General features: G+C 45.9%; 2 protein-coding genes across 3 annotated transcripts; both read left to right on the forward strand.

Annotated features, from left to right (window-relative positions):
• Positions 1-14,216: 14,216 nt before the first annotated feature.
• PEAR1 (platelet endothelial aggregation receptor 1) lies at positions 14,217-120,905 on the forward strand. Of its 2 annotated transcripts, none has more exons than XM_030187966.1 (24): positions 14,217-14,444; positions 72,901-73,014; positions 75,396-75,500; positions 76,318-76,418; positions 77,516-77,608; positions 82,861-83,107; positions 83,691-83,817; positions 84,750-84,886; positions 87,087-87,299; positions 89,732-89,906; positions 90,991-91,111; positions 95,510-95,673; positions 100,056-100,158; positions 102,939-103,085; positions 105,278-105,406; positions 105,801-105,929; positions 109,020-109,148; positions 110,700-110,828; positions 112,740-112,949; positions 114,699-114,820; positions 115,834-115,969; positions 117,592-117,654; positions 117,846-118,088; positions 120,584-120,905. In XM_030187966.1, the coding sequence occupies exons 2-24, from the start codon at positions 72,902-72,904 to the stop codon at positions 120,748-120,750; spliced, it is 3,303 nt and encodes a 1,100-aa protein (XP_030043826.1). In that variant the 5' UTR covers positions 14,217-14,444; position 72,901; the 3' UTR covers positions 120,751-120,905. The 2 variants fall into 2 exon arrangements, with proteins under 2 accessions (XP_030043826.1, XP_030043825.1); XM_030187965.1 differs by lacking the exon at positions 14,217-14,444 and adding an exon at positions 63,922-63,996.
• A 15,071-nt stretch (positions 120,906-135,976) lies between these two features.
• LOC115457978 (immunoglobulin lambda-1 light chain-like) lies at positions 135,977-142,626 on the forward strand. Its single transcript, XM_030187713.1, has 3 exons — positions 135,977-136,080; positions 137,250-137,609; positions 141,963-142,626. Exons 1-3 carry the CDS (start codon positions 136,035-136,037, stop codon positions 142,298-142,300), a joined length of 744 nt encoding a protein of 247 aa, XP_030043573.1. The 5' UTR covers positions 135,977-136,034; the 3' UTR covers positions 142,301-142,626.
• The last annotated feature ends 1,553 nt before the right edge of the window (positions 142,627-144,179 follow it).

A 144,179-nucleotide genomic window follows, 5' to 3' on the forward strand; every position in this document is an offset into this window, starting at 1 on the left:
AAAAAATAATTTTCCTTCCTTTTGCTCTTCCCTCTTCACTGGCTCCCTATCAAGGAAAGAATAAACTTCAAAACCCACACAATGATCCACAAGATCCTCAATGGTGAATCTCCAAGCTACATGTCCAATCTGATCGATCTTTCAGCCAGGAACTGGTCCAAATCTTCTCGAACATATCTCAGGCTTCATCTTCCCAACTGCAAAGGCCTCAAATACAAAACCTACTACGCATTCAACTTCTCTGTTATAGGCAGCCAACTCTGGAACGTCTTACCTAGACATATCCGAAAAACCAATGAACACCTATCCTTCCGAAAGCTGCTGAAGACTTACCTCTTCAAACAAGTCTACCCAAACGACCCAATTTAATCCTTGAACCTAGACCACACCACCAGTACTACCCAAACTCCAATCCTTTCCCCACATCTTTTACTATTGTCCCACTCTATATAACCACGTCTCTCTGTGATACATTGTACCATACTTTGCACTGTCTCTGTGATACTTTGTAACATACTTTGTATTGTATCTGTGATACTTTGTACCATATACTCTGTAAGCCGCACTGAACCTGCTATCGAGCGCGAAAGAGCAGGGTATAAATACTACAAATAAAATAAATATTGAAGCACCACCCTTACTTGCAGCAATCCACAAAGGCTGTCCTGATAATTTGAATAAAACAGTGCGGCAATTAGCCCAATTTGATACATTTCTTGTGTGCTCCTTCATGGTAAAATAATTTGGGGATTAAACAAAAGGGAGGAGGAAGACATTATCCTTACAGAATTAGCTCATGTCGTTTTCATATCCAATATGCATGCCCAAAACTATGGCCTGTCCGTGACGCTCTACATTAAAAGAACATGGGCTTAATTGTATGGGTCTCAGAACACTAGCAGACACCTAGACTGTAGCTCACAAAACACAGGGCTATTTTACTGTCACCCGCTCATCCTCAGCTACTTACCATGATGACTAGAAGCCCTCCTCCTCCCCAGGGCCACACAGAGCATACCCAGGACAGGGACCCATTCATCATCACTCTTCCTCTAAATGAGGCATCTCCTGTGCATTTCAGAGTAATTCTGAGTGACTTGAGGAGGGCTGGGGAATGGAGTGGATGCATCTCTAATGGACCCACAGCAGCAGGGGCTGTGCTGAAATGTGAAAAAGGATGAGTGATTAGTGTTATTAGTTTAACGAGCAGGAGCAATTAACAGTGGGCTTGACATCAATTGAGGCTGGCTAATGTACTTACTGGCTATGAATAGTTAAGTGGAGGTGACTCAGCTCCTACTTTTGCTGGCCCACTTCCCCTTTCAGCTCCCTGTTCAGCCTTAAAGTTCAATGCCGTACACAAACTGTACAACATAAAACAGAATTATTGCTATTTTCCATATCATAATTCATAGGGAAACTAGCCCAAAACCCACACTTCGTCAATCATTGTGAAGGAAGGGAATGTCCAAAGTAGAGGCCAATCACATGGGTAGAGAAAGGACCCTGGGAAAAGAATAAGGGTCATCCTCAGAGGTTGGGTTTCAGGACAACTGAGGCCCTTTCCACATTCCAGAGACTTTGACATAAGACATAACCATCGCCATGCTGGGACAGACCAAGGGTCCATCGAGCCCAGCACCCTGTCTCCGACAGCGGCCAAAAGAACAAGCATTTCGTCCCGCCCATCCCAGAAATAGTGGATTATTCCTACGTCCATTCAATAACATTCTATGTCCTTTTCCTCCAGGAAGCCGTCTAACCTTTTTTTAAACTCCGCTAAGCCAACCGCCCCAACCACCTTATCCGGCAACGAATTCCAGAGTGTAACCACGCGTTGAGTGAAGAAAAACTTCCTCCGATTCGTTTTAAATTTACTACACTGCAGCTCCATCGCATGCCCCCTTGTCCTAGTATTTTTGGAAAGCGTAAACAGACGCTCCACATCGACAAGTTCCATTCCACTCATTATCTTATAGACCTCTATCATTTCTCCCCTCAGCCGCCTTTTCTCCAAGCTGAAGAGCCCCAGCCTCTTCAGCCTTTCCTCATAGGGAAGTCGTCCCATCCCCTGAATCATCCTTGTCGCCCTTCTCGGCACCTTTTCCAATTCCATTATATCTTTTTTGCCTCACTAAGTGCTTCTCAACTTTAGGAAAAGAGTTCAAAGTATCACCTAAAACACATGTAAGAGATGGGTGACCTGAGCTGAAGGGGGTAGAGCAGCACCTTTTCAGTGTTACTGGTGCAGCCCATGCCGGCAACCTCAAAGGGACCTCTTGAAAGTCCTCACAACTAACAATTCTTTGAATTATCAACTTGCCCATGGGCGCTTGTCTAATTTGTCCTACCGTAGTCCATATTTTTAAACTTCTCTGAATGGGCATATCATTCTACTGCTCTTCAGCTTTCCATGCTGCATTCAAGTTTATGTTTCTCAGTATGATGCTACATGGGACTTTGATTTGACATTACAGTATTATGCAATCTCAATTACCAACCTGTGTTGGTAAATATATAAGCCCCATTGAGAATAATGGAGTAAATTTTTAGCCATCAGCAGTGAGCAATTTGCTGACCGTCACCAGCTTTATTCCTGGATATTCAATGTCGAGCCATGTCCGGGTTTTATTTATTTATTTATTGCATTTGTATCCCGCATTTTCCCACATATTTGCAGGATCAATGTGGCTTACATTGCTCAGTCATGGTATCATCATGACTGCAAATACTCAAAAAAACCCCAGACAGCTCAGAATACGGCAGCCAGGCTAATATTCGGCACACCAAAATACGAAAGCGCGAAACCCCTACGAGAAAAACTACACTGGCTTCCACTAAAAGAACGTATCACGTTCAAACTTTGCACTTTAAGTCCATAAAATCATCCATGGTAATGCCCCAGCCTACATGTCAGATCTAATAGAACTACCACTCAAGAACGCAAAAAAATCTTCCCGCACACCCCTCATTCTTCATCCCCCCCCAAGTGTAAGGGTTTGAAATACAAATCAATGCACGCATCTACCTTTTCCTATACGAGCACGCAGCTCTGGAATGCGCTGCCACTTAACTTGAAAATGGTCTATGAACTCACCAATTTCCGCAAATTATTATCAATAGAAATCAAACAAAATAAAACTTGGAAAAGAAAATAAGATGATACCTTTTTTTATTGGACATAACTTAATACATTTCTTGATTAGCTTTCGAAGGTTGCCCTTCTTCGTCAGATCAGAAGTAAGCAAATGTGCTAGCTGACAGTGTATATAAGTGAAAACATTCAAGCATTACTATGACAGTAAAATAGATACCATTGGAGATTCTACATGGAATGTTGCTACTATTGGAGATTCTACATGGAATGTTGCTATTCCACTAGCAACATTCCATGTAGAAGGCTGCGCAGGCTTCTGTTTCTGTGAGTCTGACGTCCTGCACGTACGTGCAGGACGTCAGACTCACAGAAGCAGAAGCCTGCGCGGCCATATTGGTGATCTACAAGGGCCGACTTCTACATGGAATGTTGCTACTGGAATAGCAACATTCCATGTAGAATCTATAGAAATCAAACCAAATAAAACATGGAAAAGAAAATAAGATGATACCTTTTTATTGGACATAACTTAATACATTTCTTGATTAGCTTTCGAAGGTTGCCCTTCTTCATCAGATCGGAAATAAGCAAATGTGCTAGCTGACAGTGTATATAAGTGAAAACATTCAAGCATTACTATGACAGTCTGACAGGGTGGGAGGATGGGGGTGGGTCGGAGGTATGCATGGGGACATCAAAGCATATCATTGATATTCTAACAGGATGGGTGCTTATTTCCGATCTGAGGAAGAAGGGCAACCTTCGAAAGCTAATCAAGAAATGTATTAAGTTATGTCCAATAAAAAAGGTATCATCTTATTTTCTTTTCCATGTTTTATTTTGTTTGATTTCTATTGATAACCTTAAGAGTGGACTAACACGGCTACCACACTCCTCTACGCAAATTATTAAAAACCTATCTCTTCGACGAGATATATCACAAAGATCAACATGTGTAATTGTATAATCTTCTGAATTTTTAGTACTGTCTTATAATGTCTTTTGCTTTAACACCATCATGTAATTCACCACCATGTAACACAAACCCGCTGCAAACCTAATGTATATTCACTTCTATTTCCAGTACCCGTGATGTATTGTAAGCCACATTGAGCCTGCAAAAAGGTGGGATACAAATGCAATAAATAAATAAAATAAATATACAATTAGTAATTACATAGGAAACAAGGGGAATATAGTGTATAGAGAGAACATTTATGGAATAGCAGATGAGACGATGCTTTACTAAAATTCAAATGATGGATCATTGTGGCATGTTCTGTTAAAGAGGTGGGTCTTCAAGGATTTCCGAAAGTTTGATTAGGTCATGTATTTTTTTCGTGGCAGTTGGCAGTGCATTCCATAGCTGCGACTGGATGCATGTGTCAGCTTATATTTTAGTCCTTTGCAGCTTGGGAAGTGGAGATTTAGGAGTACAGAACTACCGAATTCTATGTTGCAGGTCCCACTTTATGGAACAGTCTACCATTAAAGATAGGACAAATACACGAAATTAAACAGTTTAAGCAAGAGCTAAACATTCAGTTTGTTTGGTATCAGCTAACACATGGCCACGTAAGTCGATATTCAGAACTTCAGTGGCCATGGGTAACATGCAATGACCAGAATTAGCTGCTAATTGGCACCAATGTGGATTTGCAGGCACATCGTTCCACACGCTATTCTATAACAATGTGCACCCAAATCCCATAGTGTGAAACCCAAAAGGGGGTGTGGCCATGGGAGGGCCAGAGGCGGGGTCAGGGACATTCCCAAATTTGCACAGTATTCTAGAATACTGGGGTGTGGGGGAGTGGCCTAGTGGTTAGAGCACCGGTCTTGCAATCCAGAGGTGGCCGGTTCAAATCCCACCGCTGCTCCTTGTGATCTTGGGCAAGTCACTTAACCCTCCATTGCCTTAGGTACAAACCTCAGGTACAAACTTAGATTGTGAGCCCTCCTGGGACAGAGAAATATCCAGAGTACCTGAATGTAACTCACCTTGAGCTACTACCAAAAAAGGTGTGAGCAAAATCTAAATTAATAATAATAAATCACCTGTTCAGGATTAACCAGTCATTTTCAGCAGCATTTAACCGGCTATTTTGGGGGTGTTCCAGGGCAGACTCCGTACTCAGTAAAAAGGCGTCATATTCCAGGCATTGCAATAGGGCTTTAGGCTGCAGCTTGAAGATATTCACTGCCCCCTGGTGGCAGTGGTGTAGTGTTACACAACTATCACAATATTATCCCACCAGGTCAAGAAGAAACACATCTCAGTTTTCCAGTTATAGACCTTTTCTCGGGGGCCCTTTTCCCAAGGCGCAGGAGGGCCTATGTGCATACAGCAAGTGCCAAATTGGCTTTCACGTGAGCCGGGCAGTAATTCTGAATTTGGCGTGTGCCGAATCCCAAAATAGAAAATAATTTTCTATTTCCTACTGTGGGCCGCTTACCCAGCAGTAAACAGCAGTTGTCGTATGCTACACGCTTACCGAACGGGTAGCGCATGGGGCCTTACCGCTAGAGCAATGGGTGACGGTAAAATCTCAGTCCGAAAATGGACGCGTGTCGGTTTCAATTTTAGCGCCCGTCCAGTTTCCGGCCCCTTAAAAACAGCCCTTTTTCCTAGACGCGGTAAACAAATGACTCGGCGCACGCCCGAAAGTTGCGCTCACACTACTGCAGGCTACTTTTCACCGCAGCTTAGTGAAAGGACCCCTCAGTGAGGTGAAGGTTTAGCCCTAGAGGGAAACCACAAGAAAAATATTTGAAACTCAAAATAAAGGAATCTGGTAAATAAGGGGAGACCAGTGACCCAAGGCCCTGTGTGTGTACTTAATGTATGTATACTTATAGCCTCTTTGGCTAGTATATCTTGCTACCTAAAATTTTTCAATAAAATATCTGGTTAAAAAAAAAAAAAGAAAGGAAAAAACGCCAAAAGAAATCTTAGTGCACACCAGAGTACTATGCTAATGATTAGTGCAGCGGGTTGTGGAACTGGGTTCAATTCCCGCTGCTGCCTGATGGTCAGCAATGGGCTGAGATCTTAGGGAACCAGGTTCAATTCCCTCTGCAGCTCTGTGTGACCCTGGGCAAGTCACTTAACCCTCCATTGCCACAGGTACGATAGTATTACAATATACTACCTATACTGTGAGTCCAGTACCAGTAAAATGAAATTGTAAACCGCTTAGGTCTAAGCGATATATAAATACCTAAATGAATGAATGAAAAATTAAGGTATGTACAAGATAACACAGTAAAATGGGGAAAATTCAGTAGGCTCAATCAGGCAAACTCCCAGTTAAGTTTCTCTCACGGTGCTAGCCTCGGGCTGGTCCCTTCTCACTGTCCTCCACTCTGATCCTCTTCCAAGGTGCAGGGTGGGCTGCCTATTTGCTTGTTTTCCTCAGGGTCATGGTTCGGTATCCCAGATTCCTTTGCAGAAGCAACTATTGGAGGTTTGGAATAACGGGAGCCAGTAAGATTTTAGCTCTTTTTTGACTGTTTACAAATAGGTTGCAATATGGACTTGAAAACGCTGAGCTGCCATTTTGGAAAGTGCTCAGTAAGGGTGAAATGAGCGAGAGAGCAGTGAGTACAAAGCGTAAAAGTTTGAAGAGGTCAATGTAGACTTCATGAATTGAGTTCTAACATCCAGTTTATGTTTTTACAGCAACTTGAAGAAGGTCTGGTACTAGCCCTGAAGCAGCAGTTTGGCACTGCAAAATGGTGCCAATGTCAAGAAGACTTCTGCATTTGTTTAAGCTAAGTAGCTGATGTTAAAAAGTTAATAATAATAAGAAAAAAGGTTTGGGGCATATTTAAAAAAAGAATGGAAGATTTTTGAACCATAGTAGCGTAGTAGATGACGGCAGAAAAAGACCTGCACGGTCCATCCAGTCTGCCCAACAAGATAAACTCATATGTGCTACTTTTTGTGTATACCTTACCTTGATTTTGTATCTGTCATTTACAGGGCACAGACCGTAGAAGTCTGCCCAGCACTAGCCCCGCCTCCCACCACTGGCTCTGCCACCCAATCTCAGCAAAGCTTCTGAGAATCCATTCCTTCTGAACAGGATTCCTTTATGTTTATCCCACACATGTTTGAATTTCGTTATCATTTTCATCTCCACCACCTCTCGCGGGAGGGCATTCCAAGTATCCACCACTCTCGCCGTGAAAAAATACTTCCTGACATTTTTCTTGAGTCTGACCCTCTCCAATCTCATTTCATGTCCTCTAGTTCTGTCGCCTTCCCATCTCCAGAAAAGGTTCATTTGCAAATTAATACCTTTCAAATATTTGAACGTCTGTATCATATCACCCCTGTTTCTCCTTTCCTCCAGGGTATACATGTTCAGGCCAGCAAGTCTCTCCTCATACGTCTTGTAACGCAAACCCCATACCATTCTTGTAGCTTTTCTTTGCACCGCTTCAGTTTTTTTTACATCCTTAGCAAGATACGTCCTCCAAAACTGAACACAATACTCCAGGTGGGGCCTCACCAACGTCTTATACAGGGGCATCAACACCTCCTTTCTTCTGCTAGTCACATCTCTCTCTATACAGCCTAGCACCCTTCTGGCTAAGGCCAACACCTTGTCACACTGTTTCGTCGCCTTCAGATCCTCAGATACTATCACCCCAAGATCCTTCTCCCCGTCCGTACCTATCAGACTCTCTCCGCCTAACACATATGTCTCTCATGGATTTCTACTCCCTAAGTGCATCACTTTGCATTTCTTTGCATTGAATTTTAATTGCCAAACCTTAGACCATTCTTCTAGCTTCCGCAGATCCTTTTTCATGGTTTCCACTCCCTCCAGTGATTGATGATGCAGGACAGGAGGAGCAGGGAACACACTCACACCAAGGAGAGGCTTGGAACACATAGGAAGTGAACACACAGGAAGGACAAGCAGGAGCCATCTTGGAAGCTGGAACAGAACAAGCGGGAGCCATCTTAGATGCTGGCTCCTCAGAGAGGCATAGCCCACACAGGTGAGGTCTAGTGAAGCAATCAGCACACAGAGACAGAAACAAAGCTAACACAGAAACAGACAGAAGCCAGCATAGATGCTGACCCCCAGAAATAAGGTAAGTCTGAAGGTGGTCACAACCACAGACGTGACAGATGATAGCAGGGTTTGGCAGAAATACAGACCTAAGTATTCTGAGGCTTTTTCCTTCTTAATAGAACAATATTTATAATGACTTCTTGCTGGTAGACGATACTGAACAGGACTTTAGTGTACATCCAGTTTACATTTAATGATGTCACGGTGATCCCACCCAAAGCCGCAATCAATCGCTGAACCGAGGAAGCGCTGCAGATGATCTGGGACAGCCTTCCACAGGGACCAATCGTCAAGGATGTTAGGAACTTCCTTGTAATTTAAAATTCTTGCCAAAACTTGTCGTGGCCTGTTTCCATTGGCTCTTACAGCTCCCACTCTGTGGACCCTTTCTACTTGCAGAAAAGGCCCCTCCAACTCCAGGCCCAACTGTGTGGGAAGCCAGTGCTCTACTAACTTCCGGAGATCCGCTGCTTTCACTGACTCCGGGACTCCCACAATCCTCAAGTTGTTTCGCCTGCTCCTGTTGTCTAGATCTTCTGCCTTCTGTGCCAGTTGTTCGCGTCGCCGTTCCAGCGCTTCCACTCTGCTGGTTGTGCTCGCCGCCACATCCTCACCACACTGCGCTATGCGCTCTTCCGCATGCCCTGGCGCTCCAATGTTTCTTGAATCTGATCCACAGATGCCTGCAGCTTCTCCTCTGACACAGCAGAAATCTGCTGTGCCGGATCCCTCGCCAGTTCAGACGGTAACGTTCCCGTCATTGTCAGCTCCGGGGGCCGCCGTCATCTTGTCGTGCACCGCTCGAGCACTCGTCTTTCCCCCGCGGAGTCTTAGCGGGCATAACCAGCGTGCCGCCCCGCCAAAGAGGGTACGGCGATCTTGCTTTTCCCCGCTCTCACTTTAAAAACTCCCCGCTCTGCTACTTGGAGTTCGCTACGAGGTCTTTGCGGGTAAATTTATCAGGTTTTTGAGTGCGGAGGTCGTAGCCGGTTTTCAGGGCATCCGCTCAGCTCCACGTCATCACTTGACCCCCCTCCACGTCATCACGTGACCCCCGATGTTAGGAACTTCCAATGCGACTGACGGCCTGTGTTAAAGCTGGGGGTGGACAGACTCTGCAATTCTGACACATTGTTAATTGTAACGTTTGAATGACATTATTTTAGTGTGTTTTAGCTCAAACATTTTTAACGCAGAAAAATTGCTAGGTAGTAACGCTAAAATGTCAGTAACATCAATATAGCTTAAGATAATTAAATGTTGTTTAATAGTATAGTGACTAAATAAGTATGTAAAAGTTCTCATTGAAATTCAAAACGGTTGCTGAAAAAAATGGCAAAAAACTTTAGGGGGTTACTTTTTTTTCCCTCACCCTTGTATGTTTTTTTAATTATTATAATTTGTTGATATTGTATGATTTATACACAGTAACACTAAACATGTCTCTCCTTGTTTGGGTATAATTGCCAAAGACCACTAGATGTCAGAAGGAGGTTAGGAAAAGAAATCTTGCCGAATTTAAGTCCGCATCTGGTCTGAGCCTTACTATTGACATGATAAAGCTTCATTTTTAGACTCTGTAACAAGGGATGAGGGACCAAAAAAAAAACCCCAGCTGTACTTATTACAAGTCTGTGAGATGAATGAAATAAACATTAACCAGCCACGTTCCTGTGCTAGAGGACAGTTTACGATGAGGAGATTTCTGGAGTCTCTGCTTCTAGTTTTAACGTTAACTTTGGACTTTTCAGAGATTTACGGAGGCCTCAGAGTTTGGGAACTCACAATAGAAAAGAAAACAAAAATCCAGCCTATTGTGGCCTGTTTGTTCCCAGGCCAGCCTTTTCCAGAGAATGCTGTGGGGAGGAGGGGAAGGGGGATTATGAAAATATTAGCCAGTGCCAGTTGGGAATTGGATGTGTTTTACCAGGTGCTGTGAAGAATCTTCATGACTATGCACAGTGATTAGATGTTAAGGTTGAAATGTTACGCACTTACAAATAAATAAAGTTTTTAAAAAACAGATGTGTTAGAAAGATATTACATAAGTGCATAAGGATTGCCATACTGGGAAAGACCAAAGGTCCATCAAGCCCAGCATCCTGTTTCCAACAGTGGCCAATCCAGATCACAAATACCTGGCAAGATCCCAAAAAAGTACAAAACATTTTATAGTGCTTATCCCAGAAATAGTGGATTTTCCCCAAGTCCATTTAGTAATGGTCTATGGACTTTTCCTTTAGGAAGCCGTCCAAACCTTTTTTAAACTCCGCTAAGCTAACCGCCTTTACCACATTCTCTGGCAACGAATTCCAGAGTTTAATTACACGTTGAGTGAAGAAAGGTTTTCTCCGATTCGTTTTAAATTTACTACATTGTAGCTTAATCGCATGCTCCCTAGTTGTAGTATTTTTGGAAAGCGTGAACAGACGCTTCACATCTACCCGTTCAACTCCACTCAGCCGCCTTTTCCCCAAGCTGAAGAGCCCTAGCCGCTTTAGCCTTTCCTCATGCGGCTAGGGCTCTTCAGCTTGGAGAAAAGGCGGCTGAGGGGAGATATGCACAAAAAGCAAAGTGAATAAATGCTGTGTAGCCAATTAATTAAGGGGCCCTTTTACTAAGCCGCGTAAGCATCTACGCACGCCCAATGCATGCCAATTTTGAGTTACCGCCCAGCTACCCTGTGGCTGTGCGGTAATTTCATTTTTGACGCCTGTCTGAGACGCTCGTCAGAAAATATTTTTATTTTCTGGCGCATGGGCGGTCATCGGCATTTGGACGTTCATTGACCATTACCACCCGGTTAACGCAGCTATAGCATACAGTTATTTTTTTATTTTTGTTACATTTGTACCCTGCACTTTTTTTCCCCACTCATGGCAGGCTCAATGTGGCTTACATGGGGCAATGGAGGGTTAAGTGACTTGCCCAGAGTCACAAGGAGCTGCCTGTGCCTGAAGTGGGAATCAAACTCAGTTCCTCAGTTCCCCAGGACCAAAGTCCACCACCCTAACCACTAGGCCACTCCTCCACTGTTGCTACTATTTGAGATTCTACATGGAATGTTGCTATTCCACTAGCAACATTCCATGTAGAAGTTGGCCCTTGCAGATCACCAATGTGGCCGTGCAGGCTTCTGCGAGTCTGACGTCCTGCACAGCCTTCTACATGGAATGTTGCTAGTGGAATAGCAACATTCCATGTAGAATCTCCAATAGTAGCAACATTCCATGTAGAATCTCCAATAGTATCTATTTTATTTTTGTTACATTTGTACCCCGCGCTTTCCCACTCATGGCAGGCTCAATGCGGCTTACATGGGGCAATGGAGGGTTAAGTGACTTGCCCAGAGTCACAAGGAGCTGCCTGTGCCTGAAGTGGGAATCGAACTCAGTTCCCCAGGACCAGAGTCCACCACCCTAACCACTAGGCCACTCTTCCACTCCACTCCACTCATATCAAAGCTTAAAATACAGCATCAATCATTTGCCCAAGTGTCCTACCTTCTTTTTATTTTATTAAACACACATTATATAGAAAAACGAAGGAATTGTATTTTGTATCTGTGGACGGAGCGTCCTTTTGCTGGTGTGTTGCTTGTTAGCAACTTTGAATGTATTTGCGACTACTTGCGCTAACCCCGGAAGCAGGTCTTTGACCGAAACGCCATTGTATTCACAGTGTGGGTGTTGGGTGATCTCTCTTTTCGGATATGCTAGCGTGAAGTGCATGAGCACAATTTAAGATAATCAGAAGATAGGACACTTGGACAAATGATTGATACTGTATTGTAAGCTTTGATCCGAAATAGCTGTACGCTATAAGGGGCCCTTTTTCTAAGCCGCGTAAGCATCTACGCGTGCCCAATGCCTGCCAAAATGGAGTTACTGCCCAGCTACCGCATGGCTCTTGTGGTAATTTAATTTTTGTCACATGTCCGATATGTGCATCTGAAAAATTATTTTTGGACGCACATTTGGGGTATGCCAACGACAAACTCGGGGGGGGGGGGGGGTAACATAGTCTCTAGCCTCCTAAGGAGAGAAGCGCAATACATCTATAATTGGCAAACCACAGACCCCAAAGGACTCAACCACAGACCCCAAAGGACTCAACAAGGCTATTGACTGGTGGGCGGTCACTCATTTCTATTGCGCATGTACCCGCGTTCGATGTACAGTCGATCTGAGTCGGGACTGTTGACTATTTTTCATTCGGCGGGCTCTATTCTAAGTAAGATGTAACTGAGACGTTTATTGATTTAGGATTTCCAGGTTGAGATTCAACCGTAGGAATCCATAAACATCATAGCTGTATCGCTCCTATTTTGTAGATTCCGTTCTCCTGAGGACGCCAGTAGGCGAAACATGTGAACACATGTTGAGAGCGTGAAGAGAGGAAATGTGGAAACATTCGCAGTGATTTATCGCCACCTTGCACTTCAACACTAGCAGAAATAAAGAAAAACCAAATAATGAACTGAGTTGAAGAATTTATGTGCAGCGCACTCTACCCGGGTGGCACCCAGCGCTCCCAAGCTAAGTACCGGTACCTTTTTTAGGATGGTAGTTTGTTGGTTTAGATTTGATCTTTAGTACTATTCTGGTAGGAAGGGAGGGCATGCAGTGCTATGATGTGGGTTGTGGTGTTGTGATTACAAGCTGCTCTATAGCATAACTCAAGCACCTAGTTCTGAGCACTGTTCATTCGATATATAGTTACCTATATTGCTTACCACCATTCACGGGGGGGGGGGGGGGGGGGGGGGGGTTAAGATACAACTGGTTAAGATATATAATAGGTTTCTGTGTTTTGTTTATTGCTAAATATTTGGAGAAACCTTTCAATTTATAGGTCCCCAGATTACTTTTATTAGTTAAAATTTAATGCTACGAAGTTTAGAGTGATGCACTTGGGGTGCAGAAACCCAAAAGAGAGATACCGGATAGGAGGGGAGAGATTAGTAAGCTCGACTCAGGAGAGAGACCTTGGGGTGTTGGTGTCGGAGGATCTAAAGGTGAAGAATCAATGCGACAAGGCGATGGCCATGGCCAGAAGGATGCCTAGACCCACCGGACATCCAGCCCCCCCCCCCCCCCCGTCGGTGGGTGGGAGGGTGGGAGAGGGTTTGGCCGGCAGCAGCCATTACATTTTCTGGGGGTTTGGGGGGGGGGGGCTGGAGACCCACCGGACCTCCAGCCCCCGTTGTTCGGGCCTCGGGGCAGGCTGTTTGACAGGTTTGGGCTTTTGACAGCCCAGACCTGTCAAACAAGTGCGGGAGGATTGTGCTGAGCGCATGCTCGGGCGCAATTCTCCCGCACTTCTACATGATAATCAAAGATAATTGCGCTGCTTAGATTTGCATGCATTATCTTTGATCATCGATGCAGTCAAGCCCTGCGCTGTTCCAGCGCTATTTTTAGAGCGCTGTTCGGAACAGCGCGGGGCTTTGGATCATCAGGGCCTCAGTGGCTAGAATCATAGGGATGTGCATCCCTTGGAAACATCATGAGAAATGTCATTTTTGTACACGCTTGCCAACATTTTCCCCTGAAATGAAAAAGAAAAATGTCCCTGCATGACATTGGAAATTGAACGAAACAAAGATTTTGGGGGTACATCCCTAGGGGACTACAAATACCACTTTCCATTGAAACGTGAGTTCAGACCCAGGATTTGCTAAGAAGTCTCCATGTTGGAACTAGGCAACTGTCTCACTTATTCCTGACTGTGCCTTCCCCAGCACTCTCTCTGTAAGCCTGTCTCTGCCTTGCTCTCTTTTGCTTGCCTGGACCCAGTTCTCTGCCTTTATCTTCTCCTGTGTTCTGCTTCCAGTTTTAGTTGTTTCCTTGCCTGTCTTGTTCTAAACTAAATGAAGCTTTGCCAAAAGCATCAGTTTAACAGTCCCCCCTCCCCCCCCCCCAATCTGGAGCATCCTATGCAGATTTTCCATGTCAAAACTTCCTGAGAGCTCAGGGCTCTTTTCCTGCCTTCGCAGCAGCCTCCTCTTTCCTACTAGGGATCACATACTCATACACACCCTTCAGCAGCCTTCCCTCCTCCCCTTCCACTCCCAACAGCACCGAAATACCACCCTTGGTCTTCCTGCTTCTCACTTCAGAGAGAGAGCAGAGGCTTTGACGAGCAGACTCAGCAGCACAAAACCACCAACAGCACCGGGCCACTTTGGGACCAGGCCTCCCTGGCCCTCCAAAGGGGAATAAGATACCAGGCTCCTTGGTGCAAGAGAAACCAAAGTAAGTTATATTGTACTTTCTGTGGCTACACATACATCATTTTTCTTGAGATATAGGTTTATGCAAAGGGATGTCATGCATGCTGTTATATCAGCCAGGCGTGAAGCATGTGATGGGAAAAAGCCAGCCAGGCAGGGAAAAAATGCAGGATGACACAAAATGGTATTAGATAAAGCTGGTCATGTTTCCAAACTTGTAAAAAAACAAAAAAAAAAAACATATGTCAACCGTCCCATTTATACATCACAGTAGATATACCTTGGAGGACAGGAGGAACAGGGGTGATATGATACAGACATTCAAATATTTGAAAGGTATTAATCCGCAAACTAACCTTTTCCAGAGGTGCGAAGGCAGTAGAATGAGAGGACATGAAAAGAGATTGAAGGGGGGCAAACTCAAGAAGAATGTCAGGAAGTATTTTTTCACGGAGAGGGTGGTGGATGCTTGGAATGCCCTTCCGCGGGAGGTGGTGGAGATGAAAACGGTAACGGAATTCAAACACGCGTGAGATAAACATAAAGGAATCCTGTGCAGAAGGAAGGGATCCTCAGGAGCTTAGCCTAGAATGGGTGGCAGAGCTGGTGGTTGGGAGGCGGGGCTAGTGCTGGGCAGACTTATACGGTCTGTGCCGGGGCTGGTGGTTGGGAGGCGGGACTAGTGCTGGGCAGACTTATACAGTCTGTGCCAGAGCTGGTGGTGGAAGGCGGGACTGGTAGTTGGGAGGCGGGGATAGTGCTGGGCAGACTTATAGGGTCTGTGCCAGAGCTGGTGGTTGGGAGGCGGGGTTGGTGGTTGGGAGGCGGGGATAGGGCTGGCCAGACTTATACGGTCTGTGCCCTGAAGAGGATAGTACAAATAAAAAAGTAGCACATATGAATTTATCTTCTTGGGCAGACTGGATGGACAGTGCAGTTCTTTTTCTGCCGTCATCTTCTATGTTACTATATGTTAATATGATATAGCAAGGGCAGGTTTTGTAGTCCAGGGAGGATAAACCCAATGTCCTCATCCTTTTGATGTCTTCCCGGGCCCCTGACCTGGAGAAGCCTTAATCTCCCTGTCCTATCACTGCAGATCTGACCCAGTATTTCTATGGCCGCTTTGATAGTCTTTTTATAATGTCAATTCCTATCACCGCCACCTGGCCTATGGTTATGTCAAGGAGACGCCTCGTGTGATAGTTGAAACTAGTTTATCAAAGGATCCAAGGGTAGCTACAAAAGCTGTTTAACTTGAGGGAATATCCTCAGGGCTTTAAGGTAACAGAAAGGTTAAATGTAATGATGCCCCTGAGCTCCATAAATTTTGAAAACTTACAAGAAACCTCTTCTAGTTATGATCTCTTAGTGGAAGGCAAGTTTGTCTCGCCCACCTACAAAATTCTTAATAATTTCTCTTTTCATGCATATCTTGGACTTCCAAGTTCTGGAAATTACTGATCAAACTGTAAACTGGGAATACTTTTGTTATAAGGTCAACACACCTACACAGTCGGCTTATCCCAAGCTCTATATTTCCTAGTCCATAGGGCAATACGGACTCCGGTTAGAAAATGCAGGGTGAGCATTGCTGGCATTGTAAACAAAAAGCTTAGCGGAGATTGGGTGGCAGAGCCGGTGGGGGGAGGCGGGACTGGTGGTTGAGAGGCGGGGCTAGTGCTGGGCAGACTTATACGGTCTGTGCCAGAGCTGGTGGTTGGGAGGTGGGACTAGTGCTGGGCAGACTTCTAGGGTCTGTGCCCCGAAAATGGCAGATACAAATCAAGGTCAGGTATACACATAAAGTAGCACATATGAGTTTATCTTGTTGAGCAGACTGGATGGACCGTAAAGGTCTTTCTCTGCCGTCATCTACTATGTTACTATATGATCTTTGACTTTCTGGCAAAAGATATGGTCAACTATCCAAAAGCTTCTGCGAATCAACAATTTAATGTCGCTATCCAGCACATCCTTCTATATAACTAGATGAGTAATTGTGGGGCCCTGTGCAGACCAGTTCGGTAACCCCCTCCCCCCCCCAGCTCCTTGCCTAGCTCCACCCTGGCTAGCCCCACCCTCTTCTGATAAAACGGACTTTTTAAAAAGTTATATGTATGGGGGGAGGGGGGCGAGCAGGGCCGATGCTAGAATGTTTTCTCTGCCATAATGGAACAAAGCGAAAAAATCCAGGGCTAAAAAGTTAGATGTTTTGGGCTAGACCTGTTTCAATCATGGCTAAAAGTCACAAAAACATGCCATAAATAACTAAGGCCCCCTTTTTCAAAATGGCAGAACCTGTACCGCCACTTAGCACACGGTGGGTCGGTGGTCGTGCCGAAATGATGTGCGGCAATTTCTGGCACTACATCATTTTTTTCTTTTGCACCGGGGTCTTATCTGACGCTAATTGGGCAGAGCTGGCCCCTAAATGACCACTAGAGGGATTAAGGCATGACCCCCCCTTACTCCCCCAGTGGTCACTGACCCTCTCCCACCCCTCCCACCCCCAAAGATATGAGAGGAACAGTACATACCAGCCTCTATGACAGCTTCAGAAGTTATGACCAATCCTATTAGAACAGCAAACAGGTCCCTGGAGTAGCCTAGTGGTTGATGCAGTGCACTGTAGAGAAGGGGACCCAGGCCCATATCCCTCTCTAGCTGGTACACTCGTGGTGGAAAGTGTGAGCCCACCAAAAACTACTGTACCCGCATATAGGCGACACCTGCAGGCATGAGGGTTGTTGTAGTGGTGTACAGTTGGGTACAGTAGGTTTTTGGCAGGTTTTGGAGGACTCCCCATACAATACTAGGGGGTAATGGTGAGATGTGCAGGGCCGCCGAGAGACTGGGCCAGGCCGCCCCCGGGGTCCCCCCCTACCCGAGGTCGCCGGGCTCTCTCTCCACCCCCGGACCCTCTGCACTGACCTTAAGCGCCTCACCTTCGAAAGCGCAGCGAGCAGCGGCAGACCACTCCTTCCTTCTGTGTCCCGCCCTCGCAGAAGTTAAGTTGCCAGGGAGCGACGGAGGGCGGGCAGGCCAGACTGCGGTGGCGGCGCCTGGCCCCCCCCCCGGAGGCATTTTGTCCCCCCTGTCCCCCCCCTCTCGGTGGCCCTGGAGATGTGTACTTGGGAGCTTTTATGTGAAGTCCACTGCAGTGCCCCATAGGCTGCCCCCATTGCATTTTCAGCAAAACATCCAAATTCAGATCATCGCGTAAATACATAGTAACATAGTAGATGACGGCAGAAAAAGACCTGCACGGTCCATCCAGTCTGCCCAACAAGATAACTCATATGTGCTACTTTTTGTGTATACCCTACTTTGATTTGTACCTGTGCTCTTCAGGGCACAGACCGTATAAGTCTGCCCAGCACTATCCCCGACTCCCAACCACCCGCCCCTCCTCCCAACCACCGGCTCCGACCGCACAAGTCTGCCCAGCACCATCCCCACCTCCCAACCACCAGCCCCGCCTCCCAACCCCGGCTCTGGCACAGACCGTACAAGTCTGTCCAGCACTATCCCCACCTCCCAACCACCAGCCCCGCCTCCCACCACCGGCTCTGGCACAGACCGTACAAGTCTGTCCAGCACTATCCCCACCTCCCAACCACCAGCCCCGCCTCCCACCACCGGCTCTGGCACAGACCGTACAAGTCTGTCCAGCACTATCCCCGCCTCCCAACCACCAGCCCCGCCTCCCGATCCTGACTAAGCTCCTGAGGATCCATTCCTTCGGCACAGGATTCCTTTATGCTTATCCCACGCATGTTTGAATTCCGTTACCGTAAATGCTCCTCTTAATATACTTTCTCATCAATGGGTATTACGTTTGTTTTTCTGTTAATTGTAAACTGATTATGATTGTAGTATTTCTTCCCCTCTGACAACGACAAAATTCTGTTTTATTTATATTTTATGTTTTCTCTTCACATGTATTTTGTGTGTTATAAAAATTCAATAAAATGTTTGAATTTTAAAAAAAAGTAGCGATGCCTTTCTAAATGGTACGTGAGAGACATTCTTATGATAATAAGAGAACTTCTCTTAGTTTCTTCGATCAGACATCAGAGGAGAAATAGAAATGCCAATTTCCTACTAGAGCTTCCATATCGTAGACTGAGAGGGACAATTTTCTACTTAAAGTTTTTGTAAGGATGTTCTTGGTAAGTCAGGGTCTTAGAGGTGCAGCAGGGAACCCTCCGGAGCCCTCCCCTACTAGCGAGGTTGAGCAAAAGAGAAGGAATGTTTCATGGAGGCAAAGTACTTGGAAACAGTCCAGTACAACCGTGAGAATGTGTTCTGGAGAGACTTTCAATGTGAGAATATATTTATGCATGTAGAAAATGAAAACCACAAAACCTGATGAAGTTAGTGGTATCATTTATTTAGTTCGTGCCATTTGAAGAGCAGGAGTCAGCAAAAGCTGTGGTGATTGTTTACAAGATTCTTGTTACAAGATTTGCTGCAGCGAAAAAGTGGAAAATGTCGTTAGTCATTCTTTGGTAATTTGAAATGCTTTGCCTACTTTCCAAAGTATGAGATGTGTCCCCTCTGATCACTTTTGTATTTAGTATCCAATCCATACTAAATTCTCATGTCGCATCTGGGATTCCAAGGAGAGGCTGACAGGGATGTCATGGGTTTTGATGCACTTAGAAGCCAGGATGTGTGCACATAACATGCCCCAGGAATTAGGAGCCACTAGTTCTGCCTCGAACTTCTTTGATGTTTTTCCACCTGGCTAGAGATCCCACTTTTCAGAATTCGGAGGTGGCATCCTTAGCATGGGTCCTGCACTGCAGCCCGGGAGTATCTCAGTTCCAGAAGGAGGGGACAGGGAAGAAATGATTTGTATTATGTTTTTCTGAGGAGCCATAGCTTGCTAAAAGAACATAAGAACATAAGTATTGCCATACTGGGACAGACTGAAGGTCCATCAAGCCCAGTATCCTGTTTCCAACAGTGGCCAATCCAGGTTACAAGTACCCGGCAAGATCCTAAAACAGTACAATACATTTTATGCTGCTTATCCTAGAAATAAGCAGTGGATTTTCCCCAAGTCCATTTTAATAATGGTCTATGGACTTTTCCTTTAGGAAGCCATCCAAACCTTTTTAAAACCCCGCTAAGCTAACTGCTTTTACTACATTCTCTGGCAACGACTTCCAGAGTTTAATTACATATTGAGTGAAGAAATAGTTTCTCTGATTCATTTTAAATGTACTACTTTGTAGCTTCATTGCGTGCCCCCTAGTCCTAGTATTTTTGGAATGAGTAAACAAACAATTCAAGTCTACTCGTTCCACTCCACTCATTATTTTATAGACCTCTATCATATCTCCCCTCAGCCGTCTTTTCTCCAAGCTGAAGAGCCCTAGCCACTTTAGCCTTTCCTCATAGGGTTGTCGTCCCATCCCCTTTATCATTTTCATCTCCCTTCTCTGTACGTTTTCTAATTCCACTATGCAGTGACCAGAATTGCACAAAATATTCGAGGTGCGGAGTGATACAAACATTGTATCTATAGCTTGGGTTTGAATGTAACAGTTTGGGCTGGCTGGTTTCTGAAATGTTTCTTCTGACATGCTGCTTTCAGAGATCCTGGGAGGAAATCAGATAAAATACGCATCCTGATCCGGGAGATAGCATGTCTGTGTTTCAGATAAGAGAGCAACTGTACCCTGTTACAGGCAGTTTAGTCGTTTGGGTACCATCTATTGCCTTATTATCTGGGCAAGTTTTTATGTTAGCATCGCTGTGGGGTCTTATTCATGAATTTTTTGTGCCCTGCCCTTGCACACTTTTTCTGCTATCGATACCGAACAGGGAAGGGCCCTAGTCATAGGAGCCAACTTTTCAAAATTATTGGGGGTGCTAAACCCAGTGGAAATAACCCTTCCCTGGACACATAGAAGGATAACCAGTGGAGAGATTTTGTTGGAATGTCGCTGGATTACAGTGATTCATAAACAGCTCCTGAAGACGCCAAGGGCGAAACACAGCACTGTGTAGAGCTGTAAGAACAGTTGCATACAGAGACCTTTGTGGATCATAATACAGGAAACCACTCAGATTATAAGAATTGATCATGAAGGAAAGTTGCAGACTGATATGATACAGCACAACGGGACTTTTTCTTTCTCCCATTGCTCCATATGGACTTTTGGCACCAGAATCGTGTTTTTGTATAATGGACAAAGAGACGAACAATGTAGAAACTGGAGGATACAAGATTTATTAGTAATTACACTCTTATTACACAGTTGTCATAGCATTGTGGAGAATGATGATAATGTTTAAATAATAGCAGGAAACGAAGCATTATAGCGATAAATAGAAATCAGAGATAATAATGGATGTATAATTTCACTATTCTTATTATTCAAGGGATACTTGATTTATCCTTGCCATTTTTAGGGCATAGACCGTAGACGTCTGCCCAGCACTGGCCTCGTTCTAAAATTTCTGAAGTTGTTGTCAAAGCACATGAAAAGCTCCATTCCAACCCATCCAAATTTACTCAGCCTCCATCAGGGTACAGACCGTAGAAGTCAGCCCAGCACCGTTTTCCCTACTTAATTTCCCCTAATCTTCTTTGGATCCGATCCTTCTGCACAGGATTCCTTTGTGTTTGTCCTACGCCTTTTTGAATTCCATTGCCATTTTCATCTCCACCACCTCCCGCGGGAGGGCATTCCAGGTATCTACCACCCTCTCAGTGAAAAAAATACTTCCTGGCATTATTCCTGAGTCTGCCCCCTTTTCAGTTTCAATTCATGACCTCTACTTCTACAACATTCCCGTCTCTGGAAAAGATTTGTTTGCAAATTAATACTTTTCAAATATTTGAACGTCTATATCACATCCCTCGTTTTTCCTTTCCTCCAGTGTATACATGTTTAGGTCAGCAAATCTCTCCACGTATGTCTTGCTGCGTAAACCCCCTACTGTTTTCATTGCTTTTCTCTACATAAGTACATAAGTAATGCCACACTGGGAAAAGACCAAGGGTCCATCGAGCCCAGCATCCTGTCCACAACAGCGGCCAATCCAGGCCAAGGGCACCTGGCGAGCTTCCCAAACGTACAAATATTCTATACATGTTATTCCTGGAATTGTGGATTTTTCCCAAGTCCATTTAGTAGCGGTTTATGGACTTGTCCTTTAGGAAACCGTCTAACCCCTTTTTAAACTCTGCCAAGCTAACCGCCTTCACCATGTTCTGAACTGCTTCAAGTCTTTTTACATCTTTAGCAAGATACGGCCTCCAAACTGAACACAATACTCCAAGTGGGGCCTCACCAATGACTTGTAGAGGGGCATCAAGACCTCCTTTCTTCTGCTGGTTATGCCCCGCTCTGTGCAGCCACTGCCTTGTTGCACTGTTTCGTCACCTTGAGATCTTCAGACACCATCACTCCAAGGTCCCTCTCCTGAGCTAAGCTTACCAATCTCTCCCCTCCTAGATTGTATTAGCTGAAGACGCTTTAAGGAGTAAAGTGGTAGACCTGCATAAAGAGAGTTGCACTCCAAATGAGTGATTACAAGTAACGAAAGAAAGGCACGAATGAAGGTGAGAGAAAAGATAGAGCGAACTGTGCTTTTTTTCTTCACTGCCCCCTCACCTTAGAATACTCTACTGGACTAGGGGAAAATCCACTATTTCTGGGATTTGCAGTATAAAATGTTTTGTACTTTTTTGAGATGTTGCCAGGTATGTGTGACCTGGATTGGCCACTGTTGGAAACAGGATGCTGAGCTCGATGGACCTTTGGTCTTTCCCAGTACGGCAATACTTATGTACCTCTTTCTCTCCGTTCTGAGACCTCCTTCAAATCATTTAAATTAGCCTTGAAGACTTCTCTGTTTCTTGCTGCTTTTGGTGAATTTTTAGATACTTAAACCGTTTCAGATGTGGCACTGTGTCTCGTGAGACAGACAACAGGGAATTAGAATGAGTTGTCTTATCAGTTTAATCTTGTGTTAGTGTATGAATGTGGGCTCTGTCCTATCTTACGATGGATTTCCTTTCTGTATTTTTGTTTTTAATTGGTTCATCGTCTTGACTTGTTCATGCAAAAAAGGCGACATAGAAAATGTAATAAACCATAAGACTGGGACCCAGTCAGGTCCAGGAGACAGTGGCTATCTTTTGAAGCATTAGAAACTACCTTCCTTGGCTAATTCTGCTGCTCCCACACTGATTATAGGTTAGGATGACAAAGAGTCACCTCATTCTCCTCTGCCACTTGGGCTGACTGCCAGAAGGGACTATGTGGCCGAAGAGTGGACCCAGGTAGCAGAGACAGAGGACGTGATGATGGGCCTACTTATACGGTCTGTGCCAGAGCTGGTGGTGGGAGGCGGGGCTGGTGGTGGGAGGCGGGGATAGTGCTGGGCAGACTTATACGGTCTGTGCCAGAGCCGGTGGTTGGGAGGCGGGGATAGTGCTAGGCAGACTTATACGGTCTTTGCCAGAGCCGGTGGTGGGAGGCGGGGATAGTGCTGGGCAGACTTATACGGTTTGTGCCCTGAAGAGCACAGGTACAAATCAAAGTAGGGTATACACAAAAAGTAGCACACATGAGTTGTCTTGTTGGGCAGACTGGATGGACCGTGCCGTCATCTACTATGTTACTAGGTTATATGAAGGTGTTACTGCTGTTGCTCTCCTGCCATCCAATCAGTATGGATTGAGGACGTGATGGGGGACATGGGATGTTGGAGAAAGAGGACCTGAGAATGGGGGAGGGAAGGGAGTTGAGGGTGCCATGAAAGAGGAACTAATAATGGGGATTTGGGATGGGGGTTCTGAAACAAGAGCTGAGACCAGGAGCAGGGGGTTGTTGAAAGATGAATCAGGTGGGCATGAAAGAGGGAGAATGGGTATGTGCATATCTGTATCATTTATATTACCGGGGGGGGGGGGGGGGGGTGATAGAGGGTACCTGGAAGGAGAAAAAGAACGGGATGTGGGGAGAGAAAGAGGACCAGAGTGGGGTTGAGAGGGAGAGATGACAGACATCTCCGTTTCCCTTCTCCAAAATCCACAAACCTCCATCTTATCTTGTCCCCTTCCTCTCCACCCCGATTTTCTCTCCACCCCCTGACCTTGATCACTTTCCTTCTCTCCCCCACCCTGATCTTACCTCAGCCCTCTCTAACCTCCTCTCCCACATCTCTTACCTATAAAACTCCTCAAAGAATGAAAAAACTTCTATAGACTCAAGGCAGGCATGGAAAACAGCAGTATTTTTATTATCCAAATATAAATATGCATGATTGTATATGCAGAATGATTCAAATCTATGCAAATGTATTGCCAAATGTCAGAAATTATGCTGCAGAATTTTCTAACCCTTGCTGTAGAATCTACCTTTCAGGGGTCCAAGATCATGACATGAGAGAGGGGGGAGGTGGGAGAGGGAGTCAGACCGAGGTGTGACCACCTCCTAGTGGAAAAGGGAGAGGCTAAAACTGTATCTGAAGTCAGAGGTGTTTTAATGGTGGAGAAAAGCTAGGGGATCAGGAGGGTCGGTGGTACTGCAGTGAGAAGGGAAAAAGGGGCAGGAACGGGATGGGAGCTGGTGGTCTTTGGCTCCCATCAGTTTCCCGTTTTCTCAAATGCTGACTCAGCAGGAGGCCTGACTGGTCCCCAAGAAGCAGGGTCTTAGCTCATGTAGAGACTTGACTAACGAAATTATAAATACCCTGCTCTGCCTACCCTTTACTAAAGTTGGAAACTTCGTACATGACATGGTTTGGTAGGAAACAAATATGTCTCATTAAGGAGGAATGAGACAAGAATTCAGATTTAAACTCCCGGGAACACCGACCTAGTGTCCTGAAGACATTATGTTCCCTGTTCATCCTCCTCCGCCTCTGTCACTGCTGTCTCTTATCAGTGGGAACAGTAAGGACGCTTGTAACCAGTGCTGCCCATCCCAGTTAGTCAGACTTTCAGAATATCCACAATGAATATGCATGAGTTAAATTTGCATGCACTGCCTCCATTGTAGTGATAGAGTTTCCAGTGAGAGCTTTTGTTTTCTTTCTTCAAAGGTTTATTCACCGGTAGTAGGTGAAATAGAAACAAAAAAAGCCTGATGCTGGCCGTGAACGCTATGAGTCCGGCTTTGTGAGCAAAGCTGCTGAAGCTACTTTTCTACGTCACTTGGTAATCTTTGAGTGTGAGCGAAACGTAGCCAGCGTCAGGCTGAATAAACCTTTGAAGAAAGATTTTCCAGTGAGATCTGCTGTTTTTCTAGCGACATATTGGATTTTGCCGATCACGTGCCCTGTTGTTTCCCTGGACCTTTGTATTTGTATCCCGCTCTCTGTTGGAGTCCCTCAGGGATCTGTCCTTGGACCCCTTCTTTTTTCAATCTACACCTCTTCCCTGGGCTCCCTGATCTCATCTCATGGCTTCCACTATCATCTTTATGCTGATGACACCCAGCTTTATCTCTCCACACCAGACATCACTGCGGAAACCCAGGCCAAAGTATCGGCCTGCTTATCCGACATTGCTGCCTGGATGTCCAACCGCCACCTGAAACTGAACATGGCCAAGACCAAACTTCTTGTCTTCCCACCCAAACCCACTTCTCCTCTCCCTCCACTCTCTATCTCGGTTGATAACACCCTCATCGTCCCCGTCTCATCTGCTCGCAACCTCAGTGTCATCTTCGACTCCTCCCTCTCCTTCTCTGCGCATATCCAGCAGATAGCCAAGACCTGCCGCTTCTTTCTCTATAACATCAGCAAAATTCACCCCTTCCTCTCCGAGCACACCACCCGAACTCTCATCCACTCTCTCATTACCTCTCGCCTTGACTACTGCAACCTACTCCTCACTGGCCTCCCACTTTGCCATCTATCCCCCCTTCAGTCCGTTCAGAACTCTGCTGCACGTCTTATCTTCCGCCTGGACCGATATACTCATATCACCCCTCTCCTCAAATCACTTCACTGGCTTCCGATCAGGTACCACATACAGTTCAAGCTTCTCCTATTAACCTACAAATGCACTCGATCTGCAGCCCCTCCTGACCTCTCAACCCTCATCTCCACTTACGTTCCTACCCGTAACCTCCGCTCTCAGGACAAATCCCTCCTCTCAGTACCCTTCTCCACCACTGCCAACTCCAGGCTCCGCCCTTTCTGCCTCGCCTCACCCCATGCATGGAACGGACTCCCTGAACTCATACGCCAGGCCCCCTCCCTGCCCATCTTCAAATCATTACTCAAAGCCCACCTCTTCAATGTCGCCTTCGGCACCTAACCACTACACCTCTACTCAGGAAATCTAGACTGCCCCAACTTGACATTTCGTCCTTTAGATTGTAAGCTCCTTTGAGCAGGGACCATCCTTCTTTGTACAGCGCTGCGTAACCCTAGTAGCGCTCTAGAAATGTTAAGTAGTAGTAGTAGTATTTTTTCTGCCTCCATTGTATGCAAATCTATCTCATGCCTTATTCATTATGGATATCCTGAAAACCTGACTGGCTTGAAAAGCACTGTTCTAGATTTCCAGATCAGACTGGGCCACTATCTGTACAGACTTCTGGATCACCAATAAACTTCTCAAAAACTGCCACTAATCAGTTTTCTAATCCCTCGCTATCACCTTCCTCACCCCTCAAACCTACAATCTACTCTAAGGCAGGGATACAGGTGTTCTGGCCTCGAGTGCTACAAACAGGCCAAGGTTTCAGGATATCCCTAATGAATATGCATGAAATAGATCTGAATGGATACTACCTCCATTATATGCAAATCTATCTCATTCGTACTCATTAGAGGTAGCCTGAAAACCTGGCCTGTTTATGGCACTCAAGGTTTGAATTCCTGCATTCCTGCCTTAGGGTGGCCAACAAGCCACAGGTCATTGGGCACAAGCTCAGTCATTTCTGGGTTTACTCCCACTTAATGTATGAAAAGATGGAACTACAAATGCAGATGTCTTACACTGGTAGGGCTAAACCCAGAACTGGCTCATTCTTCTGCTGGACAAGAAAGAGCATATTCATTGCTCGAACTCGGGGCTTCTCATCCCAGCCAGCTGGGTTTTCAGGATATCTACAATGAATAAGCCCAAGACAGATTTGCAACCAATGGAGGCAGTGCATGCAAATTTATCTCATGGAGGATAGCTTGAAAACCATACTAGCTTTGTGTGTCCTGAGAACTGGGTTGAGATCCCTTATCATAGTAACATTGTAGATGACGGCAGAAAAAGACCTGCACGGCCCATCCAGTCTGCCCAACAAGACAAACTCATATGTGCCACTTTCTGTGTATACCTTACCTTGATTTGTATCTGTCTTTTCCAGGGCACAGACCATACAAGTCCACCCAGCACTATCCCCACCCCCCAACCACCAGCACCGCCTCCCACCAGCGTCTCTGGCACAGACCGTATAAGTCCGCCCAGCACTATCCCCACCCCCCAACCACCAGCACCGCCTCCCACCAGCATCTCTGGCACAGACCATACAAGTCCACCCAGCACTATCCCCACCCTCCAACCACCAGCACCGCCTCCCACCAGCGTCTCTGGCACAGACCTTATAAGTCTGCCCAGCACTATCCCCGCCTCCCATAATTCTGTTCATCATACCAGCCTTAGATCTCAACTTTCTTCAAACACCAGTGAAACACAGTTGTAGTTTTGCTTTCTTAGGGAATCCAGAGGTCCTTTTACCAAGCTGCGATAAAAAAGGGCCATGTTGTAGCAGTAGGAGCTATTCCCCCCCCCCCCCCATACCAGGGCCCTTTTTACTGCAGTGGATAAAAATCCCCCCCCCCCCCACACACACACACACAAAAAAACAATTGGCATGCAGTAAGATTAGTCTTACTGCGTGGCCACCCATTGAGGTGGCTGTAAGGGCTCTGGCGGTTAATGGGCATCGCCCAGCGCTTGCCTGATTACCGCTGGGTTAGCACTTTGATAAAAATTCCAAAAATATTTTCTGCCATAACGGAAATGGTGCACACTCGTGCCCAAAATACCACTGGCGGCCACGTTGGGCTGGCAGTAGTTCCACTTTGCCGCACAGCAACCCTTTCGTAAAAGGCACCCCCCACCCCCGAGTTTGGAAATTAGAGCGACAAGTCCTTGCATGTGATGGGGTAAAACCTAGACTGGAGCAACACTGTCGGGCAAATCTAGAGCCAGTTGGCAACTCTATTGACGATCGTCTCTTTCCAAGGCTAATAACCATTTAAGTGCCAAACCGATGGGACTTTTCTTCCGTGCAATAGATTTCATCCATCCTGGCTCCTGTCTGTAGCGTTTTCTTTGTTAGAATGAATAGGAGGGGCAAAGGAGAACTGTGATTGTTTTCTGGCCCAGGACCCACTGGAAGAGGAAAAGGGAGGACTTTTCCGTTTCACAGGTCCAGAGAGTAGTAGTAGCAGTGACACACAGCAAAGGGCGGCATTGGCCCGGCCTTGTAGATGCTCAGCAGACTCCCTCGTGCCCTTAGGTCTGTACACGCTACTGCCTCTTTCCAAGAACTGAAGTCACAAAGTGCTTCTTTTTTCTCAGAGAGGCTGTTGGATTGTCTGGAAAGATCTTCCATGGCAAGTGGTGGGGTCGGGAAAACAGTGACAGACTTCAAATAGGTGTGGGGTAAACACAGAGCTTGCCTATATGGCAGGAAGATGGAATAATAGTATAGAGCATTTCCCTTAAATAGCTTTCACAGTGTAAAGAAAAAACTGAGACAAGAGGGGGTGGATTATACAGGGCATCAGTTACCACCCTTTACTTTATTGAGTGGCCCCTTTACTAAGGTGCAGTGAAATCTGGACTTACATGTTCTACTGTGGGATTTTCCCGCATGCTAAGCCCAGATTTACCACGGCATTAAAGTTGGGCATTTCTCTTTTTTTTGCATGTTTTGTGCTAATGTTCCCATTAGCCTGTGGCACCTGCAAAAATAAATAAATAAAGAATGCATACTGACATTGGCGTAGGAAGGGGGGCGGTGGGGCAGTCTGCTCTGGGTGCATGCCACTGGGGGGGGGGGGGGTGTCGGCTCCGCTGGTTCCCTGCTCCCTCTGCCCCGGAACAGGTTACTTCCTGTTCCGGGGCAGAGAGAGCAAGGAACCAGCGGAGCCGACGCAGCTCCCAGCGACGTGCACTCAGGGGCGGATCGGCCCTCTCGCCCACCCCTCGCTTCCTAATTGAAGTAAGAATGCGCTCCGGGGGGAGGGTGCGCGCCGAGGGGTGGTGGTGCACAGCAGCGACCCGCCCCGGGTGACAGTCGCCCTCGCTACGGCACTGCATACTGACTCCTATTTATGAGGTGCTAAGTACTCCTGTGTTATCCAAATAATGCACACTAATGTGAACAGGCTAGCTGGATAACGCAGAATCACCCGCTCTCCACCCATGAAACACCACCTCTGAAATATATACATTTTTTAAAATAGTTAACGTACACTTATTGCATGCAAACAGGTAAAACGGCACAAAACACTTTAACGCATTTTACAGTAGCCTGTAACGCACGCTAAGTGTGCATTAGGGCTTAACGCCCTTTAGTAAAAGGGCTCCTATGTTACCACGTTTCTTTTTCCCCATATAATTGAACAATAGAACAATCAAAATAATGATTTTAAAAAGAGCAAGAATGTAATGTGATAAAAGAAATTGCAATGAATAGAAAAAGGACCAAAATATTGGACCTGCGGTCATCAGAACCTAAGGTAGTCCAGCCCTGGTTTTATCCCTCAGCCTCTCTGGACATACAGTTTTCCTGGGTTCCTTACTGAAACTGGAAGGTTAAGTTCGTGGATGACAATTCCAGGACCCTGCTCACTGGGAAATTGGAGCCACGTCGGTGACATCATCATATACTTCAGGAAGACAAAACGGGAAGTGACCGAGGGTCTGAGCATCGTAGATTATTCGCACAGGAAAATGAGCCAGCTGTGAGTGTGAAGAGGGGGGGGGGGGGGGGATCAAGCCACACAATGATCTTAAATTGTGCAATTGCTGTTCAGATAACATGCAGCAGTTGTATAGCTAATGCTACAAGAATGCCAGATACAGGAGTCATTCCATCTGGGGTAGAATAGAGGGAGAAAGCTTCTGAACGCTAAACATAAACCAACAGACATTCCTATGTCATTTCATGACGTCGGCAAGCAAAAATGAGCAGAAATAACTCCATGAAATGTCATGTTGTTTTCATGTGCAGTCAATAGTGCATACATTTTTGAAAGTGCATGCACTATTCTCAAAGAGTGCACACACTTTTCTATAGTGCATGCATGTGTGAACCATTCTGTACGTGCACAGTGTGCGCTCTTTCCTGATACATAGTAACATAGTAGATGATGGCAGAAAAAGACCTGCACGGTCCATCTAGTCTGCCCAACAATTTAAACTCATATGTGCTACTTTATGTGTATGCCTGACCCTGATTTGTTTCTGCCATTTTCAGGGCACAGACCGTAGAAGTCTGCCCAGAACAAGGCCCACCCCCCAACCACCAGCCCCACCTCCCCCCACCGGCTCTGCCACCCAATCTCTGCTAAGCTTCTGAGGATCCATTCCTTCCGAACAGGATTCCTTTATGTTTATCCCATGCATTTTTGAATTCCGTTACCGTTTGCATCTCCACCACCTCCCGCGGGAGGGCATTCCAAGCATCCACTACTCTCTCCGTGAAAAAATACTTCCTGACATTTTTCTTGAGTCTGCCCCCCTTCAATCTCATTTCATGTCCTCTCGGTCTACCGCCTCCGCCAGCTTGGAACTGGGTAACTTGACATCTCTGAAAAAAACAGCACATCTGACCCCTGACGAAATGGCTGAAAAGGACAAATCGAAAGACAAGATCCAGTTTTTATTTATTTATTTATTTATTTTTTTTTGTTACATTTGTACCCCGCGCTTTCCCACTCATGGCAGGCTCAATGCGGCTTACATGGGGCAATGGAGGGTTAAGTGACTTGCCCAGAGTCACAAGGAGCTGCCTGTGCCTGAAGTGGGAATCGAACTCAGTTCCTCAGTTCCCCAGGACCAAAGTCCACCACCCTAACCACTAAGGACATGCTTAAAACACAGTTAGAGTTCACCTGAGGTATGCAAAAAAAAGCTGGAAAACCTTAGCGAAAAGCTAAATATTTCTCAGCACAAAACTGAAGATTTAGAACAGAGAACTACCAACCCCGGAGTCCAGCACGCAACTTTGTAAGAAAAATGAAAGAGATCCAAAAATTACAACTGGACCTGGTAAAACAGCAAACAACTACAGAGAAGCAAAGATATTCGGTTCCAGCTTGCAGATTTTGAGCCAGTCCTGGATTTCTGACCACCCTATCCTGATGCATTATGGGACTTGCAGCACTAATTTCCATGGACAGGATCAGGCACTACAAATCCCACACTGCTTTGGGATGTAAATTCAAAACAGGCCAGGCCTAAAATCTCCAGCCTGGAACTGGGTAACTTGACATCTCTGTAGCCGTGAGTGAAGACTCCTGGTGCCGCAGCCCGGTAGAGGCTGGTTCTGACTGAGCTGGAAGTCCAGAGGTAAAGAAAGAAACTGCCAATGAAAGTATTCTAAAAATAACAAGAAACATTTAAAAATATAATGCTGATAAATGCATGATTATGGCACACCTCCCCCCCCCCCCCCAGGTAAATTATTCACAGCAAGAATAATTTTGCCTGCTTTAATGAATGGCTGGTGCCACTGTGACAAGAAAGGCGCTGGTGGAATTTTCCGAGGGAAATTCCACAGAAGGACTTTCATTCCCCTCTTAATGTCCTCCAAATGTATTTCCCTACAAGTGTTCATTCATCTTAAATTAACAAGATCAATCCAGCTTATAAATCTAGCAAAGATTTGCATGGTCCAGCAGGCAAGACGTCCAGACGTTTATATCATCGCCCATCAGCGCGGCTGGCATTTCCTCTGTAACGTAAATTGCCAATATAATCACTTTGAAATGTCTTGATAACAGTCCTTGCATCATTGTACAAGTCTTTTGCCTTGTTCTGTTGAGTTTGATATAGGCACTGCTTTGGCAAGGCTGGGGTTAATGTCTGGCAGCATTTTCTCAAATTAGCAATAGGGAATGTACATCCAGGACCCAGGGGACAGATAAGCTCCAGTTGTTTTGAGTATAGGAATGCGCTAAGTCACAAGTTCAGGTTTGTGAGATTCTCTCAGCTAGACAGTCCTGGTCTTCTCTCACATACTAGGCTGTTCCATGAGTGCGTCTCGCTCAGCTGCAGAGTCCCAGTCCTCTCACACCGGTCTGCTCTGTGAGTGTCTCTCAACTGAGGATCCCCAGACCTCTCTCACACCAGTCTGCTCTGTGAGTGTCTCTTGGCTGGAAGCTGACATATCTCTTTAACTCCAGTCTGCTCTGTCTCTCAGTTGGAAGCCTCCATATCTCACTCACTCCAGTGTGTTCTGTGACTGTCTCTCAGCTGGAAGCCTATAGACCTATCTAATAGCAGTCTGCTTTTTGAGTGTCTCTCTCAGCTGGAAACTTCCAGATCTTTCTCACACCAGTCTGCTCTATGAGTGTCTCTTAACTGTAAGCCCCCAGACCTCTCTTACATCAGTATCCTCTGCAGGTGTCTCTTAGCTGAATGCCTCCAGATTTCTCTTACACCAGTCTGCTCTGTGAGTGTCTCTTAGCTGGAAGCTGACGGACATCTTTAACTCCAGTCTGCTCTGTCTCTCAGTTGGAAGCTTCCATATCTCACTCACTCCAGTCTGCTCTGTGAGTGTCTCTTAGCTGGAAGCTGATGGACATCTTTAACTCCAGTCTGCTCTGTCTCTCAGTTGGAAGCCTCCATATCTCACTCACTCCAGTCTGCTCTGTGAGTGTCTCTTAGCTGGAAGCTGACGGACATCTTTAACTCCAGTCTGCTCTGTCTCTCAGGTGGAAGCCTTCATATCTCACTCACTCCAGGGTGTTCTGTGACTGTCTCTCAGCTGGAAGGCTGTAGACCTCTCTAACACCAGTCTGCTGTTTGAGTGTGTCTCTCAGCTGGAAACCTCCAGATCTTTCTCACACCAGTCTGCTCTATGAGTGTCTCTTAACTGTAAGCCCCCAGACCTCTCTTACACCAGTATCCTTTGCCGGTGTCTCTTAGCTGGATGCCTCCAGATTTCTCTTACACCAGTCTGCTCTGTGAGTGTCTCTTAGCTGGAAGCTGACGGACATCTTTAACTCCAGTCTGCTCTGTCTCTCAGTTGGAAGCTTCCATATCTCACTCACTCCAGTCTGCTCTGTGAGTGTCTCTTATCTGGAAGCTGACGGACATCTTTAACTCCAGTCTGCTCTGTCTCTCAGGTGGAAGCCTTCATATCTCACTCACTCCAGTGTGTTCTGTGACTGTCTCTCAGCTGGAAGGCTATAGACCTCTCTAACACCAGTCTGCTGTTTGAGTGTGTTTCTCAGCTGGAAACCTCCAGATCTCTCCCACTCCAATCTGCTTTGTGAGTGTCTCTCAGCTGGAAGCTCCCAGACCTCTCTCACACTAGAGTGCTCCTATGGCCTCTTTTCATCAAAGTGTAAAGATCTTTAGATCCCCAAAAAGTTCCATAATCCAGCCAGAGCAGTTGAATTTCACTTCCTTGTAGAAATAAGGACTTGGCTAACACATCCCCTGTAACTGTGGTCTGTTAATAAGACCCAGTCATAGGCACCAAGGGGGAAGACCCATATTGCAGTGACCTGATCCTGGTTTTACTGTATGGAAAACAGGAACTAAACCCACAGATGCAATACAGGTAGAACCCGGCCCTATCTGCTAACCCTACTTTATAAGCTGTGTGGGGTTTATATTTATTTATTTATTTGTAGCATTTGTATCCCACATTTTCCCACCAATTTGCAGGCTCAATGTGGCTTACATTTGTCGTAATGGCGGTTGCCATTTCCGGGTAACAAAATTACAAGTGGTGTTACGTTAAGGTGCATACATACATGGTAAAGAAGAATACATTAAGGTATAACATGTAGGTTACGTTGGTTGAACATACATTTGGTCTTTGACTGTAGAGAGACCCTATTCGGCATAAGGTTTAAAGTGGTAGTGCTTGATTATAAATGATAAGAAGGTTAATCAGTCTTGTGATGAGATTTCGGTTTAGCCTGGATCGTGTATAGCATTATTAATCAGAATTTACGATGGATGTTTCTGGTATGCCTTCTTGAAGAGATCAGTTTTCAGTAGCCTTCGGAAGATGGTTAGGTCTTGCGTTGTTTTTATGGCCTTCGGTAGTGCGTTCCATAGTTGTGTGCAGATGTATGAGAAACTGGTCGCTTATGTGGATTTATACTTTAGCCCTTTACAGGTGGAGATTGAGGAATGTGCGTGATGATCTTTTTGCGTTCCTAATAGGTAGGTCTATAAGGTCTGACATGTAGGTTGGGGCTTCCCCGTAAACAGCCACCCTATGATTTCACTGTAAAGAACCCATGATGTCATACAAGGAATTCTTATATATGAGTGGGATCTATGAACAGTTTTACCGCTGTGGGTTGCAAACAGCATTCAGCTGGTAGCACAGGCCACTTGCAAAATGATTGATAAATCTGTGGTAGGTCTTCAGGGTTTTCCAACAATTGCAGCTATGATGGTGTCAAATTTAATGGCGGGGAACATTACATAGAGGATTTTCAGGACAAGCCATAAACTACAACAGATATGGTGTTCCACATCCTGACATGAGAAGTCTTGGGGGGTTTTCTGCCTTGGTGGGAGCCGCCATGTGTGAACGTTTTGAAAGCGCAAAACATTTATGCTCCAGAAATTCAAAGTGAACTTGGCTGTCTTGAGTGGTGCGAATGTATCTCTGATCAGGCGGTCAATATTTTTTTTAGACCCAAGCAAGGTTTTTGCCTTGGGAAGGAGATGCTTTATTGGTGGAAGCATCCATTTTGGAACAGTAGTGTTACCATGGGCACTGTGATGTCATTGTGGGTACTGCACTGTGATGTCATGGGTATTATGATATCATTATGGGTACTGTGACATCACTGCTCAGGTTATATAGATGTTCCCTGGAATGTGATTCTTCCTGTTATATTGGCTCAAAGCTTGCTGGAGGGTTTGACCATCTTTAAATAGACTTACCAAAAGGGGAAAAGCCACCAGGGCTTGCTTCACATTTTGTAAATATTAAGAGGTAAGCTGGGTGCTATGGGGGCTGTGTGCTACGTTCTGCAGTCCAACGTTATGCCTGTACCAAATGGAATTCATTGCTGGAGAATGTGGTGAAGGCGGTTAGCTTGGCAGAGTTTAAAAAAGGTTTGGACGGTTTCCTAAAGGACAAGTCCATAGACCGCTACTAAATGGACTTGGAAAAATCCACAATTTCGGGAATAACATGTATAGAATGTTTGTACGTTTGGGAAGCTGCCAGGTGCCCTTGAAGTGGATTGGCCGTAGTCAGGGACAAGATGCTGGGCTTGATGGGCCTTTGGTCTTTTCCCAGTATGGCATTACTTATGTACTTATATTATTGGTTCTCTAGCCCTTTGGGGGCACAAGAGTGCCCCCTAGAAGCTGCAATGGGAACTGTAGGGAAGCTGCTTCAAAGGGAAAGAAAGAGGGTTTGGGATTTAGCTGTCACCTTCTCAGTAGTAGCTCAACACAAGTTTCACTCAGGTGCACTAGGTATTTCCCTGTCCCCAGAAGGCTCATAATCTAATCTGTACCTGAGATAATGGAGGGTTAAGTGACTTGCCCAAGATCACAAGGAGCAGTGGCAGGATTTCAACCAACCACCTCTGGATTGCAAGACCGGTGCTCTAACCACTAGGCCACTCCTCCACTAGCAACATTCCGTGTAGAATCACCAATAATAGCAACATTCCATGTAGAATCTCAAATAGTAGCAACGTTCGATGTTCCACTGCACTAACCACTGGGCTACTCATCCATTAGCAATGTTCCATGTAGAAGCCTGCCCTTGCAGATCAGCTGCGCAGGCTTCTGCTTCTGTGAGTCTGACGTCCTGCACGTATGTGCAGGACGTCAGACTCACAGAAACAGAAGCCTGCGCGGCAGGACCGCTGATCTGCAAGGGCAGGCTTCTGTTTCTCTGTCCCAGGAGGGCTCACAATCTAAGTTTGTACCTGAGGCAATGGGGTTAAGTGACTTGCCCAAGATCATGAGGAGCATCAGTGGGATATGAGCCCTGGCTTTCAACCCACTGTGCAAAATTCCAGATATAGTTGGTTATGGTAGTAGTTCTCAACCTAGTCCTCAAGTACCACCAGTTGCCCACCCCCAGTCACATTTTCAGGGTATTAATTTTTAATGTTTTATTGATTATACACTACTTTGGATGATCCCGGGAGGACAGGATAAAAATCTTTCAAATAAATAAATATCCACAATGGGTGAGCATCAGATAACTCTGCTTACATTTGGAACCCTAGTCTATGCAAATCTGTCTCATTCATATTCATTGTGGATAGCTTCAAAGCCAGCTTGGAGTGGGGCGGGGGAAGGGTGTTACCAAGGATCAGGTTGAGAATCCGCACCTAGCTGTCATGTTTTGGAAGAAAATACAGGTTTCTCCACGGTCCAGGGCTTACTATCTTTCTACCCTCATCTCCCCTTATGTTCCCGCCCGTAACCTCCGTTCACAGGATAAATCCCTCCTCTCAGTACCCTTCTCCACCACCGCCAACTCCAGGCTCCGCTCATTCTGCCTCGCCTCACCCTATGCTTGGAACTACCTTCCTGAGCCCTTATGCCAAGCCCCCTCCCTGCCCGTCTTCAAGTCTTTGCTTAAAGCCCACCTCTTCAATGCTGCGTTCAGCATCTAACCCTTACCGTTCAGTGAATCCAGACTGCCCCAATTTGACTGCCCCTATCGGACCGACCGTTCACTTGTCTCTTAGATTGTAAGCTCTTTGAGCAGGGACTGTCTCTGTTTGTTAAATTGTACAGCGCTGCGTAACCCTAGTAGTGCTCTAGAAATGTTAAGTAGTAGCAGTAGTGGAACAATTTTCGGGAAACTGGATGATCTGTGAGCTTTCCAGACCACACGGAGTCCTGTCTTCAGATGGGCCTCGAAACCTCACTTACTGGGCTGTCCCCAGATCATTGTTACATCAGCGCTTCTCAAACCTATGCTGGTTTTCAGTATCTCCACAATGAATATGCGTAAAAGATAAATTTGCATATGTTGGGTCTCCAATACATGCAGATCCATCTCATGAATATTCCTTGTAGAGATCCTAAACCTTCATCTGTCTAGTGGGCCCGGGCTCTCTTAAGACAGATTTCCGAAGGCCCATCTTAGCACTGTATCAATGTCCAGAGAAGCATGACACAACAGAACACTGCGGGGCGTTTTCTATCCCATGAAAAAAACACGCTCTATATTATTCACATTCTGCTCTTCCTAATCTCACTGCCAAACTCGGTTTGTCTCAGATTACCGGCTGTTGCTGAGCTGGTTTTGGAAAAGAAACCGTGCCGCTCGCAAAGACGCTGAAAAAACCTCAGTAAACAGGAGTGGAGCCAGAAAGCATGAGTGGTGGGGCTTCAATAAATCATTTTTCATTAATGGAAAAAAAAAATGCATTTACCGAAACTCTAAGCTTATAATGTCTCAACCCCTGCTGATGCCTGTCTCTCTGTTAGAAATTACACGGCTTGGCTTGGAGGTCTCCCCAGGGATGCTCGCCTGATTTCGTAGGCAGAGGTCTCATACCTGTTGCGTGCCACACATAGTTACATAGTAGATGACGGCAGAAAAAGACCTGCACGGTCCATCCAGTCTGCCCAACAAGATAAACTCGTATGTGCTACTTTTTGTGTATACCCTACCTTGATTTGTACCTGTCCTCTTCAGGGCACAGACCGTACAAGTCTGCCCAGCACTATCCCCGCCTCCCAGCCACCAGCCCCGCCTCCCACCACCACGATTCAATGCACTTTGCTTTCATCAAATGAAATCTACAAGTGGACTTCCAAATCCCGTTCTAGTGTGCCATTGCATCTCTCTGTCTATATAGAACCCATCTTAGCCTTGTTGTCACACTGAAAGGGGGAGCCCGGAGTCTGAAGAATGATACAGCCTAGGAAATAATAAATAGCATGCATAGTTATTAGAAGTAGACATGGTCAATCAAAGTTGGTCTCATCAAGAGACTTAAGCCTAGTGGTTCTCAAAACTCTATTCTTGGGAGAACCCTAGCTCAGTCAGTGGATCTCAATCCTCTCTTGGTGACCCAACTGTTAGCTGGATTTTCACAGTTACCCATGAATATGAAATAGACATATTTATATATGCTGGGAAACAAATTTATCTCATGTATGTCCGTTGTGGATACCCCTGAAAACCTAGTTGATTCTAGGGCAGCAGTCCAGGTTTGGGAACCACTCTGGGTAAGGTTCTCACAAAATCTGGGTTGAGAGTGGCTGGATGTGGCCATGTCTTGTTTCTGTCACTGAGCAGTCCACAAAAGCAGCTCTCATGTCTTTATCATTTTTTATTTATTTATTTTTATTATACTTATGTTTCTATATGGTTGTAGCCCCTGATGCAACCTTTAGGAAGGCGAAAGTGGCTATGTCAGGCATAGTTTGTTTTAAAATGGTGGGAATAAAAGCCTTTTAAGATCAGAAGACGTGTTCTGCTTGCAAACTACTGTTTCCTCTTCTGGACTTCCTCGTTTCTCCCACTTGCACCCCAATACCTTCTACAGCAGGGGTGGGCAACATGGTCCTCTAAGGTCACAACCCATTCGGATTTTCAAGATTTCCGCAATGAATGTGGATGAGATCAGTTTGCACTCTCATCTCTCCCTACACTCCTCCCCGGGAACTCCGCTCACTGGGCAAATCTCTCTTTATCTGCACCCTTCTCCTCCACCGCTAACTCCAGACTCCGTTCCTTCTATCTTGCTGCACCGTATGCCTGGAATAAACTTCCTGAGCCGGTACGCCAAGCCTCATCTCTGGCCATCTTCAAATCTAAGCTAAAAACCCACCTCTTCGATGCTGCTTTTAACTCCTAAACCTAACCCTTCAACTGTCCCCTATCCCTGATATGTCCTGTCTGTCCTAACCCTTATCCCTTACTTGTGCTGTCTGTCTGTCATAATTAGATTGTAAGCTCTATCAAGCAGGGACTGTCTCTCCATGTTCAAGTGTGAAGCGCTGCGTACGTCTGGTAGTGCTATAGAAATGATTAGTAGTAGTAGCATACAATGGATGTAGTACATGTAAATCAATCTCATGCATATTCAGTGTGGAAATCTTGAACACCCGACTGGATTGTGCCCCTTGAGGGCCATGGTTGGTCACTTCTGCTGTAGAGTGTATGAAATAAGAAAACCAGGTACGGACACTGGTGAATCACAAGGGCATAAACTTAGACTGGGAAAACGAGACTGAAAATGAGAGTGGTGGATGCTTGGAATGCCCTCCCGCGGGAGGTGGTGGAGATGAAAACGGTAACGGAATTCAAACATGCGTGGGATGTGCATAAAGGAATCCTGTGCAGAAGGAATGGATCCTCAGAAGCTTAGCCGAAATTGGGTGGCGGAGCAGGTGGGGGGAAGAGGGGTTGGTGGTTGGGAGGCGAGGATAGTGGAGGGCAGACTTTTACAGTCTGTGCCAGAGCCGGTGATGGGAGGCGGGACTGGTGGTTGGGAGGCGGGAAGTACTGCTGGGCAGACTTGTACGGTCTGTGCCCTGAATAAGGCAGGTACAAATCAAGTTAAGGTATACACATATGTTTGTCTTGTTGGGCAGACTGGATGGACCGTGCAGATCTTTTTCTGCCGTCATCTACTATGTTATTTGTTCTGTAACAAACGGAAGATATCGAATTAGAAAGATGACCCAGCATTGCAATTTCACCCATTTGAGGAAAGGTCAGGGACCATCCCATAGCTACCAGGTTGAGCCAGTCCAGGTTTTTTCTCCATGGCCTTCCAGGGCTATGAATGTGGTTGGTCAAAATAAAACCAGGAATGGTTCAGTCTCACTGATGACCTGAAACATGCTGATAGCCCAGGCTGGCTCAGCAGCTCTGAAGTGATAAATAGTCAGATGGCGGATGCTTGGTTTGTTTGTGCATATAGTGAGAAAGGGAGAGATCCTAGCATCTTCCTTCCCCCCCCCCCCCAACATTATTTACAAAGTTCAGACAAAGGAAAGGATGATGAGAAAGGTCCCTGTTCTCCACTCAGATGTTTCCTCACTCTCGACCGCCAGCCATGTCCTGGCAGGAGCAGCTGCAGCGATGCTGTGCCTGGAAAGGCGAATCTCACATGGTACTGGGATGTGTCCATAAACAGGGGAAGCAGAGAGAAAGCACTGGGAATTGCTGAAAAGCATTGCCTGCTGGTGTATCCCATCGAAAGATCCATGGCCAGCTAGGTACCTAGACGTGCAGTGTCACAGGAAGCCTCTTCACTTCCCCCCCCCCCCCCCCCCCCCCCCGACCACTGATGGTCCCAACACCAATATTCTCTTTCCGGTTTAGTAAACAAGGTCGCCTACAGCACCTGTAGGTTTCTTTGCTGGCAGGAGGCAGAAGTGTCAAATTATCCAGTTCCAACATGTAGAGTTTTTTTGGTTAGCCCTAGTTTTGAACTTACATCAGTGGCGTAGATATGTCTGAATATGCCCGATGGGAAGGGAAGTGGGGGAGTATTTAGTCCCTTTCAGAGCTCCAGTCGGGGGGGGGGGGGGAGTCTATGGAAAATTGGGGGAATCTAGAGTACTTTGTGTGGGGGTGGATATCGGGGGTAGGAGTGTGTGCAAGACAGGGGATTTGGTGTGTTTGGTAGGAAAAGTACTTAGGGGGGTGCCTAAGACAGTAGGGGTGTGTAAAGGATGTCTTGAGTTGTGAAAGTAGAAGCTTATATTTTGGGGTACAGTGGGGGTGTGATGTATGGGGTGGGTGCAGGTTAGGCATTTCTGCAGTGGTGCAGTAGGTGTGTGTCTTTGTAAGTGCCAAGGTCACTCTGACGACCCATGGGGCCCGGGATAAACTATTGTGGATAGCCCCCCTCCAGTCCAGCAGCCTCCTTTCCCCCACCCTCAGTCCAGGGTAACTTTTACTTATAGGCCCCCTGTTAAGATGGGCTTGGGTAGCTGTCCCGTTTGCCATAATTAAAAGTGGCCCTAGTAAGGGACCAAGGAGATAGGTGTCTGGTGCACAGTGAGGGGAATGTGGGATGGGCCTGGTCTGAGAAGGGCTTCAGAGGTGGTGGCTTGTGGGGGAATATTGTTGCCCATCCCTACTCCAGAGGTTATTGGGGCAGTGGTGCAATGTGTGTGTGTGTGTGTGTGTGTGTGTGTGTGTGCACGTGTGTGTGTATGTGTAACAGCCAGGCCACATAGCCCTGGGATTTTTATTTGTTACATTTGTATCCCACATTTTCCCACCTTTTTGCAGTCTCAATGTGGCTTACATATTACTGTTAACAGCGTTGGCCGATTCCGGTCTGAACAAATACAAGGTATGAATGAATACAAGGTGACATTATGGTGGATAAGGTATATGTATGGTAGGTACAATTGGGGGGAACTTAGAGAGGGAGATGGGGAGGAAGAGTCGGGTAATGTCCATTACGTTTTTGGTTATATTGTGTCGCAGGTGTCTAGGTATTTTTATGTTGGGTCATTGGGTATGCTCTTCTGAACAGGACTGTCTTTAGTGCTTTCCGGAAATTTAGGTGGTCTAGCGTAGTTTTTACTGCTTTTGGCAGTGCGTTCCATAATTGTGCGCTTAAGTAGGAAAAGCTGGATACATAGGTGGATTTGAATTTGAGTCCTTTGTTGCTTGGGTAGTGGAGGTTTAGGTAAGATCGTGCAGATTTTGTGGTGTTTCTGGTTGGCAGGTCAATCCAGGTGCCTCGCCGTAAATAATTTTATGCACAGTCGTGCAGATTTTGAAAGTGACACGTTCTTTGATTAGTAGCCAATGCAGTTTTTCTCAGAGTGGTTTGGCGCTGTCAAAACGCGTTTTTCCAAACATGAGCCTGGCTGCTGTGTTTTGGGCAGTCTGGATTTTTTTTAATATGAGCCTGGCTGCTGTGTTTTGGGCGGTCTGGAGTTTTTTAATGATTTGATCCTTGCATCCCGAATAGATTCCATTACAGTAGTCTGCATGGTTTAGTACCATTGATTGTATCAGGTTATGAAATGTTTCACGCGTTTGAGTTTCCACATTGAGAAAAACATTTCTTTATGGTGGATTTCGCTTGGGTCTCTAGTGAGAGGTTACGGTCGATTGTTACTCCAAGAATTTTCAGGCTGTCTGAGATAGGGAGGGTGTATCCTGGGGTGTTAATGTTTGTGGGTTTGTATGTATTGTATTGCGATGAGACAGTGTGTTTTTTCTGTATTGAGTTTTAGTTGGAATGCATTTGCCCATGAGTTCATGATGTTTAAGCTGAGCTTGATTTCATTGGTGATTTCTGCCAAATCATGTTTGTAGGGGATATATAGTGTAACGTCATCAGCGTAGATAAATGGGGTGGATAAGGTCTTGGCTAGTGGAGTCATCGTGAGGTTGAAAAGGATCGGTGATAGTGGTGATCCTTCCGGTACTCCGCAGTCTGGTTTCCACGATGACAATATGTTTGTTTTTGATTTCACTTGATATGTTCTTGTGGTTAGAAAACCCTTGATCCAATTGAGAGTGCCACCTCCGATTCCGAAGTATTCTAGGAGTCTTAGCAGTATTTTTTAAATGTATTTATTTGTTACATTTGTACCCCACATTTTCCTACCTATTTGCAGGCTCAATGTGGCTTACATAGTACCGTAAAGGCGTTCACCAAGTCCGGTAGAGAACAAATACAAGGTTATATTGTGGTCATATAAGGTCGGTGTGTTTCAGGCACCATGAGGGTCGAAGGGAGGGAAGGTTGTATGTTATGGTTAACCATGTCGAAAACTCTTGACATGTCAAATTGGAGGAGGAAAATGCTCTTGTCTATTGCTATTTCCTGCTTGAATTTGGTTAGGAGAGTAAGTAGTACTGTTTCGGTGCTGTGTAGGGGTCGAAATCCTGATTGTGACTCATGTAGTATAGTGAATTTGTTTAAGTAGTCATTGGGTTGTTTGGTCACCAGTCCTTCCACTTTGGGGATTGGTTCTCTGGTCCAGACCCCGCCCAGTCCAGAAGCACCCTTACCCTCCCCGTCTCTCCCTCTCAGTTCAGCACCCCTCTTACCCTCCCTCTCTCCCCCCAGTCTAGTAGCGCCCTTACCCTCCCCTCTCCTTTCCCCTCTACACATAAGTAAAAGTGTCAGAGGATCTGTAATGTGATCAGAAACAAGTACACTTCAATATCTCATCTGCAATGTTTCCAGACTCCAAGTCAGGACATTTGGTCCATACTGGCTCAGAGGGAAGAGCCTCTCTGGTCCTTGCAGGGAAACCAGTCACTACTGAGTCATAGGAAGAGCATTCCCTAGAAACATGCAGGGACACTGGATCTGAAGGGGAGAACATAAGAGTAGCCATGGGTCAGACCAATGGTCCATCTAGCCTAGTATCCTGTTTTCCAAACAGTGGCCAAGCCAGCTCACAAGTACCTGGCAGAAACCCAAATCGTAGCAACATTCCTTGTAGAACCCCAAAGAATAGCAAGATTCCGGAATCCTAAAGAGTGACAAGATTCCATGCAGAATCTCAGAGTAGCAACATTCCATGTAGAACCCCAAAGAGTATCAAGATTCTGGAATCCTAAAGAGTGACAAGATTCCATGCAGAATCTCAGAGTAGCAACATTCCATACTACAAATCCCAGGGCAAGCAGTTACTTCCCATGTCTGTCTCAATAGCAGACTATGGACTTTTCCTCCAGGAATTACTACATACTCTATCAACGAATAAGTAAGCTCTGGAACTCTTCGTCAATGTCATGATAATGATATGTTGCTTGTATACTGCCAATTCCCACCAGATGGTGGTTCAAAGCAGTTAACAAAATTAAAACATTACAGAAAAACTAAGCATAAAATTTCTTAATTGGAATGTTTTTAGTTCTTGTCTAAAACACAAATATAAGAAAAGGTTGCCTGTACACTCCAGGTAATGAGAGCCAAAATTGCACAGCCTGAAAGCTAAAAGAATTTCCCTAACACCATACTGGAAACATAACAATAATGGGTGATTTCAATTACCCCAATATTGACTGGATAAATGTAATATCAGGGCATGCTAGGGAGGTAAAATTCCTAGATGAAATCAAGGACTGCTTTACGGAGCAGCTGGTTCAGGAACCACCATGAGGGGAAACAATTCTAGACCTAGTCCTTAGTGGACCATATGATCTAGTCTAAGAGGTAATGGTGCTTGGGCTACTTGAGAAGTGATCATAAGATGATTACATTTGATTTAATAACTGGAGCAAGGGAAATCCAATACATTAACATTTTTATTTATTTTTTTTTTAATTTGCTGCACTTGTATCCCACATTTTCCCACCTATTTGCAGGCTCAGTATGGCTTACAAAATGTTACAACGACATATACACATTATAGAATAGGAATTTCACAGATAGGTGCATAAGAATATCATAGCAATCATATTAACGGAATAATAATTTTACAATTGTTACAATTAAGAGTGCATAAGTAAATCACATTGGAATAGAAGTGGATTGATATCAAACATATAAACGGCGAGTGACCGAACTCACTTGCAAATGCGCAGTAGAGACTTCCCTCTCTGTCCCGCCCCCGCGTCAATATGTGATGAAGGGGGTGGGACAGAGAGGGAAACTGCGCTCCCCCCCCCGAGGTCGCCGCCGCCACCCCTCCACCCGGCCCGGGCCCTCTGATTGCAATTAATTCAACTTACATCGCCGCAGCACACAGATCAGCTGAGCTCCGGTCGGCCTTCCTTCCCTGCCTGTGTCCCGCCCTCGCCGACGGTACGTCACACGAGGGTGGGACACAGGCAGAGAAGGAAGGCCAGGCCGATGGGAGCTCAGCTGATCTGCGTGTTGCGGCGATGTAAGTTGAATTAATAGCGAACAGAGGGGCCGGGTGGAGGGGTGGCGGCGGCGGCGACGACTCCGGGGGGGGAGGGGGCAGCGGCGATCTCGGGGGGGGGGGGCCTTGGAAAACCCCCATTCCAATAGTAGCCCGTTTTAACGGGTTCAACGGCTAGTATAAACATAACATAATGATATCAAGACAGATATAATATTCAGTCATGAGGATGTAATTAAGATGAGCAAATAGGAGGGTTCCATAATAGTTGTAATTGGAATAATTTGGGAGTCAGATCGTTATGGGGAATCTTTGTTGTACGCCTTTATGAATAAGTAAGTCTTTAATAATTTTCGGAAGGTTGTCAAGTCGTGTGTTGTTTTTATGGCGGTCAGTAATTCATTCCATAGTTGTGTGCAGATGTATGAGAAACTAGATGCATTTAACTTTCAAAAAAGAGACTATGATAAAATGAGGAAAATGTTAAAAGAGAAATTTTAAAAAACTGTAGAGGAGCAGCTGCAAAGGTCAAAATTTACATCAGGTGTGGATGTTGTTCAAAAAAAATACCAGCAAAGAGAAAGTGAAATCCAAAAATGGAAGAGTGTCCAAGATGTCAGTCACATCAATTTAGTATAAAGGGTAGTTAAAACAGCCTAAAATCCGGTCAGTAAACAATAAAAGTTACTGTATAGTTTCCCTGTTCATCAGGAACCATTAAATACCCCTGTCTCTTTCCAAGGGGATGCTTAAGACAAGATTCAATTTACATAGACATCACATGAACAATACAGCCAGTAGGGCCCCCACCCCGGTGGGACAGCACTTCACAGAACCAGGACACTGTACCAGTGATTTCACAGTGAGAATCCTGAAAGGTAACTTTAAAACCATACAAGAATGTAAGACCTTTGAAGTCAGAATGATTGAATATTTTAACACCCAACAGAAAGGACTTAACAAGGATCTGAGGTTCCTAGCCCATGATAAACCATAAAGCTGTATGTCTCTGTTGATCACTCCACCCCTCACCTATCCACACCCATCCTGTTAGAATATCAATGATATGCTTTGATGTCCCCATGCATACCTCCGACCCACTCCCATCCTCCCACCCTGTCAGACTGTCATAGTAATGCTTGAATGTTTTCACTTATATACACTGTCAGCTAGCACATTTGCTTATTTCCGATCTGAGGAAGAAGGGCAACCTTCGAAAGCTAATCAAGAAATGTATTAAGTTATGTCCAATAAAAGGTATCATCTTATTTTCTTTTCCATGTTTTATTTTCTTTGATTTCTATTGATAATCCTTCCAAGGGAAAATGCCCAGATCCTTCACTGTCCCAGACAACCCTAGTGTTCCCAATAAAAGTTTGCGGATGGTTTGTAGAGGGTATGTTATGAAAAATTTCTACCACATGGAAAACTAAAAATACAGCAGAATTTGAGAATGTCAACACTTCATTTTCTAAGGTTTGTTCCTCCCCTCCCTCCCGCCCCCAACTGTCTGGGGCTCTAATCTTCTCTGACTGCTGTCAGCATGGGGCCTGATCAGACAATGATAGCTTTACAGGAAATCAGATTATTTTGCTGGCTGGTAGGTTCTTTCAGAGGAAAATTGGTTTTTGGCACGCCTTTGGCATGGGGCTAGGTGCTATCAGGACAAATCTAAATGCTTGCATTTACACACTCCTTGCACAGTGTAAATATCTAGAATACTAGCACTTATAAACTTAAATAAACACCTGCAAAAATGCTAGCAGGACACCTAAATGCTATTCCACATGTGTAAGTGGCAGTGCAAGAAAATGCAAGAGAGATATACACATGAGCAGAGCATGGGTAGGATATGGACAGGGCTCGCAGTTATATACTTAATTTACAGAATACTGTAAGCCAACCAGCAGAAGAAAGGGGGTGTTGATGCCCCTCTACAAGTCGTTGGTGAGGCCCCACTTGGAGTATTGTGTTCAGTTTTTGAGGCCGTATCTGGCTAAAGATGTAAAAAGACCGGAAGCGATGCTACGAAAATGGTATGGGATTTGCGTTGCAAACCGTACGAGGAGAGACTTGCCGACCTGAACATGCATACCTTGGAGGAAAGGAGAAGCATGGGTGACATGATACAGACTTTCAAAGGTATTAATCCGCATACAAACCTTTTCCAGAGACGGGAAAGTGGCAGAACTAGAGGACATGAATTGAGGTTGAGGGGGAAGACTCAGGAGTAATATCAGGAAGTATTTTTTCACGGCAAGGGTGATGGATACGTGGAATGCCCTCCCGCGGGAGGTGGTGGAGATGAAAACGGTAATGGAATTCAAACATGCGTGGGATAAACATAAAGGGATCCTGTTTAGAAGGAATGGATCTATGGAATCTTAGCGGACATTGGGTGGCGATGCCGGTATTTGGAGAATAAAACAGGTGCAGGGCGGACTTCTACAGTCTGTGCCTTGAGAATGGCAAGGACAAATCAAACTCAGGTATACATATAAAGTATCACAAACCATGTAAAATGAGTTTATCTTGTTGGGCAAGCTGGATGGACCGTTCAGGTCTTTATCTGCCATCATTTACTATGTTACTATGTGCATTCCTGCCCTATTTACAAGCCCGCAGTTATGCCAGCTCTATGACATGTAAATGTTAGGCACACTGATGCTGGGTTATACTAGTATTCTATATTGGAATTTGGATACCTAGGTGCCTTGTAGAATAGACTGCTACCATGCATCCTAGGGATGCCTAAATGGAGGTGCCTACTAGTTGTAGAATTGCCCCCTCTTAAGTCTTCATGTGCAGCTAAGTGAGGGTTTTTAAATGCCCTTCCCCATCCTTGCTGTCGAGGACGACAATCCTAGATCAGGGGTCACAGGTAACTCTGAAGCCTAATACATGTGCACCCCAAACCTGGTCCAGTTATTATGGTTGGTATGTGATGGCTGGGGCACTTTCTTCTCCAGTAAGACCAGGGCTTTTTTTGAGGGGGTACTGAGTACCGGCACCTTTTCCATTGTCTGCTAAAATTGACCCATGGTTCCCAAGTTTGAATGAAAGAGCTCAGGCTCTACACACCAATTCTACTTTGTCATAGATTCTGTGACTGGTTGCAGGGGGCCTGGCTACTGTGGGATGGGTCCCTCAGTGATCACCCCACCCCTGAAGGGTGGCCTGGCATTTGAGTACCGGCACCTTTTTTGCTAGAAAAAAAGCACTGACTAAGACTGATATTCAGCGTTATTTAACCGGCCAGGAATGGCTCCTGGCCGATTAAATAGCACTTAACCAGCTATCTGCAAATATTCAGTGCTTCGCCGGCCAAATTGGTCTGCCAAAATAGCAGGCCTACCTTTGGCCACTATAAACCTAAGTGGACAGTGCTTACGTTTCTAGCGGCCAAAAAAACCCCGGATATTCAATACCCTATTATATCTGATTGTTATACTACAATCTTGTTTTATCATTATCATGTTGCCCAAGATCCTTCTGTAACACTAAATGTCTATTTCTAATGCATTTCTGCTGCCCGTCTCGTCTTCCGCCAGGGTTGCTTTACTCATACTACCCCTCTCCTCAAGACCCTTCACTGACTCCCTATCCATTTTCGCATCCTGTTCAAACTTCTTCTACTAACCTATAAATGTACTCACTCTGCTGCTCCCCAGTATCTCTCCACACTCGTCCTTCCCTACACCCCTTCCCGTGCACTCCGCTCCATGGATAAATCCTTCTTATCTGTTCCCTTCTCCACTACTGCCAACTCCAGACTTCGCGCCTTCTGTCTCGCTGCACCCTACGCCTGGAATAAAATTCCTGAGCCCCTACGTCTTGCCCCATCCTTGGCCACCTTTAAATCTAGACTGAAAGCCCACCTCTTTAACATTGCTTTTGATCCACAACCACTTGTAACCACTCGCCTCCACCTACCCTCCTCTCTTCCTTCCCGTTCACATTAATTGATTTGATTTGCTTACTTTATTTATTTTTTGGTCTATTAGATTGTAAGCTCTTTGAGCAGGGACTGTCTTTCTTCTATGTTTGTGCAGCTCTGCGTACGCCTTGTAGCGCTATAGAAATGCTAAATAGTAGTAGTAGTAGTCCTCTCTACTGAAACATGGTGGATGCACATCAAGGTATGGGGTGAGGTGGGGTTCCGAGAGCAATAAATCTCCTTTTAAACTCTGATAAATTATGACTTATGGTGGCGGGTGCAAGCGAAGGTGGAGTGGGGGGTTCCACTGAACCGGTCTGCACAGGGCCCCGCAATTGCTAAGACTGGCCCTGGGTCCCATAATGCACCAGAAATGGGTAACTCGGCAGCTCTCAATGAGGGTTAGGTAATATTGGGGTGCCCTGTCTCTCTAGAACTTTTTTTTCGTCTTCTGCTGCTGAAAATCTCAGAAAAGATGGTTAAGAGAATAATCTGCAGAATAAAGAAAGAGATGGATGGACAAAAGAAAGCGAGAGATTTTCCCACACTACCTCCAGCTGCGGATTCTCGCTTTAAAAGGGCCACTTCCTCTTTGTAGACACTTAGAATCCCCCACAGTAAAGAGGGCTCATGTTCATTAAATCAGTTAGAGCATGTTGTTCAATAGCTGTCAGTCCTATCAGCTGATGGACTCCAGATGTATCAGGCTTGTGGTCCTCTGAGCATCAGCCTTCCAAGAGAGCCTCAGGTTTCACTTGGAATTCATTCTGTGGGGGCAGGGAGATACACCGCTGCTCCGGCCCAAGATTTGCAACAGCTTGTGCGCTGGATTCATAAATTGCAACCAGAGACCTTCAAACTAGGTGTAGCCAGCCGACTCCATGTCATCTGGAACAGGATAATCCAATCCTAGTCCCCCCCCCCCCCCCCATTCAGGAGTAGCCTAGTGGTTAATGCAGTGGCCTGAGAACCAGGGGAGCTGGGTTTGCAGCTCCTTTTGATTACATAATAACATAGTAAATGACTGCAGATAAAGACCTGAATGGTCCATCTAGTCTGCCCAACAAGATAAACTCATTTTACATGGTATGCAATACTTTATATGTATACCTGACTTTGATTTGTCCTTGCCATTTTCAGGGCATAAACCGTAGAAGTCTGGCCAGCACTGTTCTTGTAATAAGTTCTGAAGCTAACGTCGAAGCCCCTTAAAATTTACACTCCAGCCCATCCCTATCTATTCAGTCATGATCAGGGAGTAGACGTAGACCGAAGTCTACCCAGCACTGTTCTTGTACTAAAAGTTCTGAAGAATCTGGAATCCTAAAGAGTTACAAGATTCCAGAATCCCAATTAATAGCGACATTCCATGTAGAACCCCAAAGAGTAAAATAGTAACATAGTAAGTGACGGCAGATAAAGACCTGTACGGTCCATCCAGTCTGCCCAACAAGATAAACTCATTTTACATGGTATGTGATACTTTATACCCGAGTTTGATATGTCCTTGCCATTCTCAGGGCGTAGACCGTAGAAGTCTGCCCAGCACTCTTCTTGTACTAAGTTCTGAAGCTAACGTTGAAGCCCCTTAAAATTTACACTTAAGCCCATCCCTATCTATTCAGTCACGATCAGGGTGTAGACCGTAGAAGTCTGCCCAACACTGTTCTTGTACTCAGTTCTGAAGCTAACGTTGAAGCCCCTTAAAATTTACACTCCAGCCCATCCAAATCTAGTCAGTCACGATCAGGGTGTAGACCATAGAAGTCTGCCCAGCACAGGTTTTGCTTCCCAATTACCAGCGTCGCCACCCAATCTCCGCTAAGATTCCGTGGATCCATTCCTTCTATACAGGATTCTTTTGTGTTTATCCCACGCATGTTTGAATTCCATAAAGGGCAAGTCACTTAGCCCTCCATTGCCCCAGGTGCAAAATAAGTGCTTATATACCAGAATCCCTTTCCCTTTAATAATAATGATAGAAAGAATAACATCACAAAAAACAAAAATCCGTCACATCACATCATCAAAAACTCACAACAACATCATAAACAGAATTTCACGTAACAAAATACAGCTGTTGTCTTCATTGTTCCTTTGGCCCATACGCTTGGAGAAAAAAGTACGTTTTCAGTTCCTTCTTGAATTGTGTTATATTCTTTAATGTATGAAGTTTGATGGACAAAGTATTCCATAGTTTGGGGCCCATAATGTAAAAAATGGAGGTTCTGTACTCCTCCAGTTGCGCTAGACGGTAGGATGGTACATCAAGGAGGCTGTTCTGAGAGGATGTCAGGGAACGTAGGAGCAGGGGCGTAGCTAGGTGGGGCCATGGGGGCATGGGCCCCCCGTAGATTTAGCCCTAGCCCCCCTGCTTTCACCCCCCCTGCCGCTGACCCTCCCCCACCACATTCGACCCCCCCCCCCTCCTGCCGCTGCCGCCAATCCTCCCCCCTGTCACTGTCAGGTACCTTTGCTGGCGGGGGTCCCCAACCCCCGCCAGCCGAAGCCCTCTTCAGCGCCAGACTCCGGCGCGTTGCTGATCTGGATTCTGTTTCTGTCTGACGTGAGTCCTGACGTCCTGCACGTAGGAATTGTTTCACGCGTTCGAGTTTCCACATTGCAACATTTTCTTTGTTGTGGATGTCACTTGGCTCTCTAGTGTTAGGCTGCGGTCCAATGTAACGCCGAGGATTAATTAAACTAACGTAGGGGGTCTTTTATTAAAGATTAGCACATGTTACCTGCAGTGGGGCCTGTGAGAATAAAATGGATTCTGTGGCAGATAATATGCTCTAATCTTTAATAAAACAGACCCCTTAATGTTTATTTATTGGGATTTATTGACCACCTCTATGAAGAGATTCACCCAAGGCAGTGTACAGCAGGTACAGTTTGACATAAAACTTACATAAAATGACCAAATGTAAACATAAATAAAATAAATGAAAACAGCAAATTGAAACCTAATAATGGGATTAACAAGATACAGCATCAGAAATTGCACACTTAACAGCACTACAGAACAACTATATAACAGAAATATGATAAAAGTCAGTACAATACAAACAGTACCATGATAGGACCAACACCTAATAAGCAACACAATAGACCATTCAAATAACATAGAGATGATGCTAATGCTTTTCTACAATACAGCTTACCATGAAGCTGAGGGGCCGTGCTGATGTTCACAAATTTGATATCCCGCTATACCAGAGTCTGAATGAAGCAGTTAAAAAAAAAATTGTAAAATTCGTAAAAACAGTGGAAAAGAACACCAATTCTGGACGGGAAAGAAATCCGAATCATTTATTTATTTATTTATTGCACTTGTATCCCACATTTTCCCACTTATTTGCAGGCTCAATGTGGCTTACAAAGACCTTATATGGCGTCGCCATACCATGGTAAAGAATACAGTTGGTGTTACAAAGAAGTTAAGGAAAACAAGAGGAATTGGTCAAGCATAGAAAGATACATTCTGATAAAGGTGGTTAGGTGTTGTGGTTTAGTTAGTTATGGGTTTTCGTGGTAAGCCTTGTTAAAGAGAGAGGTTTTCAGAGATTTGTGGAAGTTACTTAGGGCTAGATGCATCAACCAAACGTTAAAAAATCTAAATCGTAAAAATGCTTAACGAATTTGAAACAACGAAGAATGCACAAAACAAACAGCTCAGAAATGTTTGGTGCGGTATTGAAAAGTACAATGTATCAAGCGAGGGGGGGATCCCAACCTGCAAGCCTTTTAGCTGTCTGATCTAGCAGAAGAGTGCAGTTGAAGATAACTCTAAAAAGAACGACCCTCGTAAATCCCCTTTTGTAACAAAAGACCTCTTTGCAGTTTGTTTACAGTACTGGGAAAATTGGCTTTAGGGGATAACAGAGAGTGTTAATTTTCAAAGCTGCTGGAGAAGGGGAGAGACAGGATTTTTAAGCTGCAGGGAGAAGCAGTATGTTTTGTTTTGTAATGATGCAGGGGAAAGCGGAGAGCCACGTGTTTGTATCTCACTTTTCTTTTTAAACATGCTGGCTTGGATTTTTATGGTGCAGGGGGCAGCGGGGAGATGATAGCTCAGGCCTTAACGACAGGTCTGAGCACACGTAAAATTTCTGACATAACCTAAAAAGGGAACAAGGCGGGGAAGGCAGAGACGGATTAAACTGTTCCCTATCTCAGATTCACTAAAACTGTAACATTTGGGGGGGGGGGGGGGGGGGGGGGGGGGGAGGGGAACGACCATAAGCTAATTCAAAAAAAATATGTCTTAAGGCAAGTCTTAAATTTTGGAGAAGAAAATACTGTTCTAATACATTTTGGCAAATTGTTTCATAATTTCAGTGCTAGGAATAAAATTGCTGATGATCTGGTACTATCATATTGGGTGATGAAAGAACGAAGTGCATGTGACAAGATGGTGTCAGCATCACCTTATGCTGTGCAAGGTCCTAAGCGTTAGTCTAACTGAGGCTTCAGGGCCTAAGGCCTCCGGGAGAGCAGCTCTGGCATTCTCCCCCCAGTCTGATCCCTCTACACCTGTGTTTCCAACTAAGGCCCCGAAGCCTCAGTTAGAATAACGCTTAGGACCTTGCACAGCATAAGGTATTGATTTATCAGCACAATATTGGCATTTTATATGCTAATCAACAATAGTTTCTTTCACCAACAGTCTTTCTAAAGACCAACTCATGCTCTTTTCACAAGAAGCTTCATCAACAATAAACGTGATTATCAAGTATACGCATCAAGACTCCTGAGACAGGCATGCATGTACTGAAACATGGTTCTGTGTCGAGTCAGCTTTTATAAACATCTATAATTCCATTCCAGCGTCCTGAGTCTCTTTTTGAAGAGCCTGATCCAGTTCCCACTCCTTGTTCCTTGATTCTATCCACCTCGTGGGATCTTTGTGTTCTTTACACTTTTTGTGTTGTCTTGCACAAACAAAAGAAAGATACAGGCTGGCTCCTCACCACCTGAGGGACTTGCCTCACGGCCTCCATCCCAAGAGAGGCCACCAGCATCAGGCAGGAAGGCCATAGGAGGAAGCAATGGTGCAATGTTAAATCAAGACCCCTCCACCCCCAACCATGACCAACCTAGTTTGAGAGCCAGGAGGGGGAGAGAAGAAAGGTGTAATTTGCTTTGCATCATCTCTTACTCATCAGAGGAGCAGAAAATGAGACCCCAGTGTCAGGATTTTGATAGTGAGCCCTTGTGCTTCAACTGAGATCTCATAGGGCATGCCCTAATGATGCTCAAGATGGCTGCCTCTCAGATGATCCTGCCAAGATGGCTGCCTCTCAGATGATCTTCCAAAGATGGTTGCTGCCCAGATGATCCTTCCAATATGGCTGCCATTAGAAGAACAAGGTAGGGTTGCAACACCCAGGTGGGAGTGAGTTCAGTTCTCAAGCAATCAGATTTTTGGCCAGAACTAAAGAGAACCTAAAAATGCAGTCCTTCAAGGAGGGTGATCGGCATCCCCCTCACCCCAAGCTTTGATTCAGCCTGATTCACCTAAGACACAGCTACTGCTGCACTTTAAACAGAACTGGTCACACCTCGCTGCTTGTGCTGCACCTGGATGCTTTCATTTTTGGCCTGTGTTAGCCATTAGGAGTTGTGTGGATTGAAGGTTGTATACCTCAAAGCATATTTGGGACAGATGCAGGAGAAACGGATGACAGGGTAGGAAGGGGACAACTGAAGTAAGAGGTCTGTGTCTACCCAAGAGCAGCATACCACCTTACTGTGTTAAATGAAGCCAGGTTTAATGATTCATAGCTGTCAGCAAGGCTGTTGGTCAACCTCTTACAAAGGGGCCAATGCACAAAGCATTACAGCAGATTTTACTGGCTGAGCAATGCAGGAAGGGTTTCAGCATAGGTGTTAACTTGCATGAAAACCCTTAAGGTATATCAATATATATTCCGCCTAAGAATTAGGAGGATCACATCAATTTCATACACAATTCACATTCAAACAAAACAATGAATAACAGGATTAAAATTTTATAAAGTAACAAAAATTTAAAAAAACCTAAATTTTGACAGATGGAGAAATGAATGCTTTCCCCTCACGTTTTCAAATATTTCAGAATGCATGATAATGTGGTCACTATGGATTCTGCAGAAATTCATATAGCTATCCCCCGCCCCGGGCTATGATTGCTGCTTCTGCCACAGCCCAGCCCCAGCTGAATGGGGAGGAGCTAAGCTAAGGCAGGAATCAAACCCAAGTCCCTCCACACGGCAATGCACACAACTGCCCTGGAGCTAGGAGAGAGACTATTTGGCCAGTCCTGATTTTAAACTCAAATCCCAAAACCGTGTAGTATGTGAAGTCCATGATTCTATCCATTGAAATCAGTGCAGCAGGTCCCATAATGCACCAGGATGAAGTTGGCAGAAATCCAGGACCGGCCGAAAAGTCTCCCTCCTGGAATGGGTATCTTGGCAGCTCTGCTACAGGAGCGGATAGTGGGATGGGAAGTTGTGAGCTGTATTCTGAGCAGAGGAGGCATTTAAAGAAATACACACACATGCATACATTTATTTATTATAAGGTAAAACTACCAACTGGATTCAGATTCACAGGACAAGGTTGATCCAGTCCTGGGTTTACCCCGTTGCATGCAGGGACTTGTAGTTCTGATTTCCCCAGTGTAGTACCTAAGAAAAGCCCAAACTACAAGTTCCAGCATGCACTGGGGTAAACCCAAGATTGGATCAGCCCTGTCCTCTGAACCTGGATCCAGTTGGCAGCCTAAATTTATTGGGATTTATGAATCATCGTTATAAAGAGATGTACCCAAGCCAAAACGCTGGAAGGTAAATATGTTCTTATATTCACAACAGGCCAAAAATAATATTTCCACCTTAACCTGTTATTGTGGATAGAACTAGTGTCTGACACAAGTTTTTTTTTTTTTTGTTTCAGTGATCAAACAGCTCACTGCACAAGCACTCGAGCAAGTGTCTCTGTTCCCATTCACTGGTCATAAAATAGCTCAAGAAATTAAGGGCCCTGTTTATTAAAGTGCTCTAGCGTTTTTAGTGCATGCTAAAAATTAGCACATGGGTTGGACGGCTTCCTGCAGGAAAAAGCCATAGAATGTTATTGAATGGACAAGGGAATAATACAGTATTTCTAGGATGGGCAGGACAAATTGCTTGTTCTTTTGGTCGCTGTTGGTGACAGGGTGCTGGGCTCGATGGACCCTTGGTCTGTCCCAGCATGGTGATGCTTATGTACTTATGGTTAGCGCGTGCTAATGCTTAGTGAGCACAAAAAACGCTGGCTCACCTCTAGCCCAGCTTAGTAACAAGGGTCCCAAGTAATTACTCAAAAATTTGTGAACCATAGGGATGGTATGTCGGCTGTTATGTCAGCTGAGGGGAGATATGATAAAGATCTATAAAATAATGAGTGGAGTGGAACCAGTAGATGTGAATCGTTTGTTTACTCTTTCCAAAAATACTAGAACTAGGGGGCACGCAATGAAGCTACAAAGTAGTACATTTAAAACGAATCGGAGAAAATATCTCTTCACTCGACGTGTAATTAAATTCTGGAATTCATTGCCAGAGAATGTGGTAAAAGAAGTTAGCTTAGCGGGGTTTAAAAAAGCTTTGGATGGCTTCCTAAAGGAAAAGTCCATAGACCATTATTAAGATGGACTTGGGGAAAATGCACTGCTTATTTCTAGGATAAGCAGCATAAAACGTATTGCACTGTTTTGGGATCTTGCCAGGTACTTGTGACCTGGATTGGCCACTGTTGGAAACAGGATGCTGGGCTTGATGGACCTTCGGTCTGTCCCAGTATGGCAACACTTATGTAAGTCCAACAAACCTCACTGGCAAGACATACAGCTCTATTCTTAACTGAATATTATCAAAAAGCACCATCAGTCTGGCACAAGTTGATTAACATAGCTCTAATTTATACACTCAGTGGCCCTTTTAATAAAGGGGGTGCTGTGCGGCAACCTGGAACTACCATCGGCCCAACGTAAGTGCCAGTCGTAGTTCCGCCCTCGGCACTCGCCATTTCCGGTGCTAGAGGAAATGTGGTGAAAATGTTTCCGTAGGGGGTTACCCGGGCGGCATCGAACGCTGCTGTGTTACCGTTGAGTGAGCGCAAGAGCCCTTACTGCCACCTGAATGGGTGGTGGTAAATGCTCCCCCCCCCCCCCCCCCGAAATGGCCACATGGAAAGTGCAAACTTACTGCGTGGCCATTTCATTTTGGCCTATTTTCACCCGCTGAGGTAAAAGGGACCTTGGCGTGTGGCAAAAATGGCAGGGCCCTTTTTACCGCAGCTTAGTAAAAGGGCCCCTCAGTCTATTGTGAATTATTATTATTACTAGAAAAAAAGGCCCGTTTTTCAGCGCAATGAAACGGGCGCTAGCAAGGTTCTATAATGGTAGCGGCCCCCTCCCTCCGTCCCTCCGAGCTGCTTGCCTGCCTCCATGTGACCGTCGGACGTTGTTCATGGTTCGCTGTGTGTGGGGAGGGTTTTTTTTTTTTTGCTGCGCCTCCGTGCCTGTGCTATTTCCGTTTCGGCCCTCGAGTGTCATTGCTCCGCCCTCGACATCATCACGTTTTGACGCGAGGGCGGTGCAGACACTCAGGGGCACACCGGATATCTCGGGCGCCTCAACTTCCGTGGAGGTTTCATTAGAACGTTGGGGTTGCCTTTTATATAGAAATTATTTGTTACACTTGTATCCCACATTTTCCCACATATTTGCAGGCTCAATGTGGCTTACATAATACCATGAAGGCATTCGCCAAATCCGGTACGGGATAGGTACAAAATGTTGTATTGGGATAGGGAAGATAAGATTCAATCAAGTTGGGTTGAGGTAAAAGAGTTCATTAATGTCCAATACGATCGTTAATAGTGAAGTGTTGCAGGGCTGAGTCATTTAAGTTGGGTCATTCGGATATGCCCTTCCGAATAGGTGAGTCTTTAATGACTTTCTGAATTTTAGGTAATCATAAGTTGTTTTTACCACTTGTGGCAATGCGTTCCATGGGCATGCGCCTATGTAAGAGAAGTTGGACGCATGGGTTATCTTGTATTTTAGTCCTTTGCAATTTGGGTAATGGAGATTCAGGTAAGACCGTGATGAACTGGTACTATTTCTAATTAATTTACTTACAGAATGCTACGTTCCAGGCTCCACTGAATGAGTCCCTGGTTCTATCCACAATAGTACTGTGAGGTGTAGATATTTTATTTATTTGTTACATTTGTATCCCACATTTCTCCACCTATTTGTAGGCTCAATGTGGCTTACGTAGTACCGGAGAGGCCTTTGCAGGCTCCGGTGTGAACAAATACAGGATGATGTTGTGGTAAGATCAAGTTCATGTGGCACAGCTACTACTACTACTACTACTATTACTATTTAGCATTTCTATAGCGCTACAAGGCATACGCAGCGCTGCACAAACATAGAAGAAAGACAGTCCCTGCTCAAAGAGCTTACAATCTAATCAGGACAGACAGGACAAATAAGGGAAAAGGACAAAGAGTAGCAAGATTCCGTGCAGAATCTCAAAGAGTAGCAAGATTCCGGAGTCCCACTGTAGCAACATTCTGTGCAGAATCCCAAAGAGCAGCAAGATTCCGGAATCTCAAAGACTACTACTACTACTTATTACTACTACTACTACTATTTAGCATTTCTATAGCGCTACAAGGCGTACGCAGCGCTGCACAAACATAGAAGAAAGACAGTCCCTGCTCAGAGAGCTTACAATCTAATAGACAAAAAATAAATAAAGTAAGCAAATCAAATCAATTAATGTGAACGGGAAGGAAGAGAGGAGGGTAGGTGGAGGCAAGTGGTTACAAGTGGTTACGAGTCAAAAGCAATGTTAAAGAGGTGGGCTTTCAGTCTAGATTTAAAGGTGGCCAAGGATGGGGCAAGACGTTACATTAGGGAATCGGAGAATGGAAGAGTTGTGTTATGATCATTATGTGCCTTAGTTTGGTCGTGTTGCTGAGGTTAGTCATTTAAAAACTAACCTATTTAAGAAGGCATACCCTACCGATCCAACCTAGTGATTTCTGGAAGTTTAGGTGGTCGTACGTCGTTTTCAAGGCTTTAGGTAATGCGTTCCACAGTTGTGTGCTTATGTAGGAAAAACTGGATGCGTAAGTTGATTTGCATTTAAGTCCTTTGCAGCTTGGGTAATGTAGATTCAGATAAGTTCGTGTTGATACGGATGTATTTCTAATTGGTAAGTCGACCAAGTCTGTCATGTAGCTCGGGGCTTCTCCGTAGATGATTTTGTGAACCAGGGTGCAGATTTTGAAGGCAATGCGTTCTTTGATTGGGAGCCAGTGTAGTTTTTCATGGAGGGGTTTGCGCTTTCACGGAGGGGTTTTAAATATCAGCACCGAATTTACGTAAAATACAGTGACCTCTAGTAACTATGGGAGTTATTCTAGGAGTGGGTATCTCCTTTTAGGTGGTTCCAAGTGCATTGTGCCATCTATTTGTGGTTACAATAAGGGACGTAGCCAGACTTCGGCAGGAGGGGGGTCCAGACTAGAGCCCGAGGGGAGGGGGCACATTTTAGCCTCCCCCGGAGCCGCCGACCCCCCCCCTGCCATTGCCGACCCCCCCCCCCCCCCCGCCTCCACCACCACCAACTTTGACCCCCCCCCCCCCGCCGACGACCCTCTCGACCCCCCCTCCCGCAGCCAACCCTCCCCTGCCATCGTCTACCTTTCCTGGGAACCCAACCCCCGCCAGCCGAGGTCCTCTTCTTCCTTCGTTCCGTTTCTGAGTCTGACGTCCTGGCCCACACACAGGTACACATTGACTGCAGAAATTTGGGCATGAACGCAGTCTCGTGTGCAGGAGTACATCTCTATGGAACAGTCCAATATTTCTCCCTCCCAAAAGCTGACCCAAAAGAAACTGCCTACCAGAGTCTGCTTGGAGCTGCTGGATGTCCCAAAATCAAGCATTGGATTCAATAGATGGCAGAATGGAATTCTGCCAAAATGTAAAACCCTCATATGTTCCTAGCAAACCCTGCTGGATCTGATTAGTGGAGTCAACAGCCAAACTGTGTGAAATTTGTTTTGGACACAAAAGAGATCTTTTAATGAAGTCAAAGCAGGAGGAGGGAAGTGCTCAGCTACCCATTTACTGTAAGAAATGCAGCCGGGACTTTCTCAACAAGTCTGTCCCTTCCCTGGGACAGGAAGGAGCCTTTTGACTAATGACTTCTTAAATTCGATGAGACCAATAGTGAACAGCTTGCAAGTGGATTTGGTCCCAGGAGAAGAGTAAAGTAATGTTTTAAATAAGTCTCATCACTGGTGTTGGGCCTGGAGAAAACAAGATTAGTTTGGCAGCCTGTGATCCCTTGAATCAGAACAATGTAAAGGAATATCCATGGAGGATGCTGGACATGGGTTACTGAGGCTACCAAAGCCCCTGCTCCAGATGTGCCGTTCAGAAAAGGAACGTTGGTGTTTTCAGACACTGATGCCCAGTATTCTCTCTGGAAATTCATGCATTGATTCCAGCCAAGGTACCAGGTCTGCAAAGATTCACATCTTAAGAAGGAGACTGCTCAGATTCTCTCTCCAAAATATGTCTGGTGATTCGCTTGCTGGTAAAATCATATTTTCAAAAGCAAAATGTGTGAAGGAGTGGCCTAGTGGTTAGGGTGGTGGACTTTGGTCCTGGGGAACTGAGGAACTGAGTTTGATTCCCACTTTAGGCACAGGCAGCGCCTTGTGACTCTGGGCGAGTCACTTAACCCTCCATTGCCCCACGTAAGCCGCATTGAGCCTGCTATTAGTGGGAAAGCGCGGGGTACAAATGTAACAAAAATAAAATAGATACTATTGGAGATTCTACATGGAATGTTGCTACTATTGGAGATTCTACATGGAATGTTGCTATTCCACTAGCAACATTCCATGTAGAAGCCTGCACGGCCACATTAGTGATCTGCAAGGGCCGACGTCTACATGGAATGTTGCTAGTGGAATAGCAACATTCCATGTAGAATCTCAAATAGTAGCAACAGTGGAGGAGTGGCCTAGTGGTTAGGGTGGTGGACTTTGGTCCTGAGGAACTGAGTTTGATTCCCACTTCAGGCACAGGCAGCTCCTTGTGACTCTGGGCGAGTCACTTAACCCTCCATTGCCCCATGTAAGCCGCATTGAGCCTGCTATTAGTGGGAAAGCGCGGGGTACAAATGTAACAAAAATAAAATAGATACTATTGGAGATTTTACATGGAATATTAATGTTGCTATTCCACTAGCAACATTCCATGTAGAAGCCTGCCCTTGCAGATCAGCTGCGCAGGCTTCTGCTTCTGTGAGTCTGACGTCCTGCACGTACGTGCAGGACGTCAGACTCATAGAAACAGAAGCCTGCGTGGCCGTGTTGCTGATGTGCAAGGGCAGGCTTCTAGATGGAATGTTGCTAGTGGAGGAGTAGCCTAGTGGTTAGTGCAGTGGAACATTGAATGTTGCTACTATTGGAGATTCTACACGGAATGTGGAGGAGTGGCCTAGTGGTTAGGGTGCTGGACTTTGGTCCTGGGGAACTGAGGAACTGAGTTCAATTCCCACTTCAGGCACAGGCAGCTCCTTGTGACTCTGGGCAAGTCACTTAACCCTCCATTGCCCCATGTAAGCCGCATTGAGCCTCCCATGAGTGGGAAAGCGCGGGGTACAAATGTAATTAAAAAAAAATCCCACCATCCCTCTAGTTCTGTGCCAAAAACTGGAGAATTGTAATGTTGTCATTACCTGATGTGACATAGGTGTTACTCCGGAACATTTGAGCTATTAAAATATCGAGCTTCCGGAAGATACTAACGTGTTATGTGTTTCCTAGGGAAACGTGATTTTCATCTTGATCGGCTTGTCTAAGGAGAGGATTTATAAAATTTTATAAATAAATCATCAATAAATAAATAAAATAGCTGGATGGTATTGTTCCTGTTGCCCTGCCAGAAAGACGCTTCTTGGTGGATCCTACCACATGGCTGAAGTACAACAGGGATAGGTGGTAGGGAGTTAAAATGTGGAGTGAAACGGAAAGACAGTCAGTGGAGACTCATTTACCAACAGAGGCTGGTTCCAATCGAGCTGAAAATCTTAAAAGGAGAAGGAAAAGTCCACCAGTTCTTTTTTTTTTTTTTAATTTTTGCAGTTTTACAATATATTTCAAGAACACACTCTTGATTATGAGTAGTGTTAACAAAGATGAAGTTCAGGAAATTATAGAAAACATAATTCTTACACTCAAGTCCACTATTAAATGGATCCAAGATTTCAAAATACAGGAAGCATTATAAACAAAAAGAGAAAACCCACAATAGGTTTTAGTAAGGGACAGAAATAATAATTAATTAAACGCTTTCGGATCTTTGAGAGGTTATGAGCGATGACAATTGTGAGGGTTCCGTGAACACATACTTAATTGAATTAATTCGAATTATACATTTACAAGGAAATCGTAAATAAAATATTCCCCCCAAGTTGTCCACCAGTTCTAAATAGGGGAGATTCTCAATCAGAAATACGCTATTGATGACCTGTATCAGCGTTCAGACTACAGGTCTGGGAAGGGGGTACTGCTCCCTAGAAAAATACTAGTGTCTTACATACTCTAATATGCCAGTTTTGGGGGCCTGGGCAGTGAAATGGGGTGGGCACTGAGGCCATTGCCCAATCGATACTTTGCTCAACATAGCATCAATGACTAGAGAGCTTCAGGGATTTATTTATTTATTTATTTGTAGCATTTATACCCCGCTCTTTCCCGTTCAGTGCGGCTTACAATGTACAGTACAAAGTATCACAGAGATTATGGCTTACAATGTATGGTATAAAATATAGCAGAGATAACACAATTGTATAGAGTGGGACAAGAGGAAGAGATGTGGGGGGAGGGATTACTGTAAGGGTGGTGTTAGTGGTGCGCGTTGGTTCGTGAGTTATGTTGGGTGATTTGGATAGGCTTGTTTGAAGAGGTAAGTTTTCAGCAGCTTTCGGAAGGGTAGGTGTTCATTGGTTGTTCGGATGTGTCTTGGTATTGCGTTCCAGAGTTGGCTGCCTGTAACGGAGAAGTTGGATACGTAATAGGTTTTGTATTTGAAACCTTTGCAATTGGGAAGGTGAAGGTTGAGATATGTTCGAGAAGATTTGGATCCGTTCCTTGCTGGAAGGTCGATCAAACTGGTCATGTAACTTTGATCCACAAGATCTTCCATGGAGAAGTTCCAAGTGTGGACTTTGAAATTTATTCGTTCATTGATAGGGAGCCAGTGGAGTTTTTCACGGAGTGGTGTTGCACTTTTAAATCGTGATTTGCCAAAAATGAGTCTGGCTGCTGTGTTTTGGGCGGTTTGAAGTTTTTTCAGGATTTGGGCTTTGCAACCAATGAAGATACTGTTGCAGTAATTGGCGTGGGTGAGTACTGTGGATTGTACCAGATTGCGGAAAGTTTTGGAGGGGAGGAATGGTTTGATTCTTTTCAGTACCTACCTCATATTGAACATTTTTTTCGTTATGGCTTTTGCGTGAGTTTCTAGAGTTAGGTGGTTGTCTAGCGTTACTCCTAGGATTTTTAGTTTGTCGAATATTGGGATTGTAACATCTGGGGTGATCAGGGTGGTAGGGAGACGAGTGGAGTGTTGTGATGAGAAGATTAAACATTGAGTTTTTTCTTTGTTCAGTTTCATTTTGAAGGCGTTAGCCCAGGAGGCTAGAATGTTCATGCCAGTGATTATTTTCTTTAAGATTTCATCAAGGTTAGATTGGAAAGGGATGAATATGGTGATGTCGTCAGCATAGATGAAGGGGTTTAGACCAGATTTGGATAGGGATTTAGCCAGAGGAATCATCATAAGGTTGAAGAGGATTGGGGATAGAGGCAATCCTTGAGGGACTCCGCATTTTGATGACCATGCAGACGATATTGTTGAGGTTGATTTGACTTGATAGGATCTGGTGGTGATGAAGCTTTTTATCCACTTAATGATGTTTCCGCCGAGGTTGGTTTATTTGGTCCCTGCAGCCAGCAGGGTTTTCTTCTGCTTTGTCTCTCTTTTGCTGGAGTCTCACTCATTTTCAGCAACGAAGGCTCTGTCTCATCTAGGACTCAGCAAAAATTAGAAAGAAACGGGGGGGAGGAGAGTGAAATGTGTCAAAAAGGAGAAAACTCTCACAGCCTCTATAGCCTTGAGTCTGAAAACATGTCCAAGTGTACTAACATTTGCAAGGGTTTTGTTAGCCAAGTATTTCTGTCTGCCCACGCACTGATCCTCTCAGGAGGAAGGTAAACAGCCCTTGTTGATTAAAACCTTCTTTATCACCGGGACCTTACAAGAGTTGGAGAAATGGCCGGAGTGTGCTGCAGCTGCAGCCCGCTGAGTTCCAGTGTAGGAGGCAGCCAAGACGAATGGCGGAGGTGGAGGGAGAGGCAAGGAGTGGTTTTACTGCTGAGAGGGTAAATCTAAGAACAGAGGAAATCTCCTGGGGCAAAGGCACCTCCAATGCAAAACAGCTTGAATCTGAACTGTGCGCCGATGGCTGAGTGCACGGCTTCTAATGCAAACCTAAAACCCAGCTTTTGCTCTCTGATGCAGTAAGTTAATTATATAGTAACATAGTAACATAGTAGATGACGGCAGAAAAAGACCTGCACGGTCCATCCAGTCTGCCCAACAAGACAACTCATGTGTGCTACTTTTGTGTATACCCTACTTTGATTTGTACCTGTGCTCTTCAGGGCACAGACCGTATCAGTCTGCCCAGCACTAGCCCCACCTCCCAACCTCCAGTCCCACCTCCCACCACCGGCTCTGGCATAGACCGTATAAGTCTGCTAAGCACTATCCCTGCCACCCAACCTCCAGTCCCACCTCCCACCACTGGCTCTGGCACAGACCGTATAAGTCTGCCCAGCACTATCCCTGCCACCCAACCTCCAGTCCCACCTCCCACCACTGGCTCTGGCACAGACCGTATAAGTCTGCCCTGCATTATTCCCGCCTCCCAACCTCCAGCCCCCCCCTCCCACTACCGGCTCTGCTATCCAATCTCGGTTAAGCTCCTGAGGATCCTATATGCAAATTAAAAGCATGCTGAACTTGTACGCTACTCAGGAAGACCATACCAGATGCATATCAGGGCCGCTGAGAGACTGCCGCCGCCGTCCCCCCAATCTCTATCACTGTCGCCTCCCTCTCCTGCTCCCAGGCCACCGGTGCTGCAGTCCCCGGTCTCACCTGCCCGCCCTCGGCTCCGTCGATAGCCCCCCTCCATCCGCCACCATGACCGGGCCCCCTACATTCAAATCAGCAGGGCCTCACCTCCATGTAAAAGCGGCAGACCGCCTTCCTTCGGGCCTTCCCTCACTGTGTCCCGCCCTCGTCACTTCCTGTTTCCACGAGGGTGGGGCACGTGAGACTGTGCTTAGGGACCATGGGCGTAGTTTGACAGTTTCATTTGGGGGGGCAAAGGGTGGGGTGTGTCTCTCTCCTGCCGCTGCTGCCCCCCCCCCCCCCCGGAGTCTTCCAGTGGCGCCCGGTATCACCCTCCCCTTTCTTCCAATCCCCCAAGCCACCGGCAGCCTCAGCAAAAGAAGCATGTACGCTGCTTTAGACCTGCCCCGGAGGCCCTTCTCTCTCCTACAGCTTCCCGCCTGCACGGACTGGGAAACGCTGTGGTTGTACTGGGGTGTGTCCTCTTTAAACCTTTCTGTCTGTTATTCCCTTCCCCCGCCGCAACTCCACATACCTTGGCTGGCGAGGGTTTCCAAGCCCCACCAGCAGACTCCTTCCTTGAGCACGGTTCTCCACCACATTGTCTGCCCTGCAGCTACTTTTCCATTCATGTCTGCTCCTCCCCAGTTTCTAAGGGGGCGCCTGGCACCATCAGGAGCAGGAGAGAGACAGACCCCGGCGCCAGGCCCCCCTTGGAAGCCGGGCCTCGGGGAATCTTGTCCCCCTGTCCCTCACTCTCAGCTGCCCTTTTGCCGCAGCTCGGTAAAAAGGGCCCTGAATTACAACTTTTTGGCGTCATGCACTGCTCAGTTTACAAATTTGAATTAAAAGGTGCCGAAAAAATTAACAGATAGCAAAAAAAAAAAGTGCAAATCTGGAAAACTCTTGAAGATTTTCCGTCCCATAATAATTCTCCTTGACATTTTCATTTTCAGTTCCTCTGAGCTTTTTATTTTACCGTGTAATCCTTCCTTCTGAGAATTATCCGTTTATACATCAGTTATTACCAGTGCGGTTTTTTTCTAGCGAAAAAGGTGCCGGTACTCAAATGCCAGGCCACCCTTTAGGGATGAGGTGATCACTGAGAGACCCACCCCACAATAGCCAGGACCCCTGCAACTAGTCACAGAATCTATGACGAGGCAGAATTGGCATGTAGAGCCTGAGCTCTTTCATTAAAACTTGGGGACCATGGGCCAATTTTAGCAGACAATGGAAAAGGTGCCGGTACTCAGTACCCCCAAGTATCCCCTCAAGAAAAGACCTGGTTATTACCTTTCTGATGGCATAAATTGTTTAATTTCAATTTCGATTGTTAGTCAATTATGTTCTACATATTAAAGTTTGCAATAAAATGTTTAAACTAAATAAAAAATCCCATCCCACACAGGATGCAGAGAGCAAACACACATCAGTTCTTTCAACATGTGGTCTCGCTTTCAGCTGGAAGAGATCTTGAGACTCTTGTAAAACAGGGTGGATTGGAATGGCCTTTGTGCGACTCTCCACCCCACCCCACCCCCAACCACACATCAATTTCGGCTTGTCAGGCTGGGGGGTCTGGGGGAGGGGTTCACCAGTAATCTTACACCCACACAAAAATGGAACAATACCTTGGCACATTTTCTGCTGGCGTTTGCATCTTCTGGTTGACCCATAGGACCCATCAATGGATTATTTAGCCCTGCACATGTCATGTAGCCTCTCTAAGGGCTGTCAATCTACTTTGACATTTTGGGGGGGGGGGGGGGGAGGAAAGCCCAGGCAATTACTACAGTGAAAGTTTTGAAGAACATGCTAATTTTTTGGCAAATTTATGCATATCGAAAAAATTCACTTTTCAACCACAGGGCATCTCTGTGCTGCCAGATAGCTGTTTTCAGGCATAGAGTTGCCTATTTATTTTCCAATACCAGGAACAAACATGGGGCCCTGTTTACTAAGCCGCAGTAAGGGTTTACTCTTTCAAAAAGTACAAAGACTAGAAAGTTATTCCCAAAACTGTCCTGGGAGAATCCCATCTAGACAGGTCTTCAGAATTTCCGCAATGAATATGCATGACATTGTTTTGCATATAATGGAGGCAGTACATACATAGTACCATAGTAACATAGTTGGTGACGGCAGAGAAAGACCTGCACGGTCCATCCAGTCTGCCGAACAAGATAAACTCATATGTGCTACCTTTTGTGTATACCTGACCTTGATTAGTATCTGCCGTCCTCACGGCACAGACCGTAGAAGTCTGCCCAGCACTAGCCCCGCCTCCCAACCACCAGCCCCGACGCCCACCACCGGCTCTGCCACCCAATCTCCGCTAACCATACAAAACGATCTTGTGCATATTCATTGGGGAAATCCCGAAAACCTGACTAGGTGGCGGCAGGGTTGGCCCAAGACAATCTGCTGCCTGAGGCTGACAATGAGCCGCCGCCCCACCTCCTCCACTGCCGCCCTTCCCCGAAATGACCTTTTCCCTGATTTTCTTGTTTTTCAGAAGAACATGACGGCAGCAACTCCCATAGGCTGCCCCGCCACCAGTCCTGCCCCTTCTTTCTACTGCTGGCGGCCCGCCTCTCTGACATAATTTCCTGTTTCCTTGGAGGCGGGCATCTGCAGTAGAGAGAAGGGGCCTGGACCGGCGGCAGGGCAGCCTATGGGAGTCGCTGCCACGCCTTCTTTTGAAAAACAAGAAAAGAAAAAAGATAATTTGGGGGAAGGGGATTTGGGAGGGAAGGGTGGGGGTGATGCTGCCTCATAAGAGTGCTGCCTGAGGCCCCCTCCTCAGGTGGCCTAATAGTGGGGCCGCCATTGGCCATGAAGACCTCAGGTTGGACACCCCTGGTTTAGACAAATTCTGGCAGGAAAATTCCATAAACCATTATTAAGGTAGACTTGGGGAAAGCCACTATTTATCCCTGAGACTGGTAGGTGGAATCTTGCTACTGTTTGGGATTCTGCTAATACATTTGACATGGATTGTCCACTGCTGGAAACAAGATACTGGGCTAGATGGACCCTTGATCTGACCAAATAGGGGAACTCTTAAAATGTTCTCTTATTCCATAGCAATTCAATTCAGATAGGGTTGGAGTGTTGGAACTGACAGGTCTGTTCGGCATGTGGTCTGGAACAGTTATGAATCTGACGCTGTTTAACTCTTATTTTAGCTCCCATTACTGAGCTCGAAGATGGGGAGAGGGGCGAACAGGTATCACCTAGACAAGTAGTCTGATTGTTTGGATGCCTCACTAGGATAAAATAAAGCATTCTAGGTTCACAGGGACCCTGGGACAAGGAAAGCTCCTAACTGCCGGTGAGGAGTCCAGAGTTGAGTTTCTGTTGGATTATCCATATTATGGAGACCTCCCCCCCCCTCCCCTCCTTGAGAAAGCTGTTTTGACTGCTAGAAAGATGGCACTGAAGAGTTTCCTCCAGATGTCATCCCACTCAACCCCACCTTTAGGTAGAATCCGCTGCACCTAATCCATGCCAGCCAGATATGTGTGTCTGACTTCTTCTAAACCTCCCATGATGGAGATCCCACCACCTCCCTGGAGAACTTGTTCCACTAGTGACTGACAACCTTCGGATCCTGATAGTTCTTAATTTTTCACCTCAGTCTCCACTGCTTTACTTAGTGAGATCTTGGCACGTCATGGGGCCTATCTTCCTCCAACACACTGAGGAGTGGCATAGGGAAAGAAGTGCCCCTCTGTTGTGTTTGAGGCGGGAGATCCTGGCTGTAATTTAAGTCCAGGGCTCATCACTGGAAGGTTTGAAACATTTACTGTACAAAATTATTGTTATGCTAGTAAGCCAGTCTGAGTCTCCACACATTGATGTAGAAAAACTCTTTTCCCTAGTGCAGAAGGAGAACGATCAATCCCTGGCTTTGTTCTAGCCCTGCATTATGTATCTGAAAAAGTGTTATTACAGAGATGGACTTTCTCCTGTATTTTCAAGTTCTTTTTGAAAGCTGAGGTCAAAACAAGCACAGTATCTCAACAACGGTCTTAAGCAGAATCAGCTAAAATGCTGGAGGTTTGGAGAAAATGCTTCATTGCCAACAGGGTGGAAAACAGCATTTTAACTGAATTTATGCATGCGTTGGAGTTTGGGACGTAATCTACTTAGATTTCAGCAAAGCTTTTGACACGGTTCCTCACAGGAGGCTCTTAAATAAACTAGATGGGCTGAAGATAGGTCCCGAAGTGGTGAACTGGATTAGGAACTGGTTGACGGACAGAGACGACAGAGGGTGGTGGTAAATGGAGTTCGCTTGCAGGAGGGAAAGGTGAGTAGTGGAGTGCCTCAGGGATCGGTGCTGGGGCCGATTCTGTTCAATATATTTGTGAGTGACATTGCCGAAGGGTTAGAAGGTAAAGTTTGCCTATTTGCGGATGATACTAAGATTTGCAACAGAGTGGACACCCGGGAGGGAGTGGAAAGCATGAAAAGGGATCTGAGGAAGCTAGAAGAATGGTCTAAGGTTTTGCAATTAAAATTCAATGCGAATAAATGCAAACTGATGCATTTAGGGAGTAGAAACCCACGAGAGCCTTATGTGTTAGGCGGTGAGAGTCTGATAGGTACTGAGGGGGAGAGGGATCTTGGGGTGATAGTATCCGAGGATCTGAAGGCGACGAAACAGTGTGACAAGGCGGTGGCCGTAGCGAGAAGGTTGCTAGGCTGTATAGAGAGAGGTGTGATCAGCAGAAGAAAGGAAGTGTTGATGCCCCTGTACAAGTCGTTGGTGAGGCTCCACCTGGAGTATTGTGTTCAGTTTTGGAGGCCGTACCTTGCGAAGGATATTAAAAAAATGGAAGCGGTGCAAAGAAAAGCTACAAGAATGGTATGGGATTTGCGTTCCAAGACGTATGAGCAGAGACTTGCTGACCTGAACATGTATACCCTGGAGGAAAGGAGGAACAGGGGTGATATGATACAGACGTTCAAATACTTGAAAGGTATTAATCCGCAAAAAAATATTTTCTGGAGATGGGAAGGCGGTAGAACGAGAGGACATGAAATGAGATTGAAGGGGGGCAGACTCAAAAAAGATGTCAGGAAGTATTTTTTCTCGGAGAGGGTGGTGGATGCTTGGAATGCCCTCCCGCGGGAGGTGGTGGAGATGAAAACGGTAACGGAATTTAAACATGCGTGGGATATACATAAAGGAATCCTGTGCAGTAGGAATGGATCCTCAGAAGCTTGGGTGGCGGAGCAGGTGGGGGAAGAGAGGTTGGTGGTTGGGAGGCGAGGATAGTGGAGGGCAGACTTATACGGTCTGTGCCAGAGCCGGTGATGGGAGGCGGGACTGGTGGTTGGGAGGCGGGAAATACTGCTGGGCAGACTTGGACGGTCTGTGCCCTGAAAAAGGTAAGTACAAATCAAGGTAAGGTATACACAAAAGTAGCACTTATGAGTTTATCTTGTTGGGCAGACTGGATGGACCGTGCAGATCTTTTTCTGCCATCATCTACTATGTTACTATGGATAGATGGAGAGAGCAGTGGTAAGTAGATGTTTGAAAGGCTGGCTAAAAAAAGGGGCCTGAGTGTAGTATGAATATGAGGCCGTGTACCCCATAAACAGCAGAGGACCAAAGACAGAAGATGATGATGCTGACTTGGATAAGGAACGATAACCTACTGGTGGCAGAGCTTGTACAGTTGGCACACTCAGAGATGCCCTCATCTGGAGCAGTGTGGATGGAGATAAATGGGCACAACGGATGGGCTGATTGGTTCCTTTCTGCAGTCAGTCAGTATATTTCTACTATATCTCACAGGTTGCCGCATCCTGGTGACAGGTGGCTGACTCATTCATCTTGTGGGCCAGCCATTCTCCATTCTCTGAATTACGTTTCATGATCACAAGGGCTGTCGACTCTATATGTGGTTTGTAACACTATAATACCTATATGTGATCATTCAAAACAAGGTCAGAAGGACAGTGTAGGCAAGAAATGGAGACAAGACATGGAAAGCTGACTTCCTCTGTAGGACACCCTTTGATAACTCTTAAAAATGTCCAGGACCCACATCAAAAGCTATTTTGGTGTCTGCAGGGCATGTTTTGTGCCTAGTTACTGCTATCTGACGGGACGGAGATGCCCTAAACAGGGGAAGCTTCCTCTGTGCTCGATCTGCTTCCTGTTTTCCGGACAGCACTTCCTGTGTATGGCTTGCAGCGGGCAGCCCATTGGTGGAGGGCGCTCAACACACTTTTCAAGCTGTCATCCCGTCCAAAACAAAGCCATCCCAACACAAAGCAAGTGAAAATAATCTATATTGGGAACATGCTTCTTTGAGATTAGATTTGAAGGAGAAATGAATAATAAATGTATTCCTAAATGTCTTCTGATCAGTCAGCCTCTTGGGTAGGAAATGTTGCTGTCCAGTTTGGCGTTTAGGCATGCCAATAGTGACTATAAGAAAGGTATATATTGCCATTTGTAAAAACACAGGCCTCAAAAAAGGAGACTAAATGGATTTAAAACAACAACAACAACACAGGAAGTTGTAGCAGCCATACAGGCCCCGGAGAAACTTGGATCCTGTGCAAACCGTGACAAATTTTATTGAGCTAAAATAAGAGTTAAACAGCATCGGATTCATAACTGTTCCAGACCACATGCCGAACAGGCCTGTCAGTTCCAACACTCCAACCCTATCTGAATTGAATTGCTATGGAACAAGAGAACATTTTAAGACAATGGCTGTTCTTTCTACAGGCTAAGAAAGGGGAGCTTCCCTCCTAAAGGGAGTAGAAATCCATGGGAGACGTGTGTGTTAGGTGGTGAGAGGCTGACGTGCACAGACAAGGAAAAGGATCTTGGGGTGATAGTATCTGAGGATATGAAGGCAACAAAACAGTGTGAGAAGGCGGTGGCCATAGCCAGAAGGATGCTAGGCTCAGGGCTGCCGAGAGATATAGCCAGGCCTGGGGCAGAACCAGATCACTGCAAGCCGCCCTCCCTCCCTCCCTCGCGCCACCCCCCCCCCCCCAAATTGCACACGAGGCAGTCTGCAGGTCTCTGGAGCAGTTTTAGTGGGCCCTGCAGTGCACTTCAGGCAGGCGGACCCAGGCCCATGCCCCCCACCTGTTAAACTTGTGGTGGTAAATGTGAGCCCTCGAAAACCCACCACAAACCCACTGTACCCACATCTAGGTGCCCCCTTTCATCCCTAAGGGCTATGGTAGTGGTGTACAGTTGTGGGGAATGGGTTTTGGGGGGGGGGCTCAGCACACAAGGTAAGGGAGCTATGCACTTGGGAGCAATTTCTGAAGTCCACTGCAGTGCCCCCTAGGGTGCCTGGTTAGTGTCCTGGCATGTGAGGGGGACCAGTGCACTATGAATGCTGGCTCCTCCCATGACCGAATGGCTTGGAATTGGTCGTTTCCGAGATGGGCGTCCTCGGTTTCCATTATCGCTGAAAATCGGGGATGACCATTTCTAGAGATGACCATCTCTAAGGTCGACCTAAATGTTGAGATTTGGTTATCCCCGACCATATTATCAAAATGAAAAATGGCCGCCCATCTTGTTTCAAGAATACGAGTTTCCCCGCCCCTTCGCGGGGACGTCCTGCTAGGACGTCCTCAGGAAAACTGGGGCACCCCGTTCGATTATGCCCCTCCATGCTACCCTAGTTTAGAACCACCTGCCTATCCATGACACCTGGGTCCTGTTGATGGCATCGCCCTGTCCTTTTCCCATGAAAGCTGGACTACAAAGAGATGTAGGTTTAAGATGTCCTCCTGCCGTTCCTGTGGCAGCTCAGAGGCAGAGCCTATAGCAAGGGACAGAAAATTGTGCAGAAAAGATTTCTGCAGCACCTGCTCACTGAACCCTTGGGACGCACCCAGCCAGTCGTGTTTTTAGGCTATCCACAATGAATATGCATGAGAGACATTTGCATGTGCTTCCTCTATTGTATGCAAATCTATCTCATACATATTCATTGGGGACATCCTGAAAACCTGACTGTCTAAATGTATTCCAAGGACTGCCTCGAGAATCCCTGCCCTTGATGCATGCAGAAAGTCTACAAGTCCGTCTCGCTAAGTTACTCCAAAAATCCTCTAGTTTGACTTGGATCAATGAAGAGTTTAAGGGTGGTCAAAGCAACAGGCGTCTCTCTTTCTCTAGCACTCTCTGCTTTTTCTCTATTGTCTGCAGCACGGCATCAATTACAGAAGATGGATCTCCTCCAAGACCAAATGGTCATGTTTTTTGTTTTGTTTTTTATCAACAGCATGAAACATTTTCCAGCTCTCTCACCTGCCAACTTCCTTTTGCTGGGGATACAGCTGCAGCTCAGTGTCTCTCTGAACCCGAATGACCCTAATGTCTGCAGTTACTGGGAAAGGTAAGGGGAAAAGGCTCCTCTAATACTGTTGCCCAGCAAATCTCACACCGTGCGACCAAGCTTCCAACTTACTCTTTTGGGATCTTGCCAGGTACTTGCGACCTGGATTTGGCCACTGTTGGAAACAGGATACGGGACTTGATGGACCTTCAGTCTGACCCAGTAAGGCAATGCTTAGGCTTCCCAGTTCCAGCAGGGAGATTTTCAGCCAGTCCTGACTCTTTGACCACCCCAGCAGGGACTACAAATCCCACACTGCTCTGGGAGTTACGTTTACAACCAGGACTGGCCAAAAAGTCTCCCTCCTGGAGCTGGGGAACTTTACAGCTCTGAGCGTACATTTAAATTACATTATTCCCAGAAAGAGAGAGAATCTCTGTGGGTCCTTTGCTTACACAACTGTACTAATATATTTAAACAGAAAAACAATCAACCCTACTGACAAAAAACTGGTTGCCAACCTTTGACACTGTCCTTCCCTCCTCTCATGTTAAAATGTGGAAGTATGTATGGGGAAGATTTAAACAGTGACATAGCCACCCGGTTTTGCTTCGGGCCCACCTAGTCCTCTCTCTAGAGTTTCCTCCCCTGTCAGTCTCATCCCCGGAGCAGTCAGCAGCACATTTTCAGCTGCTGACACCGGCACCCCCCCCCCCCCCCCCCCCACGCATGCTCTGTTCATTTGGCACCCCCGCTCATGGGGCATACTGGTTGAACTGAGCATGTGCGGGACCCTGGAGTGGGGCAGTGCTGGGGTCGGTGGCTGCAAAAGGGCAGCTAACAGCCGTGAGGATGAGGCTGCTTGGGATTCTTCAGCTGGCGGGGCCCGTGAATCTCCGCTAGTCAAGGTATTTATTTTTAATGCTGCGGGGGGGGGGGGGGGGGGGGGGGACAGGGACTGGTGAGGGGGAGTAGCAGGCAGAGAGGAAATATGGGTCATGGCCACCCAGTTCACTCCCTGGCCCACCCAATAACTGAGGTCTGGCTAGGCAACTGGATTTAAATCGGGGATTCTCACCCAGTCCTCAAGATACATCCAGCCCCTCAGGTTTTCAGGATACCCATAATGAATATGCATACCAAGGAGGCAGTATATGCAAATCAATCTCAGGGATATTCATTATGTATATCCTGAAGACTTGACTGGCTGGCGTTCCCCCAGGACAGGTTTGGAAATCACTGCCCTAGGCTATTAGCATGGATTCGGTTTGTTTGGGAGTCTTAAAAGATTTAGTGCATGCAAAATTGATTGTATACGTATTAAACATTGAACTGACATGTGGACAGTTGATTTGCATCCCTATAAAAGTTCTAATGAGAGGGGTTTTTTAAGTTGTGAAAATGAATGTGTGAAACAAACTGAAAATTGATCCAAAAATCAGGGATTACTACTACTACTACTTATCATTTCTATAGCGCTACTTGACGTACGCAGCGCTGTACACTTGAACATGAAGAGACAGTCCCTGCTCGACAGAGCTTACAATCTAATTAGGCCAGACAAACAGAACAAACAAGAGAAAAGGGAATATTAAAGTGAGGATGATAAAATAAGGGTTCTGAACAAGTGAATAAGGGTTAGGAGTTAAAGGTGGGCTTTTAGCTTAGATTTGAAGAGGGCCAGAGATGGAGCTTGACGTGCCGGCTCAGGAATTCTATTCCAGGCATATGGTGCAGCAAGATAAAAGGAACGGAGTCTGAAGTTAGCGGTGGAGGAGAAGGGTGCAGATCAGAGAGATTTACCCAGTGAACGGAGTTCCCGGGGAGGAATGTAGGGAGAGATGAGAGTGGAGAGGTACTGAGGAGCTGCAGAGTGAATGCACTTATAGGTCAATAAGAGGAGTTTGAACTGTATGCGGAAACGGATAGGAAGCCAGTGAAGTGACTTGAGGAGAGGGCTAATATGAGCATAACAACACTGGCAGAATATTAGTCATGGAGCAGAATTTTGAACAGATTGAAGAGGAGAGAGATGGTTAAGTGGGAGACCTGTGAGAAGCAAGTTGCAATAGTCTAAGCGAGAGATGATAAGAGTGTGGTTTAAAGCCAAACAACCTCTTTTTTTTTTGCCTGTGCTCACTCCTAGCACCCCCTTTCCCACCATTTAGAGTTTCTGACTGCTCTGTTTCGGTTGCTGAGGTTGATCCAGTTGCTCACCCGCATCCCACACCTTTCGCGGAGTTGTACTTACTGCCTTCCGTACATATGATACCAGAACTGACTGTCCAGCATAAACAGAGCCAGTGACCAGATCTACAGACACACCGCAGACTTCTTTTTCCCACTGCTTTCTATAATCTTGTCATCAACTCAACAAGAAATCTGGTTGTAAAGGAAATTCCCCAACGGGCTTCTCTTTTTTTTGTGTGTGTGTTCCCCAGTTTTAGCACAGTGAAGAAGGAGTCCTATGCACATCCCTACAGTCAGGTTTCCACTGAGGCTTGCGAGGACAACAGGAGTTTCTTTAAAACCTGCACCCAGCACAGGTAAGGAGGGGGAGAGGGAGAAGCAGTGACCTGGTTCAAAGACAGAGATTGGACGCCAGTTCTGAGGAGTGGAGGAGTGGCCTAGTGGTTAGGGTGGTGGACTTTGCTCCTGAGGAACTGAGTTTGATTCCCGCTTCAGGCACAGGCAGCTCCTTGTGACTCTGGGCAAGTCACTTAACCCTCCATTGCCCCATGTAAGCCGCATTGAGCCTGCCATGAGTGGGAAAGCGCGGGGTACAAATGTAACAAAAAAAGAAAAAAAGATAGCTTTGCACAGAATGGAGGTAGTGCATTCAAATTTATCTCGTGCATATTCATTGTGGGTATCTTGAAAATCTGACTGGCTGGGTGTCTAGAGGACAGGGTTGAGAACCATTGGAAGGGGGCTGTTGGAAGACTCCTGTTGCATATCAGTCTGTTCCAATTCAGCTTTTACTTTGTGCTTAAAAGGCACACCTGAGGGGCTAATACCTGCAGAGAGAGTGTGGCATAAGGCAGACGTTCTCCATCCCATCAACTGTCACAAATTTAGTTCAGAGGTGGGATTATTTAGACTGCACTGTGGTAAGACTCGAACAGATATTTCCTTGGCAGGGTACCTAGAAAAGAAATAAAAATCCAATGTGCAGAATCTCAGGCAGGGATTGGAGGGGGTGGGGGCAGCTCAGCCCAGAAGGTACAGGCAGGTGTCATAAACATTGGTAGTGGCCAGACCTGCTAGACATCAAGGGCAGAGGGAGTGAGGACAGGGCTTGTATTATTTGCAGCTTTCACAATTTGTATGTTGTCTTTTTAAAAAAATCTCTCTTTGATGTAGAATCATCTACAAGACAGCCTACCGCCAAGGGGTGAAGATGGACTACAGGAAAAGGCTCCGCTGTTGCCAGGGCTACTACGAGAGCGTCGGTGTCTGTGTTCGTAAGTCTTCTCTGTTCATTGGGCACCTTGGAAACATGTGTAAGATCAGCAACGTGGCCGCGTGGGATGTCAGACTCACAGAAACAGAATTCTGCCCTTGCATATCAGCAACGTGGCCGCGCAGGCTTCTGTTTCTGTGAGTCTGACGTCCTCACAGGAATGCGTGCATATCAGCAACGTGGCCGCGCAGGCTTCTGTTTCTGTGAGTCTGACGTCCTCACAGGAATGCGTGCATATCAGCAACGTGGCCGCGCAGGCTTCTGTTTCTGTGAGTTTGACGTCCTCACAGGAATGCGTGCATATCAGCAACGTGGCCGCGCTGGCTTCTGTTTCTGTGAGTCTGACGTCCTGCACATATGTGCAGGACGTCAGACTCACAGAAACAGAAGCCTGCCCTTGCATATCAGCAACGTGGCCGTGCAGGACGTCAGACTCACAGAAACAGAATTCTGCCCTTGCATATCAGCAACGTGGCCGCGCAGGACATCAGACTCACAGAAACAGAATTCTGCCCTTGCATATCAGCAACGTGGCCGCGCAGGACATCAGACTCACAGAAACAGAATTCTGCCCTTGCATATCAGCAATGTGGCCGCGCAGGCTTCTGTTTCTGTGAGTCTGACGTCCTGCACTCACAGAAACAGAAGCCTGCCCTTGCAGATCAGCAATGCGGCTGCGCCGGAGAAGAGGACTTTGGCTGGCGGGGGTTGGGGACCCCCGCCAGCAAAGGTACCCGGCGGCAGGAGAGGGTTGGCAGTGGGAGGGGGGTCAAAAGGGTTGGCGCTGGGGGAGGGTCAAAGGTGGTGGTGGCGGCAGGGGGGGGGTAAAAATGGGGGTGGGGTCGGCACCGGGGGGCTAAAATGTGCCCCCTCACCTCAGGCTCTGGACCCCCCCTCCCACCGAAGTCTGGCTACGCCCGTGGTTCAGACGTTCTCACAATGGGTGGAATATTAAGACTTGAACTGACTTGGAAATTTGCTGTGGGGGCTCATCCGGCCACTGCTATCATTTCATTTGCAGAATCCAGTCGTTCTGGCTTCCAGTGTCTCCCACTTTCACCCTCTGACCTTCTTCCCTCCTCTTTTTGCTCCTTGTAGCCCGCTGTACCCAGGAATGCGTTCATGGACGGTGCATCTCGCCCGATCAGTGCCAGTGTGAGCCAGGCTGGCGAGGCATCGACTGCTCCAGTGGTGAGTCCTGGGGCCCTTTTTCTGCCCCTACTACTACTTATCATTTCTAAAGCGCTACTAGACGTACGCAGCGCTGTACACTTGAACATGAAGAGACAGTCCCTGCTCGACAGAGCTTACAATCTAATTAGGCCAGACAAACAGGACAAACAAGAGATAAGGGAATATTAAAGTGAGGATGATAAAATAAGGGTTAGGAGTTAAAAGCAGCATCAAAAGCGTGCAGCTCCATGACCGAGAACACCAAAACTACAACAATGCACAACCCGTGCAGAATTCCAACTAGCCAGTATATCAATAACAAAGCAGAGAAAAAAAAGTCAAACAGCTCACAGAACCCTGTACGTGGCAATTTCAAATCAACAAGTGTTTGTGCTTCCACCGGCAGGCCAGAAACAGAGCCAAACCTGAACCAGACTCACACCAGAAACAGTACCTGGCAATTGAAGTCTGAATATACTTACATAACAACCATCAGCTGCCAGAAAGTAACAAACAAATTCAAAATAACAACTCCTGACAATAACTATAAACAGGGCGGGTTCTTGACCGGTCTGGAGGGTCCAGGAGTTAGCCAAATTAGAAACGGGTTCGTCCTTTTTGTCTGATGTTAGGGAAGCTCATCGTTATAGACCGGGTAGATCTAGTGGGACTTCTAGAGGTCGTTTTTTTCAGCGCACCCAGTCCTTTCGAGGGGACCGTCGTGGAGTACGTGATTTCTCAGGAGGTCCTAGTTCAGGGCGCAATCCCCAATGGAGGTGTGGGGGCCCAGCCTCTGGTGCGGGTAGGCGCTCGGCTGAGACAGTTTTACCAGAGTTGGGTCCAGATCACATCAGACCAGTCGGTATTTCCCATAACAAAGCAGAACAAACAATTAAGCACCGAGGCTGTTGGATCTCTTGGCTTTGCTCATTAAGGGCCTCTTTTACGAAGCCGTGTCAGACTCTACACACGCCCAATGCACACCAAAATGGACTTACCGCCCGACTACCGTGTGGCTTTCACGGTAATTTCATTTTTGGCGCGCGTCTGAAAAATAATCTTTCTTTTCGGACGTGCGCCAAGTGGCCTCTGATACGCGTAGGTCATTACCGCCCAAATTCTTTACCGCTGGGTCTATGGCTGGCAGTAAGGTCTCAGACACAAAATGGCCGCACGGCAATTTTGATTTTGCCGCACGTCCATTTTTGGCAAAACGTTTTTAAAAAGGCATATTTTTGTAGGTGCGCTGAAAAATTAATTCTGCGCGGGCCCAAAACCTGTGCCTACACTAGAGAGATTTGCATACAATGGAGGTAACAGGCATGCAGATCTGTGTCACGCATACTCATTAGGGATATACTGAAAACCCGACTGACTGGTGGTCTCTGTGGACAAGTTTGAGAACCTCTGCCCCTATACATATAAAATTTATACTAGTACAAATAAAATGACGCAGGTGTTGGATAAATGCATCATGACATCTTCTGTCAAGTAAAATAAGAAGCAAAAAACTTGGCACCATCGGGCTTATTTGCGAAAGTGATCGCCGGCCATCTTCTGACATAAATCGGGAGACGGCCGGCGATCTCTCAAAAGCGGCAAAATCGATATAATCGAAAGCTGATTTTTTTTTTACACCATCGCCACTTTCCTGTCGCTGAACCGGCGAAAGTTCAAGGGAGCGTGTTGGCGGCATAGCGAAGGCGGGACATGGGAGGGCATGGACGTGGCTACCAGATGGCCGGCTTCCGCGGATAATGGAAAAACAAAAGCGGCGTTAATCAGTATTTCACCGGTTTTACTTGGTCCTTTTATTTTCACGACCAAGCCTCAAAAAGGTGCCCCAACTCACCAGATGACCACCGGAGGGAATGGGGGATGACCTGCCCGTACTCCCCCAGTGGTCACCAACTTCCTCCCACACTAAAAAAAAATAAAAATAAAAACCTTTTTTGCTAGCCTGTATGCCAGCCTCAAATGTCATACCCAGCTCCCTGGCAGCAGTATGCAAGTCCCTGGAGCAGTTTTTAATGGGTGCAGTGCACTTCAGGCAGGCAGACCCAGGTCCATCCCCCCCCCCCCCTACCTGTTACACTTGTGGTGGTAAGTGTTGAGCCCTCCAAACCCCCCCCAAAACCCACTCTACCAACATGTAGGTGCCCCCCTTCACCCATAAGGGCTATGGTAGTGGTGTAGAGTTGTGGGGAGTGGGTTTTGGGGAGGGATTTGGGGGGCTCAGCACCCAAGGTAAGGGAGCTATGCACCTGGGAGGTATTTGTATATATTTTTTTTAATTTTTAGAAGTGCCCCGTAGGGTGCCCGGTTGGTGTCCCGGCATGTCAGGGGGACCAGTGCACTACAAATTGTGGCTCCTCCAACGACCAAATGCCTTGGATTTTGCCGGATTTGAGATGGCTGGCATTTTTTTCCATTATCGCTGAAAAACAAAACCGGCCATCTCAAACCCGGCGAACTCTGGCATTTGGCCGGGCCAAACCGTATTATCGAAAGAAAAGATGGCCGGCCGTCTTTTTCGATAATACGGTTCGGCCAGCTGTTTGTGGCGGCGCCGCCAAAATAGACCGCCGGTAATCTATTTCGCCGGCGCCGTTCGATTATTCCCCTCCATGTGACTCACTGCTTCTCAACCCAGTCCTTGGGACACACCCAGCCAGTCAGCCTTTCAGGATACCCACAATGAATAAGCATGAGAGAAAATTGCACGCACTACCTCCATTATATGCAAATTTATCTCATGCATATTCATTGTGGGTATCCTGAAAACCTGACTGGCTTGGTATGTCCAAGAACTGGATTGAGAACCCCTGAGCTAAACAGAAGGGCTAGAAATGCCATGTGTTCTGTTAACCTCACGAACTTCACAAGTTAAAGCACCAGACACAGCCAAGAGCCAGAGAGAGTGGCTGGCTTCCTCCGGTGATGCCTGGTCTGTATGTTATAGATTTTCAAAGTTCGTTAAACCAGTCAATATTTTTTCTCACTTGTTCTCAATAAATGCACACAGTGTCTCTCAGCTATTTCTTCAAGACATTCATATATCTAAAGCATTCATATATTCTCATATAATAGTGTCCTCGGTGATGTTCACCGTCCACCACCCTTACAGGCTTTACGTGGCGGTATATACAAACATCATCCTCTTCATAGGTACACCATTCATTCTCTAGATTTTATATAAATTTATTTAGTCCAAATTACTTATTTATTTCGTCGGACTCGGGGGGTATTATTGTCTGACATGCATGTTTCGCTCGACCAAGCGAGCTGTCTAGGCCTAGGAGGAGTGGCCTAGTTGTTAGGGTGGTGGACTTTGGTCCTGGGGAACTGAGGGCCGACTTCTACATGGAATGTTGCTACTATTGGAGATTCTACATGGAATGTTGCTATTCCACTAGCAACATTCCATGTAGAAGCCTGCGCGGCCACATTGCTGATCTGCAAGGGCAGACTTCTACATGGAATGTTGCTAGTGGAATAGCAACATTCCATGTAGAATCTCAAATAGTAGCAAGAGTGGAGGAGTGGCCTAGTGGTTAGGGTGGTGGACTTTGGTCCTGGGGAACTGAGTTCCATTCCCACTTCAGGCACAGGCAGCTCCTTGTGACTCTGGCCAAGTCACTTAACCCTCCATTGCCCCATGTAAGCCGCATTGAGCCTGCCATGAGTGGGAAAACGCGGGATACAAATGTAAGAAAAATAAATAAAAAATAAATTATATGAGAATATATGAATGCTTTAGATATATGAACATCTTGAAGAAATAGCTGAGAGACACTGTGTGCATTTATTGAGAACAAGTGAGAAAATATATTGACTGGTTTAATGAATGTTAACTATCTATGATTTTGGACCAGTTTAAGTTCATAAATCTAAAAATTGTTGTCAAATATTGAGTGTGGTCTGTATGTTAAGCTTCCAAAGTGAGGGGAAGGGGGGAGGGATGATCTCTGCTCTGCCTCAGAAGGCTGAGGTGAAACACGGAGCTGAAGGTGACTTGGGATCATGCCAACACGCTAAATGGAAAATTTGTGTTTCACTAGCCGCCTGCAGTAGACACATAGACTGTTCCCACAGAGGCTCCCATGTTCTCCTCTGTGTTAGAAATGCAGGAATGTGCTTCCTGCATGACGGAAGGGCTCAGACCCTCCCCCCCCCCTCATAGAGGGAAGGAGGGGGTTAGCAGCCTATAACATTCTTCCCACGCATTGAAAATTCTCTAGGGATCAGAGGTCCCACCAGGTCACTTGAAGCCGCAGAAATACCTTAAGACCCTGGTATCTATCTGCCAAGTGTCTGCAAAAGCCAGCTTGGGTCAGTGGGTCAGATCTATGTGCTGAAGAAGGGAAAACATTTGGGGACACTCTACTAAAAATAAGACCCCTCGGCATTTCTGTCTCTTCTGTCTCACTGTATCACATGATGCAGGGAATAAATACCATCCCCAAGCATTTCTATCCCTTCTGTCTCCCCGCATCACATGGTGCAGAGAATAAAAACTAGCACCATAGATTTATTTTTCCACTAGTAAAGAAGGCCCGTTTCGGTTGGCAATGAAACGGGCGCTAGCAAGGTAATCCCCCACCCTCCCTCGCTGTCTCACTCTGTCCCCTCCGAGACCCACGCCCCCCCCCCTCCTTCCCTCCCTCCCTTCTAGTTCAAGGCCACCTCACGACCCTCCCAAGTTACAGACTACCCCTCCCTCCCATTTCAACACCCCCCCTCCGCATTACTGAAACCTGGACACCCCTGCCGCGACCCTCTCGACCCTCCTTTCCGTCGAAAACCCTCCCCCGCCGCCGTCGCGTGCCTGTGCTGACGGGGGACCCCAACCCCCGACAGGCGAAGTCCTCTTCTCGTCTGCACCGGCGTTGCTTGCTGAATGGTCTGATCAATTTTCTGTGCGTGCGTCTGATGTCAGACGCACGCATTTAAACTTGATCAGATCATTCAGCAAGCATCGTCGCGGTAGCCGAGAAGAGGACTTTGGCTGTCGGGGGTTGGGGTCCCCCGTCAGCACAGGTACGCGACGGAGTTGGCTCGCGCTGCTATGTTGTGATTGGGCGCTGTCGCTGCTGACGCACCCGTAAGTGGGAGACGTCATCATTTCAGGAGATGGATACAGAAGCACGAATGCCTCAAGGCTTATGTCCAGGCAGTCAGCTTCAGAACGTTGGAGGTGCGCTTTATTATATAGGATGTATGATGTGATACTGAACAGGATGCCCTCAACAATTATTTTTCCTTCCTAGCATGCGAAGGACAATCCTGGGGACCCGACTGCAAGAATGACTGTAAGTGCAAGAATGAGGGGACCTGTAACCCCCTATCTGGGACCTGCCTCTGTTCCCCCGGATATAAGGACCCCTTTTGCGAGACCCCCTGTGACCCAGGCACCTACGGAGACAGCTGTCTCTTGGACTGCAAGTGTGAAAATGGAGCCGGGTGTGACAGCAGAACTGGACGATGTCTGTGCCCAGAGGGCTACACAGGACCATAGTGAGTAGAGAAATTCCCAATCTGTCAGCCACTAACTCCGCCTGCTGTGTACCATGAGTTCAACTGGCATCTCATCTATGTAATGTGATCAAGGCTGATGGGGTCTTTTCTCGCACATAATTTTTTTGTGACGTGCTCTGGGCGAAGTAGTACACATTGAGAAACCACCCTAGAGGGCTCCTTCCGCGGTAGGGGTGAATTACCAGAAGGTTTTGGGGTAAAGGGCCAGTGAACTCTCAACCAGAGAGAAGAGAAGCCCTACAAATCAGGAGAGTAAGTTGGTCTTATGTAAACTCTACATTAGACATGTTTATACCTCTCGTTCTCTGGATATTGGCACATTTTGGTTCAGACTCTTTAAGTCATTTTCATCTACGCTGGGCCTCTACCACTTTGGAAGCTTGAAAGCTGGTCTGAAATGGGGTATGGAGATGCTACAGCTGGAAGAATCGCTTCAATCCCGAGGCACGCCTCTAAAATCCAGCAGTAGGAAATTACTATGACGTTAACAATGTACATATGACACCCAATGGCCCGTGATGTGCACAAGGGGATAACAAAGTTACCTCTGTCTCTTTTCCAGCTGTGAAGTCCACTGCATGGCGACAGAGAACACTCCCGGGTTCCAGTGTCCAGAAATCTGTCCATGCCAAAGCGGGGGCATCTGTCCCCCGCATACCGGGCAATGCGTATGCCCACCTGGATGGATGGTAAGGAAGAGAAGACCAGTCCAGCTGTAGCTATGCAGCGGAAGCTCTAATTCATAGTGGCGGGGATGGAGCTGGTGCCTCGGCCACAGCACAATCCCTGTCAACTGGCAGAGGAGAGGGACAGGGGTGGTGTCTGTGATTTACAGCATGGGAGGTTGCAAATTTATGCAAGCTATGGACAAAGTTGACTTGAGGGTCTCCTGGGGCCAATAGCGAAAGAAGCTGTGAACTGCCAGGTGCCCCAGTTTCTGAGGGGTGAAATTGAGCGTGGGGGAAAGGAAGACTTTTGGCTGGCATTCTAGTGCATCATGGTATTTATAGTTTGGCTTTCTTCCATTCGAAAGCCACTGCAGATACCAAAATTCACAGGATGGGGCTGAAAAGCCAAAAGCGACTTAGGCTGTTTATCCAAATATTTCTAATGCTAACTTGGGGGTTTTGGGAGGGCAGAAAACAGGGGGAATTGTACTGTAACCTGTAGATGACGGCAGAAAAAAAAACCTGCATGGTCCATCCAGTCTGCTCAACAAGATAAACTCATATGTGCTACTTTTTGTGTATACCTGACCTTGATTTGTATCTGTCATTTTCAGGGCACAGACCGTATAAGTCTGCCCTCCACTATCTTCACCTCCCAACCACCAACCCCTCTTCCCCCCACCTGCTCCACCACCCAATTTCGGCTAAGCTTCTGAGGATCCATTCCTTCTGCACAGGATTCCTTTATGCATATCCCACGCATGTTTGAATTCCGTTACCGTTTTCATCTCCACCACCTCCCACGGGAGGGCATTCCAAGCATCCACCACTGTGAAATGCCAACACGTTCCACATCTATCGAAGGGTGCACAGAATGAATAGTGTTCTTTTAATGTGAGTGTCTTGTCTGTACAGCACACAGTAATTAATTCTACTGCTGTTTCCCTCCTCAGGGCTTGATTTGCTCATTTCCCTGTCCCGAGGGACATTTCGGCAGTGGGTGCTCTGAAAGCTGCCACTGTCACAACCGAGGGCAATGCGACTCGAACCATGGACAGTGTCTGTGCGCCCTGGGATACACCGGTGACCGGTGAGTACAGCTCCTGGGTCTGCAGTGTGCTCTGTAGTCAAATCATGGCATCAAAGCTTGGGGATTATTTATGTATTTATTTATAACATTTGTACCCTGCGCTTTCCCACTCAAAGCAGGTTCAATGCGGCTTACATAGTAAGTGGGATTACAAAGTATTGGTGGAGAGAAATAAGTTGAGTATTATCGGAGTACTAAAAGAAATAGGAATGTAGAAATGCAGGGATGAGGGGAGTAGGAGAAGTATGAGCAAGGGTAAGCGAGCAATTGGAGGGTAGATGAGGCGGAGGGGAATGGGCAAGAGTGAAGGGAGTAGGAGAGGTGTGAGTAAGGGTAGGTGAGCAATTGGAGGGTAGATGAGGCGGAGGGGGATGGAAAGAGTGAAGGGAGTAGGAGAGGTGTGAGTAAGGGTAGGTGAGCATTGGGGGAGGGGTCGATGAGGCGAAAGGGGATAGAACAGGGGATATGCAGGCGGGAGATGTAGTCTAGGTCAATAGGGCTGTCAACCCTGTATCTTCAGAAGAGTTTAACAGCGGGATCAAAGGGCTGTCTAAAATCCCACTTGTCTTTCAGCCACAAGAAGAGGTTGTCCATCCTCTGCATCCTCTTCTCTCTGCCCCATGGTTCATCGAGATCCTCCTGAACAAAACTGTTAATGCATTGGTCTACCATGAAACGTGTGGTTTATCGGTCTTTAATAAAATCTGTGCATTCTGAAGCAGACAGTGAAGCCCTACTGTGCTCACTCCGTTCATAACACCTCACTGGAACACTCACTTGGGGGGGGGAGGGGGGTTCTATAAATGATGTCCAAAGCTGGGTGCTGGGAATATCCATGGTGAACTAGTGTCTGAAAAGGGTGCCCTACGTTGCTCGTCCATTATTGGCTGAGGACAGCCATCTCTTAATTACGCCCCAGTCCCGCATTCGCTACCCTTCCGACACGCCCCCGTGAACTTTGGCCGACGGAAAGTAGTTGCAGATGGCCAAAATCGGTTTTTGATTATGCTGATTTGGCCGGCCTTGCGAGAAGGACACCCATCTCTACTACTACTATTTAGCACTTATATAGCGCTACAAAGCATACGCAGCGCTGCACAAACATAGAAGAAAGACAGTCCCTGCTCAAAGAGCTTACAATCTAAACTCCCGATTTGTGTCGAAAATAAGCGTGATCGTTGAAAAGGAGGCGTGGCTAAGGGCATGGAATGGGCAGGTCATGGGCGTTTCTACAATCTATGTGCGTTGTTATAGAATACACCCGGGTTCGAGCGTAGGTTAAGTGTCGGCATGTACACCAAGGTCAAAGAGGGAGTAGCATGACCAACAAAACTCTTCCAACAAAACCCAGGAGACAAAGAAAGCGTAATAGACTTTATTTCACGAGTAATTGGATGGACTCGACACGGCACCGTGTTTCGACAGTAATGTATGCCTCAGGAGTCTAAAATTTACAAGCAAACATATCAACATATATGCACACAATATAAAAATGCAATAAACACATAAAAAAGTGTCAATCATAAATAGAAATATCTTAAAATATGCAGAAAACAAGGAGCAAAGAGTAGTAGTTAACATATTAGATTCAAAAATAAAATTTACATTAAAAATGAAGATGTATGCATTGCACAAAGTGCACATCTATGTAATTAAGAAGTATATGCATAATGTTTATAAAAAGACGACCGTGTACAAATAGTTCCAAAATAAGAGAGCTAACCCGTATTTAAGTTACTACTCAAATGTAGTAGTGATTTACTCAAGTAAAACATGGCGTAAACAGCTGCGACCAAATTTATTTGCGTCGACAGGTGGTCAGTGTATTCTAGAAACTTAGGCTTATTCTATAAAGTACATCTAAATTAAGGTATACTTTATAGAATACGCTTCGGTTTTTTTTTTCATTTCAGCGCTGATTTTTTAGGCGTGATATCTAGAATCTAGCCCTTAACGTGGTTCTGAGCTAGCAATTGCCACATGGTAAAATGCATATTTATTAAAAGGATCGTTTAGCTTTCGTTTAGTTTTATTACCTTTATTCCACCTTTATCTAAGGCAGAGTACAGAAAACACACAATCATAAAATACAATACCCATCATAAAATAAACAGCTAACAGTACATTTCAAATTACTTCACTTCCTTGAGAGCGGGAAGCTGGGTTCCTGCACTTATTCAGGTCTCCCTGCTCTTTCCAGGTGCCGGGAGGAGTGCCCGATTGGGAAGTACGGGCAGGACTGCGCTGAGGCGTGCGACTGCGTGAATGCAGCTCGCTGCTTCCATATCAACGGAGCTTGTCTGTGCGAGGCCGGCTTCCATGGTGACCGTTGTGAGGAACGCATGTGCCCCGATGGCTTCTATGGGGTGACCTGCAACATGCAGTGTGTCTGTGACCCCCACCATACCCAGAGGTAAGGAACTAGCCCTCTCCCCTCCCTGACGCACTGCCCAAACTGGACCCACACTCTTCTTGCCAGCCAGTGGCGTAGCCAGACCCAGTATTTTGGATGGGCCCTTCCATGGCACAGCACTTCACAGTCCCCCCCCCCCCCCCCTCCACGGAGATATTAAAAAAATTATAGACTTTTTCACCTACCCCACATCAACATCTTTCCTCCTCTTCGGCGTCCCGGCATCTGCCCACCCGTCGCTGAACCCCGTCCCTCCCTGGTGTGCCTTACAGGCGTCCATGGCGCCTGCAGTGATTCAGTTATTGCTGCCTGCACTGGCCCTGCAGGCTTCCATTGGCCGGGTCCCGCCAGACAGGAAATGATGAAAGCGAGGGCAGGACCCAGCCGATGGAAGCCTGCAGGGCCGGTTCAGGCAGCAATAATTGAATCACTGCAGGTGCCGGGGACCAGAAGCGGAGCCAGGTTGACAGAGCGGGGGGAGCGAAAGCGACGTGAGAGCGGACTTCCACCGGCGCCGGCGAACATTTTCGATGCAACACGACGAGAAAAAAATAGGCGCTGGCAGAATTCCGTTTGGGGGAGCGACCGCTCGCCTGGCGCCCCACCTAGCTACACCACTGCCGGGGACGCCTCTAAGGTACACCAGAGAGGGACAGGGTTCAGCGACGGGCAGGCAGATGCTGAGACGCCACGGAGGAGGAGAGATGTTGATGTGGGGTGCCGCCGCTGGGTGGGCCTGAGCTAAGAATGGGTGAGCCTGTGCCCACCCAGGCCCACCCATAGCTACACCACTGTTACCAGCTCATCACACAAACGCACGGAGTGGACTGTGTATAATGGAGTCTGACACAGTACATCCCTTGAAATATCTAAGGCCCAATATTCAAAAAATGATCAGCCCCTAAATATGAGCTCTATTTTCAGTTGAAAATTCACTTTAATTTAGAAGCTTAAAAGTTGTGTTTATATGTTTAAGCCTGGCTCTACTGAGTGGCTTTCTCCACCAGTTCCTCAGTTTGTTCCAGTGTTTGGGAATTGGAGCCCTAACCAGGAAGATGAATTGTTTAGGTTTGAACACGTCAAGGAAAAGTGACTTATTATCGGGACTCAGGGCGTACGCTGACTTTATCTCTTTATCTGGGGAGCCACCTAGTGGCCACACACAAGTATTTCCCCTATAAATACCCTCACACTCACTCACACAGACCCACCTAAAATTATCTGGAAATAATCCCTCACAGACACATGAACTCACCTACAAATACCCCCACATGCACACACGTTCTTACATACCTTCCTTCAAATACCCAAACACACATATGTCCACCTAGAAATACCTCCACACACTCACACAGCTACCTACAAATAATACATAGTAACATAGTAGATGACGGCAGAAAAAGACCTGCACGGTCCATCCAGTCTGCCCAACAAGATAACTCATATGTGCTACTTTTTGTGTATACCTTACCTTGATTTGTACCTGTCCTCTTCAGGGCACAGACCGTATAAGTCTGCCCAGCACTATCCCCGCCTCCCAACCACCAGTCCCGCCTCCCACCACCGGCTCTGGCACAGACCGTATAAGTCTGCCCAGCACTATCCCCACCTCCCACCTCCCAACCACCAGCCCCACCTCCCACCACCGGCTCTGGCACAGACCGTATAAGTCTGCCCAGCACTATCCCCGCCTCCCAACCATCAGCCCCGCCTCCCACCACCGGCTCTGCAAACACTTACGTAGAAAAACCCTCACACACGAACACACCTATTACTACACACATGTGCTTTCATGACTCATTTCACATATATTTTTTTTTAAAAATTTTAAGTATAATTTAAGAATAAAGGTTACAAGTTTGCAGGAATAATGAGTAAAACGTTCACTGATGTATGAGGAGGGCAGGCAAGCCATGAGGTTATACCCTTTGTGAAACGACTCGCCACTGAGGAGTCAACCAGTGCTTTTTATAAATTTTAAAAGTTTTTAAAAAAGAATTTAAAAAATGTAAAACTGAGGTTCAAAGCACTGGGATTTATAGTAGCTACAAAAAAAACTACCTATCCACCTTCAGATGTATAGACAAGACATACAGGATTTCTGCATCTACTAGTCACTCCCGTACACCTGTCTATCTCTGCACACCTCTGCCAACAGACACACACACCTACACATCCCAACCTGCCTACAGACACTTACCCCATGCTCTTACCTAAATTCCTCCCACACAAATACTTATATGAATACTAGCTTGCCTCTTCTACTTTCCTACCACCACACCCTTCCACATGCACATATACATCTGAACACCTTCGCCCCCTCAACTCCCCTGTTATATCCCTTGACATGTAGAGACATCTGTACCTATCCTTGGTTATCCACCTATTTTCCTGTAGCTTTTGTTCTCCTGTCCCCTTCTTTACTCCTGCAGCTGTCACCCTATGAGCGGGGAGTGCACCTGTAAGCCTGGCTGGGCCGGGCTGCACTGCAATGAGACGTGTCCCCAGGGCTACTACGGAACCAACTGCCAAGAGCCTTGTCTGTGCTTGAACGGGGGAGCCTGTGACAGCGAGAGCGGCCGCTGCCTGTGTGCTCCTGGATACACGGTAAGTCTTGTACCGAACAGGGTCTCTCTGCAGGGCTGGAGCAAGGAAAACCTTCAGCCCTGCACCCCCCATTCATTTTTAGGCCCTTTGCCCCCCCTCCCCCCATATAACAATCATGATCACTCCAATACTACCCCTCCCAGAATAACAGTTTGAAAGCTCCCCACCCTTTTCGCTGCTTGAAATACCTCCTTGATTCTTTGAGCTTCTGTGACTATCGGGATATATTGTTTTGCCTTGACTGCAGCAGCTCTTTGCCACCTCCAGCATCTGCTACTCTAGGCATCTGTCTAGTCCTGCCTAATGGTTGGGCTGGCCCTGCCTCTTTGGCATAACTGAGAGTCTCGTGTGCAGCTGCTGTTGCAGCCCCTGAGCGGGAGTCAAAAGTAAGGAAAACAGAGAGCCAGAGCACATGAAACTGGTCCCAGGCCACGAAGTGAGTACGTGGCACTTGTGGCTTTGAGCGTGGCTGTTCACGTGCACTGACCACTCTAGGCAGCATAAAATTTGTCTACAGTGATATCTGCTCCATCCACATTTTAAAAAGGCAGTTCTATAAGGGGGTTGCCTGCATTTACACACCATGTGTGCACATACATGTACAGAATCCGGCCAACAATCAGCGCTATTTAATCGGCCAGGAACAGCTCCTGGCCGGTTAAATAGTACTTAACCTGGTAAGTGCTAATATTTAGTGCGAGATTGAATGATTGATGCATTCTTGTATCCCACTGTTATCAAAAAACAATTTTCAGTTCAAAGTGGCTTACAATTTACAGTAAAAGATAGACCTGTTATCAACATGGCCAAATTTGGCTACCAAACTTAGCCGGCGATGTGCCAAAAATCAGTGAATAGCTGGTTATATCGCGCGATATAACCAGCAACGTGCTAACCGGTGATATTCAGCGGGAGACAGCTAAGAACCACTTAACTGGCCAGGTGCCATTCCTGGCTGTTTGAATGGGTTTGAATATTGGGGGGGGGGGGGGGGTGCCTAGATTTTCTGATGGATGTCCACTTACAGAATTGCCCCTGTGCATCTGTCTGATCCCTGCATGTAATGCATACTTTTTTCCTGCAGGGGGAGCACTGCTCCAGTTACTGCCCCGCCAAGACCTACGGGGCCAACTGCTCCTTGCAATGCAACTGCAAAAATTTCCTCGCCTGCTCACCCATTGATGGCACCTGCATTTGTAAAGAAGGTAAGGCATCGGTCTGGGCTGTTTCCTCACTCGAGTCAGCAGATGAAGACCATTTAAAAACAGGGAGAGGTAGTCCCCTACTGGTCTGAGGGAAATGGGAACTTCAGCAAATATGTCTGACAAATATTCTTTATGGATATCCTGACAGAGATTTTCTTTGTAAAACTGTGGACCTCCTGGAGCAGTTTTATTGCTGACATTTCACCTAAAATAGATTTTTTTTTCAGCTTGCTCTTCAACTAAGGGGGGGGGGGGGAGGCAGAAAAATAGAAACATGACGGCAGATAAAGGCCATATGACCCATCCAGTCTGCCCATCCTCTGGAGGAGTGGCCTAGTGGTTAGGGTGGTGGACTTTGGTCCTGTGGAACTGAGGAACTGGGTTCGATTCCCACTTCAGGCACAGGCAGCTCCTTGTGACTCTGGGCAAGTCATTTAACCCTCCATTGCCCCAGGTACAAATAAGTACCTGTATATAATATGTAAACCACCTTGAATGTAGTTGGAAAAAAACCACAGAAAGGTGGTATATCAAGTCCCATTAACAAGATTCCATGCAGAATCTTAAAAAGTAGCAACATTCCATGTAGAACCCCAAAGAATAACAAGATTCCAGAATCCCAACCTATTTGAGATTCTACATGGAATGTTGCTATTCCACTAGCAACATTCCATGTAGAAGGCTGCGCAGGCTTCTGTTTCTGTGAGTCTGACGTCCTGCACGTACGTATAGGATGTCAGACTCACAGAAACAGAAGCCTGCGCGGCCGTGTTGCTGCTCTGCAAGGGCAGGCTTCTACATGGAACGTTGCTAATGGAGGAGTAGCCTAGTGGTTAGTACAGCAGACTCTATTCCTGGGGAACTGAGTTCGATTCCCACTTCAGGCACAGGCAGCTCCTTGTGACTCTGGGCAAGTCACTTAACCCTCCATTGCCTCATGTAAGCCGCATTGAGCCTGCCATGAGTGGGAAAGCGCAGGGTACAACTGTAACAAAAATAAAATAAATAAACCCTAATTCTTCCTGTTCCTAAGCAATCCCACATGCTTATCCCTTGCCTTTATAAATTCTGGAACAGTCCTCGACTCCACCACCTCCACCGGGAGGCCATCCCACGCCTCCACCCCCCTTTCTGTGAAATAATACTTCCTTAGGTTACTCCCAGAGAGCAGGTAACGTAGGACAGTGCTTCCCAAGTCCAGTCCTGGAGTACCCCTTGCCAAGTCAGGTTTTCAGGATATGCACAACGGATATCCACGGACTTAATTTGCATACACCGCCTTCATTATATACAAATCTCTTTCATTCATATTCATTGTGAATATCCTAAAAACCTGACTGGCAAGGGGTACTATGGGACCGGACTTGGGAAACACTAGGGGGTTGATATTCAGCTGCCGGATTATGTCCGGGCAACTGGGGTTGAATAATCCAGGTTTATGCAGTTGGCTCTCTCTTATGTGGCTAACCTGCTTATAATCGAAATAGAAAAACGCCTATATTGTGACCCAAATCGGGAGATAGACGTTTATCTCACAAAAACGAATAAAGCGGTATAATCGAAAGCCGAATTTGGACGTTTTCAACTGCACTCCGTCGCGGATGGGGGCGTGTCGAAGGCGTGGTGAAGGCGGAACTGCGACGTTGTTATCGGGCGATCAGAGATGGGTGCCTTTCGCCGATAATGGGAAAAAAATATGCGTTTTTAGCGAGAATTTAGGGCACTTTTCCTGGACCCTGTTTTTCCACGAATAAGGCCCCAAAAAGTGCCCTAAATGACCAGATGACCACCAGAGGGAATCGGGGATGACCTCCCCTGACTCCCCCAGTGGTCACTAACCCCCTCCCACCACAAAAAATGATGTTTCACAACTTTTTATTTTCACCCTCAAATGTCATACTCACCTCCCTGGCAGCAGTATGCAGGTCCCTGGAGCAGTTGTTAGGGGGTGCAGTGGACTTCAGGCAGGTGGACCCAGGCCCATCCCCCCCCCCCTACCTGTTACAATTGTGCTGCTTAATGCTTAGTCGTCCAACCCCCCCAAACCCACTGTACCCACATGTAGGTGCCCCCCTTCACCCCTTAGGGCTATAGTAATGGTGTAGACTTGTGGGCAGTGGGTTTTGAGGGGGATTTGGGGGGCTCAACACACAAGGGACGGGTGCTATGCACCTGGGAGCTGTTTTACCTTGTTTTTTTTTTTTTTTGTAAAAGTGCCCCCTAGGGTGCCCGGTTGGTGTCCTGGCCTGTGAGGGGGACCAGTGCACTAGGAATCCTGGCCCCTCCCACGAATAAATGTCTTGGAGTTATTCGTTTTTGAGCTGGCCGCTTTCAGTTTCCGTTATCGCTGAAAAACAAAAACGCCCAGCTCAAAAAAAGATAAGCGTCCATGTTTTTTGAAAATACGCTTCGGTCCGCCCCTTCACAGACCCGTTCTCGGAGATAAACGCCCATGGAGATAGACGTTTCCGTTCGATTATGCCCCTTCACGTGTGATATTGAGCACTTAAGTGGTACCACATAAAGATAGGACTGATTTTATTTATTTATTTATGTATTAGGATTTATTTACCACTTTTTTTAAGGAATTCACTCAAGGCAATGCACAGCAAGAATAAGTCAAACATAAGCAATAGACAATTACAGCAGTAAAAATATTCAAACAGCAATACAAAGTATGGCGTGGAGCAGTGGCATTCCTAGCGTCGACGACACCCGGGGCGGATCGCCGATGCGCCCCCCCCCCCCAGCGAAATGACCCCCCCCGGGTGCACGCCGCTAGGCGGGGGGGGGGGGGTGCCGCAGCGAGCGCCTGTCGGCTGCGAGTTGGAATCGCTATGCTAAATTCTCTCGTTCGCTGCAGCTCCCTCCCTCTGCCCCGGAACAGGAAGTAACCTGTTCCGGGGCAAAGGGAGGGAGCTGCAGCGAACGAGAGAATTTAGCGTAGCGATTCCAACTCGCAGCCGACAGGCGTGCACCCGGGGCGGACTGCCCCCACCACCCCCCCCCCCCTTGGTACGCCACTGGCGTGGAGGGGCATAATCGAACGGGGCACCCACGTTTTCCTAGGGCCATCCTCGCAGGACCTTACCGCTAAGTCAATGGCTGACGGTAAGGTCTCAGGCCTAAAATGGACACGCTTCAATTTTCATGTTGCCGCACGTCCATTGTCGGTCAAAATTTTAAAAAGGCATTTTTACAGGCGTGCTGCAAAATGGATCTGCGCGTGCCCAAACACGCGCCTACACTACCACGGGCCATTTTTTTAGTGCAACTTAGTAAAAGAACCCCGTAGTGAGCATGGAAGGAAAGAAATCCTAAATATTTCCTGAGTGGGCTTCAGACCTCACTGGATTTCCTGCGGCTTTGTTCTTTTGGAATTCGATTGCTCCCGTTTTTCATTTTTAAGAGAAACACAGCAGAGAAGGACCACCTGACCCATCCAATCTGCCCACTGCTTTTCAGTCTAATTTCTAGGACAGACAGGCAGATTTCCAGCTTGAGGCACCCTTGCAAGGAGTGCGGCCTGCAGGTTGCATACGTGGACTTCTCTTTCTCATGCAGGTCTAATGCTTGATTTATTTTGAAACTTATATAGTCTATAGATTTTTCAAAGAGAACAAAGGCACATTACAAGGGAGGTGTAGAGATGCTCCTTAAAGAGGAAATATATTCACCAGCGGGAATCTAAATGAGGTTAAGAGACAGAAATACCTGGAAATGAAGGAAGAGAGAGAGAGAGAATTCCTGGGCTCATGCTTACTACGGGGTCCTTTCACTAAAGTGCAAAACCCCTAAGAGAGAAACTTCACTGGCTCCCACTCAAGGAACGCATTGCGTTCAAGATCTGCACGATCGTACACAAAATCATTCACGCAGACGCCCCAATCTACACGCTAAACTTCGTGGACCTACCTCCCAGGAACGCCACAAGATCATCCCGCAAATTTCTCAATCTGCGCTTCCCCAGCTGTAAAGGACTAAAATACAAGCTGGCACACACCACTACCTTCTCTTACATGAGCACGCAATTATGGAATGCATTACCCACAACCCTGAAAACCATCGACGAAATAACTAACTTTCGCAAATCCCTGAAGACACATCTCTTCAACAAAGCCTACAAAAAGGACCCATAACCTTACAAAACTACCTCACCAATCCCACCCAACTATTAAAATCCACTTTCTATCATGTCTTGCTTAACACTTTCTTCTCTCTTCCCTTACTTAATCTCTGTATATGACTAATTGTATCTGATATCCTGGAATGACTATGTCATAACAAAACTATGTAAGCCGCATTGAGCCTGCAAATAGGTGGGAAAATGTGGGATACAAATGCAATAAATAAATAAATGTCTACAGGAGAATCATCTGTTTTGCTTCCCTATTACAGGCTGGCAGCGAGGAGATTGCACCATACCCTGTGTCAAGGGCACCTGGGGCGCTGGATGCAACGAGACCTGCCAATGTGCCAATGCTGCCACCTGCAGCCCGATCAGCGGCCTCTGCACATGCACAGCGGGATGGCACGGGGAGAGATGCGACCAGCCGTGTCAGGTACATACCTTTAGTACGAGACTCAAAGAGCTCCTGCCTCCACCCCACCAGATGACATTATGCATATTGTTCTCTGTTTTGACCGATAGCTGGAAGGTAAAGCTGAGGTTTCATAAGATGAAAAGAAGGTACAAAAGAGAAATGTTCCCTGTAAAGTGTGCAGGCATTACACCACTTTCCTCCCCACCAGGTAGACGGCCCCATAATCTGTTCAAACTGCAGGATGGCAGTTTGAACAGATTATGGGGCCATCGTCAATCAGCGGAGTTCATCTGGCAGGAAGCAAGGTGCCGGCGAGAGAGATTACTGCACCAATGGACTTTTTAAACTATTAAAACACCTGAAGATGTCTTTCCATTGGTGCTGTATTGAACAGTGATGTGTAAAGAGGGCTCAGTGGGGCTGCAGTAAGAACATAACATAACATAAAACAATATAACATTAAACAACACAACATAACATAAAACAATATAACATAAAACAAAACAAAACAACACAACACAGCATAGCATAACATAACAATGGTATGTGTATACTGCTATAACCACAAAGTTCTAAGCAGTTCACAATATTTGTTAAGATGCCAGGACAATCTCCCAGGCCTTACAACACTAAGGGATCCTTTTACTAAGCAGTGATAAGCCCACCGCGGTCGTACTGAGTGCCAATCTGGAACTACCGCCAGACTACCACAGGAGCCCGGCGGTAGTTCCCACCCTAGCGTGTAGCATTTCCAGCGCTACGAAAATATGTCCTATTTTTGTAGCGCCAGAACTTAACCAGCAGTAATCAGGCAGGACCGCAAGCTGCCCGGTTACCATCGGGTTAGCACGGGAGCCCTTACTGCCATCTCAATGGGTGGTGGTAAGGGCTGCCCCCGAAATGGCCACACAGTAAGTGTTTCACTCAGGGGCGTATATGAACTTCAGCGGGAGGGGGGGCCAGAGCCGAGGTGAGGGGGCACATTTTAGCCCCCCCCCCATGACAACCCCCCCTCCCCCGCCCGCCACCGCCAGCACCACCTCCTCCAACAACTTTGCCCCCCCCTCCCCGCAGACGACCCTCTCGGCCCGCCGTCGCCTACCTTTGCTGGCAGGGGACCCCAACCCCCTACAGCCGAAGTCTTCTTCCTCAGTTTGGTTTGGTTTCTGACGTCTTGCACGCACGTACAACGTGATGTTGAGAGGGTCTTCGGTAGGGGGGTCCAGGGCCAAATCTACGGGGGCCCAGGCCCCCATGGCCCCATAGCAGATACGCCCCTGGTTTCACTTACCGCACGGCTATTTCTTTTCCACAGAAAAGACAGCCTTTTACCCATTGCGGTAAAAGGGGGCCTCAGCGCATGCCGAAAACACAGGCAGCTTAGTTCAAGGGCCCCTAATTAGATAACAAACAACAGCTCTAATTATTTAGACAGATCAAACTTCTGGAAAAGGTAAGTTTTAAGATTTGTCCTAAATAAAACATAGGTGTCAGATTGAGAAAAACATAATGAGAATTCTTGCCAAAATTTAGGACCTTGAAACGACAACAATAATCCATGAGTTTTCAATCTCTTACATCCTTTGGAAGAAGGAAAGCTAAAAGGAGAAGTGTTCATGGTTCTTTGAGATGTAGACAAAGATGTGAACTGAAAATTATCCAACATATAATCTGGAATAACGCCATCTAAAATTTTAAATAAAAAAACAAGCAAACAAACCAAACCCTGCCCTCTATTGGCAGCCAATGTAATTGTACAAAATACCCCGAGTTCTTATCTGAGTTTTTAAAAGAGAAAATTAAATGCACCCCTGTGTTCTGTATTGTCTGAAGCTTTCTTAATTTATACTTTGCACTGCCCAGGAAAATCAAATTACAATAGTCTAGCTTCGACAGTATCAATAGTTGGCCTAGAAATCTAAATTTACCGATTTCAAAAAAGGCATCTCACTCATATCAGTTTTCTTAGTAGGAAAAACGAGCCTTTGGCTAAAGCATTGATATGTGAATCAAGAGAGATACTTATCCACATAACCCCTAGACTTTTAATTCCAGAAGAAAGAGTGGATTTTGTTTGCTTCACCTGGATATGATCCAATAAAGGATCGGGGTTGTTGGACAATAGCCAGAACTTAGTAGATTATAACGTCAACAAAGCAGTGGCGTTCCTAGCCTGGATGACACCCGGGGTGGATCGCCGATGCGCCCCACCCCCCGCGAAATGACATCCCTCTCGGGTGCACGCCGCTGGGGGGCGGGGGTACTGCGGCGCGTGCCTGTCGGCTCCGAGTTCGCTACCTTCGCTCGTTCGCTGCAGCTCCCTCTGCCCCGGAACAGGAAGTAACCTGTTAGGGGGCAGAGGGAGCTGCAGCGAACGAGCGAAGTTAGTGAACTCGGAGCGGACCGCCCCCACCGCCCCCCCCCCCTTGGTACGCCACTGCAACAAAGCACTGCTGCTATATTCATCTTTGGACATCATAAATATGATACAGTTCATCATTGCTGAACGAGTTACACTGGTTACGGTAAAAGCCAGGCTAATGTATAAGATTTTGCGCCTAAATGGTCAGGGTTCTGTTTACCTATATGATTTTTTGAACAGGTCTATTTTTCATTTGACGTCTAGTATTAAGGAAAGTAATCTTCTTATATACCCAGCCATTAAACATATAACATCTAAACGTAACCATGAACGCTCATAATCCTATCAGACAACTTGTATCTCTCACTCCGGAAATGGCGATCGCCATGACGGAACAATGTAAGCCACATTGAGCCTGCAAATAAGTGGGGAAATGTGGGATACAAATAAATAAATAAATAAATAAACGTGGTTCTGGAACTCGTTACCATCAGATCTAAGATTAGAACGTTCCTATGGCTTATTTTGTAAGAATCTTAAAACATTTTTGTTTCATGAATACTTAATACTACTACTACTACTAGTTATCATTTCTATAGCACTACTACACATACGCAGTGCTGTACACTTGAAAATGAAGAGACAGTCCCTGCTCGACAGAGCTTACACTCTAATTATGACAGACAAACAGGAGAAATAAGGGAAAAGGACAAAGAGTAGCAAGATTCCGGAATCCCAAAGAGTAGCAAGATTCTGTGTAGAATCCTAAAGAGTAGCAACATTCCGGAATCCCAAAGACGACTACTACTACTTATCATTTCTAAAGCGCTACTAGACATACGCAGCACTGTACACTTGAACATGAAGCGACAGTCCCTGCTCAACAGAGCTTAAAATCTAATTAGGACAAACAGGACAAATAAGGGATAAGGACAAAGAGTAACAAGATTCCGTGCAGAATCCCAAAGAGTAGCAAGATTCTGGAATCCCACTGTAACAACATTCTGTGCGGAATCCCAAAGAGCAGCAAGATTCCGGAATCCCAAAGACTAGTACTACTACTTATTTCTAAAGCGCTACTAGACGTACGCAGCGCTGTACACTTGAACATGAAGAGACAGTCCCTGCTCAACAGAGCTTACAATCTAATTAGGACAAACAGGACAAATAAGGGATAAGGACAAAGAGTAGCAAGATTCCGGAATCCCACTGTAGCAACATTCTGTGTGGAATCCCAAAGAGCAGCAAGATTCCCGAACCCCAAAGACTACTACTACTTATCATTTCTATAGCGCTACTAGACAAACGCAGCACTGTACACTTGAACATGAAGAGACAGTCCCTGCTCGACAGAGCTTACAATCTAATTAGGACAGACAAACAGGACAAACAAGAGATAAGGGAAAAAAAGTGAGGATGATAAAATAAGGGTTCTGAACAAGTGAATAAGGGTAATGCTTTATAATTGACCTGTTTATTTTATATTGATGTGTGTAAATTGTATCTGTGATTATGTACCTGTATGTTTAAGCACTATTTTTATACACCGTTTTGGACCCATTCGAGGAAATTAGCAGTGTATTAAGTGCCAGATTAGGGGGATCCTTTTACTAAGCTGCGGTAAAAAGTGGCCTTCGGTAGTGTAGGCACGTGCATTGGGCGTGCGCTGGGCCAGTTTTTCCCACATCAACAAAAGATGTTTTTTTTTAAAAATGGGATAGGAAAAGGGCCTGCGGTAAAAATGAAACCAGCGTGCGCCCAAAACCGGCCTGAGCCCTTAACGCCACCCATTGATCCCGACAGATCGTGAGACCCTCTTACTGAAATAAGAGGATCCCTCAAACATAGTGAATCCTTTGTAGGTCAAGATGCCTATTAATAAAACAGCACAACCATTATAACCAAAGCGATGTTTTCAAGACCACACAAAATCCTCTTTTCTGATGTGCAAAGTGATGACAACCTCTGATCGACTGCCTCCATCATCAAGCTCTGCATATGGTTTTAATAAAGCGCTTTCTTCCTCTTTCTCTGGCAGAATGGCACATACGGACCGGGGTGCAGTGGCCGGTGTGACTGCCAGCATGCGACTGGCTGTGACCCCATCAGTGGACGATGCCGTTGCCTGCCAGGCTGGACAGGTAAAGGGAAGAGACTATGAGATGGAGAGAATCCCCATTGATGCCACTGAGCTGACAAATTTCAGACAGGTTAAAAAGTCTTAACGTCAACATAATGGGGAATTTGAGTGGCCGCTGGAAGATGTGATCAAGGCCACCAGCAGGGTTTGGACCTGTTTCTGGAGCACAGGTCTGTTAACAGCTGTTATCCAGACGGGGGATCAGCACTCCTTTCTACTTGCAGGGAGTAATAGGCAAGGGATCTGCTGGGATTGCTAGTGAGCCAGACTGTTCACTGTCAGAGCAGGTACAGTAAAAGTGGTTAGCAAAGCAGGGTTTTAAAAATAGGTTTGCTCAAGTTCCTGGAGGAAAAGTCCATAGACCATTATTAAGGAGGACTTGGGGAAAATCCACTGCTTATTTCTGGGATAAGCAGCGTAAAATCTCTTTTACTCTTTTGGGATCCTGCATATTCTGATACTTGTGACCTCGACTGGCCACTATTGAAAAACAGGATACTGGGCTTAATGTCCCAATATGGCAGTGCTTATGTTCGTATTTCCTTGGGCTCCACTCCCAGTCTTTGAGATCCACCAGCAGCTCAGGTTTTCAGTGTCTCTCTAATGAATATGAATCCTCCCTTCCTAATGAGTACCAAAATTTTTTTTTAATATAGTTACACTAAATAATAATTTCCATAAACAGCAATATAACTCCTTTACTGTTCTTTATTCATTTTTTGACAAAATTATTACAAAAAATTCTTTATACAAAATCTGTTTCCCTTTACTATATATCCCAACCTTAAAACACAACCACTCTCATACTCATACACACCCATACACTCTACCCAAACTCACTATTCCCACCCTCTTATACCCGGAGACCTCTACCCACTAACCAATAAAAAAAGTTTCCTTGTTTTAGATTCTATATATAACCATATGGTTGGTAGCGTAAATGCCGTTGCATTCATACATTGTCAATATTCACACCATTTCAATCAAACGTATAAATGGCAAGAGGCGTACTCACTCGCAAATGCGCAGTACAGACCCTCTCTGTCCCGCCCCCGCATCAATACGTGATGACGGGGGCGTGACAGAGAGGGAACCTGCGCACCTGCGAGTGAGGGAACCGCCGTCGCCACCGCTCCCCCCCCCAGGGTTGCCGCTACCGCTCCCCCCACCCACCCGGAGTCGCCGCCACCCACCCTCCACCCGGGCCGGGTACCTGGCTTCACTATTCAAACCGCCGGGACGCAGCACACAGCTCATCTGAGCTGCCGTTGGCCTTCCTTACCTGCCTGTGTCCCACCCTCGCCGACGTTACATCACACGAGGGCGGGACAAACGCAGAGAAGAAGGAAGGCCGACGGCAGCTCAGATGAGCTGTGTGCTGCGTTCCGGCGGTTTGAATAGTGAAGCCAGGTACCCGGCCCGGGTGGAGGGGTGGCGGAGGGGACTCCGGGGGGGAGGGGCGGCGGCGGCAACCTATCCGGGGGGGGGGGGCCTTTCAAACCCCCCCCCTTCCTTTACTAGCCCGTTTTTACAGGCTCAACGGTTAGTATAGTTATACCAAAGGACTGCGAATTGGCAACTCTGATCATGATCAAATTGCTGGAAATTCTGTATCTCAGCCCTTTATACAAATAATGTCCATGTCCACCACCATATCTCACTTCCTTTTTTTTTTGTTACATTTGTACCCCGCGCTTTCCCACTCATGGCAGGCGCAATGCGGCTTACATGGGGCAATGGAGGGTTAAGTGACTTGCCCAGAGTCACAAGGAGCTGCCTGTGCCTGAAGTCCACCACCCTAACCACTAGGCCACTCCTCCACTGTTGCTATTCCACTAGCAACATTCCATGTAGAAGTCGGCCCTTGCAGATCACCAATGTGGCCGCGCAGGCTTCTGCTTCTGTGAGTCTGACGTCAGACTCACAGAAACAGAAGCCTGCGCAGCCTTCTACATGGAATGTTGCTAGTGGAATAGCAACATTCCATGTAGAATCTCCAATAGTAGCAACATTCCATGTAGATGTCGGCCCTTGCAGATCACCAATGTGGCCGCGCAGGCTTCTGCTTCTGTGAGTCTGACGTCAGACTTACAGAAACAGAAGCCTGCGCAGCCTTCTACATGGAATGTTGCTAGTGGAATAGCAACATTCCATGTAGAATCTCCAATAGTAGCAACATTCCATGTAGAATCTCTAATAGTATCTATTTTATTTTTGTTACATTTGTACCCCGCGCTTTCCCACTCATGGCAGGCTCAATGCGGCTTACATGGGGCAATGGAGGGTTAAGTGACTTGCCCAGAGTCACAAGGAGCTGCCTGTGCCTGAAGTGGGAATCGAACTCAGTTCCTCAGTTTCCCAAGACCAGAGTCCACCACCGTAACCACTAGGCCACTCCTCCACTGAACAGTTCTGTTGTAAAGACACCTTGAGGTCCGCAGCATGAGTGAGATGACAACATCCTCCTCTTAGATCCCCTGCTGTTTTTCTCTTGGCTCAACACCGCACTTTTCCGGTTCTAAACTTCCTATTTCCTATTTGGAACAAGCATCAAATAGAATCCGGGGTTCGGTGACTCGTCTAACAAGTCTCTCACCTCTAATGTCTCTCCGCTTTTTTTCTCTGTCTCTATCTCTGCATCTCTCTTCCCTCACTCCATCTGTGTATGGGTCTCTTTTCCCTCCCATACTGGTCCCTATGTATCTCTCTCTCCTCCTCCCCAACCCCTCCCCCTATGTGTGTGTCTCTTGCTCACACTCCCCCTACCTGTTGATTTCCTAGGCGTGCACTGTAATCTGCCCTGCGAGGAAGGGCACTGGGGACATCACTGCAACATGACCTGCGTCTGCAAGAATGGAGCCACATGTCTGCCTGAGGATGGCACCTGTATCTGTGCACCTGGGTACCAAGGGCCAACCTGCCAACACAGTAAGTTCAGTAATTACCGCGTTCTCTCCCACCACACGTGCTCAGGTCACCATAGGAGGGGACACAGGGTGCTGGGAACAGATACTGTCATATGGGGAGAATTACTTGCCATAAAAAGATACCCCATGGAAGACTTGTTATACAAGATGGCTTCTACTGGAAGTAAGCTGGAAGTCTGAAAAGACTTTCTTAGAAGCATAAAGTTCTGCTAACAAGAATTATTGCCCCGGGTGAGAGCTTGCTTAAACACTACCACTAATCCAGAGATTCTCAACTCAGTCGTCACGACACATCCAGCCAGTCTGGTTTTCACGAATATGCATGAGTTAAATTTGCATGTATTGACTCCATTGTATGCAAATCTATGGATATCATGAAAACCTGACTGGGTGGGTATGTCCTGAGGACTGGATTGAGAACTCCTGCCCTAATCCTTTGTAGGATCTAGAAATGAAGCTAGGATGAGGACCTTCTGTCCTTAACACTATCACTACTGCTGGCCAGGTGCTACTAGACAAATGTAGCACTGTACAGATGCACCTAAGAGAAAGTTCCTTCTCAGGACACCCAAACAAGATACAGAACAGACTTCAGATATAAAGGAATTGGAGAAGGTGCAGAGAAGGGCGATGAAAATGATAAAAGGGATGGAACGACTTCCCTATGAGGAAAGGCTGAGAAGGTTAGGGCTCTTCAGCTTGGAGAAAAGGTGGCTGAGGGGTGATATGATAGAAGTCTCCAAGATAATGAGCGGAGTAGAGTGGACAGATGTGAAGCGTTTGTTTACACTTTCAAACAACAACAAAACCAGGGGACACAAGGTGAAGCTAGAATATGGTAGATTTAAACAAAGAGGAGAAAGTTTTTCTTTACTCAGTGTGTAGTTGGACTCTGGAACTCGTTGCCGGAGAATGTAGTGACAGCAGCTGGCCTTATGGAGTTTAAGGGGGGTTTAGACAGATTCCTGAAGGAAAAGTCCATTGAACATTATTACATTTTTTTTTTGGGGGGGGGGGGGTTGCCGGGTTCTTGAAGCCTGGATTGGCCGCTGTCAGAGACAGGATGCTGGGCTTGATGGACCCTTGGTCTTTTCCCAGTATGGCGGTGCTTATGTGCTTCAGAATATATCTACATAGAAATGAATAATGTTGAAATCAACAAAGCAATGAGCAGGGAGAGCCAAGATTCAAAATAAGAGGGGGAGCATGATACAGCAGCTCAGAGAGGCTGGTCTAGGCATATGGTGCAGCACGGTGAAAGCGCATGAATTCGGAAGTTGGTGACAGAGCAGGGGCACAGAAATAAGCAGCTTGCCCAAAGAACGGAGTTCACAAAGAGGGGTGCATAGGGAGGTAAGAGAGGTGTTAATGAGGAGCTTCAGGATGAAGGCACTGAAGGTAAGGAAGTCTATAAAATAATGAGTGGAGTTGAATGGGTAGATGTGAAGCGTCTGTTCACGCTTTCCAAAAATACTAGGACTAGGGGGCATGCGATGAAGCCACAATGTAGTAAATTTACAACGAATCGGAGAAACTTTTTCTTCACTCAACGTGTAATTAAACGCTGGAATTCGTTGCCAGAGAATGTGGTAAAGGCGATTAGCTTAGCGGAGTTTAAAAAAGGTTTGGACGGCTTCCTAAAGGAAAAGTCCCATAGACCGTTATTAAATGGTCTTGGGGAAAATCCACTATTTCTGGGATAAGCAGTAAAAAATGTTTTGCACATTTTTGGGGATCTTGCCGGGTATCTGTGACCTGGATTGGCCACTGTTGGAAACAGGATGCTGGGCTCGATGGACCTTTGGTCTTTCCCAGTATGGCAATACTTATGTACTTATGACATTTCAACTACATAGGAAACCAATGTAGTGACTTCAGGAGTTACATGGTCATGACAACACTGGAGGAATAGCAACTATGCAGCTGAATTTAAACAGATGTTTTGAAATACATGTGGAATGAGCACTTTTCCTACCAAAAGGCAGGAGCAAACTGACATTGCATCACCGTAGAGGAGAAAGTTGGTTTGGTGGGAGACCTGTGAAGTGCCGGTTGCAGTAGTCTTAAGTGGAAAATGATAAGAGATTGGAGAAGGGGTTTCCTAGTGTTTTCAGATGTGCTTTATTGGGAGAACACTTCTGTTTGCTGTAAAAGAGTGAGGGGCTGACTCCTGGTTATTCTTTCTTGTTGCAGCTTGCCCGCCTGGCCGGTATGGCAAAAAATGCATTGGGACGTGTAAGTGCTCCAACCATTCCAGCTGTGACCCTGTGGACGGCTCCTGTAGCTGTTTCCCAGGGTGGATGGGAAGCGAGTGCACTCAAAGTAAGTGCCTATCCTGGGGAGAGGGTGGAGGGGAGACGGCGCCAGAGGGCATGCCTCTACTGTGCAGGAGAAGTCCAGAAGTGAATGACCTGGTGGGGGCCACTTTGGCAAGGATTCAGAGTGGGAAATGTGGCCACCCTGGATGACGTACTTTAACTTGGAGTGAACCGTTGCTGATGTTAAATATCTATTAGCTTTGTTAGGCTGTACAGGTGAGGAGTCGAACATGGAGGGAAAGGGTTGTTAAATAGTATATTTGTAACATTTTAAGATTGATTTGAATTTTATAGGACAACAACAGAGTCGATTATTGGCTAACTGTTCCAGCTGTCGTAATCTAACATTGCTGATTTTGGTTTGAATGGTTCACTGACTCTTCTGCCATCTCCTCCAGCCTGTCCTGCAGATTTCTGGGGAGCAGGTTGCGTTCAGCGTTGCCACTGTCAGAATGAAGGGAAGTGTGACCCCACCCAGGGGGAGTGCTCCTGCCCCCCAGGATGGAGCGGACGTTACTGCTCTCAAGGTAGGATCGTATTCCATTCCCTTGCAAGTCTGCTTTTTAATGTTGCATCCTGTTTTTCCCATCCCTTCTTCTTCTCACTGTCTTTCTCTTCCATTTTCCCGCTTTTCCTCTTTCCGTATTCCTTTCCTCCTCCTCCCTCACGTATCTCCTCCACTTCTGTTCCCCAAAGGGCAGAGAACCCAGACATCACTTGCATGACAATGGAGGTGGTGCATGCGAATTTAACTGATACATATTCATTGTGGATATCTTGAAAACTAGGTTGAGAACCCCTGGTCTAGAACCAAGCTCAATTGGCAAAGCTACCAAACAGATATAAACTTTGGATATGATTTGAGCTCTAGTTGATTTACATTCTGGTACAGGAGGTGTTTCCCTGTCCTTGGAGTGCTCACGACCTAAGTCTGTACCTGAGGCGGTGGAGGGGTTCTGACTTGTCTAAGATCACAAGGAGCAGCAGTAGGGCTTGAGCCTGGCTTCCCTGGGTCTTAGCCTGCTGCTCTATCCAGCTAGTGGCAGATAAGAATGCTTCTTAAATCTGAAGAGAAACCTTTAAAAAAATGCTTAGTGTTTTTTGTCACTGTAAGATTCCAGTGGCCCTGGCTCAAGGATAAAGTACAGCTAAATTCTGTAGCTCAGAATCAGTTTTTTCATGTTCTCCTTGTATAGTTTTTTCCTGCAAGTTATTTAGGTTTTTGATGTAGTTTCCACCTGAGCTCAGAGTAAATGTATTGGGCTAGTCGCCATGCTGTCCGCTTTCTGGGAGACTGGATAGGGAGATTGAGAATTCCTCAGCTCTGAGGAGGAAGGACACAGAGTAGCACCATTCTAAATTTCAAGACCTTTCAGAAGAGCATCCCTCTGCCTGTCGGCGTACCTCAGGGTTACTACTACTACTACTACTATTTAGCATTTCTATAGCGCTACAAGGCGTACGCAGCGTTGCACAAACATAGAAGAAAGACAGTCCCTGCTCAAAGAGCTTACAATCTAATAGACAAAAAATAAATAAAGTAAGCAAATCAAATCAATTAATGTGAACGGGAAGGAAGAGAGGAGGGTAGGTGGAGGCGAGTGGTTACAAGTGGTTCTGTTCTTGGTCCCCTCCTCTTTTCTATCTACACTTCTTCCCTTGGTTCATTAATCTCATCCCATGGCTTTTCCTACCATCTCTATGCTGATGACTCCCAAATCTACCTTTCTACCCCTGATATCTCACCTTGCATTCAAACCAAAGTTTCAGCATGCTTGTCTGACATTGCTGTCTGGATGTCTCGACACCACCTGAAATTAAACATGACCAAAACCAAGCTTCTCATTTTTCCCCCCCAAACCCACCTCCCCACTCCCCCCGTTTTCTATTTCTGTTGATGGCTCTCTCATTCTCCCTGTCTCCTCAGCTGGAAACCTTGGGGTCATCTTTGACTCTTCTCTCTCCTTCTCTGCTCATATCCAGCAGATCGCCAAGACCTGTCGTTTCTTTCTTTACAACATCCGTAAAATCCGCCCCTTTCTTTCCGAGCACTCTACCAAAACCCTCATCCACACCCTTGTCACCTCTCGTTTAGACTACTGCAATCTGCTTCTTGCTGGCATCCCACTTAGTCACCTCTCCCCTCTCCAGTCGGTTCAAAACTCTGCTGCCCATCTCGTCTTCCGCCAGGGTCGCTTTACTCATACTACCCCTCTCCTCAAGTCGCTTCACTGGCTCCCTATCCATTTTCGCATCCTGTTCAAACTTCTTCTACTAACCTATAAATGTACTCACTCTGCTGCTCCCCAGTATCTCTCCACACTCATCCTTCCCTACACCCCTTCCCGTGCACTCTGTTCCCTGGATAAATCTTTCTTATCTGTTTCCTTCTCCTTCTGTCTTGCTGCGCCCTATGCCTGGTATAGACTTCCTGAGCCCCTACGTGTTGCCCCATCCTTGACCATCTTTAAATCTAGATTGAAAGCCCACCTCTTTAACATTGCTTTTGACTCGTAACCACTTGTATCCACTCGCCTCCACCTACCCTCCTCTCCTCTTTCCTCTCACCTCCACATACCCTCCTCTCCTCTTTCCTGTACACATTAATTGATTTGTTTGCTTAATTTTTTGTCTACTAGATTGTAAGCTCTTTGAGCAGAGACTGTCTTTCTTCTATGTTTGTGCAGCGCTGCATACGGTTTGTAGCACTATAGAAATGCTAAATAGTAGTAGTAGTAGCATGTGATGCAGTCCAGTCCTGGTTGTGGAACTCTCATCCCCCCTCCCCCATGCGCATAGAAATGCCAAATTCCACCTAAGTGCTATTCTGTAAATATTGTATAAATATATGCATATCTTACATAGCCTGTTATTTGCAAGGGGGGTGTATGCATGAGTGGATCTTGGGTGGAATTCCCTCTTACATGAGTGACTTGTAGAATACTGTAAGGTTAACCTTTATCTCCAAGATTTAGGTATGAGCATAGAGTGTAAGGATGGTGTACATGCTGATGCATATTTCAACTGTTACACTAGTATTCTTTATAGATCAGGCTCCTTGTTAAAAAAAAATTACCTGCCTACATGGCTAGCCAGGCTTGGATGAAAGGAAGGGAGAGAAGATCAAGGGCAGTTCATTCAGAACTGTGAAACTGGTACCCTGTGAACTGGCCATGGTGCTGAAATCAACATGTACTAAAAGGGGGTTCCCAAACAGCCTTAGGGGTATGTTTGCTAAGCTGCGTTAGTGTTTTTAACACACCTCTAAAGTTAAGGCACATTAAACGCTAATGCACATTTCTATGGGCACGTTAGTGTTTAATGCGTTTAAACCATTAACGCACGTTAAAACCGCTAACCGCCTACAGCGCATCTTAGAAATACCTGGTACCTGAAGGCTTATTTATTAATTAACCCCTTTATTTACTATTTCCTCTTCTGTTGTGACTCCATGTACTCTGCTTCTCACACCCCTTTTGGCTCAGTTTTCTTCTGATAACATAACCTTAAATAAATAAAACATACCCAAAACATGAGATTTCCAAAAGTCCAGCAGTGTGGTCAGTTGGAGATATTTTCTTGGCTCCCTGCTTGATCTGCCTCCTTGTTCTCTGCAGGCTGCCTTTTGGGATTTTATGGCGAGAACTGTTCCCACCAGTGTAAATGTCAGAATGAAGCAGCATGTGATCCCAAGACTGGGGCGTGTTCTTGTCGTCCCGGGTACCTCGGCACTCACTGTGAAATAAGTAAGCGACGACCTCCTACTAACGTGAAGAAAGACTACCATAGCCTCAGATTCCTTTTAAAGTGTTTCTTCTCATGACCTTCGTGGAACATTTTAGTTACTTAGTAGCTGAGTAGGAGACTGTGAACTATGTACAACCTAAGCGCTAGGTTTCAGACTAACTAGTGGTAGACCCAGTCAATGGGAGCACACTCTGGTTGGGAGATGTGGTTCATATTCCTTGGTTGTAGGGAGATGTAGGGAAACCTGTCCTCTGCATAGTCACAGATACACTGAAACCGTTGACAGTGATCCTTCGAACCAGAACCAAACTATGCCGTGGTATGTTTCATGGAACATTTATTTGTTAGTAACATTTGCTAGCAGGTCATCAGAGTGTTGCACAATTAAAAGAGAAAAAAGTAACGGCTGCATCCATAAAAAGAGAAGGAAGAAGTAGAGATAGAATGGGAGCACCATCCCTGTTCTGTTTCCCAAGACCCAGAGCAAGGAAAGCTAGAACAACCAGGCTGTAAATCTTGGAAATAGGGTGGGGGGAGGGTGTCAATATTCAAAGTGATTTAACTGGTCAGAAATGGCTCCTGGCTGGTTAAATCATCTTTTCAGGGCTACCTGCTAATTTTCGGCAGCTTAGTGCCACTTAAAAAAGCGGTTAGTGCCAAACTGAAAACCGGTTATTTTGGGGTGAAGTCGGCACTTGGCCGGTTAAGAGCCGATACTCAGGCAGGTTAAAATAGGACTGCATAAAAGTCGGTCCATCTTTATGTGATGCCACATGGCTAAATATCACACTTAACCGGATATGCATTAGCCGGCTCCAGAAACCCAGAAATTCAATGCTGATGCCCAGACATTATTGAATTTCTGGATTTAATGCCGGCAGTAGTCAGCAAAACCCTGCTCACCACTGGCTGAATATTGAGCTCAAGGATTCTTAATAGAGGTATAGAGGCAATGAATTGAAAAGGGAATGACCCAGGTTTGAGAAAGCAGAGTGGCATGAAATATCCAGGCATAAATGAGAAGTGAACGAAGAAGGGCCTGGTGATGAGTGAAGAGTATGGAGGGATAGCAAAGAAATAGAGAGTGATCAGACAGTTGACCCCCATCCTATGTTTGAAACAATCAATCAAACTCTATGGAGCCTTTAGATTCACAAAAACCCCTAAGAGCACAATAGGGACCTTAAAAACATGAAGACCACACAGAGAACTATGAGAACCCACTAAGGATATCTGAGAATTATTTGGGACCTTAAGGATCCATTGAGAATCCAAGAAAGCTCAAGATTATTTTGGGGACCTTGATAAGTCAATGAGTATTTTGAGAATTCTCGGTAAGCTTGAATGCTCCAGTATACCAATGCAACATTTGTTTCACCACTAAGAAAATACCAAATTACCAATTTTACAGCACCTGGATTCTTATTACTCCCTCTCATTAACCAACACTGGTTTATTAGATTGGTTGTTTTTACGGACTTGTAGAGCTCCTGTGTGTTTTTGGATGCCTCTGCCACACCCAGCCTTCTAATTTCTTATGTATCTCACAGGATGTCCCTCCAGAACCTTCGGACTCGGCTGCCTTCACATCTGTGAATGCCTCAATAATGGGACCTGCAACCATGTGACAGGTCATTGCCAGTGTGGGCCTGGATGGGATGGCGCTCGCTGTGAGAAAGGTGAGTGGAGGGAAATGGAAGATGACATTTTTTCCTATCAGCTGATGTTCTGAACAACCTGCTCATCCCTCAAAGAGGGCCTTAATGGAATATATTTTGATTGCAATTTCTGAAATGATTTTCATGGGGGAAAAGCACACTACCCATTCTAAGTGGCTCTATGAAAATTATCCTTCCTTCCTGAAGCTGGAGTATTTGCATTATTCCTCAACTTGGGTATTTTTATGTACCTCGTACATACTTAATTTTCCCGCAAAAATCGACCCATGGAAAAAGCAGGTGTACAATGTTTCCACAGGTAGTTGTACACCCACAACAAGCTTCTAAGCAAAAATACATGCATGCTTTCAGTTTGAAAACTGTTGCAAAGCCCCTGGACAGTAAGTTTGCATAGAATTTGTCCCAATGCAATTTGAAAATTGGCCCCTTTGTAGACTCTCTCTGCTGTGGACTTTCTCTGCTGTTCTCATCCAGTTCAAAATGGCTGCCCTGTGCCCAAGATCACACAGAGTCAGTGACCAAGTAAAGACTGGAGCCAGTGAGTTCCAAGCTCAGTGTAGTTCTGTGCTCAGACATGTAACATAGTAAGTGACGGCAGATAAGGACTGAATGGTCCATCCAGTAGAGTCACATTCATGATCAATTCAAGAATAAATCAGCAATGAACGTGAGATTAAATACGGGATCATGGTCTTTCTTTGGTGTTTCTGGCACATAGACCATAAAAGTCCACCCAGCTCTGTCCTTATGTTCCGACTACTGGAGTTGCCGTCAAAGCCCACTCCAGCCTATCCGAATCTGTCATTTGTGGGACATAGACCATAAAAGTCTGCCTGGCACTGTCTCATCAAAGCCCTCTGCAGCACATCTTAAACTACATTGCTATATGTGGGACATAGACCATACAAGCCAGCCCACCACCAGCCCTAGCTTTTACAGCCAGAGTTGCCAACTAAGCACCACTTGACATTTAAATTTTGTTTCTTATACCATTCATTTTCTAATTAGAGATCCTCTGTGTTCATCCCATGCCTTTTTGACTTCTGCCACCATTTGTTTCTCCACCACCTGCCTCAGAAGGCATCAACCACCCTCTCCGTGAAAAAGAAATTTCTGACATTACTCTTGTCGACCACCCCTTAACCTCAATTCATGTCCTCTAGTTTTACCATTTTCTCTTCTCTGGAAAAGATTTGTTTCTATATTAATACCTTTCAAGTATTTAAACGTCTGTAGCATATCTCCCCTGTCCCTCCTCTCCTCTAGGGTATACATATTCAGGTCTTCCAGTCTCTTCTCATATGTCTTTGGTGCAAGCCTCATACCATTTTTGTCACCTTCCTCTGGACCGCTTCAAGCCTTCTCACATCGTTAGCAAGATATGGCCTCCAAAACTGAACACAATGCTCCGAGTGTGGCCTCACCAGCTACTTGTACAGGGGCATCAACACCTCCTTTCTTCTGCTGGTTATGCCTCTCTCAGCATCCTTCTGGCTACAGCCACCACCTTGTCATACTGTTTCATCACCTTCAGATCCTCAGATACTATCACCCCAAGGTCCCTATCTGTGCATATCAGACTTTCACCTCTTAGCACGTACAACTCCCTTGGATTTCTACTCCCTAAGTGCATCACTCTGCACTTCTTTGCATTCTTCTAACTTTTGCAGATTCATTTTCATGTTTACCACTCCCTCTGAGTTGTCCAATCGGTTACAAATCTTGACATTATCCACAAAAAGGCAAACCTTGCGTTCTAACCCTTCGGCAATGGCACTCACGATGTAAACCTCACCCCTGCCCTCCAAATTTGAGGTCAAATAATGACCCTTAATATGTGTCACTTGTTTATTGATTATATGCGTCTGCAGAGCAATACAGTGTAGTTCACGTACATTCTGTCTTCTTCAGTTGACAGACTGTTCACCACGGTTCCAGCACTATCGGCTGAAAGCAACTCCATGGGAGCCATCGTCGGCATCATTGTCCTGGTGATAGCGGTGGTGGTGCTGCTTGTTCTGTTTCTGTATTACCGGCACTGGCAGAAGGGCAAAGAGAGACGAAACCTCGCCGGGACGTACGCATCTGGGAGAATGGTGAACTCGGAGTATGCTGTGCCAGGTGAGAAGTTGGGATTTTATTAAATTTGGCTTTACTTGCAAGTCAATTTCTGATCCTCATTACTTGAAGGATGGGGAAACCCGAGAGCACTTCCTTGTGGTCAAAGTGTGAGACACTGATTCAGGGTTGACCTAACCATTAGGCAGGTCTAGGAAATCACGTAGGGCAGGCGGCTTCTGTGGGGCACCAAAGACCATCCATAGAGTAAAGCAACAGCGCCTGAGAACCACAAAAACTTAACGAAACAACAGGAAGTACTTTTACCAGTAGGGAGGGTCAGGGGCGTATCTGCGTGGGGCCACAGGGGCCTGGGCCCCCGCAGATTTCGCCCTGGACCCCCCTACTGCCGCCGTGGGTACCTTTGCTGGTGGGGGACCCCAACCCCCACCAGCCGAGGTCCGCTTCCTCCTGCCGCTGCGAGGTTTTTTAAGTTCTTCATCGGGATTCGTCCTCCGTCACTCTGTGCTGCTGTTCAAAGAAGCTGCTAGCTGAATGCAGTTTCGGACTGAGTCTGACGTCGCTGCTGCATGTTGTATGTGCAGGACGTCAGACTCATGTACAACGTGCAGCAGCGACGTCAGACTCAGTCCGAAACTGCATTCAGCTAGCAGCTTCTTTGAACAGCAGCACAGAGTGACGGAGGACGAATCCCGATGAAGAACTTAAAAAACCTCGCAGCGGCAGGAGGAAGCGGACCTCGGCTGGTGGGGGTTGGGGTCCCCCACCAGCAAAGGTACCCATGGCGACAGGGGGGGGTCGTAAATGGCGGCGGCGGCTGGGGGGGGCTATAATGTGCCCCCGCACTCTGGCTTTGGCCCCCGCTACCGCCGAGTTTCAGATACGCCCCTGGGGAGGGTGGGCAGTTTCCAAATAGCCCATTTACCCAGATTATTCTGGAAGGAGAGGTGTCAGGGCAGGGTGGTGGTGGGGGGGGGGAGGGGTTGCAAGGAGTCTAAAAGTTAATTAGGACGAAGTGGTATAAAGCTGATGGTTTGCACAGGGTGCCTAATACCCTTGCATTGGCTCTGCATTGAGTGGCTTGTTCTGCCTGTTTGTCTGTCCTATTTAGATTGAGCAGGGACTGTCTTTTCATGTACGGTGTACAGCGCTGCATATGCCTTGTAGCGCTATAGAAGTGATTAGTAGTAGTAATGTAGAAGCCTGCCCTTGCAGATCAGCAACGCGGCCGCGCAGGCTTCTGTTTCTGTGAGTCTGACATCAGACTCACAGAAACAGAAGCCTGCGCGGCCGCGTTGCTGATCTGCAAGGGCAGGCTTCTAGATGGAACGTTGCTAGTGGAGGAGTAGCCTAGTGGTTAGTGCAGTGGAACATGGAATGTTGCCACCATTGGAGATTCTACATGGAATGTTACTATTCCACTAGCAACAATCCATATTTATATTGTGAGCTCTTTGAGCAGGGACTGTCTTTTCATGTATGGTGTGTAGCGCAGCGTATGCCTTGTAGCGCTATAGAAGTGATAAGTAGTAGTAGTAGTAGTGTTCCCTTGCTTCACGGGCACTGTTCATTCCATGGGGCTAACCTTTGCATCAGGATGAGTAAATCAGTCTTAAGAGCATCCAGAGAGAAACCATTACCGTCTGGCTACTGAGGGGACCACCTAAACACAAGTGAAATTATTGCACTTGCCAATAGTGAAGGGACAGTGGCTTTACAACCTGATGGCAATCATGAGTAAAAACGTTGCTGTTATTCATTACATCATCTTTTCTTTCTCTCTTTGTTCAGATGTTCCTCCGAGTCATTTGCACTATTATTCAAACCCAAGTTATCACACGCTGACACAGTGCGGTCCCACCCCACCCCCTCCCAACATCCCCAACAATCAGGAGAGGCTGAATTCTGTGAAGGTAAGGTCCGATGAAACAGCCTTGCATGCAGGACTTAAGTCACCGAACATTAACTGACTATACATTTCTTCTGGACGGGATGGGAATCAGTGTTATGGATCGGAAAGGCTCTTGGTGGGAGGTGACCAAGGGTTTTTTCATCATCATAAGTGCCATATTTGAATGTAGTGATGAAAAAGCATCCGCTAAACTTTCAGTAATCAAAATTACGAAATCACACTGCTTTGCAGCGGGTTGTTGCAGCTCTCCAGTCTAATGTTATAGAGTGGACGGTTTTGCTCCCGAGGAAGCCGTTATTGGTGAGATGGACAACTCCGTTGAGCTTGAGAGCAGTAGTCTATAAAGATAAGTGATTTAGTTATGAGGCTTATGATTAAAGAAACTGAACCATGTTATATTATTGGTTTATGAATATATGGGGAAATTATTCACTATTTATATCAATATTGAAGGTGTTACACATTGCACTAGTGGAATATATGGAAGAAATAAAGAAGGTTTTATGACCGATGATGATGGTTTGAATGTAAGGTTGTTCCATGGTCTCATTATTAAGGAACCATGAGAGCCACTGAGGTCTTTTTCCTTCTGTCTTAGCACTGAAATATTTGAAGTGTAAAAAGAAAAAAATTGGGGGGGGGGGGAGCTTTATCATGTATTATGATTAGGAATCAGTTGGTATTTGGTAAAATTACAGTAGGGTGATTCCTATCGTCCATCAATTTGTAATAGTAAGGTAACCGAGGTAGCAATGTCTTGATGGTGAACTTCAGCATCAGGCCACCAAAATGAACAACACTATGGGAAAGTAAATGAAATGTATGAGGGATTAATCACTTCTTTGTCCTTTACTCGCCAACCAGATAAAGATTCCCAAGAAACATCTTTCTACCCTTTCCTTTTGTGACAAGAGAGACATAGGTTAGTCTCCTAGCGATGGGGAACCCAAATCATGGCAGTAGTCCGTTCCAGGCCAGGGCAGGGATCCTCCTAATGATACCTTTTTGTGACAGATGACCTGTAATCAGCTTTTCTCCAATATAAAGAATGCGGAGAGGGAGAGGATGGGCCCTTACGGACCTGACTGCAATGCCACGCTGCCGGCAGACTGGAAGCACCATGGCGCACCTCTAAATCACAAAGAACTAGGTAAGGAACAACCAAGACCAGCACAGAAACGGAATCATCCAGTCCTACAGAAGCAAGGCTCTGTTATCAGGTAGACTGGCTAAATCCTTTCACCCATCCTCTGAGCCCTCTAGTCCTCTGTACCCCTGTTCCAATTGCAATATATCCAGTAGGGATGGGCAATTCTTTATAACTATGGAGACCATGAGAAAGGTTGTGACTGCCATATTGGATGTGGCCATGACCATGGGCAGAAGCAGGTCGGAATCATTCCTGCCCCAACAGACCCCACTAGACCACCAGAAAAATAGGCCCAAGGTAGGGGGGGGGGGCTTAGATCAAGGGAGCAGGGAAGCCAGGATTTTTCATGTTATGTCATCTCCCATGATGACACAAGGTGGGAGGAGGACCCTCCAAACAACATGAATATTCTTCTAAATGACATGGGAAATGACACAAAATGAAAAATTTCTGGCTGCCCATCCCTAATATCTAGTCCCCTGCAGCTAGAGGCTGACTAAAACCAGCAGTTCCAGTTCTGTCCCAAACCGAATCCACTGCCGAAATCCACAACTGAATTTCATTTGCAACTGGAACCAAAACTGTAGCCCTGTTCCCACCTGCCTCCGCCACCTCCACTGGCACCACCTCCACTGCAGGTCAATCTCCCCCATCCCCCCTGACAAAACACATCCCCCCCTTCTGGGCCACCCACCACTCTGTCCTCCTCATCCTTCTTCCCCCCTCCCCACTATGCCCTCCTTGGGCCTACCTTGTAAAGGCCCTGCTCCCATCTGCTGCACTGAAGAAATATCAGCTGTGACTTTCCAATGCAGCCTAGAGACTTCCATGGAAGGTCGTGGTCACCATTTTGGAATTGTAAATGGTCTGACCTATTGAGACAGACATAGGAAGCAACTGCTTGACCTGGGATTTATAGTATGGAATGTTGCCACGATTTGAGTTTTTGCCAGGTACTTGTGACATGGCTTGGCCACTGTTTGGAAAAAAGGATGCTGGGCTGGTTGGACCATTAGTCTGACCCATATGTTCTTATGAGCAGCTCAGGCCATTCTCAGTTCCAAAATGGTAACCGTGACCTCCTGCAGCAGTCTCGTGAGCTGCCGTGGGAAGTCGCAGCCGCCATTTTTTCAGTGTGGAGGAAGGGGACAGAAGGAATTCAAGATGCTCCTGCCCTAAAGACACCACTACACCACCAGGCTCTTTACAAGGTAGGCCTGGAGAGGGCCTGTTGGGTTGGAGGGTGAGGAAATGAAATTTGGTCAGCCTCTACCTGCAGTAAACCAATTTGCCTTCATTTAGTGTGTGTGGAGGACACACTTTTTCTGATTTGTTTACCATAATATCTAAGCCAGTGGTGGGCAACCACAGTCCTTGAGGGCTACAACCCAGTTGGGTTTTCAAGATTTCCATAATAAATGAGCATGAGATTGATTTGCATGTACTAACTTCCATTGTGCGTAAATAGATTTCATGCATATTCGTTGTGGAAATCTTGAAAACCTGATTGGGTTGTGGCCTTCAAGGACCTTGGTTGCCCACGTGATCTAAGCGCCTCTCCTTTCCACAATGCCAATTTTCAGTTCCACACCTCACTTTTCAATTTCTGGCTCTGTTTGCAGGGGGAATGAGGATGGACAGGAGTTACAGTTACAGCAACAGTTCAGGGAAATACTACACCAAAGGTAAGGAAATTCACAAAATATTTGTTTCAGAGTCTAACAAGGTCTTGGCTTTGCTTTGTCTACGTGAGAATTATCAGGTGGAGGGGAGAACGAAGGTACTGTTTTCCAAATAATATTCACCTGAGAGCCACAGCTGAGAAACCAGACCATCGCGGAGAACCTCATAAATTGCCTTTTCTTGCTTTTCCCAGATTACGCTAAAGACTCAACCCTCAGCACCAGTGAGTGCTCACTGAACAGCGAAAACCCCTACGCCACCATCAAGGACCTGCCCATGCTGCTCACCAAGATGTCGGAAGGCAGCTACATGGAAATGAAGTCCCCAGTGCATCGGGAGATGTCCTACGCCGAGACCGGCCTCTTTGAATGTTCCACTAAGAGTTCAGAGAACGAAGGTGAAACGGAAGCCTGGTCTACACTAAATGAACTGAGAGGTCAGTAAGCTGGACAGCTGCGTAGTGACGTTTCAAGAGAGCCTTACAATAGAGTTTTCCACTGAGAGCTTTCCAGTCCGCCACTGCTCTTGGGGATAATTTTGCAAAGGCTTTTTCATTCTTGAATGCAGTTATACAGGGGTAAAAGCCTTGTTTAAAGTCACCCCATGCCTACAAGTACAAGCTATGGCAAGAACACATGTACTTGTATGTGACCCAGGTATAGACATGTTCATGGGAAGAGAGTGGGCGAAGGTTAAGCAGAGTCACGAAGGGTGTAGATGTGCTATAAAAAGTGGCAGAGCCAGGCCCACCCACATTGGACTCAAGCCCACCCAGTAGCAGCACACTTATGATGTGGCTGGCAAGGATTCTCAAGCCCCCCCCCCCCCCCTCAACATCTATCCCTCCTGCATACCATGTAAATAGCAGATCTTTGCCTACAGCGAGCAGCGACTGATACACACTGCTCACACTGGCCCCACAGCCTTCCCTCTGACGTATTCCCGCCTATGCGGAAGCAGGAAGTTGCATCAGAGGGAAGGCTGTGGCGCCAACAAGAGCAGTGTGTATTAGCAGATTTTCACCGGCAGCGAGCAACAACTATTTAAAAGGTATGCGGGTGAGGAGGGACGTTTGAGAGACCCTGTGTCATGCAGGCGAGAGGAGAGACCAAATCACTTTTGGGACGGGGCGAGGTTCTTCTGCCCACATATCTTGGGCTCAGGCCCTCCAAAATTCTGGCTACACCCCTGGTTATAAAGTAAGAACCTTTGTGGGTACTTCCATTGCATACATTTACATCAGAGCATGAGCTAGTGTAAAATTTATGCTGCCACATTTAATCCGTGATTTTGACTGCTTTCCTGCTGGTATTTTATATAAACATATAAAGGAGCATTTTCGAAAAGACGTCCAGTTCATAACATCCGAAACGGACATCCGTTTCGCACGTATTTTCCAACAGGAAATATGTCAAGACTTCCTGTTCAAAAACGTATGTGAGATGGACGTACATGTGCTGAGGACGTCCAGCAGCCATTTTGCAAACTGGAATGTCCAACATATGAATGTCAAAGAACAAGGGACAAGGAATGCAGTGCACAGGGGTAGCCTAGTGGTTAGTGCAGCGGTCTTTAATCCAGGTTCCAAACCCACTTTATTTTGTAATTGTGAGCCCTCCAGGAACAGAAAAAATCCCGCTGTACCTGAATGTACACCATTTAAATAATCGTCAAGCTTGCAGGTGACTTATATATGTAGGGAATGTAGGTATTTTTCTGTTTCTTGAGGGCTCACAATAATAATTTAAAAAAAAACAATGAAATTGGGCTCAGAAACTGGGTCTCTTGGTTTAAAGTCCACTGCACAACCCACAGCCTTTTATAACCCAACATCAAGCAAAGCTTCCAAGCTACCCAGTTCCAGGAAGGAAAATTTTAGGCCAGTCCTGGATTTCTGACAACCTCATCCTGGTGCATTATGTGACTTGTAGCACTGATTTCAATGGGTAGAATCCAGTGGCGTAGCGAGGGCGGCTGACACCCGGGGTGGGTTGCCGCTGCACACCCCCCCCCCCCGGGTGCAGCACGGCGCACCCCCCCCCCTCTCGGAGCGCATTCTTACCACTGGCGCTCCGCCCCGAGTGCACGTCGTCGCTGGGAGCTGCGTCGGCTCCGCTGGTTCCCTGCTCTCTCTGCCCCGGAACAGGAAGTAACCTGTTCTGGGGCAAAGAAAGCAGGGAACCAGCAAAGCCGACACCCCCCCCCCCTCCCAGCGGCGTGCACCCGGGGCGGACCGCCCCACCGCCCCCCCTTCCTACACCACTGGTAGAATCAGAGACTGATCAAAAATTCTCCATCCAAGAACTGGGACAGCCTGGCAGCTCTGCATCAAGTGAGATTTTGTATGCTGTAAAATGTTCAATCGTGGTGAACTTGGTATCTGATAAGATGGTTCCAGAGTTCAGCGCACTAATTCTATTCAGATGTATTATGATTGCCAACTGGATCCAGATTCACCTGACAGGGTTGAGCGAGTCCTGGGTTTACCCCGTTGCATGCAGGGACTTGTATTTCTGATTTGCCCATTGCATTCCCTAAGAAAAGCAGACTAGAAGTCCCTGCATTCAACGGGGTAAACCCAGGAATGGATCAACCCTGCCAGGTGAATCTAGATCCAGTTGGCAACTGTAAGATGAATTGATAAAGACTAGAATGTTTTGCTGTACTCCAGGATTTTCAACCGTCTTTCTAGACCATTTTGACTTTGTTTTTCCGTTAACTGGGTCCAGCAGACAGATCCCGAGATTACAACTCCATGAATCAAGGAACTGTCATGTCCTCTTCTCATGATTATCCGTTGGTGAAAGTTACGGTGTGATTTGGGAGTTTGATCCTCTTCTAGCCTGGCCTTACACTCAAGCTAGGAAAAGTCCTTTGCGTGTCAACTTCCAATCGCTAATACCTTGATTTTCTTTCTTTGTCTCTTTTTAGAGAGTTGCAGTGGAGGAGCTGAAGGAGGTTCTAGCAACTCCATGCCTAACCTTCCCCCAAACCACTACGATTCACCTAAGAACAGTCACATTCCCAGCCACTACGATGTGCCGCCGGTCCGGCACTATCCTCCGTCCCCTCCTCTGGTCAAACGACTGGACCGATGAGACACTTAAGCACCGGGCAGAGCCCAACCCTTCTCCCCAAAGGCTGTCCTGGTGTATCCCAGCGGAGCAGCTCTTTTCAACACACTGAGAACATTGTAATGCCTTTTATAGACGAGGAATTCGCTTCTCTGTAAGCTGCAGAGACACACACAGTCCTCCCAGCCTGGGCTGTGTGTTCACAGCTTTGCACGATTCAAGGTGCAGAATTGCTTCACCAAGGACTATTTGGTGTTCTTCTCGGCAATCCGGACCATGTCCAAGGGAAACACTGTTGCAACCTATGAGACTTGTTGCCCTTCCTTTCCAAGCAGTTGAGAAATGGAAAAGGTGAAGTTGAGATCTGTGTTTGAACTCATTGCTGCCATTTCATCGTGGAGGACTGTTTTCTTTGTGTAGCCAATACATTTTCAGTGCTCAGGAAAGTGAGAGACTACCAGCATCGAGTGAAGCAAGTGGAAGAGCTCTGTCAAAGCACCTCATTTCTGACCAGCAGTGTCACCTCCTTTCTACGATGGAGACACTCCCAACTCACCTGCAGCTCTCCAAGCTATTCCATTTCCATAGAGTTACTAGATGTACACAGAGCTGTACAAAAACACCCAAGACACCCTCTATGATGCATATCTACACTCAGTTGTGCCAACAGAGCTTAATCCTCCACTATCAAGATTCACATATAATACTCTGCCGATGCACCTCAATCCTGTACAGAAGCTTCTATTGTTTCAATATCGGTGTCATTGTCCAGATCTCTACCAGTGCATCCCAGTCCAAACTGGTGGCAGTAGGCTTTTGTGAAACAGCCACAGCCCAGCATGCCAAATGGCGTTGGGTCTGGTGCTCTGAATAAGGCAGCAATGCAGGACGGTTAAACAGGGTCCTGCCGAATTTATTGCATTTCAGATGGGAGTGAACTTCAAGGCGCTAGAAGTGAAAAACTGAAGGCACTCACCCACAAGGACTGCTTGCACTTTTGTATAATTGTCTTATAATTAAGCCGTTGACCTAACTGAAGAGGGAAATGTTGAAAGAAATGTAATTTCTTGCCCCATAGTGTGATCTCTTTGGCTGAAACCAACCTGTATTTTTACTAGCACTTCATTGTTGACGAGAAGAGCTGTTCGACAGCTCTGATAAAATCAATATTGTATATTGTGTTATTACACCCCAAGGGCCAGGCCAGTCCAGTCTTGGGTTTCTAGCTCCTAAAGCATGGTTCAGATTTCATCAAGGGTGAAACAACCATTAGATCCATATGGGACCATGTCCAAGAGAAAGGGTCTATACGGGTCCAGGGATTCCAGGCTTTTTGCCATTATCAGGATTCTTCCTACTACTACTACTATTAAACATTTCTATAGCGCTACTAGACTTACGCAGCGCTGTACAAATTAACATGAAAAGACAGTCCCTGCTCAACAGAGCTTACAATCTAAATTGGACAGACGAACAGACAGCTAGGGATGGGGAAATTGCAGTGGTAGGGGTGATAAGTGAGGGTGTTGAGTAAGAGAGTCATGGTTAGGAGTCAAAAGCAGTAGCAAAGAGGTGGGCTTTAAGCCTAGATTTGAAGTCAGCCAGAGACTGAGCCTGACGTACTGGCTCAGGGAGTCTATTCCAGGCACAGGGAGCAGCGAGATAGAAGGAACGGAGCCGGGAGTTAGCAGTGGGGGAGAAGGGGGACGACAGGAGACATTTACCCAGCGAACAGAGTTCACGGGGAGGAGTGTAGGGAGAGATGAGAGCGGAAAGGTACTGAGGAGCTGCGGAGTGGATGCACTTGTAGTCAAAAGCAGAAGTTTGAACCATATGCGGAAGCGGATAGGGAGCCAGTGAAGCGACTTGAGGAGAGGGCTAACGTGAGTATAGCGACTCTGGCGGAATATAAGACACGCAGCAGAGTTTTGGACAGATTGAAGAGGAGATAGATGGCTTCCCATCTCAGTAAGACAAACGTACACTGTCACAAGCCGTGACTGCCGCTTACAAGGTTGTGTGGCAGAGAGAATGAAGATTGGTGTCTCTGTAGGGCTGCAACATTATATCCCAGAGCTAATCGCGATGGGCACTACCTCTTACCCAGGCTGTACCCAGATGAATATTGTACACCAGGGAGACTATGCGAGACTGTGTGAATTCTGTCGCTCTCCAGGGCTATTTGTGGAACGAGAAACAGCTAGGAGTTACATGCGGTAATGCAGTTTTAACATGTTATTTTACAGCAAGCGCCATTTTACACGATAGGCTCTGGCTTTGAATAACGGCGAGTTAAAAATAATAAATTCTCATTCTAAACCGTGCTAAAAAGTGGCCCATGTTACTTTTAGCGTGTGGGTTGTCCATGCGATGCGGCCGCTTTTAGCATGGCGGTAAAATGGCTGATTTTCTAAACTGTCCATTAATGGCCATGCGCTAATTCCCAATTAATGCATGGCCATTACCAGAGAAGCCCTTATTGCTTAGTAGGTGTTAAGGGCTCCCTAGCTAACCCCCTGGTAATCGGGCAGAGCGGGATTAGCACGTGTTGATGGGCACAGTACCACAGGATGCCTCGGCGCATCCTGCGGCAGTGCTTTTTAGCACACGGTAACAGTGGCGTAGCTATGTGGGGCCACGGGGCCTGGGCCCCCATAGATTTGGCCCTGGACTCCCTGCCGATGACCCTCTCGACCCTCCCTCCCACCGCCAACCATCCCCCGCCACCACCGTGGGCTACCTTTGCTGGCGGGGGACCCCCAACCCCCACCAGCCGAGGTCCTCTTCTTCCCGCGCAAGGCTTCGTTCTGTTTCTGATGTCCTGCACGTTGTACGTGCAGAACGACAGACTCACAGAAACAGAACGAAGCCTTGCAGATCAGCCAGCATTTCTGACGTCCTGCACATTGCAGATCAACGCCGAGGGGGGTGCAACGGCGAACCGCCCCGGGTGGCAGCCCTCCTTGCTACGCCACTGAGTAAATTTAAAACAAATCGGAGAAAACTTTTCTTCACCCAACGCATAATTAAACTCTGGAATTCGTTGCCGGAGAACGTGGTGAAGGCGGTTAGCTTAGCAGAGTTTAAAAAGGGGTTAGACGGTTTCCTAAAGGACAAGTCCATAAACCACTAGTAAATGGACTTGGGGAAAATCCACAATTTCAGGAATAACATGTATAGAATGTTTGTACGTTTGGAAAGCTTGCCAGGTGCCCTTGGCCTGGATTGGCCGCTGTCGTGGACAGGATGCTGGGCTCGATGGACCCTTGGTCTTTTCCCAGTGTGGCATTACTTATGTAAAGTAAATTTAAAACAAGTCGGAGAAATGTTTTCTTCACCCAACGCATAATTAAACTCTGGAATTTGTTGCCGGAGAATGTGAAGATGGTTAGCTTATCAGAGTTTAAAAAGGGGTTAGACGGTTTCCTAAAGGACAAGTCCATAAACCACTACTAAATGGACTTGGGGAAAATCCACAATTCCAGGAATAACATGTATAGAATGTTTGTACGTTTGGAAAGCTTGCCAGGTGCCCTTGGCCTGGATTGGCCGCTGTCGTGGACAGGATGCTGGGCTCGATGGACCCTTGGTCTTTTCCCAGTGTGGCATTACTTATGTAAAGTAAATTTAAAACAAGTCGGAGAAATGTTTTCTTCACCCAACGCATAATTAAACTCTGGAATTCGTTGCCGGAGAATGTGAAGATGGTTAGCTTATCAGAGTTTAAAAAGGGGTTAGACGGTTTCCTAAAGGACAAGTCCATAAACCACTACTAAATGGACTTGGGGAAAATCCACAATTCCAGGAATAACATGTATAGAATGTTTGTACGTTTGGAAAGCTTGCCAGGTGCCCTTGGCCTGGATTGGCCGCTGTCGTGGACAGGATGCTGGGCTCGATGGACCCTTGGTCTTTTCCCAGTGTGCCATTACTTACGTAAAGTAAATTTAAAACAAGTCGGAGAAAAGTTTTCTTCACCCAACGCATAATTAAACTCTGGAATTCCTTGCTGGAGAACGTGAAGGTGGTTAGCTTATCAGAGTTTAAAAAGGGGTTAGACGGTTTCCTAAAGGACAAGTCCATAAACCACTAGTAAATGGACTTGGGGAAAATCCACGATTCCAGGAATAACATGTATAGAATGTTTGTACGTTTGGGAAGCTCACCAGATGCCCTTGGCCTGGATTGGCCGCTGTCGTGGACAGGATGCTGGGCTCGATGGACCCTTGGTCTTTTCCCAGTGTGCCATTACTTATGTACTAGAAGTAAAACTAAGTTGTTTTGTGCTAGACCTGTTTTTATAAAGAATAAGGCAAAAAAGGATGCCCTAAATGACCAGATGACCACTGGAAGGAATCAGGAGTGACCCCCCCTAATAATCTCCCCAGTGGTCACTGCCCCCCTCCCACCCCCCACAAATGTGAATGCAAATATGATTTACCAACCTCTATGACAGCCTCAGGTCCCTGGAGTAGTATAGTGGTCAGTGCAGTGCACCATGGAGTGGGAGAATCTGGTCCCTACCTCCTCCTGCCTGTTACGTTTGTGGGGGAAACTGTGAACCCTCCAAAACTCACCAGAAACCCACTGTACCCACGTAGAGGTGCCCATAAGGGCTATTGTGCACAGCTGGGGGCAGTGGGTTTTGGGGGAGGGGGGGTTAGCAGACAAAATAAGGGAGCAACGGTGAGATATGTACCTGGGACCATGTTTTTGAAGTCAACTAGGGTGCCCCATTTATCTCCTGGGATGTCTAGGAGACCAATCTACGAAAAATGCTGGCCCTTCCTACATCTCAATGGCTTGATTTTCTACATTTTTCACTTGGACGTTTTGGGGGGGGGGGGGTTTTAATGGACCAAAAAAACAAAACATCCAAAGCACAAAATCTTGTTAGAAACAGTATTTTCAAAAACAAAAGATAGACGTTTTTCTTTTTTTCAAAATGAACTTTTTTCCTATTCAGATTTTGGATGTTTTTTGCAAAATGTCTCAAGTCGGACTTAGACGTCATACTGAAAATGCCCCTCAAAGCCCTCCTGTGAGTCCTTGCAGCCTCTGGTCTGACTTTCCCGGCTTTTCCTTTGATTACAGGAGTCCTCTCCCACATCCACAGGGCCTGGTCTGAGGAGGCTGGTGTAAGACGCAAGAGCTTTGCAAATTTAGATGGGGCATGATCTTAAAAAGGCTGCAAAACACTGTGGGTCCGATGCCAGAGACAAGAGCGCATCACCCGTAGAGGGGCATAATGGAGCGGGGATGACCATCTCTAAGGACGTCCCGGCGAATGGGCGGGGCAATCCCGTATTATCAAAACAAGATGGGCGTCCATCTTTGATAATACGGTCGACCTAAATGTTGAGATGGCCGACCTAAATGTTGAAATGGCCGACCTAAATGTTGAAATGGCCATCCTTAGAGAGGGGCGTCCTCGGTTTTCGCCGATAATAGAAAATGAGGACGCCCATCTCAAAAACGACCAAATCCAAGGCATTTGGTCATGGGAGGAGCCAGCATTCTTAGTGCACTGGTCCCCCTCACATGCCAGGACACCTAAGAAACAGCTGATAGTGAATGACAGCCCCCATGACATCTGGCTCACGCTTCAGAACAAAGGTCTTTTTTAAGACCACTACAATACAGACTGTATTTTACAACATTGCTAATTCTGGATCATCATTATCATTCTCAACTCAAGTATTTAGACTCCTGATTTAGGCCCTTTGGCCGAAACACAACGTTGTGTCGAGTCAATATATTGATTAATAAAGTTTGGTTCATCTTCACTCTGGAACTCCTGGTTTTTTACCCACTGCTTTGTTGTATTGTGACTATCCGTGGGATTTCGTTGAGTTCTCCACATTTGTGGATTCTCTACTGACTTTTTGCACAGGCCATGTCATCTACTGACCTGGTCCCTAGCATGAGCGGTGAATGGCCCAGATTTCTAAATGAATTCCTCATTTTTTAAAAAAAATTCTCTGTCCGTTGGGACTAACAGCACTGACAATCTTGAGCCAGGAGCACAGACCTTAATTTTCACCACAACCTGATCACTATACGTCCCTGAGTCTGGCCAGCAGCTGTCACTATGTCATGAGAGCTGGGACCCCCTTCCTCACCTGAAACTTAGAGATGTGAACACCTCTTTAGCAGTGTCTCCAGTCCCAGACCTGAAGAGCAGAATGGAGAAACTAGACTCAGGGTTACGTGTTCAATGGGTATAAAATCAGGACCGGATTAGTCTCACCAGCAGAATTGGAGCCAGTAGGCAACCTGCATACATGAGGCCATGGAAAGGGTGTTGGTAGGATGATTAACTGAGGTGAACGTCCAGCACCAGCTCAGGCAGACACTTGAGAAAGGGGGTGTAACCCACCCTAATATGACTCTGAAACTCACTGACTCTATAGGCTGAAGTGGCCACCGTGGAAGAAAGCAACTTGATGACAGAGGACTCCAGACTCCAGAGGCTGGAAGGAACTTTCTTCAACCAGGTTAGAACCACACTGAGGTCCGATGAAGAAGAAAGAGGAATCAAAGGAAGGTTGATTTAAAACAAACTTGGGAACTTCATTTCTGCTCAGCCTTGTGTTGCTCTCAAATCGCCCTGCACCATGTCAATCCACATTCATCTTCTCCATTCCACCCCTCCATCTTTCTCACTCTTTTCACTCCCCCTTGCAAACTCCTCCTCTCCCACTTTGGTTCTCATCTCTCTTTGTTCTACTTCCCACCGTTTTCTCCTCCTCGCTCTCCCTCTTCTTTCACTCACCTCTTCCACCACTCCTATCTTTTTCCATCTCTTTCACCTATGTGTGTGCATAAGTAATGCCACAATGGGAAAAGACCAAGGGTCCATCGAGCCCAGCATCCTGTCCATGACAGCGGCCAATCCAGGCAAAGGGCACCTGGTAAGCTTCCCAAACGTACAAACATTCTATACATGTTATTCCCGAAATTGTGGATTTTTCCCAAGTCCATTTAGTAGCGGATTATGGACTTGTCCTTTAGGAAACCGTCTAACCCCTTTTTAAACTCTGCTAAGCTAACTGCCTTCACCACATTCTCCGGCAACGAATTCCAGAGTTTAACTATGCGTTGGGTGAAGAAACATTTTCTCCGATTTGTTTTAAATTTACTACACTGTAGTTTCATCGCATGCCCCCTAGTCCTAGTATTTTTGGAAAGCGTGAACAGACGCTTCACATCCACCCGTTCCACTCCACTTATTATTTTATATACCTCTATCATGTCTCCCCTCAGCCGTCTCTTCTCCAAGCTGTGTGTGTGTGTCTCTCCCCTCTCATCTCCTCTTATTCCATCATCCACCTCTCCCTCCTCCAAGCTTTTCCCATGCTCAGTTCTTCCTTTAGAGAGCTCATGCCCCATTATCACATCCCCCTCCCCATACTGTCCTTCCCTACTGTTGCTTATTACCCTTCTCCTGCTCCCCTTCTTTGGCTCATCCTTTCCTCCACTCCTTATTCTTCCTCACCAATTCTGAAGAGCTGCCAAGGAGGGAGCCTGTTGACCAGTCCTACTTTTCCAACTTACAGCACAGGGTATTGTGGTACTTGGAGTCCATATTTCTGTACCATTTAAAATCAGAAGCAAGATCCTGCATTGTGACGCTGTGGTAGGAAGCACTATGCAAAGATCTGAAGTTTGCCAACCTAAGACTGTGCTCAATTATTTTTAGACTCTTGTAGTGCAATCACAATGGACTTAGAGAACTTTTTTTTTTTATAAAGAAATGTTTTAGGAGGAAAAGACCTCAGAAGCCTACAGTGCTCAGTGACCAAGTACAGACGACTTTAGCACTTAATAGGCACTGTGCTCAATTATAGGTCAGAAAAACCTCAGTTTTTTTTAAAACTTGTAATTAAAAATATCCAACTTAGGGATCAGACCTCAGGCACAAGGATATAAAGTGAATTTAATCAGATCACACACAGAGTCAGTGACAGAGCTGGGGATTAGACCTCAGGCACAAGGATAAAAAGTAACTTTACTGGGTCACACAGTGACAGAACTGGGGATCAGACCTCAGGCTCGGGGATATAAAGTGAATTTAATCGGATCACACACAGAGTCAGTGACAGAGCTGGGGATTAGACCTCAGGCACAAGGATAAAAAGTAACTTTACTGGGTCACACAGTGACAGAACTGGGGATCAGACCTCAGGCTCAGGGATATAAAGTGAATTTAATCGGATCACACACAGAGTCAGTGACAGAGCTGGGGATTAGACCTCAGGCACAAGGATAAAAAGTAACTTTACTGGGTCACACAGTGACAGAACTGGGGATCAGACCTCAGGCTCGGGGATATAAAGTGAATTTAATCGGATCACACACAGCGTCAGTGACAGAGCTGGGGATTAGACCTCAGGCACAAGGATATAAATTTAACTTTACTGGGTCACACAGTGACAGAGCTGGGGATCAGACCTCAGGCTCAGGGATATAAAGTGAATTTAATCGGATCACACACAGAGTCAGTGACAGAGCTGGGGATTAGACCTCAGGCACAAGGATAAAAAGTAACTTTACTGGGTCACACAGTGACAGAACTGGGGATCAGACCTCAGGCTCGGGGATATAAAGTGAATTTAATCGGATCACACACAGAGTCAGTGACAGAGCTGGGGATTAGACCTCAGGCACAAGGATAAAAAGTAACTTTACTGGGTCACACAGTGACAGAACTGGGGATCAGACCTCAGGCTCGGGGATATAAAGTGAATTTAATCGGATCACACACAGAGTCAGTGACAGAGCTGGGGATTAGACCTCAGGCACAAGGATAAAAAGTAACTTTACTGGGTCACACAGTGACAGAACTGGGGATCAGACCTCAGGCTCGGGGATATAAAGTGAATTTAATCGGATCACACAGAGTCAGTGACAGAGCTGGGGATCAGACCTCAGGCTCAGGGATATAAAGTGAATTTAATTGGATCACACAGAGTCAGTGACAGAGCTGGGGATTAGACCTCAGGCACAAGGATAACAAGTAACTTTACTGGGTCACACAGTGACAGAGCTGGGGATCAGACCTCAGGCTCAGGGATATAAAGTGAATTTAATCAGATCACACACAGAGTCAGTGACAGAGCTGGGGATTAGACCTCAGGCACAAGGATAAAAAGTAACTTTACTGGGTCACACAGTGACAGAGCTGGGGATCAGACCTCAGGCTCAGGGATATAAAGTGAATTTAATCAGATCACACACAGAGTCAGTGACAGAGCTGGGGATTAGACCTCAGGCACAAGGATAAAAAGTAACTTTACTGGGTCACACAGTGACAGAGCTGGGGATTAGACCTCAGGCTCAGGGATATAAAGTGAATTTAATCAGATCACACAGAGTCAGTGACAGAGCTGGGGATTAGACCTCAGGCACAAGGATAAAAAGTAACTTTACTGGGTCACACAGTGACAGAGCTGGGGATCAGACCTCAGGCTCGGGGATATAAAGTGAATTTAATCGGATCACACACAGCGTCAGTGACAGAGCTGGGGATTAGACCTCAGGCACAAGGATATAAGGTAACTTTACTGGGTCACACAGTGACAGAGCTGGGGATCAGACCTCAGGCTCGGGGATATAAAGTGAATTTAATCGGATCACACACAGCGTCAGTGACAGAGCTGGGGATTAGACCTCAGGCACAAGGATATAAGGTAACTTTACTGGGTCACACAGTGACAGAGCTGGGGATCAGACCTCAGGCTCGGGGATATAAAGTGAATTTAATCGGATCACACACAGCGTCAGTGACAGAGCTGGGGATTAGACCTCAGGCACAAGGATATAAGGTAACTTTACTGGGTCACACAGTGACAGAGCTGGGGATCAGACCTCAGGCTCAGGGATATAAGGTAACTTTACTGGGTCACACAGTGACAGAGCTGGGGATTAGACCTCAGGCTCGGGGATATAAAGTGAATTTAATCAGATCACACAGTCAGTGACAGAGCCCAGAATTAGAACTGAGGTACAGGGCAAGACTCATCCATCTTATTGCAGGGGAGACGTGTCACATTGTAGGTTTGAAAATCTTGTTTCCTGTGCACAGTTAGATTTTTATTATTTTTTTTTTTTTTTAAATATTTGACACATGAGCAAAAAAGCTCAGAGCTCACACCTGTTATAAAACCACAGAAAGCAAACCAGGGGAGGACAGAGCCCTAAAAGTTCTGCACTATTTCACAAACAAAGCAGCAAATATGAAAATTAAACCACGGGCAAAATTGCCCTCCCCTTCTGGGCCCGGGCCGGTTCCTCGCATTTCTGCTTCATTGGATTTTGACAAACAGGAAGCGTTGCAACTTCATCACAAGTTTCTTACAATCTATTCTGGGTCTTCTGTAGATGGTCAGTTTCCAAGCAGAGTTAAGTTCTTGATGAACCAAAATTGACCCAAGCTCCTTCCAGAGTTCTCCTGGTGCTCCGCTAGGACAACTCAAATAACTTTCAGATGGTACTTAGCCAATGAATATTCTTCTGTTAATCCTCCTCTATTTTTCTTACTCTATTTTTCTACTGCTAGCACCCGTACTTCCTTATTCAATTGTTAATTTATAACTTTTATATTCTACTACCCAATCGACGGAAGTTCTAAGCAGTTTGCAGAGAACATCGACAATAAAAACAGTACAAATTAAAGCAAAAACATTCATCAATCACTAAAAAATATCATTCATGTGATATTCTCTTGCTACTCCAAAGCCAGTGTTTCCCTAATTCTCTTCTCTGGAACCCCGTCTTTGTAATATGCAGCTATTATTCCTCTGTACTGCATTTCATATACAGACTTGACACATCTAATTTTCCAAAAATATAAAATTTTGAAGGTGCTTTTTACAACTTCTAGAAACAGGATTGCGGAGAGGAATTTCTGGTGTATAGAATGAGAATGACGAAATGTGATAAAATGGCTGAAAGAGCTCCAAAGTTGAAGGGGGGGGGGGGGGTAGGATTTTTTTTTTTTTTAACAGAAATGAAGAGAAAGATACACGGTGAAAACAAAAAAAACACGAAATATCGGGTGTTTGATTCCAGCTTCAGCAGTATCACCACTTCGGTTGTGGGTCAATAATAATTCCCTTTCTCTAAAGCAAGATCTTTCTTTCCTATCAAACCTTTGGGGAAGTATTTTGTCTCTCCCTTCAATTAGTCAGAAAGTTCCCCAATAACCCTGATCCTTTGTAAAGCCATCATATAATATATGATCAGTTTAGAGGGATTAGTAGGTGGTTGGTTTAGGTATAGAATAATCGAGTTCTAAGGAGGATTCGTATTGTAAGTTTTTTCAAACAAGTGTGTTTTCAGGAATTTCCTGAAGTCTGTTAAGGTACCTGTTATTTTTATAGTGTTTGGTAGCTTGTTCCATGCTTTTGTGCAGAGGTATGTGAAGGTAGATGCATGTATTGATTTGTATTTGAGTCCTCTACAATTAGGGTAGTGGAGGTTCAGGAATTTAGATAGTTTATATGATGGCTTTACAAAGGATCAGGGTTATTACATAGTATTATGTTAATTTAGAACAAACCTCTTACTCTGTTCATAACTAGATCTTTTGCACTATAATGTAAGCCACATTGAGCCTGCAAATAGGTGGGAAAATGTGGGGTACAAATGTAGCAAATAAATAAATAACTCAATGTTCTTATCCCATTTTTTTAGGTTAACTTTTTCCAGACTTGAAATATTGCCCCCCCCCCCTCTTTTAAAACAGGGAGTGTAAATAAACACTGATCCCCATAGTCCAGGACAGGGGTAGGTTATAACCCTGCCTCAATGTCGCTGAATGTAAAATGCAAGGCAGGAGTTTAATACTATATATTTTTTTTAATTTCAGTGCCTAAAAACTCATTGCTTATTTTTTTCCCCCCAGATGGGTATTGCTTCTATGGGGGATAGAGGAATGTGACGATTTGGACATATTCCCTGTTACTTTGATGACATAGGTACATAAGTAATGCCACACTGGGAAAAGAGCAACGGTCCATCGAGCCCAGCATCCTGGCCAATCCAGGCCAAGGGAACCTGGCAAACTTCCCAAACGTACAAACATTTTATACAAGTTAGTCCCGAAATTGTGGATTTTTCCCAAGTCCATTTAGCAGCGGTCTATAGACTTGTCCTTTAGGAAACCGTCTAACCCCTTTTTAAACGCTGCCAAGCTAACCGCCTTCACCACGTTCTCCGGCAAAGAATTCCAGAGTTTAATTAAGGGCTGGGTGAAGAAAAATTTTCTCCGATTTGTTTTAAATTTACTACACTGTAGTTTCATCTCATGCCCCCTAGTCCTAGTATTTTTGGAAAGCGTGAACAGACGCTTCACATCCACCTGTCCTTATCCTGTGCTTATTTCAGAATAAAAACTTGGAGGGGTTTTTATTATATCCTAGCTGGGTTTTCTGTTCGTCAGTTTCCTTCGCCCCTTCCCTGTCCGGTCCGATCTGTCTTTTCGAGCGTGAAGGGGCATCTTGAAAACGTATGTGAAGATTAAAAAAATAGAATTTAAAAAAAACTTTTGGAAATAAATCAATAAATAAAAACTAGCAACCTGTAAAGCTGGTTAGAGCTGCTCTAACGTTCCCAGTTTGTGATCAGTCAAACTGGTGTGAAAATCAGAAAATGGGTAAAGTGTTACTAACATTTAATTGGGGGGGGGGGGAGGGGGGGAGCTCTGCTTTTAGTACTAGAAATTCAGACATTATCGAGTTATTATTAACGTTGCTAACTTGCTACATGTCCATTCCAGTTTGATGTGCTGGTACAGAAAAAATTCGTTTAAAACGATTTTTAATATAACATTGATTGATACAAATAAAGTCGGTTGGATGGGAAAAGTTAAATCTGATTTCCATTTTGTACATTGCAGCTATTGGTAAGGTTGTTATTAAAATGTGGTAAGGGTAAATTCGTTAATGGCCTGGAAAACAGTACCTTTCTGATGGCTCAACTTGTTTTTCGCTGCTGGTAAAGTCGAAAGGATATCAGTGAGCTCTTGATTGCTCGGATATAAATGTGATTTCTTTTTCTGCCGGGTTGGCTGCTCTTTCAACCGGTCCAGTGGCTGAGCTGCTGTTTCTCCGGTTTGCTTCAGTGGCCTCTGCCTTGCTTGGGCTGCACCGGAGCAGCTGGCCAGGCAGAATAGAATAAGAGAACTTTTACAATCCTCAAATACCTTTTTTTTTTTTATATAGTTCTTTAATCCTAAATTTTAATTTAAATGATAATTTGGATTGGTAAAGGTCACCTCTTAAGCAAGCTACAGCTTTCCAATCTAAGGTTGCCAGTTGCAGCCACCTCTGGGGTGGAAAGCTAATCTATCTGATCTGTATAACAAGCTTCCAAATACACATTTGTGCCATTGTTTTATTTTATGATTTTTAAAATAATTTTCTACTTATTTGATTTATGTACACGCCTTTGAGACACCGCTATTAGGAAAGAAGCCTTAATAAAAATTCAGAGGGGATGAAAATAAGAGAAGAAAAGACATTTTTATGTAGAGAAAGTACGTTTGGATTCTGGTTGAAATGAGTAAACCAATATTTTTGTTGAAGCAGTGGTGTGACACGATCCAGGACTTTATTAGGATTCTAAAGGCTGTTCCTTGCAAATAAACAGATCTCTCTCTTTGCATCTTAAAACTCACTATCCGAAATAAAATCCTGCTATCTCTCTGTGTCCTTCAAATCACTGTAACAAATCAAACCCCCCCCCCTCCCCATCCCCTTATCATTGAAATGTATTTTTATCTTGGTTTTTGCTCATTCAGTTTAGCACTCACCAAGGGGGTATCAGCTCTGGAAAGCTAGTCAAAAAATGTATTTAGTCCGATTTTAAAAAAGAGACACAAAGATAATCGTATATCATTTTTTTTCATTGGTCAGTCCATATTTCTATGCATTCATGCATCCACACTGCTGGGCACTCACTCAAGGTTGGCGAAAAACCTCAAAGGTTAGACCATCTGGTCAGAAAGGGCCATTGAAGGTCCCCGGGCTGTGATAGATTCTACCAAACCAAACTTACATAAGTACATAAGTAATGCCACACTGGGAAAAGACCAAGGGTCCACCTGTCCACGACAGCGGCCAATCCAGGCCAAGGGCACCTGGCAAGCTTCCCAAACGTACAAACATTCTATACATGTTATTCCTGGAATTTTGGAGTTTTCCAAGTCCGTTTAGTAGCGGTTTATGGACTTGTCCTTTAGGAAACCATCCAACCCCTTTTTAAACTCTGCTAAGCTAACCGCCTTCACCACTTTCTCCGGCAACGAATTCCAGAGTTTAATTACACGTTGGGTGAAGAAAACTTTTCTCCGATTTGTTTTAAATTTACTACACTGTAGTTTCATCGCATGCCCCCTAGTCCTAGTATTTTTGGAAAGCGTGAACAGACGCTTCACATCCACCTGTTCCACTCCACTCCACTCCACTCCACTTCCTTCCTTTCTAGGATATTTCCCAAAGGAACTGTCTCCCCTCCATCCAGAACCTTCCATATATATATTTTTAGTGCTGGTTGTATGAAACTCACAAGGAAAGGCAGTTTTTTTTAAAATAGAATTCTCCTATAAGCATGTAGTTTAATTAAACTTTCCGAAATTCAGTAAACCCCCCCTTTCATATAGCCTGCCTTGAAGGACTCAACCATCACGGAAGAAACACAGCACTTAGGTAAAAAGCAACATTAAAGATATGTTATACTTAAATATATATTTTTTTACATTTTAACGTGATGTTTTAAAAACTTCGTATTGTTATGTGAATATTTTTACTGCAGTAATTGCCTATTACCCATGTTTGATCTATTCTTACTGTACACCGCCTTGAGTGAATTCCTTAAAAAAGGTGGCAAATAAACCCTAATAAATACATAAATCTCTATTTTTTTATTTCTTTTACTCTACTGCAATTATGAAACTCAGAGTCTATATTTTTGGAAGGGATAACTTTAATGTAATTCTGTTTACCCATTTGGAAACGTTTAGCATGAATGCCTTAATGCAAATTAGAATTTATTTTTAATTTGGGGGGGAAATATGTTTAAACGGATTATGAAAATTAGTATTGCATCATTCTGGAAGGAAAAAAAACAGTGTTTGCCTTTATAAAATATAATATCAAATCAGTATGAAAATTAATATCTATTTCTGAATCTGGGTATCTTTAAGAGTCCAATCGGGGCAGTCTCCTTTGCATATGTTCAAATGAATTCCTATAAACCCCAGTGAGAGTGCAGGATCCAGTAGGGTTGCATTCATCTGATTTACAATGTCCTGGACGCAGGTTCTCTGCTTTTCTCTGCTGCTGGTTTCACGTAAGTATTCCACGTTTTTTTTTTTATTACAAAACATGAAGCTTTTTCAGCTAAAATATGTTTCTTTATATATTAGGATTTTTATTTATATTGTACACTCAAAGTCTACCAAGTGGGGGAGAAGGCTATTCCACTCACAGCACGTGAATCTTTTTACTGTTTAATCAACCCAAGACCTCGACGCCTTCATATCACCCACCTTTCCTCTTGAACTTATCTTAAGCATATGCTCCATTTCAGCTCTGTACAGACCATCCAACCTGTTGGTGTGGCTTTCTCCTTGCTGTCCAATTATTTCCTTTGATATCTGCTGTTTTTACTTGTATGAAATTACTCCTCAAAGTGAATCCTTGTAATGTTCAAAATGGTGTTAATAACGTTATCCTAAAGTTAGGGTGGTTTATGGAAGACGCATTGCACCCATTCCTGTGACTAAAATTACTCACAGCCATGGAGGAATGGCCTAGTGGTTAGAGCACCGGTTTTGCAATCCAGAGGTGGCCGGTTCAAATCCTGCTGCTGCTCCTTGTGATCTTGGGCAAGTCACTTAACCCTCCATTGTCTCAGGTACAAACTTAGTTCTCTGTCCTAGGAGGGTTTACAATCTATCACCTTATACTACCACTGAAAAAGGTATGAGCAAAAACCAAATAAATTTATGCCAACTAAAACCTGGTGTAAAAGCACACAAGTAATTTAGGAGGATAACACCGCACATAAATTTTAGGTATGCCCATAACCCGTTTACGCCCTCTTTTGAAATCCATGTGGTCCAATTTATGCACATTGCTTTATAAAACATGCTTAGCAAGCTATACGCCTAAATCCCAATTAGTGTCAATTAGCACTGATAATTACTTGTTAGCATCCAATTATCAGTGCTGATTGGCTTGTTACCCAATTAAGTTTCATGACCAAATCGGCTACGCATGCTGATTTGCATATGGAATATCTAGTCACCATATATAGAATCCAGGGGATAATAGATCTATTTATTGACAAATATAGAATTTATAACAGCAGTAAAATTGATAATAATATTATGATGTTAGACTTTTGATGTTTGAAGTTCTTTCCAAAAGCAGAAACACTATTTCTCTATCTATATCCACATCACTGTCTATTTATGTGAAATAATATTTCTCTCTTTCTTTCTTTGATATTGTTAGTTGCCAGTTCTGAATATGCCACCTTGGTACAGTCCACCCCACTGCTTGCTGTGTCTCCTGGGGCCACAGCCCGGCTGCAGTGTGAAGTGAAGAATGTTAAGCCAGAAACTCTCTTTATGAATTGGATCCGCCAATCGCCGGGCCAGAGACCGGAGGGAGTTCTGAGTTATTCAAAAGAGCAAAATGTATACAGAGCTCCGAACATCACTGATCGCTTTGTGCCATCCAGGGACACGTCCAACCACTTTCTGACCATCAGCAATGTCCAGGCACAGGACGATTCCGTGTACTACTGTTTCGTTTACTACAGCTCAGCTGGAGTCCAGACCTGGGGAGAGGGGACCAGGCTCCGAGTGAATGGTAAGAGGCTTTTTTCTCTGTTCACTTCTCATTCTGGGAGTGCCTGAAGCTAATTCAGACACCTCATTTCAAATGCTGAACCCAGGAATCTGAGCTGTGCTCCAGTCTACCCTGTCCTTTTTTCACCAGTATGATCGAGAGGGAAAGTTTATGGAGGGGGGGGGTCAAAGATGGGCCCCTTTGTGTTCTTTGAAACAAGGATCTCTGCAGTTAGATGGGTGCTGGGTGTGAGGCTCATCTCAGAGGATTTCAGGGTGTGGGAGGCCCTTAACTTCCGCTTCCCTTGTCTCCCCTACTCCTCGAAATACACCTGTGTCACAGGGCAGAACTGACAGTGATCTGGGCTCTCAGGCAATAATGGTCATGGACTCCTAACCACCTTGCCAGGTGCCCTTGGCCTGGATTGGCCGCTGTCGGGGACAGGATGCTGGGCTCAATGGACCCTTGGTCTTTTCCCAGTGTGGCATTACTTATGTACTTATGTCCTCTACTTGGCTCACTTTTATTACATAGAGCAGTGATTTAACCTATTGTGATGTCATAGTGGCTCATTCCACCAATAAGAGCCAACCTCATTAGTGATGTCACAATGGCTTGATTGTATAGAATGTTTGTACGTTTGGGAAGCTTGCCAGGTGCCCTTGGCCTGGATTGGCCGCTGTCGTGGACAGGATGCTGGGCTCGATGGACCCTTGGTCTTTTCCCAGTGTGGCATTACTTATGTACTTATAGTCACCTATCAAAAGTGATTAAATTACATAGAAGCTAGGAGAGACTAGGCTCCCTGTGAGCCCTCGGGCACTGACCTATTGTCCCAATGGTTAGTCCGCCCCTTCTGTGTCCTCTTTCCCCCCTCTCCCCCCAGCTCCCGCTTTTCTATCTGCTCCTCCCACTGGAACTATTTCCCCTCTCAGAAGGATCAATGCAGGAAAACGCAACAAGGCTTTGGGCAGGGTTAGCGCAGCTTGAGCGTATAATTTTGCAGACACATGAAGCAGAAAGAGGTTTTGCAAAGCAGCTAACCCCACCCAAAGCCTTGCTTTACAGCTCAGCACACGCAATATTTAAACGCAAGGAGATGAGGTTAATTTGCTACACTGCTCTGATGCAGAAATGTGGGCAGAAGACTAATTGGGCTGAATGAAAAGCAGGGCTGGAATGTCAAGTCTGAGGTGGCATTCAGCTTACCTTAGGGGTCATCTGAAGAGGTGTAAGCCAAAATCTCTGGTGGTCTAGTGGAGCAACCCCTCCCCTCCCTCCTGACCTGGCCCCCATACCCCCAATACCCCAACTTCCAACAAAAGTCCTGGGGTAACCTAGTGGATCCTCTTTTCTTCAATCTGACCTGATTCTCCCGCCCTGATGTAAAAAAATAAATACCTGGTAGTCTGGTGGCTCCCCTCTCCAAACCCCTCGGACTCTCTCTACCCACCTCAAAAAGTCAAAAGGCAGGAGCAATGTCTACTCCCTCCTGCTTCCAGTGCTGCTGTCAGTCAAAATGGCAGTACCTGACCCCAGGTATTGTGTTCTTTTCTTGACGAAATCACTAGGGGGTCGGCCTACCAATTAAGTTAAAGGTTATTGTCTTTTTAGACTGACCCCTAGTGGTCTTCAGAACACTCTTCTAAGAGTCAGGCACTGCCATTTTGAATGATGGCAGAGCCCTTTTTGAGGTGGGTGGCAAGGATCTGGGGGAGGGTTCAGGGAAGGGGAAGGGGTTCAGTAGACTAACAGGAGTTCATTTTATTATGTCAGGGGCAGGAGGATCAGTCTGCAAGGAAGTGACGGAAGGAGGGTCCTTAGACTACCAAGGATTTTTGGTATGTCAGGGGAGAAGGTTTGGATCAGGTATTCATTAGACTACCAGGGCTTGCTTGTGAGTCAGGGACATGGGTTTTGGGTCAGGGGAAAGAAAGGAGGATCCAGTAGACTACTAGGGATAATTTTAGGGTGTTGGGAGGAAGGAGACGCAGGGTAATATATATATATTTTTTAATGTCTCCTTTTCTGGTGGTGCATGAGCCAATCCCTGCTCATGTGCTGAGTGGAAGGGGGCATTTTAGCAATGAGCAGCACATTACTGTGGTGACATGGCTTGGAGAGTGCACACTATTAATACTGCAATAATTTGCATGCAGATTGATTACTGCTTTGGGAGTTAAATGTTTGTGGAAGGCAGTGTACTCAGCCATCAGCACATGGTCCTAACAGAGGGGTTTTCAACTCAGTCCTTGGAATATCCTGATTTTCAGGATACCTCCAGTGAATATGCATGAGGCAGATGTGCATGCAATAGAGGTAGTGGTAGCAGATGCCCCCCCCCCCCCCCGAGGGAGGTAGTGGAGACAAAAAAGGTGACAGAATTCAAAAATTTGTGGGATGGACACAGTAGATGTGATAAAGTCAAAAAGGCTGGTTGCATGTTGATGTGCTGAGTGGTGCATAGATGGTGGTTCCAGCTGTGGGGAACTAAAGCCAGGGCCAGGTGGACTTCTATGGTCTGTGTCTCATAATGTGCTGGAGAGGCTTTGATCCTTGAATATGATATTCAAGGAGAAATGTAACGGTGGTGATCAATGCGAGGACCCGACCCTGCGCAGCTATGGCAACTCCAGTAATTGGGACATAAAGATAGTGCTGGGCAGACTTCTATGGTCTGTATCCCAAAAACCATAACCAAAGACCGTAACTGGACATATCTTAATCCTTCCTCTCCCTCTCTAAGTTCCCCCCAATGGTCTTTATCATACATGTACCTCAATATCACCTTGTTCATACTGGAATCGGCTAACGCCGTTTACGGTATTATGTAAGCCACATTGAGCCTGCAAAAAGGTGGGAAAGTGTGGGATACAAATGTAACAAATAAATAAAATAAATTTATTTATTTATTTGTTACATTTGTATCCCACATTTTCCCACCTCTTTGTAGGTTCAATGTGGCTTACATGGTGCGGGAGAGTAGTTGCAGACTCCGGTGTATACAAATACAAGGTTATCATTAAGCCTCCTGGAGTGTTGCACGATTCCTGGACTGAAGAGTTGAATGGAACCCAGAATTAGGTTAAGTGTCTACCAAAAACCCCAACTGTTATTCCAGACCATTACCCATCCTAGCTTGACAGAAAAGGAGAATGGGAGAAAGTGTGGGGTACACATGGCCTGAGAGTGAGCAGATACTGTAGAATTGAAGCAGTCTGAGTGTTGTTGAAAGCTAATTTATTTTTCTACTTATTTGATCTAGTTTTGGCCAATTTATTGATATGGTTCAGGTTAAGATGTTTTATACATATTCTATACTAAACTAAAGATTACAACAGGAGGAGATCACCCTCTTCCTTATACACCAAAATAGTAACAAAAAATCTTAAGGGGATCTATGAAAGGCATGACGTTGACGTAAACGTCAAGAAGTAGAATCGGAGCGGAGGCAACACACGGATCATTGACCCTGAAGCAGGTCCACGAAACGGCGGCCATCGTTGGTCGTGGCCGACATGTTAGCAAGGATCCGCACGATGTGATGTTGGCTTAAAGTTAAGTGCAACTCGGTTTTGAGTTTTGAGTGAGACAAAGTTTAAATGTAAAATATAGAAAAAATATTTTTTAAAATACGAAGGAACAACACTGTTATTAGAAAGAGAGGTTTTTCTAAGCCGATGATGAAGAAGTCCAGCCCCTAACAGCTTAAAAATCCGCCGGGGGCTTCTCGAGGCATTTTCCTCTCTTTAATGTAGACATTATCATGCCTTTCATAGATCCCCTTAAGATTTTTTATACATATTCTATACCACATTCATTGTTCATTTAATCATGAATTGATAATGAGTGTGATTTGTTGGGCAGAGTGTATGGACCATTCAGATTTTATCTGCCATCATCTACTATATTACTATGTAAATCTATCTCATGCATATTAATTGTGGATATCCTGAAATCCAGACTGGCTAGGTGTGCCCCAAGGATGAACCCAGAGTATGTGTCTATGGGGGATAACAGAGATTATATATAGCCAGAGGTATCCTAAGACTCCTATTTCAAATCTGTTTGAGTTGTTCCACATTTCACTGTGAGCTTAAAATGAGAAGCTCACTGCTATGAACCACTTATGTACCTTACTGAGCTGAGGGTAAAACCTGGAGTGGTTCAAAAAAATATGCATTGGGAGTCTTACAGTATCCTCTAAATACAAATGGGGAAGGGCGTGAGGGTGGAGTACTTCTTTTCCTAGTTAGCAACAGCCTCTAGGTAGCTCCTGGAAGGGAATGTGACTCTATTTCTGAGGCTTTGATGCTCAAGCCATGTTTTAAGGAAATCTGTGACATTATTATGATGGAATTATTCTCCTTTCAGGAGGTGACCGCCGGAAACCCAAGGTATCTCTCTTTCCTCCAGCCCAGGAGGAGATCAACACTTCAGATAGGGGCACCTTAAGCTGCCTGGTCAGCGGCTTCTACCCAGGCTACCTGGAGGTGCTCTGGCAGGTGGATGGGGAGGAGAGGAGCCAGGAGGTGCTAAAGGGGCAGGCAGCTCTAGGGGAAGATCACACCTACTCTCTGAGCAGCTACCTGAGCATCCCGGGTGAGGAATGGAAGAAAGGATCCAGGTACACCTGCGTGGTGAAGCACGAAGCCCTGGAGAACAGCCTGGAGACATCCGTCACTTACAGGGAATGTTCCTCGCTGCAGTAGCCTATGTCACCCCCTTCCCTCCCTCAATTTATAACTTTCTTTTTTCACTTGCCTATCTGAAAAATGTAGCCTCCTAGCATTTAGAACTGGTAGACCGGAAATTGTAAAAGAAGAATGAATAGATCACAGGTCTATAATAACCATTACAGTCCAGTGTTTTGCGTTCAGTAAGCTGAGCTCCAAGTTTCAAGCCTATACAGTATATATGATGTTACCTTTGTTAAATAGGTAGCAATGTGTGAATTGCCCTAAGCATCTTTTAAGTAGTCAGATAAGGTATTCATGTTGTATTCTAATACAATAATGCAATAAAGATTTGCAATGGAGAAGGCTGGTGGCATGTAATATCTGCAGGTATTTCTTTTCTCTTGGGCCAGTAGATGTGCCCCTGTCCCCCACAGAGATCTCCGCTCTTCTTTCCTTGGCCCCTTCAAGATATAAATTTCATTCCCTGGTTTCTTAGTGTCTGGGTTTCTGCCTTTCATTGTTAGTATTATACAGTGTCTCTGTGAGTTTAACTCAAAGGGGAAAGTTGTGGTTTCTCTGCCTGTACTTATATCCCTCCTGCTCTATGGTGGTAATTGGCAGTCCTGTAATGTTAGAGGGGCACAGATAGAGAGAGAAATCCTTCCACTCTCCCTCCAGTTCCTTCTCCTTTCATTTTCCCTCTTCTTTCTTTTGCATCCTTCCTCCTGTGGCTAACTCTCCGGCTCCTTTATTTTTCATTTTAAATTCCTCCCTTCCGGTTGTCTCCATCCACTACCCTCCCAAGTGACCCAGTTCAAGGAAGGAGCTTTCAGGCCGGTTCTGTACTTCTAACAACCCTCCTTCTGATCTTGTTTCTTCTCAATAAAGTTTCTTTTTATTGCTGTGAATAAGGTTAAAATCAGCATGACTGTGAGCAGGGAGAGCCAGGACTGAACATTTAACCAAACGTTTTCAGGTTGCTTTTAAAACAAATAGGAGGAAATATTTTTTTACTCAACGAATAGTTAAGCTCTGGAAGTCTTTGCCGGAGGATGTGGCATCAGCAGTTAGTGTATCTGGGTTTAAAAAAGGTTTGGACAAATTCCTGGAGGAAAAGTCCATGGTCTGCTATTGAGGCAGACATGGGAAGCAACTGCTTGCCCTGGGATTTGTAGTATGGAATGTTGCCACAATTTGGGTTTCTGCCAGGTACTTGTGACCTGGCTTGGCCACTGTTGGAAACAGGATGCTGAGCTTGATGGATATTCGGTCTGTCCCAGTATGGCAATACTTATGTACTTATGACAGTATTCTAAAAGCTTAGGGTTAGATTCACAAAGTTAGACTTTGGGATGATCCAATCTAAGTTAATAAAGGGCACTTTGAGCAGAGCATTCTTTATAGAATATTAGCTTAGCGTGCCTTTCACACCTAACTTTGGGTGTGACCATTTCCTCCTGCCAAAGACTGGTGTATTTGCTGGCATTGCACCTCCTGTGACCATGCCCCCTTTGGAGTTGTGCACTGTGAAATTTAGGTGTAATAACAGGAGGGTAGCTTTCAGAGTATACGAACATAAGAATAGCCATACTAGGTCAGACCAATGGTCCATTAAGCCCAGTATCCTGTTCTGTTTCCAGCAGTTGCCAATCCAGGTCACAAATACCTGACAGAATCTCAAAGGGTAGCAACATTGTACCTGGAAGAAACCCCCAATAGTAGCAAGATTCCATGCTACCAATCCCAGGGCAAGCAGTGGGTTCCCCCACGTCTGTATCAATAACAAACTATAGACCTTTCCTCCAGGAACTTGTCCAAACTTTTTTTAAACCTAGATATGCTAGCCGCTGTTACCACGTCCTCCAGCAATGAGTTCCAGAGCTTAACTATTCTTTGAGTGAAAAATATTTCC

This window comes from Microcaecilia unicolor, chromosome 14 (assembly GCF_901765095.1).
Source record: "Microcaecilia unicolor chromosome 14, aMicUni1.1, whole genome shotgun sequence".
Lineage (NCBI taxonomy): Eukaryota > Metazoa > Chordata > Amphibia > Gymnophiona > Siphonopidae > Microcaecilia > Microcaecilia unicolor.

Excerpts from the sequence above, each read along its gene's own strand:
- PEAR1 (XM_030187965.1), top strand. The coding sequence starts at position 63,938 with ATGGCTGAGTGCACGGCTTCTAATGCAAACCTAAAACCCAGCTTTTGC. Across the intron at positions 77,609-82,860 it reads AGGCATCGACTGCTCCAGTG|CATGCGAAGGACAATCCTGG; the intron begins GTGAGTCCTGGG and ends TTTCCTTCCTAG. Across the intron at positions 103,086-105,277 it reads AGGGCCAACCTGCCAACACA|CTTGCCCGCCTGGCCGGTAT; the intron begins GTAAGTTCAGTA and ends TTCTTGTTGCAG.
- LOC115457978 (XM_030187713.1), top strand. The coding sequence starts at position 136,035 with ATGTCCTGGACGCAGGTTCTCTGCTTTTCTCTGCTGCTGGTTTCAC. Across the intron at positions 136,081-137,249 it reads TTCTCTGCTGCTGGTTTCAC|TTGCCAGTTCTGAATATGCC; the intron begins GTAAGTATTCCA and ends TGATATTGTTAG. Across the intron at positions 137,610-141,962 it reads GACCAGGCTCCGAGTGAATG|GAGGTGACCGCCGGAAACCC; the intron begins GTAAGAGGCTTT and ends TTCTCCTTTCAG.